The sequence below is a fragment of the Hyperoodon ampullatus genome, assembly GCF_949752795.1.
Source record: "Hyperoodon ampullatus genome assembly, chromosome: 11".
In the NCBI taxonomy this organism is placed as follows: Eukaryota; Metazoa; Chordata; class Mammalia; order Artiodactyla; family Ziphiidae; genus Hyperoodon; species Hyperoodon ampullatus.
The window spans coordinates 26758158-26895982 of record NC_136924.1 but is presented as its reverse complement, the minus strand read 5'-3'; the positions used below and the strand labels follow the sequence as shown (position 1 = coordinate 26895982).

At 36.4% G+C, this 137825-nt stretch overlaps 3 protein-coding genes and 1 pseudogene across 28 annotated transcripts; 2 read left to right on the top strand and 2 right to left on the bottom strand.

The window, feature by feature from the left end:
- Nucleotides 1–16429: 16429 nt before the first annotated feature.
- On the bottom strand, nt 16430–55889 carry NUP37 (nucleoporin 37; the record flags this gene model as incomplete). The annotated part of the gene is made up of 9 exons (XM_079714799.1): nt 16430–16693; nt 17175–17268; nt 19521–19571; nt 20056–20237; nt 26416–26506; nt 42922–43016; nt 45189–45261; nt 46741–46865; nt 55734–55889. 9 exons carry the CDS (start codon nt 55887–55889, stop codon nt 16580–16582), a joined length of 981 nt encoding a protein of 326 aa, XP_079570925.1. The 3' UTR covers nt 16430–16579.
- Nucleotides 55890–60873: 4984 nt separating this feature from the next.
- PARPBP (PARP1 binding protein) lies at nt 60874–128685 on the top strand (the record flags this gene model as incomplete). Of its 25 annotated transcripts, none has more annotated exons than XM_079715768.1 (10): nt 60874–61026; nt 73555–73788; nt 78986–79093; nt 97991–98155; nt 99483–99637; nt 110232–110415; nt 113390–113568; nt 116074–116155; nt 127740–127875; nt 128345–128685. In XM_079715768.1, 10 exons carry the CDS (start codon nt 60874–60876, stop codon nt 128683–128685), a joined length of 1737 nt encoding a protein of 578 aa, XP_079571894.1. The 25 variants fall into 25 exon arrangements, with proteins under 25 accessions (XP_079571894.1, XP_079571887.1, XP_079571876.1 ...); XM_079715761.1 differs by having other exon boundaries at nt 97985–98155; nt 128348–128685; XM_079715750.1 differs by having other exon boundaries at nt 97985–98155.
- Nucleotides 69696–70955, top strand: LOC307059946 (E3 ubiquitin-protein ligase RNF149-like; annotated as a pseudogene). Its single transcript has one exon. The product of its transcript is annotated as an E3 ubiquitin-protein ligase RNF149-like (transcript).
- Nucleotides 128686–129271: 586 nt separating the features above from the next.
- On the bottom strand, nt 129272–130416 carry PMCH (pro-melanin concentrating hormone; the record flags this gene model as incomplete). The annotated part of the gene is made up of 3 exons (XM_079714756.1): nt 129272–129321; nt 129626–129824; nt 130168–130416. 3 exons carry the CDS (start codon nt 130414–130416, stop codon nt 129272–129274), a joined length of 498 nt encoding a protein of 165 aa, XP_079570882.1.
- Between the last annotated feature and the right edge of the window lie 7409 nt (nt 130417–137825).

Below are 137825 nucleotides of genomic sequence, written 5' to 3'. Positions count from 1 at the left end.
TCCGGATTATGACGTCGAATGAGGGGCGTCGGGTGCAGCAAGGGTGCAATTCTAGCAAAATCTTAAAAAGCCTCTCCCCCTGCCACCCCCCAAAAAAAGTAAAGCATCGAGTCTGTTTGAGGTTATCCCTGCTTAGGCTCTTCTGCTATATACGCAGCTAATTCATTCGTTAATCAAAAGAAATATATACACATATATATATGTATTTTAACCGATTAAGTGCCAGATACTCTGCTAGTCCCTGTGGTGAATACAGACTGAATCAGATTGAGCATATGTATCTATCTAAAGAGCTACAGAAACATTATCCTCAGTCGGAAAATTGACAAAAATGTTTTTTCTAAGTGGTTTGGGTTCTTAAAAAAAAAGACATGCAATGCTATAAGATGTAATTTCTAGTTAATAGAAAAGTGGGAGTGTCTCTCTGCCTCCTAGGATCCTTGATGATTACTGTTCATCAGTCATCCATAGCTCCTGACAGCAGCGCCACTCACAACTTAACTGAATTTCCAGGGCTGTTAGAAACAATCTATAGCTAGAAGTCTTGGTCAACTGCCAGAAATCCTCTGAAATATATACTCCTTCCTCCAGGCTCTCTCTCATTGGATTTCACTTACTATAGTGAATTCTGGAGACAAAACAAGTAAATTGTAATGAATACTGATTTCAAAGGGCGGAGACTTTAAATGCCACCTGCATATATCCATTAAATTTTTAAAGTTTTAAGAATTTGTTAATAGTTATCTTTCTTTTCATAGCAGATAACTAGAAAATCACTAATTTTATCATGAATCAGTTCTTGGGGGGTAGGGGGGTGGGGAATGATGATCACTGGCTTCTTATGGGTTTTTTTCCTGCTCTGCTTCAGGATGAACAGTTAGAGGGGTATAGTGTTGGTTCATAATAGTGGGAAAATAAATTTAAATGTCCCCTATCCCTGCTACACCCATCCCTCAGGAGTGATACAAATCATCTATTGGGACTTGGTTAAGTAAAGGAATTCTAGCCTAGTTATTCATTCTAGGTTAGTTATAATCTAGCCTAGTTAAAAATAAATTGTTTCAGGCTCCTTCTTTTAATTGTGCCTTTCCTAACTTCACTCTGAAAGTTGGGTTGTAGGCTTATGTCCTCTAGGCAGCAGACAGGATTCCTCCCTAAAAAGTGGACTACCTCAAGAGAAGAGATCTGAAGATATTTACAGTTAGGGGGTCCCCAATAAAACAGCATATAACCTAATGACTAAGGAAGCCTGCTTTCTTTAAGGGGGGTGGGGAAATGTCCTTCTGCTGCATTGTACCCAGGGACTTTAATTTATGGAGATGACTTAGTGGTGACAGAGAGGTAATTGCCATTGAAAGAATGTGTTACTCACATTTCCCAAGAGAAGGGGACCTACCATACCACACAAGGCCATAGGGGAAACACCAGATTTTGGTTAGGAGGCAGACAGAAGCAGGAACCAGGGGAAAGCCTAGGCCAGATCCTTTACTGGCATTTCTTTGGGAAAGGCAAGTTAGGGCAGGAGAAACAGGTGAAAATTGGCTGGTATGAATGATTCCAGTGGGCTTTGGGGCATAGGAGTTGTCCCTGTTGTCTGTACCTGGCCCTGGGTTGATTTAGGGCAGTGGAAATATTGGCTTGATGTAGAAGAATTTAGATAAGGAGGTGGTTGGGGGTAATGGGTTGGATTGGTTGGTTTGCATATGAAAAACATGCTTCCAAGTAAATTGTTTGACTATCTTTGGGAATTAGGTAGCCCTGGGAGAGGCAGTCTTTCCCAGGGTCTGTACGTCCACAAATGCCAGAGCTTCAGGGATACAGAAATTAAGAAAATATAGGTAATATAACTGTTCCTGTGATGAATAGATGCTAAAAAGACAATTACAGAATCCGAGAAAACACAGAACACTCACCCTTCAGTATGTGACCTTACAGGTAATAGTTTCAGCAAGGCACCTCACTCCTAGGTGTAGAGTCTCATTCAGTTTCTCAAGAAGGGATCAGAGGGGAAGGAGTAGCTGCCTGGCTATGCAAACCAGGGGGAAGGTATTTGGGAGGGAGAGGCTAATTGTTCTAGGAGGGACAGTAGTCTTGAAGAAGGATCTTATTTCCCTGTCCAGGGATTGAACCTAGCCGCTAATCCACCAGGGGCTAGAGGCTAGAAGCAAAGTTCCCTGATTCTTACCCGTTTGGAAAGCAAAAATGTTTCAAGGAGGCAAAAACTGCAAAACAGGTACAAAGTTTATTATTAGAGACACAACACACAGAGAAACAATTTATTTAAGTCAGAAGCAAGGGAGAAATACACACCCAGAAAGTGTGTGGGTGTCCCCCCCTAATGAGGAGGAGCCCAGTAAAGAGGTGATTTAAATCACTTATATAGGACAGTCCTTCCAGGTCTTTGTTTATCTTTGGCCAGTTACAGTGTTTCTTTTTTCACACATGACTGGTCTTAGGACCCTCCCCAAGATGTCTGTGCAACTTTTTGCTAAGATGGATCCCACTGCAGAGGCCTGTGGGTGCATGTCCACAAATATTATGGGGTGGCACCCCCTCCCTTTTTGACCCCCAAGGAGCCTTCCTGCACATGTGTAGACAGGGAAGTTTTCCTTGACCTCAGGAGCAGGCACCTTATCTCTTTACTTCAGCAGAGCTCAGTTTCTGCCATTAGCTTTGTCCTTGGAGCGTCTGGGTGAGAAAAAAGCTTCAATTTTACTCCACTTGACAACCACCAGCTGTCTGGCCCAGAGGCCCATCTATCTCCTACCTCATAATCATTCCTCATCCAGACTCTCAATCAAACCTCTTGTTTTAATAACCCCTAAAACATGGTGCCCCGCTTTAGAGGAACTGGTGCCCCTCCCAAATCCAAGTGTCATCTAAACTGCCACATCTTTTAATCCATATAAAGCTCCTTGCTTTCATCCCTCATTTGATACCTAGCACACTGTGACCATGTGGTATTGCCAACCTATTTGTAATTTCTTTTGAGTTCAGAGGCCAGTTTCCATTTCTTTATATTCCTTTATACCTATTACAGAGCCATGCACATGATAGATAGCAGTATCTGCTTATTTTTAAGTTAAGAATTTATTATAGGGAATTCCCTGGCAATCCAGTGATCCAGTGGTTAGGATTCAGCGCTTTCACTGCTGGGCCCCAGGTTGGATTTCTTAGGGTCAGGGAACTAAGATCCTGAAAGCCTAGCAGTGTGGCCAGGGGAAAAAAAAAAAAAGAATCTACTATAAGAGTGAAATATTTATTTATGGAAAACATAAAGAAAAAAGCATAGGAAGGAAAAATGTCACCCATAATCACTCTTCTTGGAACTAACTTACTATTTTTATAGAGCCAAGGTATTTTATCTTGAATTCACTGTCAGATTTTTTCCCCATTGGTGGGGGTATAAATGAGGTGGGCCTCAGTCATTTGCTTTGTACATCTTCTGTAGTACTCTGTCCTCTTCACAGAATAACCTTCTCCATTTATTTAAAAAAAAAAAGCAAATGATGCCACTATCAGCTGCTTCCAATTAACCTCCTCTGGCAGTTTGGGTAAATGACTCAGCACCTGGACTCCTTAAAGAGGTCAGGTTATTTTGAATCACCACCTCATAAAATCACTTAACACTACTCTGTAGGTTCAATATAAACATTTCTTCCTGTAGCCTTGTTTCTAGAATTCAAAATGATGTTAGAACCTTTGCTATCACCTTTTTAAAAATGACTGGGGCCGGAGGGTGTGAGCTAATTAGTCTAGGAAGGTGGTTCATAATATTTTCCAGTATGAGAAGCCCTTTTTAATAGAAAAAAATTTGAGGAACCCCAGATGATTGTGGCTCGATATCTAATATCATTGAACAAATATATATGCATTGTTGAGGATTTAAAATGGGAATATTAAATGGAAATGGGTTAACTATATTGGGAAATTCATCTTAAAATCCCAAATTTTCATTCAAAGATAGTATTTCAGTATTTTCCAGGCCAGGTTCTATTAGTTTTCCTATAATATATTGCTTTAGAAAATCTTGCCTTTTACTTTTTACATAGGCAGGAATAATTAAAGTATTCTGGCTTTCATCTGAACTAGAGCCAAACCTGGGGTCACAAAATAGATATTGAGATGACAGGCACACCTTGACATGAAGGAACTTTTTAACCCTCTCAAGATTCCGACTGAGATCTTCAAAAGCCACTCTCTTTGAACTGGAGGGAAGGGTTCACTGGCAGGTTGATTCCTCCTACTACCTGTTAATGGGTGTTTTGGGGGAGGATGTGGGGAACGGCAGGACACCTGAAGTCAACGTCTGCTAGAATTATGTGGGCAGTTTAATTTGGGGGCAGTCTATGTTATCTCAGGACCCCAGGAGTTCATAGCTTCAAAGGAAAAAAGGATTATGATAGTGGTAATATGACTACTGAGAAACCCTTTCAATAATTTCATATCTTCCCAGTTATTTGCCATCAACAGGTTGGGACCCAGGTTTTGTAAAGATTATACACACATGTAAACACAGCTACTGTGGTAGATGGAATGATAGGGAAAGGAATAGGTCAAAAACACAGAATTTCAGAACTGCTCCAAGGGTTTGGGGTTTAATGTATTTGGTGGGGAGGTCCAGGATGGGGTGAGACTTCTGATGTAGCTGTATATGAGATCAGATCCCGTACTTGCTCAAAATTAAGTGCCAGGGAAATCTTACTAGAACTCTATGGATTTCAAGTGAGGGATGCTTGCACAGATGTCCTCCATGGTACATCAGTTTGGAGAGAAATGCAACATTAGCTGTTCACAACACAGCTTGAGGCACTTGTGTCCAACTCTCAGGAGAATCAGCCCTACAGAACATTTAGCGAAGTATTTAAAATTCCAGAGAGTCTAAATCTTAATGGGAACCCCCCGCCCCCTTTTTTGTAGGCTGGAAACCAAAGTGAATTAAGCTATTATACAATTATTATGATAAAATATACCTGAGTTATTTTATCTGTAATAAGTAAACATCTAGTTTTCATTAGTACTAGTGGAAGAAAGAACCAGCAATTAACCAAAGAAGCATTAAAGGAAGAAAAGATGGTAGATAGTTCTTTAAAAAATAACTTATATTGGTCTGGTTTAAACTTAGTCAACTAAGAAATTCATTTCTTACAGTAATAGTTTAAGTAAAAATGAACCAAAATGAACTACTCTGTTTAGACAGTTTCTACCTGCTTTATCACCACAGTATAATTTATCATTAGTTGCCTCTGGCTTATTTTAGAGGTTAGTTGTCTGGGGCTTATTTCCTTTATACACTGTCTCAAAAACAGAGATTTCCTAAAACAGGATTAGAAAGCTCTTCTTGAGATGGTTGCAGAGATTAACCTTAATTTTGGCCAAAGTCTAATCTTGTCTGGATTTGGCTCAGTGATAAGACAACAGCTGTGTTTATAAGAAAGATCAAAGTTTTGTGTTTAACCACCATTAGAAGCGAAGAGACCAGCAGCATTTATTGTCTTTTACTACAAAGGAAGGAAATAGGCACTCAACTCAATATAGCACTAAAAAATGCAGTTGGTAGAAATGCTTATTTCGTACATCTTTAAATCTATTGGGTTACTCAAATTGTTTGCAAAGGCTGGGAAACCTGGTGGCCTCCCCTTTCACTTACCATTGTTCATATGGATTTTATAAGCTCATATAAGTGTGACAAGTCCCAAGGTAGTGTATTCTGTTAAAAGTTAGTGGAGAAGGCAAACAACTTTATAACAAAGACATGAGTTAAACAGAAATAAGCTCATCCAAAGAAATTTCCAGGCAAATGTAACTTGATCCTCATAAGGGCAACAATTGTTTTTACTAAGGTAGTTCAAAGAACAGCTGAAAAGGTCAGCAAGAAGATTCAATGCTTTCGATTTCCCATGAAGTCTGTGTCCATGCATGCAAAAGAAACTGGTTATGTTGAGTGTGAGTAATGGATATGTCATCAAATGTGTATTCGATTTTGTTTTTGTGAAATGAGATCCTCAAAGCTGATATCCTAATTATTTTGTTGTGTTACTGTGCTTAGTGAACAAATGGTTGCTATAAATTAAAGCCATGTTAATAATAACAAAACTTCTACCTATGTTTTATATGGCATATTTCTTTAAATGTATAATTAGAAACAAATGTTAGCTGTTTTGAAATTCTTTTCCAATGCCTTGTTAAAAATAAATGTTTTTGAATGAGCAAGGTGTTAGATTAAAGAAACAGAGTGTTCTCTCCTGTCCCTGTTGTTGAGCATACCAACAGCTTAATAAAGATATACTGGAACAGAATGCTGCTTCTGAGGACCTGACCAGGCTCTTACCAGGAATATGTGGAAATGGACCATCATAATGGTCATTTTTACTTTAAAATATTTTATTTGGGCCCAGAACTAAGGGTATTACTGGTATGGTCTAAAGTTGGGTTAAACTGAGTTTAATTTTTTGAGCTACAGAAAAATATGGGGAATAATTTGGAGCAAATAACTTTTTCTCTCTTCAGAAATTAGTCTTGGGCACAATACCGTCTCATAACTTCCCAATCAGCATTTCTGGGATAATGTCAGATTTTGGACAATTACAAAAAACCAGACACAAATGTGCAAACCAGATTTCAATTTCTTCTCCACTGACGTGAGATTTAAAACAGCAACAGGAACATTTCTAGGTCAGTGTCAATATGTAGTCACAAATTACCAAAGTAAAACAAATTGGCGAGCATGGGTGTGCGATTTTGTGTTTTTGGCATGGGAGAGACATTGAAATATTCACAACATACAAGCCAAATCATAAAAATAAAATGAGACTTATGATCCCATCATTTTGAAAGAGTAGATTTAGTTCTGACATCTTGCAGATTTGTGATATCCTGACTTTTGCTTCAACAGTCCTAAATAACACAAGTTTTAGAACATAAGCACAACATTTTTTTCTTTCTAAAATGTTTGTAAGTGAAGCAATCCTGAGGAAAACGATTTCAACAGAAGAAAAACCTCTTAGGCATATTTATAAACAAACAAGGAAAAACTACAACACACAAACATACACACAATCAGATCTCATACTATTTATCAGGAATTAGAAGTGATGACCAATAATTACATCCCCATTAAACATTTCCTCCTGTTTCAGTCTAATTTAAACATAGTTAACTAAGAACAAAGTTTACTAAGGAAGAAGAATATCATTATACCATTTAAGATAATTGAACACACTAAAGTTTAGCAACAAAGTAGAAGCTGGAAAATCATCAGATAGCCTATATGTGAGATCTAAAGAAAGGAAGGTTAGAATTCTCAATGCTTACTCAGTATAAAATGTATACCACTCCTGAAACTAAGAGCTAAAGACATTCCTCTCATTTCTTGAGACTGTCTTATCTCAGAGTCACATTAATTTACAAATGTAACCACCATTTTCTCTCTTTGAGGGTAACACTTCCTGCCTCTCTTTGGCATAATTGTATTTACAGTTTTTTTTCCCGTTTGTCCCCTAAGACAGTAGCTCCACTGGGTAATTTCATCAGACAACTTTTATAAACCTTTTTCCAGAGGATTTCCTAGATACCCAAATAGCCGAGCCCCAACATACTCCCTTCTCCAATCTCCACTCCTAAGCCCACTCAATTCCTAAGTCAGCTTTTCTAAGTATAAGACAATTTTCAAAAAAAAAAAAAAAAGACAATTTTCAAATATACTGGCCCAATTTGTCACTTTTGAAATACACCCTGAAATGACAAATTCTTACAAATTCTTTGCCCCTTCTTGATGCTTTTAGGGTTCTCTGTCCCATCACAGAGACTGGTAAAGGGAACCACGTCAAAAGTCCCTCACCTTTGCCTTAAGTTCAAAATCTGCTTATGAAGGGGTAAAAGAAAATATTTTTTAATATTTGGTAATAGTATTTTACTGTATTAAATACTTAACTCGGGAATTGCTATGCTGTACAATATTTCATCTGTAATTTAACACACACAACAGTTTATACCAAACATTTACATGATTACAAAATTTTACTAAATTAAAAAAAAAATTACCTGCAGCAATTCCGTAGCTCTTAAAGATAATTTTGATTTCATAAGATACTTATTTAAGACATCCTATGAATAGAAAACTTGAGTAAAAAATATTTATTGGCATTATTAAAAATAAATTTCCAGTTCTTCAAAAACAAGAACTGGAGCCGGAGGAAGATGGCGGAAGAGTAAGACGCGGAGATCACCTTCCTCCCCACAGATACATCAGAAATTCATCTACACGTGGAACAACTCCAACAGAACACCTACTGAACGCTGACAGAAGACCTCAGACCCCCCAAAAGGCAAGAAACTCCCCACATACCTGGGTAGGTCAAAAGAAAAAAAGAATAAACAGAGACAATAGGATATGGACGGGACCTGCACCAGTGAGAGGGAGCCGTGAAGGAGGGAAGGTTTCTACACACTACAAGCCCCTTCGAGGGCGGAGGCTGCAGGTGGCGGAGGGGGAAAGCTTCGGAGTAGCGGAGGAGAGCACAGCAACAGGGGTGTGGAGGGCAAAGCAGAGAGATTTTGGCACAGAGGATCGGTGCCCTCAGGCACACACCAGCCCGAGAGACTTGTCTGCTCGGGCCGCCAGAGCGGGCGGGGCTGGGAGCTGAGGCTCGGGTATCGGCTTTCAGTCGGAGCGCAGGGAGAGGTCTGGGGCTGGCGGCAGGAAGAGACCCTGAAGGGGTTAGTGCTAGCCCGGAGGGAGTCCGGGGAAAGGGTCTGGAGCTACCGGAGAGGCAAGAGACTTTTTTCCCTTTTGTTGCCTGGTGCGCGAGGAGAGGGCATTCCCCTCCCTCCCCTCTGCCTGAGTGAGCCAGAGCCCCCGAATCAGCGGCTCCTTTAAACCCGTCCTGTCTGAGCGAAGAACGGACGCCCTCCGGCGACCTACGCGCAGAGGCGGGGCCAGGTCCAAGGCTGAGACCCGGGAGCTGTGAGAGCAGAGACAGGGAAATCTCTCTGTGCAGCCTCCGAGGCAGCGGATTAAAGCTCCACGGTCCATTTGATGTGCCCTGCGTCTGTGGAGTGCATGAATGGACAGCGAATCATCCCAAATTGAGGAAGTGGACCTTGAGGACAAGATTTAAGTCTTTCCCCCCTTTTTTTTTCCTCTTTTTACAACGAATTATCTCAAATTAAGGAGGTGGACTTAGCAAGATTTCAGACTTTTCGCCCTCTTCCTCTTTTTACAACGAATTATCCCAAATCGAGGAGGTGGACTTGGAGAGCAAGATTTTTGATTTTTCCCCCTGCTCTCTTTTTGTGAATGTGTATGTGTAATCTTCTGTGTAAGATTCTCTCTGTATAGCTTTGCTTCCACCATATGTCCCAGGGTTCTTTCGGTCCGTGATTTTTTTCAATAATTACTTTTTAATTTTAATAACGCTACTATATTTCATACTTTATTCTATTTTACTTTACCTGCTCTTTCTTTTTTTCCTCCCTTCCCTTCCTCCCTCCCTCCCTCCGCTCCTCCTTTCCTTCTTTCTTTTTCTTTCCTCCATCCCTCCCTCCCTCCCACCCTTCTTCTTTCCACTTTCTTTTTCTTTCCTTCCTCCCTCCCTCCCTCCCTCCTGTCTTTCTTTCTTTCTTTCCTTCCTCCCTCCCTCCCTCCTTCCATTCACTCTTCCTTTTGCTTTCATTCCTCCCTCCCTCCCTCCTTTCTTTCCTTTCTTTCCATCCTTCCTCCCTCCCTCCTTTCTTTCTTTCTTCCTTCCTTCCTTACTTACTTCCCTTCTTCCTTTCTTTCAATCTCTCTTTCTTTCTTCTACTAATTATTTCTTTCTACTTTTTCTCACTGTTATTCTGAGCCGGGTGGATGAAAGGCTCTTGGTGCTGCAGCCAGGAGTTAGTGCTGTGCCTCTGAAGTGGGAGAGCCAACTTCAGGACACGGGTCCACAAGAGACCTCCCAGCTCCACATAATATCAAGCAGCGAAAATCTCCCAGGGATCTCCATCTCAACACCAGCACCCAGCTTCAGTCAACGACCAGCAAGCTACAGTGCTGGTCACCCTATGCCAAGCAACTAGCAAGGCAGGAACACAACCCCACCCATTAGCAGAGAGGATACCTAAAAACATAATAAGGCCACAGGCACCCCAAAACACACCACCAGACGTGGACCTGTCCACCAGAAAGACAAGATCGAGCTTCAACCACCAGAACACAGGCATTAGTCCCCCCCACCAGGAAGCCTACACAACCTACTGAAACAACCTTAGCCACGGGGGACAGACACCAAAAACAACGGGAACTACGAATCTGCAGCCTGCAAAAAGGAGACCCCAAACACAGTAACATAAGCAAAATGAGAAAGCAGAAAAACACACAGCAGGTGAAGGAGCAAGATAAAAACCTACCAGACCTAACAAATGAAGAGGTAATAGGCAGTCTACCTGAAAAAGAATTCAGAATAATGATAGTAAAGCTGATCCAAGATTCTATTTCCCAGATCCAAAATCTTGGAAATAGAATAGACAATATGCAAGAGACAGTTAACAAGGACCTAGAAGAACTAAAGATGAATCAAGCATCGATTAAAAACACAATAAATGAAATGAAAAATACTCTAGATGGGATCAATAGCAGAATAACTGAGGCAGAAGAACGGATAAGTGAGGTGGAAGATAAAATAGTGGAAATAACTGATGCAGAGAAAAATAAAGAAAAAAGAATGAAAAGAACAGAGGACAGTCTCAGAGACCTCTGGGACAACATTAAACGCACCAACATTCGAATTATAGGGGTTCCAGAAGAAGAAGAGAAAAAGAAAGGGACTGAGAAAATATTTGAAGAGATTATAGTTGAAAACTTCCCTAATATGGGAAAGGAAATAGTTAATCAAGTCCAGGAGGCACAGAGAGTCCCATACAGAATAAATCCAAGAAGAAATACGCCAAGACACATATTAATCAAACTGTCAAAAATTAAACACAAAGAAATCATATTAAAAGCAGCAAGGGAAAAACAACAAATAACACACAAGGGAATCCCCATCAGGTTAACAGCTGATCTCTCAGCAGAAACTCTACAAGCCAGAAGGGAGTGGCAGGACATAATTAAAGTGATGAAGGAGAGAAACCTGCAACCAAGATTACTCTACCCAGCAAGGATCTCATTCAGATTTGATGGAGAAATTAAAACCTTTACAGACAAGCAAAAGCTGAGAGAGTTCAGCACCACCAAACCAGCTTTACAACAAATGCTAAAGGAACTTCTCTAGGCAAGAAACACAACAGAAGGACTATACCTACAATAACGAACCCAAAGCCATTAAGGAAATGGGAATAGGAACATACATATCGATAATTACCTTAAATGTAAATGGACTAAATGCTCCCACCAAAAGACACAGAGTGGCTGAATGGATACAAAAACAAGACCCATATATATGCTGTCTACAAGAGACCCACTTCAGACCTAGAGACACATACAGATTGAAAGTAAGGGGATGGAAAAAGATATTCCATGCAAATGGAAATCAAAAGAAAGCTGGAGTAGCAATTCTTATATCAGACAAAATAGACTTTAAAATAAAGACTATTAGAAGAGACAAAGAAGGACACTACATAACGATAAAGGGATCGATCCAAGAAGAAGATATAACAATTGTAAATATTTATGCACCCAACATAGGAGCACCTCAATACATAAGGCAAATACTAACAGCCATAAAAGGGGAAATCGACAGTAACACAATCATAGTAGGGGACTTTAACACCCCACTTTCACCAATGGACAGATCATCCAAAATGAAAATAAATAAGGAAACACAAGCTTTAAATGATACATTAAACAAGATGGACTTAATTGATATTTATAGGACATTCCACCCAAAAACAACAGAATACACATTTTTCTCAAGTGCCCATGGAACATTCTCCAGGATAGATCATATCTTGGGTCACAAATCAAGCCTTGGTAAATTTAAGAAAATTGAAATTGTATCAAGTATCTTTTCCGACCACAATGCTATGAGACTAGACATCAATTACAGGAAAAGATCTGTAAAAAATACAAACACATGGAGGCTAAACAATACACTACTCAATAACGAAGTGATCACTGAAGAAATCAAAGAGGAAATTAAGAAATACTTAGAAACAAATGACAATGGAGACACGACGACCCAAAACCTATGGGACGCAGCAAAAGCAGTTCTAAGGGGGAAGTTTATAGCAATACAATCCCACCTTAAGAAACAGGAAACATTTCGAGTAAACAACCTGACCCTGCACCTAAAGCAATTAGAGAAAGAAGAACAAAAAACCCCCAAAGTTAGCAGAAGGAAAGAAATCATAAAGATCAGATCAGAAATAAATGAAAAAGAAATGAAGGAAACGATAGCAAAGATCAACCAAACTAAAAGCTGGTTCTTTGAGAAGATAAACAAAATTGACAAACCATTAGCCAGACTCATCAAGAAAAGAAGGGAGAAGACTCAAATCAGTAGAATTAGAAATGAAAAAGGAGAAGTAACAACTGACACTGCAGAAATACAAAAGATCATGAGAGATTACTATAAGCAACTCTATGCCAATAAAATGGACAACCTGGAAGAAATGGACAAATTCTTAGAAATGCACAACCTACCAAGACTGACTCAGGAAGAAATAGAAAATATGAATAGACCAATCACAAGCACTGAAATTGAAACTGTGATTAAAAATCTTCCATCAAACAAAAGCCCAGGACCAGATGGCTTCACAGGCGAATTCTATCAAACATTTAGAGAAGAGCTAACACCCATCCTTCTCAAACTCTTCCAAACAATATCAGAGGAAGGAACACTCCCAAACTCATTCTACGAGGCCACCATCACCTTGATACCAAAACCAGGCAAGGATGTCACAAAGAAAGAAAACTACAGGCCAATATCACTGATGAACATAGATGCAAAAATCCTCAACAAAATACTAGCAAACAGAATCCAACAGCACATTAAAAGGATCATACACCATGATCAAGTGGGGTTTATTCCAGGAATGCAAGGATTCTTCAATATACGCAAATCAATCAATGTGATACACCATATTAACAAGTTGAAGGAGAAAAACCATATGATCATCTCAATAGATGCAGAGAAAGCTTTCGACAAAATTCAACACCCATTTATGATAAAAACCCTGCAGAAAGTAGGCATAGAGGGAACTTTCCTCAACATAATAAAGGCCATATATGACAAACCCACAGCCAACATTGTCCTCAATGGTGAAAAACTGAAACCATTTCCACTAAGATCAGGAACAAGACAAGGCTGCCCACTCTCACCACTCTTATTCAACATAGTTTTGGAAGTTTTAGCCACAGCAATCAGAGAAGAAAAGGAAATAAAAGGAATCCAAATTGGAAAAGAAGAAGTAAAGCTGTCACTGTTTGCAGATGACATGATACTATACATAGAGAATCCTAAAGATGCTACCGAAAAACTACTAGAGCTAATCAATGAATTTGGTAAAGTAGCAGGATACAAAATTAATGCACAGAAATCTCTGGCATTCCTGTACACTAATGATGAAAAATCTGAAAATGAAATCAAGAAAACACTCCCATTTACCATTGCAACAAAAAGAATAAAATATCTAGGAATAAACCTACCTAAGGAGACAAAAGACCTGTATGCAGAAAATTATAAGACACTGATGAAAGAAATTAAAGATGATATAAATAGATGGAGAGATATACCATGCTCCTGGATTGGAAGAATCAATATTGTGAAAATGACTCTACTACCCAAAGCAATCTACAGATTCAATGCAATCCCTATCAAACTACCACTGGCATTTTTCACAGAAGTAGAACAAAAAATTTCAAAATTTGTTTGGAAAAACAAAAGACCCCGAATAGCCAAAGCAATCTTGAGAACAAAAAACGGAGCTGGAGGAATCAGGCTGCCTGACTTCAGACTATACTACAAAGCTACAGTAATTAAGACAGTGTGGTACTGGCATAAAAACAGAAAGATAGATCAGTGGATCAGGATAGAAAGCCCAGAGATAAACCCACGCACATATGGCCAACTTATCTTTGATAAAGGAGGCAGGAATGTACAGTGGAGAAAGGACAGCCTCTTCAATAAGTGGTGCTGGGAAAACTGGACAGGGACATGTAAAAGTATGAGATTAGATCATTCCCTAACACCATACACAAAAATAAGCTCAAAATGGATTAAAGACCTAAATGTAAGGCCAGAAACTATCAAACTCTTAGAGGAAAACATAGGTAGAACAGTCTATGACATAAATCACAGCAAGATCCTTTTGGACCCACCTCCTAGAGAAATGGAAATAAAAACAAAGATAAACAAATGGGACCTAATGAAACTTCAAAGCTTTTGCACAGCAAAGGAAACCATAAACAAGACCAAAAGACAACCCTCAGAATGGGAGAAAATATTTGCAAATGAAGCAACTGACAAAGGATTAATCTCCAAAATTTATAAACAGCTCATGCAGCTCAATAGCAAAAAAACAAACAACCCAATCCAAAAATGGGCAGAAGACTTAAATAGGCATTTCTCCAAAGAAGATATACAGACTGCCAACAAACACATGAAAGAATGCTCAACATCATTAATCATTAGAGAAATGCAAATCAAAACTACAATGAGATATCATCTCACACCAGTCAGAATGGCCATCATCAAGAAATCTAGAAACAATAAATGCTGGAGAGGGTGTGGAGAAAAGGGAACACTCTTGCACTGCTGGTGGGAATGTGAATTGGTACAGCCACTATGGAGAACAGTATGGAGGTTCCTTAAAAAACTAAAAATAGAACTACCATATGACCCAGCAATCCCACTACTAGGCATATACCCTGAGAAAACCATAATTCAAAAAGAGACATGTACCAAAATGTTCATTGCAGCTCTATTCACAATAGCCCGGAGCTGGAAACAACCTAAGTGTCCATCATCGGATGAATGGATAAAGAAGATGTGGCACATATATACAATGGAATATTACTCAGCCATAAAAAGAAACGAAACTGAGCTATTTGTAATGAGGTGGATAGACCTAGAGTCTGTCATACAGAGTGAAGTAAGTCAGAAAGAGAAAGACAAATACCGTATGCTAACACATATATATGGAATTAAAAAAAAAAAAAATGTCATGAAGAACCTAGGGGTAAAACGGGAATAAAGACACAGACCTACTTGAGAATGGACTTGAGGATATGGGGAAGGGGAAGGGTAAGCTGTGACAAAGGGAAAGAGAGGCATGGACATATATACACTACCAAACGTAAGGTAGATAGATAGTGGGAAGCAGCCGCAGAGCACAGGGAGATCAGCTCGGTGCTTTGTGACCGCCTGGAGGGGTGGGATGGGGAGGGTGGGAGGGAGGGAGATGCATGAGGGAGGGGATGTGGGAACAGATGTATATGTATGACTGATTCACTTTGTTATAAAGCAGAAACTAATAAAAAAAAAAAAAAGAATTAAAAAAAAAAAAAAAAAAAAAAAAAAAAAAAAAAAAAAAAAAAAAAAAAAAAAAAAACAAGAACTATCCATCTCTGAAAAAATTAATAATACATACAAATCCCTGAACTGTGAGAGACATATTAGGTATTTTCATTCACCTTCACTTAATCCTCACAGTAACTTCATGAGACAGTGATTCATATCTCCATTTTACAGCATGAAATGCAACTTCAGCGAGGGCATTAACTGGCATGAATGCAGAGTTTGTAGAAATTTATTTAGCTCTATTATACTCTTCTGATTAGATCATGATGTGACATGGCTGTCTTACACAATGTTTACTTCAATGATCTTGAGGAGAGTGAATATAGTTCTACTGCCACTAGGTGCCATCTCAAAAACATTTAAGTTTGGTAAGAATGGTGAAGATTTATAAAAGGCGGAGGCTGTTAAAGGTATTAAATCATAAGTTATTTTTCAAGGTAAGCTTTATCCCATATACCAGATGTTCTGAGAACGCTGAGAGGTCCAGTCAAAAGGAATTTGCGTATAGTAAATAAATAGGGTTGAGTTACATAATGAATCACATTTTAAAGAAACTGAGAATCATTTCTTATATTAAATTGAATAATCATCCTTTATAATTACTGAGGAAGTTTTAATAAGACCCCTACATATATAGGTTGCTAACAAAAATGCATATACATTCATCCCCACATATACATTCAACTATTTCCAGAGTAACACTGAAAGGAGAGACCTTTTTTTTCTTTTGTAAATGTTTGTGTCTTTGAGAATTAGGAAAACAGTATGTATTTAAGGTATAGAAGATAGGATACACTTTGGAAAGTCCTGTGATAAAGTCAAAAGCATTATGTTTCCTTAATCATCTCTTTTCTAGAGCTGCTGAGTCAACTGTAGTCTTAAAGATGACTAAAAAAAAAAAAAAACAGAATAGAGTAGGAAAATAATTTTTCAAACCATCAACATTTTATTTAAAAAAAGCGACAATTGGAACATTTCTAGATCTTACAGTATATATTTGATACAAAAATAAGGAATTCTCCAAAATATGTACTAAAAATACAGTTTTATGGATCTAGGTACACAGAAAATTTATTTTACATTTCAGTCACCCAAAATAACAGCTTGTGGTCTCCTCCGATTGCGCATAGTGGGAGAGTTCTATGCCAGGAAAGGCCAGATCCAACGGCTACAGAACCAATGAGGATGGGCTACAGAATATGTGAAGAATTAAAGAAGCTCAATACATTACCAACATTAATAAATAAAAACTACCCTTCAAAAATAAGAAATGCATTGAAAATTCACCTTTTTTTAATAGTGGAAACAGAATTTAAAAATGTGCTCCCTCATAGGTGAAATACACATTAGAAGGATACAAATAATCTATGAATAATTGGTGCAGTCCAGACTCAAACATTTTTGCAGTCTAAACCAACCAAGCAAGCAAAATTATTACATTTAAATGAAGAAGGAAATAGAAGAAATAAAATGTTTCTTACATGAATATTGGCAAAAAGCCTGTTACCACTGGTGATTTAAACATCAAAAAATGCTTTCTCTTTCCAATTTAAGCAGGTAATAGATATTCATAAATGTTTTAGTTACACATTACAAATCTGGGGGCTATAAGGAGAAAAGTAGAAAACACAAATTTAAAACCACATATGCCACCAAACATCTCCACATTACCTGAGGGTGTCCTAAATGATGAATTTGAAACTGGCTTGCCATTTTGCCAGGATAACCAGTGGTTGCAAACAAGTTTTCATTAATTGTGGACCACCTAAGAAAAGACAAAGGATGAAAAGCAGTACAGAATCCTACAGACAACTATACGCTTTTCTAAGATTGGCTATTTCTTTTTATACAAAAATGATAATTTTATAACACAAAATTTGATAATATGGCTTTACAATCAGACTGGGAATTCCAGGGAAGTTAGCTATAAATATTTTCTCATTCTGTGAATATTTATTAAGTGCTTATCATGTGCCACTTTGTTAAATTACAAAGTTACACAAGGTTAGCAGTTCCTTTCTTACAATGAAAAGGCTGACAGTATGATGGGAGATACAAACAAGGAATCAGACAGATAGAAAATATTTCACAGTACATTAAAAAAAACCCATACATTTAATGTTCTTATTGACATTTGTTTTAAAATTAGTGATAAACTTATGAGTTTAAACTCCTTGGAATGATGTAAACACCTGGAATATATGGATGTTTAAATATTCAAGTATTAAGGCATCACAGATATTGGAATATAATGAATGATCAAGTGTTAATGGACCTCCAGCAACAAGCCCAGCACCATAATAAGTGCAGTAGGGGAGGTACAAGGGGGGAAAAAAAAAGATTCCTTGACAAAAAACAAACAAACAAAAAACCCACTAAAGTCTAGTTATTATTTTAATGTGTGGCAGACATTATGAGTTGCTTGTCCAACAGCCAGCCATTCTGCCTTTTTTCTGTGCTAACTGAACCCCAACTATGTTCTGGCACAGTGTATCTAACCCCAAGGGATGAGACACAACTGGTGTAAGGCAAAGATAGCAATCCCCAATAAAAGGGGTTCTCCTTCATCTCCTCTTATTTTGGACAATGTGGTATGAGGCTATGGTGCCTGGAACTCTGGCAGTCATCTTGTGACTGGGAAGCAAGAAGCCAAAGCCTGTCGTTGAGGATGGCAGAGGGAAAGGTCTGAACTCTTAATGGCATCAGTGAGCTACTAAACCAATCCTCAGGCCACCTCCTCCAGACTTAGGTACCATAGTTCGTTGATTTTCTTTTTAGCAACTGGAAGAAAAATGTTTAAAACTGAAGTATAGGTGATTTACAGTATCGTGCTAGTTTCAGGGGTACAGAACGGTGATTCAGTTACAAATACATATATGTATATAAGTATTTCTTTCCCTTATAAGTTATTACAAAATATTGAGTATAGTTCTCTATGCTATATAGTAGGTCCTTGTTGGTTATCTATTTTATATATAGTACTGTGTATGTGTTAATCCCAAACTCCTAATTTATCCCTCCCCCACACCCCTTTCCCATTTGGTAACCACAAGTTTGTTTTCTATGTCTGTGAATCTAAAGTTTGTTGATTTTAAAATGTGTATTTGCTCACATCTCTGAAATCAGGATGCATCTTATAATCTATGGCATTCTTACATTTAGTTGAATATATTTTTTTCTTAGGAATACATAAAATAATAGCGTCCCCAGGTTCTACGGTTTTTTTTTTTTTTTTTTTTTTTCAGTACACGGGCCTCTCACTGTTGTGGCCTCTCCCATTTGCGGAGCACAGGCTCCGGACGCGCAGGCTCAGCGGCCATGGCTCACGGGCCCAGCCGCTCCGCGGCATGTGGGATCTTCCCGGACCGGGGCACGAACCCATGTCCCCTGCATCGGCAGGCGGACTCTCAACCACTGCGCCACCAGGGAAGCCCGGTTCTACGGTTTTATTGGGGTTATTTTAGATTTGATGAAATACAGTATATAATAAATGTTCTACTGACTTTAGTCTCTGTTAGTAAATTTTCCTGAGGCCGAAAGCACCCTAATGACTACACTATACAATGCAGTATTACATACAAATGAATGAAAAAGAACAAGTACATTAATTTACAAGGAAAAAAGGTCACAGACATGTAATATCCAGTGTGTTCTCATTTAAAGAACAACAACGTAGTTCATATGCATAAACGTGGGTCCATCTACATTTTATGTCTTTATCAGCACAAAAAATAAGAAAGCATATGGTCCAAATTGTTGAGGTGGCATGGCAACATTTTGTATTTTATAAAAATTTTCAAAGAAAATATTGGAAAACAATCTCTCACCCAGACCAAAAGACAAAAGCAAAGACTTAGTTAGGAAAGTAAAACGTCCATTTATAAAAGAATCAGAGAAAAAGAAAAAAATCAGTGCAGAGGAGAGGACTGGGAAACTATTCCAGGAGTTGGTGCAGCATGAGCAAACTAGCCAAATTCAGAAAATGAAATTATAACCCCAACAAAAATGGTACATTACCTGAATAAGCAGGCTCGATCCATGTGGACAGGTCTCTTATCTTGAGGGTAACTAAAAGATAATATTTTATGTTTTATGAATTACGTGTTGGTCTTAAGTAGAGGGACTTAAATTAAGGTTTAAAAAGTATTTTCTCTTTAAAGAACACAATGCCCAAGGTATGTAAACTGTGGCAAAATTCCAAATAAGCACTGAATTAAAATAGCTGAAATATGATAAAGACATAAACATGATTTAGAACCATTGCAGAACACCATCATTCAACAGGAGCAGTGTTTTTTCTTCTTTTTTTTAACATAAGTAAACACTGCTCAGATCAAAGATCTCCTCCTCTGCCATTTTTCTTTGTTATTCTCAAAGTAAATCTGTAAAAGCCATCTCTGTTACATAAAAGCCCATAGCTCTGGCCCTTCTACAGGAAAGACTTGTTTTTGCTCTATAGTGTGGCCCAGGTATAGAAGAGTGGGTCAATGGATCATATAGCAATAGTGACTGATTTTTTGGTAAGTAATAGATAAATATACTAAGGAAGTACCTGGACCGAGTAATATCCCAAATTAACCAATCATTCCCTGCAACAGCTCCAACTTTGAAGGTGTTTTTTAAGCACCAGTGTGCTGACATTAATGGCATCTGTTCTGATTCAAGAGATAAAATAGCCTGTTGAGCCAAAAGATCATAAAACCGAATTGTTCCATTCTTCTCTGCAACCATCAACTGTAAGACAGAAAAATAAAGAAAATTCAACCACCTAATTTACTAACCACCTAATTTACTAAATCTGAGAAGGAGGCAGAGATTCAATGTCGTACATATAGTAAAATGTAAACATTTGCATATATTACAAATTGGAGATCAAATGCAAAGGAAATAAGACAAGCCTAGGTAAAAATCTCATAGAAAATGGGCAAAAGACAGACATAAGAAAATTGGATACAATTTTAAATGATTATGTACGGTCACCAGGAAGAAGAGATCAGCCTAAAGATTCATTCTGGATAAATTATACATACATACACATATACACACACACACACACACACACGAGTTATTCACAGTAGGTAAGGTTCTATAAAGTTGCTGCAAACACTGAATTAGTGGGTATCAAACCTCTGATCCTAAAGGAAATTAAAGGGTTCAGTTCTATGAGTCTCCGATCACATTTTTGTCAACTGATCAATACATAATCTTGTGTGTTTGTTTAAAGATGTCTTATTTAATATATATGTATTCATTAACACAGAACTCACAGGCAGCAGCACTGTAACTCATGCCTGAACAAAGCTTACCTAACACGTATTTTCTCCATAAGGCATATCACAGCCTTCCTGCACTTAGAAACACTAGGTAGCTCTTTAGCAGTGTGCTTGGGGGCCATTTTACACAGTGAAAGAAACTGCCAACATAAAGCATAAAAATGTGGCACTAAATAGACTATGAATAGGATACTTGTTTACAGTATGAGAGCTAAAACAAGAAGGCAGAGTACTGCCTTATTCAGCCTTAGCTGGGAATGTGCATATTAGCCAACTCAAATTTTTTGTTGCTCTGTGCATGTCTGTGACTGTCAAAGTGTGATGGTATTGATTTTGGGGTTACAAATAAATTTTAGTGAGTAGGCAAATTTGCAAGTGTGGAATCTGTGGATAATGAAGATCTACTGTATACACACGTATATATAAAACACTATGCTACGTTCAACAGAAGTCCACGGTAGAAGACATGATCCTGGATCTCAAGAAACTTTCCATCTAGAGAAGAGAATTATGAAAAAAAAACTGATCATAATTTTAGGTGAAATACAGTGGGATGCAAAAGAAGCAGTGACTATTTAGAACATGGGTAGTCTTTAAAATTAGGGGATTTTTAAAAGAAAAGGTGGAATTTAAAACTATTCTCGGAGGGCTTCCCTGGTGGCGCAGTGGTTGAGAGTCCACCTGCCCATGCAGAGGACACGGGTTCGTGCCCTGGTCCGGGAAGATCCCACATGCCGCAGAGCTGCTAAGCCCATGAGCCATGGCCACTAAGCCTGCGCGTCCGGAGCCTGTGCTCCGCAACGGGAGAGGCCACAGCAGTGAGAGGCCCGCGTACCGCAAAAAAAAAAAAAAAACTATTCTCGGGACTTCCCTGGTGGTCCAGTGGTTAGGACTTCGCCTTGCAACGCAGGGAGTGCAGGTTAGATCCGGGTTGAGGAGCTAAGATCCCACGTGCCTCGGGGCCAAAGAACCAATAGAAGAAACAGAAGCAATATTGTAACAAATTCAATAAAGACTTAAAAAAAAATGGTCCAATTCAAAAAATCTTTAAAAAAATAAATAAAACTATTCTCAATAACAGGAAGTCAATGACAAATATACAACAAAAACAAGTGCAACATTGAGCTTTACATGCCCTGCCTTATTTAATCCTCGTAACCACTATCTGAGGAAATTGCTATCATTAACCCCATTTTTCAGAAAGGAGACTGAGGTGCAGAGTGATTAAAGTAACTTGTTGAAGATCTCACCACTAGCCTGTGGCAGAGTCTGGATTTGAACTCAGGTCTGAACCCAGGTCTAACTACAGTGCACATGTTCCTTACTACAAGCCTAGATTATCAAGATTGGTAAGTGGTCTGGTGTGCTATGTATAGTCAAGGGTGGGGAAGGACGGGAAATGGGAGGAGACCAAGGAAGACTTACTTGGACATAGTAAAAATACTTGAGACTTTGAGCCTGTCTATAAAAATCTTGAGAATTTCAGGTATAACTTATGAACGATGGAAGGGTCAAGCCAGGAGAGCCAATAAAGCATGGCAGCTTACGAGTGAAGCTTCTTCAGTCAGGCTACCTGTTTCCGCTCTCAGGAGCTATAAGATCTTGAGCACACAGGGCTAATACAGTATCTGCTTCATAGGGCTGTTGGGGAGGATGGTACCAGTTAATACAGTTGACCCTTGAATAAGGTGGGGAGAGCCTTAGGGCAACTGACCCTTTGCACTGTTGAAAATCTGTATATAACTTATAGTTGGCCCTCTGTATCTGCGGTTCCTCCCTATCCATGGTTCCTGCATCTGCAGTTTCAATCAACCAAAGATCATTTAGTACTGTAGTATTTACTGCTGAAAAAAAATCTGTGTAGAAGTGGATCTGTGTAGTTCAAATCCATGTTGTTCAAGGGTCAACTGTACATGTTAAAGCGTTTAGAACTGCTTTAGCACAGAGTAGGCACTCAAAAAACATTAGCTATTATAGTTTGAAGTCAGATTGAAAACTACTTTCTAGCAAAAAAAATTTATTTTGGTTATTTACTGTTTCTAAAACTGTGCTCAATGGTGACTTTTTTGTTGTTGTTGTTGCTGTTGAAAGAGCAGATAGAGTAAAAAAAAGTTACTTTTTTAAGCTTCAGAATTGCTGGATCTAAAAACATTACAGGGGAATTCTTCTTGTAGGACTTCTCAGAACCATAAACAGTAATTTGTACTGACTTTTCACAGGGGAAATATCTCAAATAGCAAGAAACACTGTAGCACTTGAATCAGACTGAGGCCAAATCTGTGACTGTGTGATCTAGGGCAAATTAATCTTTTGGTGCTTCAGTTTTCTTACCTACAAAACAGATAGAATAATGCTACCAACCTGAGAGTATTTGTGAAATTATATGAGAGAACGTACATGAAGTACTCAGCACAGCTTCTGGCACTGAGAAAGCATTCAACAAATGTTGATTGTTACACCTCATTTCATTTAGCGGCTCTAACCTCTTTTCTCTTAGAGTCAGAGAAAAGGATGTCCTCAGTCCCAACTCTCTGATCCCATGACATCCTAAATGCTTGCTTCTGTTATTCCTACCTGCTGAAATCCTAGCTCCAACTGTGGTTTATTGGATTTAAGAGCTTCGCTTCTACAGATCTTCTGACTTTTGTAACTTGATGATGATGATGATGATGTATCACCACGCGCCTTGTGGGATCCCCGACCGGGGATCAAACCCAGGCCCCGGGAGTGAAAGTGCTGAGTCCTAACCACTGGACTGCCAGGGAATTCCCTATAACTTTATGATTAAATGCTAGTGTTTGCTTTGTGCTTTCCACATTACATGGCTCTTTTGTGTACTTTATATCTCACAAGATTATCGTAAGAATTTTATGATATAGGTGATCATGGACCCATCTCTTTCTTCTCTGGCTCCCTCATTCTCATCAAGACCAAGCATAACAGAACAAAATTCTGGGCTTCATCTGATATGGCAGACCAATGAGAACCACTAGATTGTTTCAGTAGTAATAACAGTGTCAACAACGACAAGCAGCTGAAATTGACTGAGTGCTTATTATGTATCAGGTTTTCTTTTAAGGACTTTATAAGTGTTCACTCATTTAATCTTCATGAGCTTCCATTTTACAAGATGAGGAACTGAAGGTAGTGACTGAAAGAGGTTTTGTAACTTGCCAGAGATCATACAGCTAGTAACTGGTAAAACTGGGATTTGACTCCAGGTAGTTAACTCAAGAGTCCATATCTTTAACTGCTACTCTGTGTTGCCTTTCTGTAATTTTAGGTTTTTGAGTTTAGTAGTGACACGATGAAACTGATATTTAAATATTAGTCTAACTAAAGTAGGCAAGAAGAATCAGATGGAAGAGCCAAAGATTTTAGAAACAAGGATCGGCAAGGATGACTTGTGAGAATAGAAAGGTGAGGAATACACATTAATGACCAAGAGGAATGTATTGTAGTGACAGTGAAGAAAAACTTAAAAGACCTGGAAACATTTGCATATAGGAAAGGAAGATACCAAAGATGATTTCAGGATATTGAGTTGATGTGATTTAGAGCAGGGACTTCCCAACATTCTGAAGTCATGGAAACAAGAAAAAAAAAGGAGATGGGGTGGGGTGAAATTTCAGTGTTACATAGAAGAATAATAGAAATTAACTTAAAGCATACGGAAGAAAGGGATCTCAAATAACCATAAATTAAGATATAAGTTTTGGGATAGAGGTTATAATAAACATCCTCATTTCTCAACTAGGTCACAGTTTTTGGGTTTTTTTTTTTAGGTCACAGTTTTTAAAAAGTAGCCTATGATATTTAAACATGGTAATATTAACATTTTGGTAGATTCCTTGATTATGCTTCAAGTAGACTCACTGCTACAGGGGAGAAATCTAGACATAAAATTTAGGACCTGGATTCAGAAATAACATTTACTTACACATGGAAATAATCCCTATATATGTAATATGAATATATTAGAAAACTGTGCTCATGTACACATACAGAATATAATTCTACTGATAAATTATCCAACAGGCCTGAAACAAGTTTTCATGGAATCCCAGAGAACACACTTATGTAGTCTGGGACATCTTGGCTCAGGGTTATCTTGAAGGCTGTGAGCAGATGGGATTAAAACTTATGTCATCATTCTACTTAACAAGATTTTGATTCCAACACTTAAAATCTGTGTAACTGTATGTACGTTTTTCTTACTTATAAGTCAGTGTGTAACTCAATGACAAGGACTTTATTCATTCCTTTATCCTCTATTATAATAAAGGGTATAGTGTGGGTGAGAACTACCCCTTACAACAATTTACAAATACGTGGTTAAAGAAGAGTTAGCAGTGGAGGAAGAAAAAGGGAATATACATGCATAGATGCTTAAGGGGACTAGAATAATGCAGCTTTAAAGACGAAGTGAGCAGGGTTTCAAGGCAGAAGTGATCAATAGTGTAAAAAGCTGCCTTGAGACTAAGAATGGAAGAAAAGCCCATTGGATTTGTTAAAAATGTCACTGATGACTTCTGAGAGAGTAGAGGAGACTGAATAAGATTAAGGAGTTAGATCAAGGGATAGGGAAAGAGGAACTGAAGTTAAGAGGTGTAAGTGATGGGTTCAAATATTCAGAAATAAAAGGTGTGAAGAAGATAGACTAAAAAGGGGAAACAGAAGAACGTAATGGTTAAGAACAAGACATATGGAGGAGGTTGCTTGGGTACACATGGCAATTTTTCCAGTTAGTAGTTGTGTGAACTTGGGCAAGTTACTTAACTTCTCTGAGCTTTGGTTTCCTTATCTGTAAAATGAGATCATCACATCACCCATCTCATAAGGTTGCCATGTGGGTTAAATGGCCTAACTTAATATGAAATGCTGACAATGAGCCAAGCATATACAGGTACTATGTAAGTTTCTGCCATGATTAATCAAGGTTACCTTTTTGTGCAAGTATGAGGACAGAAAAGAGTCACGGAGAAGTATGAAGACATTAGAGGGCTATGAAAAGCAGGATGCCTAAGAACTAACGTGAACTCTAGACAGCAGAAGGACTAACTTTAAGAAGATGAACGTGGCAACTTCTTAGATCCTAGGGAAGGATAAAATAGAGCAATGCCCAAGAGAAGATACTGGCAAATGAGAGAACTCTTGGTGAATGGCTCCTATCTTCTCAATGAAATTAAATTAAGGTCAATTGATAATAACTCACAGTGTATTTTTGAATTTTAGAAAGCTTTACTATGAACAGGAATTGAACACCACTGCAGCTAGGTCAAATTTGCCTTATGCCACTGATGCTTTCTGTTTACACACTATGGCTAATAGCATGGATTTAACTTTTTTTAAACAAATACTGCTTACTAGTTAGTCTAGGCATTAGTTTTTAGATTATAACCTATCAGAGGGCATGAAAAGTGTACTGTGAATAAATGCCATTTATAGATGATGGTTGTCAAATAAAAAGTTAATTGCAAAGAACTTTTAAGGTTCTAGATTAATCCAAATGCATTTGTGCCAATTAAGAGTCTCTGAGGTGGAAAAAGTCATTGATTTTTCTCCTCTATGTGTGCAAGTATTACACATGTATATGTCTTTTCAGCTTGACAGAAGAAAGCTAAGTTATAAATAATAACCTTAAAACTTTCCTCAGGATGCCAGCACACACTCATTCCAGGGGAATGAAGAACAAAATGAGCTGTCTGTATTCCTTCCAAGTTCCAAATCCTAATAAAAGAATAGGAGTATAATGTTAAAGTTTTGATAATTACTAAAAAAATGAAATTTCTATAAATTTATTCAAAGCTATCAACTAGAGATTACAGGGTAGACATTTGTATTTAAAGCATATCCTTTAAAGAAAATTATAACAAAATTATAATTATTTTAGAATATGTAAAAGTAGTATGAAGAATTTAAGTTTTATCACACTCAATAATGGAAAAACAGTCACATCCATTTTCTCTCTAATTAATCTAGTACAGCAACACTGTAACACAGTAACCAAATTAAATTATTCATGAACTCTTATTTTGTGGACAGGATCTTGAAGTTTCTAGGTCACTAATCAGGTTGCATTCCAACTTCAGCAGTCACTTCGGTTAACAATAATTTCTACCAGGGGTGCTTAAAACATACACCTGTACCCCCCTCCCTTACCCCAGTGCTCCCATTTTAAAAATAGCATATAAAGAAGCTAGTATGAAGTGATGTGAATTTAGGGAGATAGTAATTTCCCAGTTGCTTATTCCTTCTGCCTTTGAGTTCCCATGCCAGGGGCTACTTCTTATCTTTTACCTTTTCTGATCTGGCTCACTCTCCCAGTTCTTCTCAAAAGGGGCCTTGATAGCTAGCTACCAGATTAAAGGATAGAAGGGCTGAAGGAACAAGCACCTGGCTCCTCCTACTCTCCCTCTCCTCAATACTTACAAATCCATAGTAACAACAACCAACCTACGCAAGTTCTGTCTCAATCTTTTTTCCCATACCCAGAGTGGAGATCAACATTCAGAAGTCTCAGTAATGGCTCTGTTGTGAGAAGTCCTATTCCCCAACCAGACTGCTCATTTCTAGCTCATTCTTCACACTCAGCTATTGTTACATCTCACTGGTACAGAGTGTGGCACAGAGTTAGCATGGCAGGAGACAGAAGGTGATGGGTGGCTGGCAAAGTGCCCACACAGTCTGGTCCTTAAGAACCGAATGCATTCATTAGAATGCCCTGGACTTTTTCTTCTAGGTTTTATAGTTCATATCTCATTAGGGACCATAAAACAATTTCAAGAAACTTAAGAGAATGTGTTTTTAAAGTTGAGGCAAACTTTTATTTCAAAGAAAGAAGACATATTTATTGGACAATGCCACTACTATTCTGTGCCAAACCACATCATTTAAAAATTTTTTCCTTTTTATAGAAATTACAGGATCTCCAATCTTGAAATATCCTAGTTACATGTAAACTAACAAAGATGTTTTTAAAAATGATTATCTACTTGATTAAATAATTTAGCAGCATACACTTTTATCTGTATTTACTATACAGGGAGACAATTACAATTTAATTGAAGAGGGGAATCACATTTACCATGGGTTTATTCAATTGTGTTTCACTTCCCACAATAAATAAGATTATTAGTTATGGCAATTGAATATTTCTTTCTTCTCTATTGCCTTTTACATAATAAAGTGCTGGGCTAGCATATATTTTACCCCTTTTGAAACAGCAGAAATTTGTCTTGCATATTCAGTGAATCCCATGAGAGAATGGTTTAAAGGCTCCATTCTTTTGATCTTATTCTAACATGTATTTGATTTTTGTTTGTTATTATAGTGAATAAATACATACAGAATATTTTCATGATTTTTTCCTTTTCAAATGAAGGAAACCAAAGACATTTAAAAAAACATGGATAAAGATATTCTATAAAACAGGTCAATTAATGAAGTGTATTCCTGTCCAATGAGCCAAATTTTAGTCTAATTTTTAAACAGTACTTAACCTGACCAGAACCTGACATATTTTTTTGGGGAAAAAAAATCCAAACACAAACCACCAACAGAAACTGATTTAAAAATGAGGAGGGTAATCCAAATTACTTTCCAGGACTAGGATAAAATGATTTACAGCTTATAATTATATGCTTATTATATAATTTTCAGCAGTTGCATGATCCAAGTACTAAATACACAAAATACAACAAATTGGGCTGAAAAGAGTTATCATAACTAAATTAGCTACAGATGGTACACTTTAAGTTGTTAAGTCTTATTTCCCTTTTTGACAGATTCCCTAATTAAGCTCTTCTTAAATCCTTTTGTGGAGCTCAACTTATTTTCCTGTGTCTTTACTGCATGTCTCATCTAGTTAATATTAGTTCCATCAGATGAAGTCACATTCCTCTTTTTTTGATACATTTTTTGCAGTATACCATATATAATAAAAATACACAAATCTGAAGCATACAGCTCAAAGAGAATACACTTGAAGAAAGCACCCAAATTAAGATAGTATTTCCAGAACTCCAGAAGTCATCTGTGCTTCCTTCCAGTCCTATTTCCTTGACTTCTCACAAAAAGTACCCGCCATCCTGACCTCTAACACCATAGCTTACATCTGCTGGTTTGGAACATCATAAAGATGGAATCCTATGGAAAATACTATGGAATGTATTTTCTTGGTCTGGCATCTTTCTTTTTTAATATATTAAAAATTTTTTTTAAATTTATTTTTGGCTTTGTTGGGTCTTTGTTGCTGCACGCGGGCTTTCTCTAGTTGTGGTGAGCAGGGGCTACTCTTTGTTGCGGTATGCGGGCTTCTCATTGCGGTGGCTTCTCTTTGTTGCAGAGCACGGGCTCTAGGTGCGTGGGCTTCAGTAGTTGTGGCACATGGGCTCAGCAGTTGTGGTGCACGGGCTTAGCTGCTCCACGGCATGTGGGATCTTCCCGGACCAGGGATTGAACCCATGTCCCCTGCATTGGCAGGTGGATTCTTAACCACTGCGCCACCAGGGAAGTCCCAGCATCTTTCACTCATCATTAAATCTTGTGAAATTTACCAACACTGTTGCATGTTGTATTTTGTTCATTCTCACTGCTGTACATAGTAGTCCATTAATTAAGTACACTGCCGTGTGTTTACCCATTCTACTGTTGACAGACATTTAGGTTGTTTCTAATTTATGGTCATACCAATAATCCTGCTACAAACCTTCCTGTACATGTCTTTTAGTGAATATAGACACCCACACACCATTCCCCCCCCTTACACAGACACACGCCCACATCTCCCCACCCTCTACGTCCACCTGCTGGGTAATTGCTAGGCGTGAAATTGCTGGATCATAGCTTACAGATATGTTCAACATTAGCAGGTACTGTGAAATAGGTTTCCAGACTGGCTGTACCTCATTTATCTTTTTTTTTCATATTTCTTTTTAATCACCAACTGAAAAAGTCTAAACTTTCTTTGACAAATTTTCTGACAAAACAATCTTAAAAGTATCATTTGTCTTAATGGCAAAAGGCACAACTTTTCAGTTGGGCTTATTTGTAAGGCTGATTTCTCAAATTATCCCCCTTTTTTCTTGCATTTTAGTTATTTTCATGTATCTGTGTATGAAAAAATTTCCATCTGTTTTAAAAAGTACTTAACACAATGTATAGTAAAGACTCTTAATTGACCTCCTTCTGACAGACTCCTTTTTCTCTCTGCAGAACTGACAAGAACAAGAAGGTTACTTTCTAATAGCTCACCTGTGCATTTGTTGTAGGCTTACCTCGAGGGAATATGGGTTTTTTGCTTAGTGAACTGCTGTTTGTAAGTGATGTAAACCCATGCTTATTAGTGTAATTACATAGTTAATATTATATAAGCTGACGATATGAATGTGAAAGAGCTGTTTCAATGGAACTAAGTTGATGGCAACCAAATAAAGGTAAGTTTCTAAATGAAAAAAAAGCTCTTAAATTAGGTATGCATGAGAGTTACAAAAACAAGTAAAATAAAAATCTAGATATATTTGAATTACTACTGCTTAGCAAATGTTTTCATTGTAGACACTAGGTGTGGTTCAGGCAAAAAAGAGGTCTAATGCAAATCAATGGACTCATAACTTAAGAAAAACAACAAGCCTAGGTCTAATATCAAAAGACTGGCAAACTGGCAAATTTTCATAGACACATTATATATTAAGATAAGGTAGGTAGACATTCCTTTAAAATGAGTTCCTGAGTTTGCTGACTTTTTCGTTAATCTAAGGAACTACTGGTTTGGACCATGTCAGATAAGAGAGTTTCTACTGTAACAGGAAAAAAAATCATAAATTCACATTTTCATATTTCCAAATTTATTGCTAGTATATTTGTTTATCATAAATAAAATTACCTAAAAGTTAATTATAGCCACAGAAGCATACTTTTCAGGAAAATGGTATATCACAGAAAGATAAAAGCTGTAAGGGTTTATAACCTTCTTAACACACATAATCAAACACATGGAAACATAACAGACCCTTTATAAAAAGTATAAAAATATAACATCAAATTAAACTACTTTGACCAAAACTCAGGAGCTATATAAAACATATATGTATACCTATTCAAGTGTTTGCAAGGGAAATTTCAAAACTAAAGCTTTTAAGGTAAAGTTAATCTGCTGACATAAATAAAATGAGTTTTGATACAATTTGAATCCAAGTGTAACAGACATCTCCACCCCTCCCAACTCTGTGGTCTTAAGTAGAACTCTCAGATTTAGTTGTAAAATGTAGGGGTGAAGAGATATCCACATCTAAGATTATGAATTACATTTACCTTACTTTTGGTAGTTTATTGTTAAAATTATTGCCTGATTTCAGGCTGAGTGCTTTTCAGCAGAACATTAAGTATTCTTAACCACATGGTATTTAAATGTAATTGTCCCATTTAATTAACAAAAAGGTCTCATAAATTGGGTGTTAGCATATATGGGATATCCTACATATTCTCAAGGGTCTTTTGCATTCACAATTAGTAGAGGGAGATGTTCCCTCTGAAAATTCAAAAGGAAATTTCCTGGGTAATACTAGTTCATTTGTTTGTTCTTCATTTTTAATTGGCAGCTCATTGTCTGCTAAGGAGTTCATTGTAGAAGGAAATTTCTGCTACCAAATGTTTATGACAACACAGACAAAAGAAGGGATGGATGACATTAAATGACACATCTGTATCCATTTGGCCCTCTTTAACTGGTAAAGCAAAAAATACAAACCACAATCTTTCTAAAATATATGACTGGATCACATGAATCACTGTATTGATTAATTAAATATGAAAGCAAGAACAAACGTAATACCTAGATGTCGTTATAAAGATGAGAAGGCACTTTACAATGTTACTGGGTGTAGGAAAGGGACCTCCAACATTCTTAGACAAGAAACATGTTTTTCACTGAGCTTGTGATAGCAAAATGAAGATTCCCCCTGCCCCCCATTTCCTAGTAGTTGATCACTAAGTAACTCATCATGCTATGGATAATTCAAAAGAGAAAACGTCGTATATTTCCTAAGTAAGTGAACACACAAATAGGAAGAAAGATGAAACAAATTACAAAATTATTTAGTGCTAAAATATTTGGCTTTAAGTGCAAAAGGAGTTCAGAGGTAGGGAACCATATGATTGAATGCACAAATCAAGGGATTAGGTAGACAAATCTTGATAGGGATATGGTAGGTTACAGTGGTAAATAAACTGTCAGCTTGTGGCTTAGACTATAGAAAACTTTGATAGCTAGGCAAAAGTTTTAACAGTGGAGGTGACAAAATGGCATGACAGCATAAAATAAGAATTTTGCAAAGGGTACTTTCAGTATATGTATTTCAAATATATTCAGAAATAAGATTAGACTAATTCTGCTTTTTAAAAAAATACTTCATACTACTAAGCAAGTAGTATTAATAATAAATGAAGTAGATTATTAGAAATTTTACTGATGAGAGTAAGAAGAATTATAAGGATGAAAATGAAAGACAATTGCTTATGCTTACTATTTTATCCTTCAATAATTAAAAATTATGAGTCAAAAATAGAGTCAATAATCAAAGACTGTGTGTGTTTTGAAGGGGACAGGAAGTGGCCTGTTTCAAATATAACGCTAATAAACCAACTACACTGTTCAGAAAACAATCTACTATTGTACATCTTCATGAAGACTTGGAGGGGTTAAAAAAAAATCTTACAAGCTTACATGTTGTTCCTTCATTTTTTTCTTAAAACTATAAACAAATGCAGCAGAAACTACCAATTTACCATCACAGAGGTGAGACACTACCTGAGGCCACCCCAGAGGAGAACTGACATCTTATTCAACTTACATAGACAAACAGATTTTTGAAGGATAGGAATTGTGAGATATTTTGTCATATTTAAAAATAAACCACAAACACGGGAAGGGAGAAGGCTAAGGTGGCACAAAGTGAGAGAGTGGCATGGACATATATACACTACCAAATGTAAAATAGATAGCTAATGGGAAGCAGCCACATAGCACAGGGAGATCAGTTCGGTGCTTTGTGTCCACGTAGAGGGGTGGGATAGGGAGGGTGGGAGGGAGACGCAAGAGGGAGGAGATATGGGGATATATGTATATGTACAGCTGATTTACTTTGTTATACAGCAGAAACTAACACACCATTGTAAAGCAGTTATACTCCAATAAAGATTAAAAAAAAACCCTGAAAATTAAACTCTCAACTGCAAAGAAATACCATATGGTAGTTTTCAAAACAGATCGTATTTAGTTATTTCATCTTCAAGGAATTTAGAATAAAAGGACTTTTCCTTTAACTAGCATAAACCTTAACACAAACACCAGTAATACTACCCAGGAAATATTAGCCTTTCATTATTTCCAAGAAAAATTTTGATATACTTGGCAACTGAAATTTGACTATATGCTATAAAGGAGGGAAGGTACTCTTTAACAGTTACATAAATGGACTTTCAAAATAAACCTGAAAAATGTTCATGGATATGATTCTCATTTATACAATTCACTTATTACAACCACACAATGGCTACATAAAGCAAGCTTAAGTTACTGCGATCACTGATACGGTAATACACTTTGAAGTACTGGTTTTATATTTCATCTACGAGAGCACATGAGAGAACAGAGAGTTAAATACTAGAGAGTGGTATTACCAGTTCACGATCATATAAAATTTCAGAAAATTCTTTCATCATTTTATAACTTTTACTCTATTATAATCTTTCATTAACACACTATTTCATTGCCTTAAATTAAAGAAGATCTGCAAATGTGATCAAAAGGTTTTACTAGAATTTTTGAATGCTTCTTATAAAGACATTGAATCCTTATGTTTCATTCACTAGAGGTAAACTCAACACAAATTGTCTCTTTTATTTCACTCTTAAAGCTCTTATTAGAACTATGCAATGATTGATCTTGATTCAAAATGCTATAAAAAACTAGAGGGAATTTTAGAAGACAAGCAGAAAACTTTATTTCTGGAATTATTTAACCATAACATTATAATGAATAATACACATTCTTCTGATTTCACTTTGTACCTGTAATTATTCAGGCATAGTTTAACTGCTCCTAAATGGAGATTGATCTCCCAAGGAATGCTTCATTGGCTTACCTTCAGAAGGCTCTCAGTCCCTTTCTTTCTCTGTTTCCCACACAAGGACTATTTTTATTTATTAAAAAAAATTTTTTTTAATTTATTTTTTGGCTGCATTGGGTCTTCGTTGCGGTGCGTGGGCTTCTCATTGCAGTGGCTTCTCTTGTTGTGGAGCACGGGCTCTAGGCACGCGGGTTCAGTAGTTGTGGCAAACGGGCTTAGTTAATCCGCAGCATGTGGGATCTTCCTGGACCAGGGATTGAACCTGTGTCTCCCGCATTGGCAGGTGGATTCTTAACCACTGCGCCACCAGGGACTATTTTTAAAAAGATCACTTACTTTGTGATCTCAACTGGGGTGGGGTTGGGGGAGAACAGTCTGCCTTAACTATGGATCTTGAAGACTCAAATATAAATGAGCAGAAGTGATATGGAAACAACTCAGCTACCATGGGATATATATATAAGATATTTGATAAACATTCTTTTTCTCTTGTAATAATTTTCAAAAAATGACACTACTAACTTAGTGGATATCATATGTAATTTAGTATTCCCTTATCCAGTAATTTGGTTATATTTCTAAAAAAAAAAGATCATTTTTTATTTCCCACCCTTTCTCCCATTCTTGTTAAAAATGATGACAGCTAGAACATGGCAACTACTAATATTCCAAGTTTCATAGACAAAGTGAATGGCACATTACATGCCTCTATTATTTTAGTCTTAAACTAAGAATTCCTTGGTTTCTCAAAGCCAATTTTCCTTCACCATAAATTTTATCTAATATTTTAAAAGATTATTGGGGAGGAGGAGGAGGAAATGGATTTAGTTCTGACATCCTTTGTAGTTACAGTGAGTACTGGGTCTTCTATTTCTTCTGTATCCCCCAAAGTACTAAATGTTGGCTATACTAAATGTGTTTAATAAATACTTGTTGGTCTGACTTGTTCTTACAGAACAGTACTGTTTTTAATATACAAGAACATCTGTTATTTGGCACTGACTGGGAATAAGATGTTCTGTATTAGTGAGTTTTTAAAATAATAAGCTTAACCCATTAAATACTTAAATACCATTTTTACCTTCTTCTGGAAGAAGGGGATAATAAATTTTTCTAAATATGCACTTATTTACCTCTCAAATATTGTAATAATGTTAACCTTCTTTGGATGATGCTGGGTCATAATTTGAAGTACTAGTATTTGTATTTTCCTGTGCATATATATGTGTATATATGGCATACCTGTATATGGTGGACTTGATGAGGGACCATAAAAGAAATGGTGTAGGGACTTCCCTGGTGGCGCAGTGGTTAAGAATCTGCCTGCCAATGCAGGGGGCACGGGTTCAAATCCTGGTTGGGGAAGATCCCACATGTCGCAGAGCAACTAAGCCCGTGCGCCACAACTACTGAGCCCGTGTGTCACAACTACTGAGCCCGTGTGTCACAACTACTGAAGCTCACGCGCCTAGAGCCCGTGCTGTGCAGTAAGAGAAGCCACCACAATGAGAAGCCCGTGCACCGCAACGAAGAGTAGCCCCACCTCGCCGCAACTAGAAAAAGCCCGTGCACAGCAACAAAGACCCAACACAGCCAAAAATAAATAAATAAATTTAAAAAAAAAAGAAGAAAGAAATGGTGTAGCACATGAGGCCAAATGCCTTGCAATCTTATGATTTACTTGGGAATTTCTTTTCTTAAACACATCTCCTGTCAGATGTTTTGGTAATGGCATCTTTTTAATAAAGATGTGGTGACAGATACAGAATTGTATTCATTCCTTCACCCACTTACTCACTGAATACCTAACACAAGGGCTCTCTTCTTGTGCTGAGACGACTCTAAGGTAGTAAAGCATGGCTGGCCTTGCAAAATACCTTATTAGTGAAAAGGCCAGAGCAGTCTACTCTAGACATAATGTTTGATTTTGATCAGAACATACAGGTAATATGAACACCTGCTTTTTCAATAATACAAAAAGACTAAAACTTCTTGAATGAGAGAATCTATCAAATAAGGTTTTTGAGGATTAAATGAATTTAAATCATTAAAACACTTAGAATAGGGCCTGGTCACTTATTATTATCTAAATCAACGATTCTCAACAGGGGGGGATTCTAACACCTAGGGGACATTTTTGGTTGTCCTAATGATTGGGTGCTACAAGCATTTAGTGAAAGGTAACCAGGGATGCTAGACATTCTACATGACTTTTGAATATCAGAGTAAAATTTAGAAATACCTCAAAAGGTGGGGCCATTTCAAGATAGGAGATACGTTTTTTGCAATTTTGTTAGTACTCCATCCCCTGACATAACAGTGAATTATTTTGATACTACCCATATAAAAACTGGCTGATTTGCAAGAATGTTATCCTTCCTTATTTTTTCAATGTGATATCCTATAATTTGTCTTGTCATGTTATTTCTATTTTGATTAGCATTATTTCCATACTCTTTCACTTCCCATTGTAAAATTTTAAAAATTACTACTGAGTTTTTATTCTAATAACTAGTTTTGCCCAAGGCTATGACACTGCAAAACTCCAGATGGCACTATTTACATCGTACTCTGCAAGCCACATCCCTGGAACTGTGTAACTTGGCAGCTTTGCCTCTCTGCCTTACATTTTCCTGTTATCTTATTTTTCTGATACTCAAAATTATTCCTTGTAAAGAGTGACAAAGACTACACTTCACTATTTCTTCTTATGCAGTTGCATCTGAGCATATACACTGAGCTGTTATCCTATAACAATGTTTTTTACAGAAATGTGTAGTATAGTTAAAATACTATTTTATTTAAAATATTATTAGTATTTAACAGAAATGTACAATTAAAATAAATTTTTTTACAATTATATATTTTGATAGGTTATATTTTCCATGAGTTTCATTTAAGATTATATAGTAGACATTAGAAAATGTTTGTTTAAAAAGGGGGTATTGGGACTGATAAGGAACCACTGAGTTAAATGACAATTCAATTTTTTTATGAACTTGCAGGGATTATAGAATACTAAAACTAGATGGAATCTTAGATAAAAATGAAGTCATATTAGAGAATGCAGAGAAGTAATAAACATCTAAAATATTATTAGATACAAATACCATCTTCTCAGAGTGAATTTGAAAATTGCCACTCAGGAGCTTCCCTGGTGGTGTAGTAGTTAAGAATCTGCCTGCCAATGCAGGGGACACGGGTTTGAGCCCTGATCCGGGAAGATCCCACATGCTGTGGAGCAACTAAGCCTGTGCGCCACGACTGAGCCTGCGTTCTAGGGCCTGTGAGCCACAACTACTGAGCCAGCGTGCTCTGCAACCACTGAAGCCCGTGCGCCTAGAGCCTGTGTTCCGCCACAAGAGAAGCCACTGCAATGAGAAGCCCACGCACCGCAACAAAGAGTAGCCCCTGCTCGCTCCAACTAGAGAAAGCCCCTGCACAGCAAGGAAGACAGAACAGCCAAAAAAAAAAAAATTGCCACTCAGGCAGAAGAGTGAGTGAATTAAGAGTGCAGGTACTAGAGCCACACTGCTTGATATTTGAGTTCCTCTCCTTAATAGCTATGTCCCTTTCCACAAATTATTAGCCTCTCTATGTCCTGCCTTCCCATCTTGTAAAATGAGGGTAAAAATTGTACCTATCTTGGAGTTGCTGTAAAAATTAAATAAATTTACACAGGTAAGGCACTTAGTGTTGGTTAGTATGCAGTAAAGCACTCCATAAAATATTTAGTAATATTTACTTATTAATACTGTAATTCATTTATAGAAAATAAAATACTTTTGTCAGTCTTAGAGAAGTTTAAAATGGTTCTGAAATGATTATTCACAGGTTTAAAAATGTATCAGTGATTACCAAATACCCAGCACAGTACCTGGCACATAGTAGACACTTGATATTTGCTGACTGAATGAACTAGTCTCTATATTAATTTATTCTCTATACATTCATTCTCTATATCAAGAGATAAACAAGTGATAACTTTTTAATGGATACACTGACACACTAGTACAAGTGAGACTATCTTCATTCTGATTCAGAATTTGGAAATTTTCAACAAAATACATAAGCTTTATGAACCTGCTCAGGGGACAGATTGTTTTGAAATGGAGTCCCTAAGGGCACAAATCTCTTAGCTGATTATAATACGAAAATGCCAGAGTCAAACATCAGAAAATATGCACAGATCAACAATGTATTTAAAATAATTTTTTTTGAGTTGGCAGAGTCAGAGAAACATTTCTTCTGCTCTTTATAGTACAAAATGTTTAAGAATCCATATTGTAGCACTGCTCCATATTGTAGGACGACATAATAAAGCTTAGTATTTAAAAAATTTTATTCACTTATTTTATTCCCCATTTTAATCATTTTAAAGTGTAAAGGGACACTTGGCACATTCACAATGTTCTGCAACCACCACCACTATTTAGTTCTAGAACATTTTCATTATTCCAAAAGGAAACACTGTACCCATTAAGCAGTCACTCCTAAGTCCTTGTCCTCCAACTTCCTGGCAACTACCAATCTGTTTTGTTTCTATGGATTTGCTTCTTCTGGAGATTTTATATAATGGAATCATAGAATATTTTATGTATGGCTTCTTTTACTTAGCATTGTGTTTTCAAGTTTCACCCATGGTGTAGCATGTATCTGTACTTCATTCTTTTTTATAGCTGAATACTATTTCAGTGTATGGATACACCACATTTTGTTTGTCCATTCATTTACTGATGGATATCTGGGTTGCTTCCACCTTTTGGCTACTGTAAATAGTGCTGCTAGGAACATTCCTTTTCAAGTTTTTGTTTGAATGAACACCTGTTTTTAATTCTTTTGGGTATATACCTAGGATTGGAAATGCTGAGTCACATGTTTAACTTTTTGAGGAACTGCCAAACTCTATTCCATGGCGGCTGCACCATTTTACATTCCTGCCAGAAAACAATGAGGGTTTCAGTTTCTTCACATTCTTCAACACTTGTTTTTTTTCTGACTTTTTGTTTATAGTTATTTTAGTGAGTGTTAGTGGTATTTCGTTTTGTTTTTGATTTGCATTTCCCTAATGACATTCAGCATCTTTTCACGTGCTTGTCAGCTACTTGTATATCTTCTCTAGAGAATTGTCTACTCATGTCCTTTGCCCTTTTTGATTGGGTTGTTTGTCTCCTTATTGTTGAATTATAAGAGTTCCTTATATATCTTGTATAAGACTCTTATCAGATATATAATTTGCAAGTATTTTCTCCCATTCAGCGGGATGTCTTTTAACTCTCTTGATAGGGTCCTCTGGTGTCCAAGAGTTTTAAATTCTGATGAAGTCCAATTTATGTATTTATTTTTAATAAATGTGTTTTTGGTGTTATATTTAAGAAACCATTGCCAAATCCAAGGTCATAAACATTTGCTGGTTTTCTTCTCAGAGTTTTCTAGTTTTAGCTGGATGTTGTTGAGGATTCTGCATCTCTATTTATAAGGAATATTGGTGTGCAGTTTTCTTTTTTTGGGATGTCTTTGTCTGGTTTTGGTATCAGGATAATGCTGGCCTTACAGAATGAGTTAGAAAGTGTTTCTTCCTATTCTACTTTCTGGAAGCATTTGAGAGACTGGTGGTTAATTCTTCTTTAAATATTTGGTAGAATTTACCAGTGAAGAATCCTGTCCTGGCCTTTCTTTGTTGGGAAATTTTTGATTACTGATTCAATTTATTTGTTATAAGTTTATTCAGATTTTCTATTTTTTCCTTGAGTTTTGGCAGTTTCGTGTTTCCAGGAATTTGTCCCTGTCACCTAGGTTATTTAATTTGTTGGTGTATAACTATTCGTAGTATTCTCTTATAATCCTTTTCATTTCTGTAAGGTTGGTAGTAACGTCCCCGCTTTTTCTGATTTTACCATTTGTAGTGTTCTCTCTTCGTCTGTCTAGCTAATTAATTTTAGCTATAATATGTTTTAGCTATATATGTTAATTTTGTTATATCTTTTCAAAGAAACATCTTTTGGTGTCATTGATTCTATTGTTTTCCATTCCCTATGTTGTTCATCTCTGCTCTAATCTTTATCATTTCCTTACTTCTGCTAGCTTTGGGTGTCTTTATTCTTTTTTTTTAGCTTCTTAAGGTGTGAATTTAGGTTACTGATTTGAGTTCTTTCTTCTTTTTAACGTAGGTGCTCACAGCTATAAATTTCCCTCTGAGCACTGCTTTTACTGCATCCCATAAATTCTGTATGTTGTGTTTTCATTTTCACTCATCTCAAGGTATTTTCTAATTTCCCTTGTGATTTCCTTCTTGACCCACTGGCTAATTAATGACAGTGTGTTATTTAATTTCCATGTATCTGTAGATGTTGTATTTTCCTTCTGTTAATGATTTCTAGTTCATTCCACTGTGATCAAAGAAGATACTTTGTATGATTTCAATCTTTAAAAAAATTATGTAGATTTATTTTGAGGACAAACATATGGTTTATTCTAAAGAGTGTTCCAGGTACACTTGAGAAGAATGTGTATTCTGCTGATGTTGGGAGTGTGTGGAGTGTTTTGTATATGTCCAGTTGGTTTAAAATGTTGTTAAAATCTTCTACTTCTTTACTGAACTTCAGTCTAGTTATTCTATTTAGCATGTCATTTTAAAGCATGGTATCACCAGCATATACTACTACTCCCAAGATGACACAGGCTTTGCGTATGATTGGTCAAGGATATCACTAAGGTATCTTTACCAACAACATAGAGACCCAGACTATGGTAGGCATTACTTTAGTACAGTGACAGGAATGATTCCTGGGATGTAAATGGCTATTTCACCTGCTCAAATTGCACAGCTGCCATTTGGCTGGTGTCTTTATTTGTAACTTGGCAATTCTGTACTTTGAGTTTATAAAGACAGTTGTACTGAAACATTTTTCTGTTGTAGTTTGTCCCCTCAGAATTCCTTCTTTCCTTTGTTACTTTGAGAGTGTATGTTACTACTCTTCCTTAAACTTGATTTACTTATATCTTCTTTTTCTGTTAAAAATCTTATCTATATTGTTTAGCTTTCAGCCCAAGAAATTTGACTTTAAAAGCCAATCAGAAATGCCCTTCTGGTTGGCAAATTAAGCTGATAAATTCTAAATTTAGCTCTCCAGCTATTGCTACAATGATGTTACCAACCTCCAAAATTTCAGAGACTTAGAAAAATAAGCATACATTTCTTGCTCATGGGTCTGTGGGAAGTTCTATTTCATGCCAGGTGGTTCCATATCTGCTTAATGTGCTTTACATTCTGAGGCCAGTAGCTATCTAGGACATGCTTATATTATAGGAGAAGACAGAGGACAGTTGGTCAGGACAAACCATGTAAAACATTTAAAGTGTCTGCTTGAGTCACACCTGCTAACATTACACTGGCTTAAACAAGTCACATGGCTAAGCCCAACAAAGTGGGAAAACCTCCTTCCACAGGAGCAGGGAAGGGAGAGTAAGTATTCACTGAACAATAACACCATCAACCACAGCCTAGCAAAGTAAGACAGTTAGGAGCAACATAGTAAATTTCAAAAAAAAAAAGAAAAAATTATATTTATTTAAATTAAAGGACTTACTTTGAAGTTAAGTTCTTTCTCCTTTTTAGAGTAATAATGTTCTTTTTTAAATAAAATGATGGTAATAATAGAAGGCAGCAGAACTTTAAAAAATTCTTCTGACTTGACAAAAAGTTGGCCACCCTCTGTCAGTCCCCTATATTTTAGGACAATTTTACTATTCTATGAAAATCCCAAAGCCTCCTACAAGAAAAAAATCACGGATCTCTGAATGTAATCCCAGGTCTCTCTGGCTGTTGTTCACTATTCAGAGGCTATTCCTTGGCTTGCAAAGACACTCATTTTCCCCCTTCTCAGGTTTCATTATTCCAAATGCTTGTGATTTAGGATGCTCTGTGTGTTAGAGAATTAAAACGTCATTATTTCTTTCTAGTGATCTAATTTAAGTTTTACATTAAAAATGGCCCCACTTACTTTTCCGTCTCTATACAAACTTAGTTTTTTTTTAACACTTGGGACCCTACAATCTTAATGTCATGCAAATCTTTCATGTCCGTGACATGAACATTTTATAAAAAATAATGGCCTATGACTCTATAACTTTAAAAAGATGAGCTACTGAGAAGACTAAAATTTAAAAAGAAGCTAGTGGCTTTACTTCCAATGTGAAAGAACACATATTTAGGAGTTTTATATGTATACAAGTATTTACTAACAATTTTGTCATACCTTTATCAAACATTAAAGCTATGCAAAATAGCAGAGCAGCGCTTTTTTTTTGGTGGTTCTTTTTGCTCACAGTACTGTCAAAGCAAATGAAGCAACTGTCACTCCTCTAATGACTGCTTCACTCCTGACTCTTCAGCTTATTTCCACCTCCTACACTTGCTCTTCATCTCATTCTTTACTTGTGATATTCTCCAGCTTTAGGCACTATTAAAACGTTATAGCCACCCCATCTGTTCCAAACTAGGGGGTGAGGTGGAAGAATGTGATATTGTAATGTATTGTATCTACAGAAAAACTTTATACAGAGACTTTCGAATTTGTCAAAACACTAAATTTCCCGCGAGTCTTGCTCTAGCAAATGAGATTCTCAGTTCATTATTAAACACTAACTTATCAGATAGGATCTATGAAATAACTTCACAATATGGCAAATGCCTTTTATTATCCTATTGATTGTGTCCACTGTTTGACCTAATATATATTTAGATTTCATAAATGTGCAAATCTAAAATAAGAGGCAGAGGGGCACCCATGAATCAGCAAGGGAAGTTTCCATTAAATGGGATGAGAACTCAACTCACTGGTTTTGAAACTCATGTTGGTGTCATACTTACATTTTAAATAAAGTATGCTTCCTTTATAACATTTTGCAGAATATATATATTAGTTTACATTTTCTCTAATTTTTAAAGTGTAATTCTCATTAAAATAAGATGAAAATTCAAAAATTTGGCTATAACTTATATAAGCAACTTACCTGCAGGTATGATCATCACTCACACTTGCAATTTCTTGGCCTTCTTTGGGATCAAATACCAAACCATTAATGAAATCTGTATGGCCCTCTAAAACCTGACATAAGGGGAAAAGTTAGTAAGAACACAGGAAAATAACCTACAATATTCTTACCTAATATTTTTACTTCATTGCTTTCACTGCATGCTTCTCTTGTCTATAAATATTTCTTAAGCAATCTGCTATTTTTAAAACATGATTTATACACCCACCTTTCTAGGTTTATCCTGGAAAGAAGCTAATCATTCAACACACTGTTATTAGCTTGATCTTTCTTTTCTAGTATGCATTTCTTATAAAAACAGAGACTTTTTTTTTTTAAACTGTACCTGTCCTCATATCACCTCATTTCTCACTTATTACATAAAGGTTAAATAAAAGTTAAAGTTAGAAGAACTTTCTAGGGGCTCTGAAATAGAGTCCCCTTCAATTTTTTACCTTATACCTGCTGCTCTGTACACTGGCTGCTCCCTAATAAATACATAGCATGGACTTCACCTTCTACTGTCTTTATTCACTTGCTCAATGTGACTGCCAGCACTGGAGACAGCTAGTATTATAAGCCCATTATCACAACAACCCAGCAATTCTCTTCTGGCCACAGAAGAAATAAATGGGAAGTTATAAGGTAGAGGACTATGCAAGCAGGCAGGTCCAATCAGTCTAAATCTTTACAACTGAAATCCTAAACAGGTCTGTCAGATATCAGATATTTAAATATTTTAATGGATATTGTTCTTGCTTCCTATTTTCCTTCCAAACACTTGAATTTGATCTCAGTTGTAAGATTAATAAAGTGGTTCTATTTGGTACTGTTTACTATGTGGAGATATGTAATTAGGAAAAAAAAGGATTTGATTCAAACATTCCCGTGTAAGTTTAACAAACCCAGGTCCTCCAAATCATTCTTCAGAGCTTATGTCACAGTCTACAAGCCAAATCAAATTAACATTAAATATTTAATGTCTATTATAACTAACAATAATTGTTAGTAACTATTGACTTTTGATGAGTCGAAGTTTTATGTGCCATTTGTACAGACAGTCACTGATACAGCTTTAAATTAATATATACAGTGCACTGTATTATGGTAAAATTGTATATAGCCCACTGTATATAGTTTAGAGCATAACTTTTACTGTTTTCTAAATGATTGGACAGGTTTATAGTTTATCTTTGTTTTATAACATTATTCATAGTTTTGATTTACTAGAAAGTCAAGAAGGCAATACTGTTCTTATAAAAAACATGATTCAGTTTCAATCCAAACTGAGAGGTATTTATTTAATGAATTCCCCTCCCACTTTATTGAGACATATAACACTGTGTAAGTCTAAGGTATACAACATGATGATTTGATATACATATATATTGTGAAACGATTACCATAATAGGATTAGTGAAATGACTCCCACAATAGGGTTAGTTAATACCTCTATCACCTCATAAAATTACCATTTTTGTTTTGTGGTGAGAACATTTAAGATCTACTCTCTTAGCAACTTTCAAGTATATAATACAGTATTGTTAACTATACTCATCATGATGTACAGTAGATCCCCAGAACTTATTCCACTTATAACTGGAAGTCTGTACCCTTCAATCATCATCTCCCCATTTCCCACACTCCCCAGGCCCTGAAAACCACCATTCTATTCAGTTTCTACGAGTTCAGCTTTTAAAAAAATTTCTCCTATAAGTGAGATCACATAGTATTTGTCTTTGTCTGACTTATGAGGCAGAAGCTATGATCATCCCCATTTTACAGGTAAGGAAATGAGCACAAAGAGATTGGGAATTTGACCAAAGTCACACTATTACTAAAGTGGTAGAGCTGGGCTTCAAAGCCGGGTGGTCTGGCTCCTGTGTCTGTGCTTTTAGCCACTTTGTAGTCCTGCCTCTCACTAGGCTGTACTGTGTTTGTTCCCTTGAAGTTCAACTCTTACTCTATGTGTGTTCATGTCTATTATACTGAATTTCTAATTCTCCCTCATTTGCTGTGTCTACCTAATATTTTAATTTAATAAGTGACATCAGATTTATAATCTGCAGCCCTTACTATGATCCTAGTTACTTACTACAGCCTAAAATAGAGTAAATGAGATTCTACACTACATATTTTAAAGGTAACCATAAAGTCATTTTAAATTGGGATAAATCCAATCAAAAAAGCAAAAATAATAAATATGTTTTAAAATAAAGATTTACAAATTATACTTGTCAACATACCTTGTATTCATTTTTATCTTGAAGGTCTGAAGTAAATACTCTAATTTTCATATCAGCAGCAGAAGTGCAAAATCTGGAAGTAAGAAAATGAAAACAAACCCATTTTTAGCCTAAGTGAAAGTTCTCCCCACCTCCAACCACCAAAGCTGTTTTCATAACTCATAATCATGTTTTTGTTTGGGCAGAAAGGGGATGCTGTGGCTCTGTTGTAAAAAGTGTTATTACAACTATTACTCAAAGTAGGAGGCACTTAAATATCTTTGGAAAACATACAAAAATTAGTATATTGGATTTGTCTCTTCAATAAGAAACGTGTAGAATTTTATTATAAATCACCACATGAATTTAATGTTTAACTTTTTCTTAAAGGCAGAAAAGGATGGGCACCTTTATTTAGCTAGGTCAATATTAGATATTATAAATAGTTAATAATTTTAGATATTAAAAATAGTTATATATCTTAGTCTTTGCCTTCTTCAGTTATCCATAAGCCTTCTTACTTTAAGATATATTAAATTCAATAAATTAGACAGAAGCTGATAAACTTTTTATACCTATAAAAGCTGATATACTTCTATCTACTAAAAGCTGGAGTATTATTCACACTGACCGTAACATTTAAGGTACTGTTTAGAAGTACATCAGTGTATGTTACATTAAAAAACAAAATCTAATCAATAAACAACTATTTTTTTAACTACTTTGCCTTCAATCTTAAAATTTTTAGATTCTCAGCATGTCAGATTATGGCTGAGGAAGAAACAGAAGTTATATTTATATATTGAAAAACAAAGTTTATTTCCAATTGTCTTCAGATAAAATGAGTATCATATGGATCTAAATTTCTCAAGTTCTGACTGCATTAAAGTTAACCATTTTTTCTCAACGGATACATTTAGTTTAATTAATTAATTTTATTTATTTATTTTTTTGGCCGAGCCACGTGGCGTACAGGATCTTAGTTCTCTGACCGGGGATCAAACCCGTGCCCCCTGCAGTGGAGACGTGGAGTCTTAACCACCGGACTGCCATGGAAGTCCCCTAAGTTTATTTAATTTAAATAAAGTTTAAATTATAGAAGGCTCCTAATCTATAGACCTGGATATGTTGGTAGATCTCTGCTACCATGCCTTTTCAATGATTAGTTAAGAGCCATTGGAAGAAATAGAACAAAGCCAGCAGGGAAATGCCTTCTCTTGTCCAAGGCTTTCTTGGAGATGAAATTAAAAGTTGTAGGGAAATAAAGTACAAATTGACCCTTGAACAACATGAGTTTGAATACCACAGGTCTACTTATATGTGGATATTTTTCGATAGCAAATACTACACTGCTACACAGTCTGTGGTTGGTTGAATCCTCAGATGTGGAGGAACCTTGGATAGGGAGTGCTGTTTATAAATTATACTCAGGTTATAACCACCCCCTGCCTTGTTGTTCAGGCGTCAACTGTAGCTCTTTTCCCCACAACTGGGACTATGCTGTTGTAAAGTATTTATAACCAGAGCTGAAATTTTCTAATCTTTTGCCTTTCCTTGACAATGTTAAACTTACTTGATTACTGGAGGCAATGAATTAAGTCTAGTCTCTGGGCTCCAAGCTATGCCATCCACCCTGACTCCATGGTGAAATGTTCGTAGTGTTTTATACTGAATTCCTTCAATGTCTGCTTCTTCTTCCTAAGCATACACAGTAAATGTTTTAATAAGTTATGAGAACAAACAATATAAAACTGTGTATTTCATTATAATGAAGAATTTATCAGGGGGCCATGAATATTCTTTTGAGAAGTTCAAAAGCAGATCAGATATTAAGATGTAACTGGTTTACTGAACAACAACAAAAATATCTGAAGCTGTCTAAGCCTCACAAAATAACTCTCTACGGTAACTAAGAACAAACAATATACTTGTTATACTTTATCTTACTTAGGAGACATTTTATTCCTAATAGTAAATACATTTCACAGCAAACACAATGAAAATGGAATGCTCTAAGAATCAGAATATTCTAGGTAAATGAATTACCATGCATGGATTATCAAGTGACAATATAAAAAATATATACTGAACATATTATGTACAAGATACTTTGTGCCTTATGATGCTTCAAAGTCATTATAATGGGTATCAATAATTTTCCCATAGTATTATACATGGCACTATACATGTGTGGGATGTTACAAACTATTCATCTATACCATATACTATTACACTCTATGAATAGTGAATATGCAAATAATGATCTGATTAGTCTTTTGGATATTTGATTCTGGGTAAGATGTTTAATAAAGTCAGCTTATCTCCTTGGCTTAGTACTACTAAAACGATTTCAGTTTATTCTCATGACAAGATGAGGAAAAAAATGAATTTTAAAAAGTCAAGTCATTTCTGTCTGGCAATATGGACAATAACCAGAAAAGCTTTCTGATACAAAAATAATGCAAAAATCCAAATCCAGAGAAGCAACTGAGCACCAAGGCATAAAGCTATCTTAAGGACATCTGCCCACATCCAATAACTAACAGCTTCAGTTTGTAGGGGATAGAAGACAAAACTTAGTGCCTGAACAAAGAGGGATGCAGATCAGAGACCTCTGCATAGATCCAGGACCTTTAAAGGGGAAGTAGGGGAAGAAAACCCCCAAAACTAAAAGTGCCAGGCAAAATATGTACCGTGGGTGAAGGCCAAGAAAGAGAAAAAGTCACTTGTGAGAAATCTCAACCATTGGCTGGCCCTAACATGAGTTTGGGGCTGAAATTCACATTAACTATGTGCTCCAGAAAATGACAATTTATTTAAAAATGTCCATATGTTGATAGCGGCCCCAAGCACTTGACAAAGGCAAATTCTCTTTGGGTGAACGTCCTCTACACAGGTCTCATAAAGTTCTGACAGATATAGTTTAATCAAATATGATCTTACCTGCACGCACTACTACATATGAAAACAAAGTACCACAGAGACAAACAGAAGAATCAACCTGGAGACATCAGATTAAAAAATTAGATACAGGGACTTCCCCGGTAGTCCAGTGGTTTAAGAATCTGCCTCCAATGCAGGGGACACGGGTTCAATCCCTGGCTGGGGAACTAATACCCTACGTGTCATGAGACAACTAAGCCTGCGCGCCACAACGACTGAGCCCACACGCTCTGGAGCCCAAGTGCCACAATTAGAGAGCCCATGTGTGCTGCACACGCGCCACAAGTAGAGAGAAGCCCACACACTGCAACGAAGAGGCCCCGCGCTGCAACGAAAGATCCCATGTGCCGCAACTAAGACCTGACACAGCCATAAATAAATAAGTAAACAAATGAATAAATATTTTAAAAAATTAGATACAAAAAAGATGTATTTTTAAGGATCTAGAGGAGGTAATCAAAAAATATGAGTAAGCAACAAGAGATTACCCAAAATGACCAGACAGATTTTAAAAGGAGCTAAATAAAAACGTCTAGATAAAAATACCATAATGAGAAAAAAAAAATCAATGCTTAGAGGAGCTGGAAGACAGATTTGAAAAAATTATTCAGAATGCAGCTAAGAGAAGACAAAAAAACTGTTAAGAAGGATTCAGTGAGAAGTTCTACCATGTATCTAATTCGGGTTGTAGAAGAAACGAGTAGAGGGAATGGGGGAAGAGTCAATATTTGAAGAGATAATGGCAAAAGATTCATCATACTTGATCAAAGGTACCAATATGTTTATTTAGAAAGAACAATAAATCCTAGGCAGCTTAAAAAAAATCTGCAGTTAGACACAATATAGTAAAACTTCAGAACACACAAACCCTCATGATATATACATATGTGTGTGTGTATATAGGTGTGTGCACATGTGTGAGGGGGAGAGGGGGTGGGGCGGAGGGCGGGAGGGAGAGAGAAGGGAGGAGAGTGAGAGAGGTATCTTAGAAATAGCAGCCAGAAAGAAAAGACAGGTTTCCTATAAGAGAGTACTCATTAGAACAACCATTGACTTCTTAGCAGAAACAAATGCAGGCAGACAGTGGAATATCTTCAAAATGACAGGAAAAACGGTTGGACTGTAGCCACAACAAAACTGTTTCTCAAGAATGAAGCTGTTTTAAAGATATTTTCATAAAAACCAAAACCAAGGGTTGGCAACAGTGAAGTCTCACTAAAGCATCTCCAAAAGCAGAGGCTGACAAACTATGGCTAAGGGGCCAAATCTGGTCTATGGTCTAGTTTGGTATGGCCCACAAGCTGAGAATCATTTTTATATTTTGAAAGAGTTGTAAAAAACAAAGAATAATTTGCAACAGACACCTTAAATGGCCTGGCAAAGCTTAAAGTATTTACTACCTGGCCCTTCACAGAAAAAGTTTAAACTTTTTCTTGTAGTAAAGGATGTGCTTTTAGGTGAAGAAAAATGACCCTAGAAGGCAGGCCTGAGATGTAAGGAACAGTGAGTAAAAAAATCAAAGGCAAACATGCGGGTAAATCTAAACAAATACTAGTCACATAAACAATACTGAATTTGTGGGGTAAAATGAAAAGAAAAATGATAGAGAACTAAAATATAACAATAAGTCTTTAGGGGTGACAGTTCAAGTGTCAAAGGTCCTTGCTTTGTTCATGAAGAAGTTAAAGATATTAATTTTAACATTAATTAAGCATGCATATTAAAATATCTATGGTAACCATTAAAAGAAGAGAAACAACACGTAAAATTTCCAAACTATCAGGGAGAAAAAAGACGAAAGGAGGGGGTAACAAAACTCAAACAGAAGATACAAGAATATGCATACTGGCAATATTTTCAATAGTAAAATACTATGTGATAGAGGAAAAGATTAATTGTGGTATGTTCATATTACAAAACACCATACTACAATGAAGATATATGAATTTTGACATAGAGGAATCTAACAAATATACTGTCAATAACAAACAGTAGAAGAACATAATACAGAATAATTTCACTGATATAAAGTTTAAAACCTGAAAAACAATACGCTGATTTGCAATACCTACACATGGTAACTCTGAAGAGAAACAAAATTTCAGACATGGTTACCTGTTGGGGTTGAGAAGAAAAGGTGGTAAGGAAAGAAAACCCAGGGGGCTTCAAAGGCATTACTAATGTTCCCTTTCTTAAGCTAGGTAGTAGGTATACAGGGATCTATTATTATTATTCTAAGCTTAAAATATTGCAATTTTAAAAATAATCATTGTTTTGTTATTTAAATCAAAACCCTAAATGGGTCTTGAGACTAAAGCACAATTTTTCATGACAAATTTGCCCAAGGAATCTTCTGTGTTGACTATAGTTATTCTTCATAAAAGTTTCTAAGATTATAAAATAGGATTAGGGAAAAAATCCAGAGCAGGTGAAACTTGATATTTAATTGAATACATATATCTATACAGATAGAAATTATGTGAAGGACTGTTCTAAGAATTCCATTCATCCTGAATCTAAATCCAAAGTTTTATAATGTGTACTTTAGTTGAATCCTAGTGGATGTGTTGATTTTTCCAGGATAGCCTTTGCAATCCCAGCAGTCATCTCACAAATACATTACATATATCTTTCTCTATGTGATTCAGATACCTCTTGAAAATTACTTTAAATTTCAGGTGAGCTTAACAGAAAAAAGTTTTTCTATAAATGAAAAAAGGAAACAGAAATGCATTTACCAAGGAAAGAAAAAATGTCAAATTCTATTACTTCTTAATTCGTCTGTATAATAACTGTATAGCTAACAGCCAGACATCCCAAGGCAGCAATCACTAAGTAATTTAAAAGTAAGGTTAGGAGCTTAATCATATCTGACTTCATAGTTTGGGTTACATTTATTTTTCCACACTTGACAAATAAATCTTCTAAAAATGAAGTTTTTACCATCAAAACACACATTATTTTGCTACTGTAACAATAGTATTCATAATTAGGTCCTGTAATTTGTTATCGAAGGTATATATGGAGTTACCGGGTGGTCGTGGGGATAAAGAAATCCCAGGGACTGTACAGCCTGAGTTTTATGTACTACCAGTGAAAACTTTTTTCCTGGCAGCAATGTCTGCCATTGAGCCAACTAAAAGGCCAGGGTGTGTGTGCGGTATAGGCAGAGATTAATGCTATTTTGGGTTTAGTCTGGGGTGTAGGCAGTATTGTATAGGCAGGAAATTAAGATACCTTGGAAAACTTGCTATAATACAAATCCTCACACAAGGCTCCAGCGTATTTGAGGTTGGGGCAACGCCAGGCTGGTGAAAGGGCTACTCTAAGGGCTTGAAATTGGCAGGCCCCCCCCGCCACACCCATCTAAGGCCAGATACAGAATTTTAGTTGGATGAAACTGTAAAATTTACGTAGTCTACTTCTTTCATCTAATGCTTAAATCTCTAGTAGGCCATTTGAAAAAAGTTTGCGCAACCCTTCTCTAAACATTTTCAAGTGAGAGGGAACTAGCTATTTTGGGGGGGAGCTTATTCAATTTGGGGGGTAGTTCTAATTATTCAAAGAGTTCCATTTAACATTAAAGCAAAACCTGTTTCCATGTAAATTCTATTCATTGCTCCAAATTTTGCTCTCTGGAACCATCAATGAGGTAGTCTAATTCAGTGACGGCAAATATCTGGCCATAGCTGATCTCCCCTAGGTGAACACACTCAAAGAAGCAGTTTCAGCAACAGTCTTAAAGCATTATAAGCAACAACTCCACTCAAATAGAGCTGACAAATAATATAAAAAACAGTTACCATTCTGAGTCTAATCCCTCTTTCACATGACAGTTTTAAACTTTTTAACACCACTCTGAAATTTGTCTTCACATACATTATCTCCTTTGAATCATAATACACTGCTAAGAACTGAAGTAAACACTAAACATTACTGTCAATTTACAGAGGAGGATACGGAGTTGTTCTGTCCAGTATGGCAGCCACAGTCACATGGGGCTATTAAGCACTTGAAATGTGGTTAGTTCAAGTTGAGACATGTACACTTTATAAAGTGCAAAATCCGCACCAGATTTCAAAGATGTAGTATAAAAAGAATATAGAAGTATTTCATTAGTAATTTATATAATGTTCCACATAAAATATTTTGGATATGCTGGGTAAAAAATATATTAATAAAATTAATTTCATCTACTTTTTACATTTCAAAATGTGGTTACTCCAACATTTAAATTTATATTTGTGGCTCACATTATATTTCTGTTGGACAGCACTGAATTAACTTCCTCTGGCAGTTTAATCATCACACTGATTCATGGTGAACATCCAGGTGACTAAAAACTGTAAGTCATGACTCTCCCTTCTAGCTCTAGCAGTCTATCATTTTAAGACTTTATATTCATCTTTATTAAATTTTAGCTTGGTCAACCTTTGGCCCATTAATCCAATCTATTAAACAATATTTGGATTCTGAGCAGAGTCCGGCATACAACAGGTGTTCAATAAAAATTTGTTAAATGAAGTCTGTCATCCGAAGTATTAGGTATGCTTTTCGACTTCATGTTCTATATAAATTCAATGTGCTTGCCTAAGTCAAGTGTTCTCATCCAAGTCCCAGAAGAGGTTGCCATTTATTACTGATGACCTTTTGAACAGACTTAGAAACTTTCATGCTCCCTCTGCCCTTTACTTTCATAGCAGTTATCTTATTGCATTGCTTTACATTTAAACATCTCCTTGAGGACAGGGTCCCTGCTTTTTTAAAATATGTATCACCAGTTCCCAGCACCTGATCTGCACTCAATGAGTATTTGACAAATACAAGACACCAATCAATAGTACTATCATTTGGCTCAAACTTCCAACATATTCAAAAGAACACCACGAGATTCTGAAAAATGCTTTGTTGAAATTCACATTTACTACATCAGCAGTGTATTCCTAACAGTCTTAGAATGATGATTGCCTTTCTGACAGGAATGTGGAAATCTTTCAATTCAACTTTAGTTTTTTCTCAAGATAAGAAATTCAGTGCTACAGAACTTGAAGGGTCCTAACATAAGAGAATAGGAAGTGTTTAAACAGTTCTTAATCAGATAAAAAATAACTTCAAAAGAAGCAATCTGAATCCCCAATGGCAAATTACTGAAACTCAATTCTCCTCCAGAACTGTTTGTACTACGGCTTCAACCTATCTGAATAGCAGCATAGAAGGAAAAGAACAGGGGTATAAAAATGAGATCTAGATCTTGTTTTTTCAATTATTAGTCAGATAAATCCCTGAACTTCTTTGAAGTAGAATGGAAACTCCATGAGGGCAGGGACAGTTGTTTAACTGTATCTCCAGTACGTGGCACAGAACATAATTTGTGTTCACTACTTGCTAAATTAATAAAAATCCAATTCTTTCCTTAGGTTATTTGGGGTAAGACCCATATTGCCAGCTCCACAGGTCTGAGGATCAACAAGGAAAATGCATATGACCACAAACCATAACAGAGCAATACAAATGTTTTCACTAATTTTTTTTCTCATTTTGTCATTTTCCCTCTGCCACCCATCACCTCTGCCTTTTCTTTTCTCCTTATTTCTTCTTCCTTTTTGACTTTCTCCCTCAACGTTTTTTTAGCTGAACATAAACTACAGCTAAAGCGTATTTTTTCAGTACTTTTGAACACAATTCTATGTTTACTGCTATTAATTTTAAAAGTAATGAAGCAAAATATCAATTTTATCTGTAGGGGGCTGCTTTCTTCTTTTGTAGGTTAGTAGCCTGCATTAGAAAAATGGTTTCCCTACAGTCTTTTTCAAGACTGTGTTACACTATTTCTGTTAATCATGTGACTTTTTATGATCCTAACCTGATAGTCCAGCTGAAATTAGGCCGAGGACCATATTTAGCCTAATTCCTACCATATTTAGAAATTCCTACCCCAACCCTAAGAGACAACATGGGATAATGTAAGAGCTTTTGTATTCTACTCAGATACCAACAAACTGAAGCTTTTAATTCATACTTTCTCCTTAGGATAAATATGCACACAGTCTAATTATGTATAACCTAATACATTTATTGCACTGTAAAATGCTAAACTATGATGTCAAAATACTGTAAGATACAGAACTGCCTTCTCAGTAAAAGAGGAAATAGTATTTACAATGTTTATAATATCACTTTGGTGTAAAGTTTAAATCTTTGAAAATTGGTCACTGTCAAATTACCTCATTGATTAACCTCGATTTTGGAAATAGTGTTCCATGAATAACATTCTAATAAACAAAGGATTAACCAGAGATTCCTGAGGGTTGACCTCTCATTGTTCAAAGTCTCTCTTACATGTAGAAGTAGCTTTCCTGTGAGAAAAGATGGTGTGCACCACACCATTAAATATGGGGCTGTGCCTGAGTGTCACCAATGACCAAATCAATGACAGCTAAAACATACATATGTATTAAATCTGTCAGATGCCTTCCAGGAACTGTACATGCTAACTCATGACATTCTCAAAACACCCTATTAAGTGCAGTTGACCCTTGAACAACATGAGTCTGAACTGTGCGGATCCAGTTATATGCAGATTTTTTTCAATACATACATACTGTAGGATTATATAATTATATAATCAGCTGCTGGTTGAATCCACATATGAGGAACCAGGGTACTATAGTTACACCTGGATTTTGACCGCACCCATTGGCACCCTTCACCTCTGCATTGTTCAAGGGTCAAGTGTATTATTTTCCTCATTTTTATAGAAGTGAGGTTAAGTACCTGTTCAAGGCCATATAGCTATTAAGAGGTAAAGCCAGGAAGGAGTAAAAACCTAGCCATTTTGGCTCCAGAGTTCACTGTCTTAATGACTATGTTAATGACTATGTTAAACTGACTGTTCAGTGAGTATGATCTCACACTTTGTATACTCTAGATGTATAAAAAGTATGACAGCATATTAATAGGAAAGATGAATATCATCATAGCTATAAAATCTCCTGGAGGATCATTTTTTAAGCTCTCAATACTAGCTTGTTTCCTGTGTTAAACTGGAATGTATCAATAGAAAAGCTGGATTTAGTAATTAATCAGATCTCATCGAATTGATATTTTCCCCTGTACATATGTTCAGTTAATCATAAACTTCAATTACCAGAATATTCCATTTCTAATCACGAGGCACAAGAGAAGCCTTATATACATAGGCTTGCCCCTGAACAACAGCAGGAGTTAGGGTGATGACCCTCCTCGCAGTCGAAAATCCTATAACTTGCACTAGGCCCTCCCTGTGGGCAGCTCCTTGGCATCTGCAGATTCAACTAACTTAAGATCCTATAGTATCCTAATATTTACTATTGAAAAAAGTCCATATATAAGTGAACCATGAAGTTCAAACCCATGTTGTTCAAGGGTCAACTATATTCTTTTTCACTACTTATTTAATGTTTGCACAAATATCAGGTATATATTACTAGAAATGTCTTTCTCAGTAGTTCTTCACATCATTTTTTTTAAAACATTCAAACTCAATATACTTTTAAAGTTTAGCCAAAGTTTACCAAAGTTTGTATAAGTTTTCTTATCAGTGAAATATCTTCACTGTCATTCACTGCAGGTTTGTACACTAACCTGAAATGTACATGTGCCAATGACCACGAAATTATTGCCACCATATGCAATTAGGTTTCCTGAATCCCCACTCTCAAAGGGATTGAATTCTACCACATGCACATAATCTTCGCAATCCACAGTGTAGGTAGCATTTCTTGTGGCATCTTGCTTCATCCTGTATGGCAAAACTCGTGCAGTTGTAAAAAATAGCCTTCTATTGGACAAGGTCACGAAACTGTGGATTACAGCACAGAAACAGTTAGATAGAAACCGTCAAAGGATTACTTTACACAATTAATCAAAATAAGGATGTGACTACAGGCAGATGAAAAAAAATTACTTATTCATACACTTTGTGAATGATACTTGCAGAATAAGTCACCACAAAATTTTGTTTAGTTTAAAAGATACAGTGAGTACTTAAAGGTGGAATCACATTAATATTAAATATATTCATAAAAAATTAATGATAGTTAACATTCATGGAGCACTATTTGCAGGTGTCACGTTAAGTATTTTACTGACATTATCACATCTAATACTTGCACAAGCCTAAGAGGGAGGTGCTAACTCTGATCCCCATTTTACAGATGAAGAAATCGAGACTTTAGATGGTTAACTAGCTTTCCAAGCTCATAAGAGGAGCCAGAATTTGAGACCTTCCTAAGTGTTGGACACCAGTACTAGAGAAGAAAAACAGACTCCTGCCTTGAAGGAGCTCATAATCCAGGGTTATTTATGATTCAGTGTGAAAAGTGCTATAATATAAGCAGATACAAAATATACGATCTGGAGGAAGGAGTGCCAACATGGGATACAAAAATAATATTCATAAAGCCAGGCACAAAACTTCAACTAACGTTTCATGGGCTGGTGGGCATTCTGGAAGTAGCATTCCCAGATGAGACTTATGGATTCTAAAGAGGTCAGTTTTTTTTTGTTGTTGTTGTTTTGTTTTTTTTAATTGGACGGCAGGAGTTGTCCTGAAAACATCTGGGCTCCATAACAAACACATCAAACACCTGATGAGTATTTACTGAGAATCGTATGAGATGAGTTGCACCTCGGGAATCTGTAAACTAGTAACCTTAAGGGGACTGAAAATTGTTAAGGGTGACCAACAGGTAAGATATCGGTGTGGGAAGTGCAAAAGATTCCAGATCCGGAAACTCGGTCCCTAATTGCTCATTAAAGTAGTGCCCAGTCTAATTACAGTCTCAGGGCCTCACTGTATAAGGCGGGCTGGACTTGCTCTTCTAAAACTGCTAAGACAGAGGAGGGAGGGAACAAGAGAAGTCCCGGCAGAGCCCCGACGCCAGCCAAGTCCCGCGAGACCCCGCTACCACCTCCCGGAGCCCGAGGTCGGAGGGAAGAGGGGTGGGGAACGACCCGGGGAGAGGAGGAACTTCCAGAGATAGAGTAGAGGCGTGGGGCGGCCGGGAGCACAGAGAGGCTGCCCCTTGGGCTCACGCGCGATACACACCTGAAGGCGCCTGGAAGTAGCTAAAGGGGAGCTAGTCTTCGCCAGGGACTTCTGCGCGCCGGTTCTGCTTCCGGGTCAGAGGGCGGGAGCTGCGATTGGCTCCCCGACCCTCCCGCGAGATTTAAAATGTAAACCCGCGGTCACTGCTTGCAGCCGGCCTGGCGCTTTCTTCAGGCGAGTCTGCACCTCCCGGTTCTCCTCCGAGTCAGGTGAGTGTCGCCTCCTCCTCGCCCGCCTGTCACACTTTAAGTGGTGATTCAAGCGCGGCTTGTGAGGGGTTTTTCGGTAACAGCAGAGCGCCATGTGACCGTCTACGGTATTATTTGTGCAGTGTCTTTGCACTGGGGCCTGGTTTGGTCTGTGGGTGTTGAACAGAGTTCTTAGGTTCCAGTGATGGAGCTGAAAGGTCCTGAGGGATCATCTGCTGACTGGAAGAATAAGGCTCACAGAGCCCTACTTAGATTCAGTAGTTAGGCAGGAAACCAGGGTTCCAATCCTAAAACGTACGTAGACTCCAATTCCGCTGCTTTCGCCCTCTCCCTTTTATATCCTCCCAAGGAACTTTTAGGACCTGCATTCTGACAATGAACAGCAACGACGCCCCCCCCTTTTTTTTTTAATTGAGCATCTACTAAGTGCCCGGCACTAGGTGGATTATTTACTTGCCTCACTAACGTCTCCTAATTTTATGAGGTAGGAGATAATCTTCCCCGTTTTACAGGTGAAGAAATTTAGACTCATCAGAGCTTTTTGTATAGTTCAGCCTGACATTCAGAATGCTTGCGTATTCGTTGTCTCATTGATTTGTGGAATGTATTATATCTCTACCTAGGCAGTCAGGTGTAAGGCTTATTGTCTGGGCTCACACAGCCAGCTAGCTACTGGAAGAGTTAAGGCTAGACCAAGCTTGGCAAACTAGTGGCACTACCTGTTTTTGTGCAGACAGTTCCTGAGCTAAGAATGGCTTTTACATGTTTGGATGGTTGGAAAAAACAATCAAGAGGAGAATAATATTTTGTGACATGTGAAAATTATTATGATATTCAAATTTCAGTTTCTGTAAAGTTTTGCTGAAGCCCGCTATACTCATTTGTTTATGTATTGTCTGTGGCTAGTTTCACACTGCAAGGTCAAGTTGAGTAGTTGTAAGAGACCCGATGGCCTGAACGCCTCAAAAGTTTACTATTTGAACCTTTCCAAAAGTATGCTGACCCTTCGATGAGATTCACTTTTACATGTGCTAGGCATAGTTGTAAAAGCTTACTTTGTATTTATGTCATTTACTTTTCACAAAATCCTGTGAGATAAGAGTATTATTATTTTCATCTTCAGTACAGTACAAGGAAGCTGAGACAGGGAGAGGTGACATAACTTGGAGAAGGTCTCACAAGCTTGTAGGTGGTGGAGTCAGAATTCAGAACTGTCTAATTCCAGATTAGTCTTCATTATTAGCAATCCGAACTCATAGTACCTTCAAATAATACCAGTAAATAATTTACTACTGAAGATTGATTTTAGGCAAACTAGTAATATCACTGAAGCTTTATTTCTTCACTTTATGTTTTTTTTCTTTTAAGAGATGAAGGGGATATTTTGAAGAGAATTTTACTATTTACTAGGATATATAGTTTTATAGATATTTTAACTTATAGTCTTCTACCTGTATGTTTAAATTGCATCACTGATTATATTTATAAATTATTATTTTGTAAATGGCACATGCCCATTTTTTTGATCATACAAACCCAAGATACCTGGTAAACATCCTGGATTCTGTTTATGCCACATAAAAAAAGAAGAAAAAGATAACAGAGGAGTAAGTAAATGGGAATGTGTACAGTAAAATACCCCAAATAAGATAATGGCATGTGATTGTGTTGGAGACTGGGGTACGTAAAAGGAAGTAGGGAAAAAAAGGTTTAGAGGCATGTCTGTACACTCAGAGAAAGGAATTGGCTGCCTCATATAGGCTTGAGTATATAAAACATTGGAACTACATCCAATTATTTTGAAAGGCCTTTGTCTATCAGGAGAAGTTATGTAATATCGTGATTTAAGAGCACAGCTTTTGGACTTGGGCATCTTGGATTTAGGTCTATTTCCCCGTTTGCTAGCTGAGTGGCATAGGGTATTGCTTTCTTCAGAGTAAAATGAGGATAATAATAGACCTTCATAGGACTCCTGTGAAGATTGAATAAGGTAATAAATATTAAGCTTTTGAAAAGTATCTGGCACCAAGAAAGCTTCTAAATATTAGCTATTACTGTATTGGTTATCTATTGCTGGGTAACAAAGCACTGTGAAATTTAGTGGCTTTAAAACAACAATGATTTTAAATGTTTATGATTTTGTGGATCAGCGATTTGGGCTGGACTTAGTTATGTGGTTCTCCCGGTCTTGCCTAGGATCACTTGTGGTGCTGTATTTCATCTGGCAGGTTGATTGGGTCTAGATAATCTAAGACAGCCTCACTCACATGTTTTTGAGTTGGTATTGGTTGTCAGCTGGAGTGCCTTGGCTCTCCTCCATATGGCCTTTCCAACAGGCTAACTGGCACTTCTTCATATGTCATTCTGAGAGTAGCAAGAGAGGAAGAGCTAAAACTGCAACGCCTGTGTCAGGAGGTCCCCAAGGTCACCTCAGGTTGAATAATTTGCTAAGAGGACTCAGAGGACTCAGCATATTGTTGTACTCATGCTATAATATATTACAACAGATAGATGCCAAGCAAAATCAACAAAGGGAGAAGGTATGATACATGGGGTGAAGTCCAGGGGAGATCAGGCACAAGCCTCTAAAAGTCTTCTCTTAGTGGAGTCGCACAGGATATACTTAATTCTACCAGCAACAAGTTACAACAACACATGAAATGTTATCTGTCAGGGAAGCTCTTTAGAGATTCAGTGCCCAGGGATTCTACTGGGGTCTGAACATGTAGGTATCCTCTATGTTCCCAAATTCCAGACTCAGAAGAAAAGCATATGTTCAGCATAAGCTATATTATTTATACAAATAGTTTAGGCACAGTGAACCATTCTCACAGGAAATCGTCCTGAAGTCTTAGTTCCCAGATGCCAACCCTGTAAGCAGGCTTTTCAAAGGGTAGAAGTCAGGCCTGCTATATTAACACTTTTCTGCATGGGCCTTTTGGAACTAGATCTAGGCTCAGAACTCCCATGATGTCATTCTTGCCACATTTTATTGGTCAAATCAAGTCACAAGGCTGACCCAGATTCAAAGGGGTGGAAAATAGACCATCCCTTTTGGGACAATATAGGGATGGGAGGAAATTTTTTGTTTTGCGTTCTACCGTAGATGTTACCATCTATCTCAAAATAAGTATTTTTAAAAATACAAATTTAATTAGCTATGTTTGTGTCTATAATTATGTTTGCAGAATTTGTATTTATCTGTTTTGTATGAATTTTCAGATTGAAGGTTGGATTTTGTTATTTTCAAAGATTTGGCTTAAGAAAACTAGAGGAGAGGAAAATACGATTGGGCAGAAATTGTATTATTCTGTTTTCCTAAATTTACTTAAAAGCAATCTTATAAATATGAAATGACCTCTTGTTCACTATTTTTCTGTAACTCTGCTTCCTTATACATGTTAAATATCAATTCCCAATTAAAATAAGGCTTTTTTAACATTGCCTTCTGTCTTACTTTAAGAGGATGGCTGTACTTAATCAGAAGTCTGTCTTGGATATGATTAAAGAGTTCAGAAGGAATTGGCACACTTTTTGTAACTCTGAGAGAACTACTGTATGTGGTGCAGACTCCATGCTCTTGGCATTGCAGCTTTCCATGGCAGAGAACAACAAACAGGTTAGTAGACTGTATTTAGGTTAACTTCTTTTTTTTTTTTTTTTGCTGTACGCGGGCCTCTCACTGTTGTGGCCTCTCCCATTGCGGAGCACAGGCTCCGTTCACTCAGGCTCAGTGGCCATGGCTCACGGCCCCAGCCGCTCCGCGGCATGTGGGATCTTCCCAGACCGGGGCCCGAACCCCTGTCCCCTGCATCGGCAGGCGGACTCTCAACCACTGCGCCACCAGGAAAACCCAAGGTTAACTTTTTTTTTTTAAGTGAATTTTGTTTGCTGCCCATTTGAATAAACTTAATTACATTAATTTCTTTGCAGTATATGCTCTCCTATGATATCAATATATCACAAATGCCTCTGCATATATTTGTCAAAATGTTACAATTGGATTTGAAATGATTTGTTTCAAAATTAAGGCTTTTATATGTATAATTTGACATGGGACATGCACATTTGATGTTTAATTTAAAATCTTAAGGTAAACATACAACTATTATGATTATTATGGTTAAAAATTATTTTTATTTGATAAAACTTCTTCTCTGAAAAGTTCTAGAAAAGACACATAAATAATGTTTATTTAATCCAAGTATTTTATGACTAATTTCAGGCTCTGTGGTATAGATTAATTATTCCTAAGCCAGGCTGTGAAGCAGAATCATTTGGGAGGGCTTTTAAAAAATACTGGCTTCTGTACCCCAATCTTGGACACTGATTTTCCTAATCTGCACTGAGACCCTGGAAATTGTCTTTTTTTTAACCTTTTAATCTTTTTTTTAATCTGAAGTGATTCTTACACAGTCAGCGTGGGCCAAACCAGTGTTTGGAATAAGCTCTACCTAAGGGGCTAGAGTCATTCAGATGAGAGAAGGATGAATGTAGGCTGGAGTGGTAAGGAAGGCCTTCTTGGATTTTACATAATATACTTAAAGGAGGGAAGTCTTTGGATGGGAAGAATTTAAAGAAGTGATGAAGGAAGGGAAAAGTCAGTTCAGAGGAAGCATCCAGGGGGATTAAAATCATGATGTTTTGAAAATGGTAAGGTGACTGTCTTGACTAGAAAAGAAGATTTTTGAAGGGTGGAATGGTTTCAATGGGTCTGTTGGGCTAGATAGTGAAATGGCATTCTGATGAATTTTTTTTTTTTTTTTTTTTTTGGCTGTGCCACGCCGCATGTGGGATCTTAGTTTCCCAACTAGGGATCGAAGCCGTGCCCCCTGCATTGGAAGCGTGGAGTCTTAACTACTGGACTGTCAGGGAAGTCCCTGATGAATTATTTTAATCCTATAAGTCACTAGTTCCCAGACTTGTAGATTTCATTTACCAATAAAATTCCCCCCCCAAATTGGATATTGACAGATTTGAACATTTCTCATGTTAGCATTGAGAAAAAATAGTGACTAGAACCATCATTTTGAAAAAGGAAGAATAATTTAACACCTGAACATTAGGAATTCTATAATCTTAAAACAAGAGATAGTTTTTCCTAAGTGTGGATAGTTTGCTGTTTTGCATATTTAAAACAATGTATATTAAGATAAATTTTGAACATAGAAAAATTTTGACAAAATTCTATCTTAGGTAGTCAGTTATTCTTTCCACACATTTATTAAGTTCTTAGAATAACGTTATTCTAAGAATATATATATTCTAGGAATATACCACTGAAAGAAATACCTGCTCTTATGGGATTTATCTTCTAGTGAGGAGAGACAGATAATTCTCTAATAAATAAGATATTTAGCATTTTAGGTCATAATAAGTGCTGCAGAGGAAAATAAAATAGAGATGCTACTAAGGAGTGTTTAGAGTTTGGGGTGGGAGAGTTCTTGTGATTTGAATAGGGTGGTCAAGGAAGGCCTCATCAAGATGATGCCATCTGAACAAAGATTTGAAAGAGGGGAAGAAGGAAGAGTTGTGGAAATTTTTGTGGCAAGGGACTACCAAGCAAAGGGAACAGCAGGTGCAAGGGCCCTGGGGTAGAAAATGCCTCGCATGTTCAAGGCATAGCAAGGAGGCCAGTACAACTGTTTAGCTGTCTATATACATGTTAATTTCTTCCCTTTCTTCCTCCTTGCCCCAGATTTCTTTTTTTTTAAATAAATTAATTTATTTAATTTATTTTATTTTTGGCTGCCTTTGTTCTTCGTTGCTGTGCACAGGCTTTCTCTAGCTGTGGCAAGCAGGGGCTACTCTTTGTTGCGGTGCACGGGCTTCTCATCGCAGTGGCTTCTCTTGTTGTGGAGCACGGGCTCTAGGCGCACGGTCTTCAGTAGTTGTGGCATGTGGGCTCAGTAGTTGCGGCTCACGGGCTCTAGAGCACATGCTCAGTAGTTGCAGCGCATGGGCTTAGTTGCTCTGTGACATGTGGGATCTTCCCAGACCAGGGCTCGAACCCGTGTCCCCTGTGTTGGCAGGCAGATTCTTAACCACTGCGCCACCAGGGAAGCCCCAGATTTCTTTTTTTCAGCTTCTACTATGTGCCAGGCACTGTGATAAGTGTTGGGTTAGAATGGTGACCAAAACTTGACACGTCTCTTGCCTTTGTGAAGCTTATTGCCTAATAGGTGAGACAGACATTAAGTAGAGAGTAAATAAGTGTGAAATTAAAGCTATCAGAAGAAGAGGTTTGGGGCTTCCCTGGTGGCTCAGTGGTTAAGAATCCGCCTGCCAATGCAGGGGACATGGGATCGAGCCCTGGTCTGGGAAGATCCCACATACCACGGAGCAACTAAGCCCATGTGCCATAATTACTGAGCCTGTGCTCTAGAGCCTGTGAGCCACAATGACTGAGCCCACGTGCCGCAACTACTGAAGCCCACGTGCCTAGAGCCCATGCTCTGCAACAAGAGAAGCCACTGCAATGAAAAGCCTGCGCACTGCCATGAAGAGTAGCCCCTGCTTGCCTCAACTAGAGAAAGCCCGCGCGCAGCAACGAAGACCCAACGCAGCCAAAAACATGAATAAAATAAATTAATTAAAAAAAAAAGAAGTTTATGATGCTATTCGACCAGGGAGTTGACCTGGTCAGAGAGATAAAGCTGAGCCCTAAAGGAGGGAAAGGGGTTAATTAGGCAAGGGAGTGGAGGCCAAGATGAGGATGGAGAAACTGCATATGCAGAGGCCCCATGGCTGAAGACTGCACATTGGCTCAAGACTGCAGATAGAATTTGAGAAAATGCAAAAGGGCCCGTGTAGCTGAAGGGGGAAGAGGGGGACAGTCGTGGTTACATGTCCAATTTGCCTGTTCCTTGTTTTTAATCACAATATTGTTAAAAATAAATTTTACATAAGTATGTTAAAAAAGAATGGAAGTAGCACTTTTTTGACTTTTTATTTTGAAAAAAATGTTAAACTTCTGGAAAAGTGACAAGAATAGTACACTGAACTCCTGTATGCCCTTCACTTAGATTCATTAATTATTAGCATTTTGCTACATTTGCTTCATTATTCTTTTAATATTTCATATGTATGTATAAATATCACATGTATGTATTACACACAAAAATATATATATACATGCATATTATTATTATTCTCTATGAACCATATGATAGTAAGTAGCAGACATCCTGAATCTTTACCCCTAAACACTCTTTTTTTTTTTTTTTTTTTTTTTTCCCCCACGGTACACGGGCCTCTCACTGTTGTGGCCTCTCCCATTGCGGAGCACAGGCTCTGGACGTGCAGGCTCAGTGGCCATGGCTCACGGGCCCAGCCGCTCCGCGGCATGTGGGATCTTCCCGGACCGGGGCACGAACCCGTGCCCCCTGCATCGGCAGGCGGACTCTCAACCACTGCGCCACCAGGGAAGCCCCCCTAAACACTCTTGGTGTTGTACGTTCTGTGGGTTTTGACAAATGTATAATGATATATGTCCACCATTATAGTATGTATGGAATAGTTTCACTGCCCTAAAAACCCTCTGCTCTACTATTCATCTTTCCCTCTCCTCAGTCCCTGGAAACCACTGATCTTTTTACTGTCACCATAGTTCTGCCTTTTTCAGAGTGTCACATAGTTGGAACATAGTATGTAGCCTTTTCAGATTGACTTCTTTCATTTAGTAATGTGCATTTAAGGTTCCTCTGTGTCTTTTCATGGTGTGATAGCTATTTCTTTTTAGCAGTGCATGATATTCTATTATATGGATGTATCAATTTATTTATCCGTTCACCTTGTTTTACTTTTCTTTCAACCAATAGTCAAAGATTCAACATTTAATAGTTTTTCAGCTTAATGGTGAGATAATTATTAGATTTTCTGTTAATGTCCTCTTTATTTCTAAGAGCCCTTTTTTGTTCTCTTTTTATAATGTCATACTGTTCTTGATTCCTGGGTCTAATATTTTCTCCTTTGAGACTATTAATAATATTTTGTTGAGGTTTTCATCTTCTTGCATAATGTGTTTCCTCCAAGTTCCTTGTTTTTGTTAGTTTTATTTGGGAAGGACTTCCTTTCTTCTGATTAGAGACTTCCTTCATGGTGATCCTTGGCCATCCACCTATATTTAAGTGGAGCACTAAAATGTTTATTGGAAGCTCTTTGTGCAGGGTTAGGGCTTGTCAATCTGATCTTACTGGGCCATTTGGTTGGAGAAGCTTTGATGTTGATATCTTTAGGATATCCCTTTTGGAACAGTTTCCTCGGAAAAGAGTCGTCTTTCCTCCTGCATGAAGGGTGTAAAGTTGAGCTCTATGTGATGGGTGCCTGAAAATTGTGTCAAAATTTAGAATATAAAATGTCGTGTGATTCCTATGATTTTCATTTGGGTTCTCTTCCTCAACTGAATTCTTCAGTCCAGAGACTATTTTACCCTGTCCAGGGAGTAAACCCCCAATTTTCTGCCAAGGTAGATGACTGGTTTCCCCTATCTCAGCAGAAACTAAGTATTAGGCAAAAATCTAAGTGAAGATTACCCAGAGAGGTAAGCACAATGCTGAGACTGCTTTAGAAATCTCTTCACTAGCAAGTATCTCTACCATCACCTTCTGCTGGGCAGATTTTGTTCTAGTGGACACAGTAAGAGTGTTGACCTTCAGGGGCTTTTGGCTTTATATGGCAGGTGGGCAAGGAATGTCTCTGATCCAGCTTCCTGCCTTCTTATGGTCAGCTTTGTCTCCTAAACTTTGTGCTCAGAGTTCATAAAAATCAGGTTCTTAAATGCCAGGGAGTGGTAGACACCAGGGAAACACAGAACCTGCCATTTGCTTACCCTTCTATATTGGCACTTTTTCATTGCTTTTGACCTTTTGTAATTTCCCTTCTCTTATGGACAATTCAGTCATGATTAATAAAAGTTTTCCTATTTTCTCCTGTAATTTTAGGTATTTTATACCAGGAGGTGCTTCTCTGTATATCCAGTTGTACAAATTGCACTGTTAAAGTGTCTGTTTTAAAATTATAACAAATGGTATACATTTTTCTGCGTCTTGTTTTTGTCATCCAACATTGTTTTCAGGACTTCGTCAGGTACTGATAGACAGAAAATTTGATACGATTTATTCATTTTAACAGTCATCCTTTGTGTGACCGATACATTTTATGCGTAGATGGACTTTTGGGTTGTTTGAAGTTGTTTGGTATTACAGTTTTGCACTGAAATGAGATGTCTGTGCACTGAGCAAGAGGTAATCTAAGCCCCATACTCAGTGGGTCATATAGTAGATACATCTTTAATTTGCCTTGATACTTCCATACTGCTCTTCAACTTGGCTGTTAGAATTGATATTTATGTCAACAGTGTAGGAGAGTACCATTTTCTTATTTCTTTCCATATTAGGTGTTATCAAACTTCATTAGAAAAGAAAAAAAGTGATATTTCATTTTGATTTTTCTGCTAGCTAAAGCATTTAGCACCTTTTAAAATTCTTATCTGACCATTTAGGTATCCTTTCCTTTTTTTTTTTGTGGTACGCGTGCCTCTCACTGCTGTGGCCTCCCCCGTTGCGGAGCACAGGCCCCGGACGTGCAGGCTCAGTGGCCATGGCTCACGGGCCTAGCTGCTCCACAGCATGTGGGATCTTCCCGGGCCGGGGCACGAACCCGTGTCCCCTGCATCGGCAGGCGGACTCTCAACCACTGCGCCACCAGGGAAGCCCTAGGTATCTTTTTCTTAAACTGTTTATTCATTTCCTATGCTTATTTTACTGTCGACTTATTTTTGTCTCTTTCTCACTCTTTGAAAGAATTGTACATATATTTTAGATACTCTCTTGTTAGACACTTTGTTGATATCTTCCTGTGTGCTCCATTTACCCACTTTCACTGGATATACTTCCTGTTTCACCAGTATTCATATGCTAGACCTGTCTACTGAGTCTTACTCTGGTATGGTCAAGTACTCACTGGACATTTTACCTTGATTACTGTCTCCACATAAATTTTTAAAAGTAGATCACATTGTTTGCTTCCTCAACTTACCTACCTTACCTTCCACACTCAGTCACTGAAGCTAGATACCTAAGGATCATCATAGGGTCTCTTTCCTTTGCTCCCCTTTGTAATTCATTTTCAAGTCTTGCCAATTTTACTGCCTGAGCATTTTTTTTAAAAATCTGTCCTTCTTTAGTAATCTGAAGAAATGGTACTAAGGTAAATAATATATTATGAGGATATTGTATAATGGAATGGGCCAGCTGAAGGTTAAACCTTGGTGACCATGCACTAGAAAATAAGGAGAGAGAGAAAGTGAAATTATTAAGAGTCATTATTGAATAGTGATTGAGGACTATTGTTCTGGAATCAGACAGACCATGTTCAGATCACCTACTTTGTTTATGAATAATTAAAAAAATATATCCACAAGCTAAGTGAAATGTACCCTGCAGAAAATTTAGTTCTCATTGTAAAAATTTTGACATATTGAAATATTCAATACAAGTCACTTTTTCTTCAGGATTTGTCTATGTAGCATTCACTCAGTATCTCTTTCTACTTGTTAATTTTCTACTTGTTAATTCACTTAATTCACTGTGAAAATTCAGACTCTGGGTGGGAAAGAAGAGGAAAGATGAATTGCAACTAAACTTTTCAAAGTTCATGTTTATATGCATGCACATGTGCAGTGGATATGGTGGGTCGTAGGTCAGTTTTACTTTAACTCTTCATGTACAGAGTCAGCTCAGGCATCCCCATCTGTGCTCAGACTTCAAGTCACTTGGCAATGTGAAACAACATACACTTGCCTGCAGGTGCATTCATAAGTAGCAGATAGTAATAAAAAGGTGGAGTTGGTTGTAAATATATCCTTCACCTATATTTTCCACCCTCTGCTTTGAGCTCTGTTTAGTTTTTTAATTCTCTTTAGTTTGAGAACATAGGTCCCTAAAGTAATAATCCTTACAATAACATTTGACTACAATGAAACCTTTGAATACCTGGTAGAGTTGTTAGTCTGTTTATTGGTGTGCTTGTTTTCTTAACTGCTTTAGTGGGGAGAAAGAAAATAACTTTTGAGTTTTAGGGTCTTGGAATATTTTCTTAGGTGGGGGGATATTTTAGCTTAAATAATATAACACCTCTCTAGCAGTTTTAATACCACTTAAGATTTAACCTATTATAGATTCACTGAGGATTATTAATTTCATTATATGGCAAATATGTATAACTTCATTACTACATTGCAAATAAAATTTTAGCCTTTCTTTTCTTCAGAATTGGCGTCATAGTTTTAATTTGTCTGGCCATTATGTTATTAAGGCTATTATTCACCTTAAGTGCCTTAAGAACATTACAAATGGTCCTTTGGATGAAACAAAGCTATTAATTTTATAGCTTCATAGGAAGCAATCACAGCACCTGGGGCTGACTGTCAGATTTGAAAATGATCCAACAGTGACATAACAAATAAGAAGAAACTGTTTTTTAAATTGTATTACATTTATCTACCACCCTTCCCCCAACAAACAAATAATTATTTTACTTTGAATAAGAAAAGAGAAAGGAAACTGACAGTTTTTATTACCTAACATTTATCAGGTGTTATTTAATCTGTACAGTCTTACTTTATAACCAAGGAAGGTGACTCAGAGGGATTTCAGTATCTTACTCAAGGTCACACAGCCAATTAATGCTCTTAAGTAAATCTGTTATTTTTTCTCTTTCCATAACAAGAATTCCAGTTAGTTAAAAATGTAAAGTTTATTTAAAATTTTGAATAATTATAAAAGTAACTTTGGTAAAATGTAAAAAGTACAAGTGCTCTGATAAAACGTAACTCTCCATTTTTCTCATTTTATTCTTGTGAAATACAACCCTTCTTATGTCCATCAGAGAACTAAAGCATTGAACATTTTGAACTTCCTTCAGATATTAGCCAGCTGGCATGTTTTCCTAGCAAAACATTTTCTGATTTGACCACAGACCCTCTCAATCAGTTGTTACTGGTTTGAATAACAGATTATGCTGTCATGGTGGGCACCTGATCATGAAAACTGATATTTGGAGTGCATTTTTATTTGGATTTAAAATGTTTTTATAATCCCAGTATAAACACTGTTAATCTAGTCAAAACCTTTTCTCACAAGATCAAGAGCTTGTATAGGCCACCGGGACTGGGTCTTCCCGGGCTCTGCAGCTGGCGTCGACTTCTCCACGCTTTTCGGCGGCCTTGCACGCCAGCGCCCTCCGGCTCCCGCCCGGCCCTCTCCCGGTCAGCCCGGCGGCGGGGCCATGGCGTGGCGGCGGCCCGAGGCCCGCGGAGGGGCCCGCGGCGTGCTGGCGCTGCTAGCGCTGCTAGCGCTGGCCCTGTGCGCGCCCGGGGACCGGGGCCGGACGCTCAAGTGGTATTCGGTCATGTTGAGCACCGAGTACGTGGACCCGTAGGCCAACCAGAGCGTATGGAGCGCCTCGGAGAGCGGCCGCTTCGGCGAGAGCTCACCCAAGGAGGGCGCGCGGGGCCTCCCGCCTGCTGGGCGTCCCGCCTGACGACGACCGCGACCCCGAGGGCTGCGCGTCCTGCACGCGCTTCCTCGTGCCCCGCGGCCGGGGGGCCGCGCCCTGGGTGGCGCTGGTGGCGCGCGGGGGCTGCACCTTGAAGGACAAGGTGTTGGCGGCGGCGCGGCGGAACACCTCGGCCGTGGTCCTGTACAACGAGGAACGCCACGGGAACCTCACTGCGCCCTTGTCCCACGCGGGAACAGGAAATATAGTAGTCATTATGGTTAGCTACCCCAAAGAAAGAGAAATTGTGGATCTGGTGCAGAAAGACATTCCGGTCACAATGACCATAGGGCTCGTCACACGGCACTTAGAGGAGTTTATCAGCGGTCAGTCCGTGGTGTTTGTGGCCATCGCCTTCATCACCATGATGATTATCTCACTAGCTTGGCTAATATTTTACTATATACAGCACTTCCTATACACTGGCTCACAGTTTGGAAGTCAGAGCCATAGAAAAGAAACAAACTTATTGGGCAGCTTCCTCTTCATACTGTAAAGCATGGAGAAAAGGGAATTGATGTTGATGCTGAACGTTGTGCAGTGTGTATTGAAAATTTTAAAGGAAAGGATGTTATCAGAATCCTGGCATGCAAGCATATTTTTCATACAATATGCATTGACCCATGGCTTTTGGATCACCGAACGTGTCCAATGTGTAAACTTGATGTCATCAAAGCCCTGGGATATTGGGGAGAGCTTGAGGACGTGCAGGAGACGCCCGCCCCAGAATCTCCCCCTGGGGGCGTTTCAACTGCAGATCTGAGTCTTACTTTACCAGATGGTGACAGAAGTGACGCAGGCAGCTCAGCACTGCCCACCACCAGTGACTCCGCGCCGCCTTGCGAGGCCAATTTTAAAGAGGATGCTGGTGAAAACACGGCCTTGCTGGAGACAAGCAGGAGTGACCCTCTCCTAGTGTATAACCTGTCGGCAGTGTCACGGACAGAGCTTGGGCTTGAATTAAAGGACATTTATTTTTTTTTACTTTAGCACATAGTTTGTATATGTGAAAATAATGTACATTCTTTTACCTTTCAGGTTCTGATTTGATATACAAAGGGCTAAGATACTTTATTCTTAAAGAGAATTTTTGATTAGTCTTCATATATTTATCTACTAAAATGTATCATAAGATTAATTCTTCTCAAGGATGGTTCTAGACTAAGCACATTGAATTCAGACTAGTTGAAATGGAGTTGTGTGATTATATTCAGTAATTGATCACCTGAGTTTCCCTGGAGGAAAGACTTTTTTTTTTAGAACATTAAACTTGTAAATGTGATGAGAGAAATCTATTGCTTCCTTGCACCTCTGTACTATAGAGAGATGTCCAAACCTTAGAGCACTTTCATTGTTGTTTTTTATTTGGAGTTATGGGAAAAGCACTGGTTGACTTTAGGATTTGCATTCCTCCTTTTCATTACCTAATTTCTTCTAACAACCTTGATGGGGAGGGAAGTTTTGTCCATTTTTTTCTGTACAAATAAAAAAAGCTACGATTCCATATTGCACACGAGCATGAAGTTCTTCATTGCTTTTTAAGAAATGGAGTAGACAGACTCTGATGGACTCTGATATGGCGTTTTTGTGGGTAAATGATGAACATACTGATTCCAACTGCAGTTTAATCTTTACAATTATAAAGGGTGGTAGATGGGGACTTTTCATTGCTGTTGTAACACAATAAACAAGTAACCAGTTTTCTTGAAAAAAATTAAAAAGCTTGTATAGTTTTACTTTAACTAGTTATAGTCATTAGGATGAGATTTGTACATTTATATTAGGCAGAATCTTAATTTAGTTTTAACATGAAGGGTGTTATACCAAAATAGTTTTTAGGAATTTTTGAGATAAAACAATTTAGTTTTGAAACTCTAAATAACTGGATTTATTTAACTTAAATACCACTTGGAAATTTTATGGTATGTAACGTTTGTGGGATTGGGAAGTAAAGTATACAATTTTGATGCAATGCTGAGATATTACAAATCTGTCTTACATTTGGGTTATGGGTCCAATGTTTGAGAGTTACTGATTCTTTTGGTTGTTCATTAAACTAATTTCATGAAATGTAGTTAATTTTCATAATTTTTATATAACAGGTCTCTACTCCAAGGACAATAAAGATAATTTCCTTAGTTGCCTCCATATTGTTGAGTAAAGAGTTAATTATTTTAAGGCAGTTTGAACGCCTTGTCTTAAATTTGGATAGTAGTTAGAAAATATCTTTATAAAAGATATAGAGATTTGAAAGAGTCAGATATGTAGAAAATAATATATTATTTGGCTGTGTTTGATTTCTTTCTTTTATTCTTCATTGGCTAAAGATGATGTTACATTTTAGTTCCAATGACTAGTACTATTTAAATACACACCCATTATTTTAAATGCTATTAATGGGAAGATACTGGTGTTAGCAGAAACTACTAGCATATTAACTATGGAAGAGGGCAACAAAATCTGTGTCTCAAAACCACGTATGGATACTTAAAATTATTTGTTACTCATGCTGCAGAAAGGAGTAGTTAGAATTTTTTTTACTGAATTAGGTCTAGCATGTTTTGGAGGGCACCATTATTTTATTTTATTTTTTTGCGGTACGCGGGCTTCTCACTGTTGTGGCCTCTCCCGTTGCGGAGCACAGGCTCCGGACGCGCAGGCTCAGCGGCCATGGCTCACGGGCCCAGCTGCTCCGCGGCATGTGGGATCTTCCCGGACCGGGGCACGAACCCGTGTCTCCTGCATCGGCAGGCGGACTCTCAACCACTGCGCCACCAGGGAAGCCCCACCATTATTAATATCTGAGATATTAAGTGGGACAGAATGCAATCAATTTAAAAAAATCTTCAACATGTCCACTGAGATAATTTATCATGTAGATATTGAAGAAGAGGAAAAAACGAACAATTTTGTCTGATTAGTAACATCTGACAACTTATAGAAAGAAACCTGACTATGGCTTCTTAGCACTTGTTTGTTATAGTTTAGCATGATGATGAGCAGGGAAGATTCAAAGTTCTTTTCTGACCCCAAATTTTAGCACCAATATTTTGCTTCTGAAATAGTAATGAGATAAAACATAATTTTTAAAAATTTAATTTTTATGTTCATGATTTAGACTAACACTTGGAATAATGTGATATGTAGGAATTCAGTATGACATGACAGTTGTAAATAAGAGATTAAAAATACATTAGCAAAAAGAACTAAAAGGAACTAAGTATTAACAGAATCAAATGCTTCCCCAGTCAATAGCACTTAAGTTCAGTTCACTGCTCACCCATCTCCCCACTTTGGGTAGAAGAAATTTAGTGAAGTTCAGGAAACAAGATGACTATATTTGCTAAATTTGTCATGTGCAAACTTATTATAGTTGTTCATATTTTTAAAAATCATCAAAATCTTTTTCTTTTATATCTGGTTTTAAAATTATTCCATAGCTCAACTTTGATGTTCTTTTAAAATTCACAGGAATTCAATGTAGACTTTTCTATGACAAAATTCAGTTTGTACTTTCTATCTTAATTGTAAGTTAATGAATATCTAGCATCCAACTTTATCATTTTATTTTTGGCATTATCTCTTTCAGTACAGTGGAGAATTTACAGTCTCTCTCAGCGATGTCTTATTGACCTGGAAATACTTACTACATGAGAAATTGAACTTACCAGTTGAAAATATGAAAGTGATTGACCATTATGAGAACATTAGGAAGATTTATGATGACTTCTTAAAGAATAGTAACATGTTAGATATGATCGATGTTTATAAAAAATGTAATGTTTTGACTTCTAATTATGAAAATTATGCCAACATATCTCCTGTAAGTATTTTTTAAATAATTTTATCTTAATCAAATTAAAATTTGGCTAGATTTATTTTTACTTTAAATGATGGATCAGCATTTATAGTTATTATAAATGATAATGCTTTTGCTTTTTGGATCATGTTAAGAATGGAAAATTTAGCTACTTGAAAGCTAGTCATTACTTGAGAGAAATATTTTGGTGGTAAATTTTGTTGAATTTGTGTTATTATTTGGCTGAAATATAAAAACAGCTACTTATTAGATCAAAACATTTTTAATAAATCAGTACCAAGTACGTGATTTCTTTTTGAATTATGTCAGGGATTGATTTTGTATTTTATTTTCTTGGTTTAATATGCATCTGTTCATTTGGCATATTTGTATAAATGATTGCTATGACTCTTTCTATGGATTAATAATAGCTTTTACTAAGATAGAGTATCATTTCATGAGGATAGTATGATGCAATATACATGAGGTAATACACTTCCTTTTTTTTTGCAGACACATTTATTGCCTTATTTTTTTATAGAGTATAAATTTTGAAGTTAATGGAGTAGCATCCCTTGCAGTTTGCTTTTGTGTACATTATAGTTGATAAACTGTTTTAGAATATATTTGAATACATCTAGTTTGTTTTAAAGTATTGAAAACATATTTCTTTATCTTAACATATACCAAGTACCACTAAAGTAGTAATTAAACAGTGGTAATAAAAGAATAATTGCAGCCATAACTAGAAGAAAATGTTTACTGGATTTTCTCAGATATTAAAATAGTTTATAAATATTTCTATCTGATAGTTGGGAATAATGTTTTGTCTGCTTAGAATAGAAACCTCCACAATAACAGTTGTTTAAGACAATGGAATTTGTTTCATTCTTTTATAAAAGATGTCAAAAGGTTAGCATCTAGGACTGATATGATAGGTTCATGGTTATCAGATAGTACCTAGGATTTTACTGTCAGTCTGCTCTCCTATCTTAGTTCTTGACTTCTACCCTCAGGATTATTTGTGGTCCAAGGTAGTTGTTGGAGCTCCAGACATTGTATCAGCATTTCATGCAGCAGGAGTAGTAAGGGAGCACCGCACTCTCTTTTCCTTTGAAAGAGATGTAGCTCTTTTGCTTCTATCTCATTAACCAAAGCTTAGTCATATGGACAGACCAACATGCTAGCAAGGATGGAGAATATAGTCTTTATTCTGGGTAGTAATATGCCAGAAGAAAAAAGAAAGCGCTGATATTAAGGAAGAAGGGGAGAATGGATACTGGCAGGCAGTTTGTTGTCTTTGCCTCATGGGGCTATCATGGAAACCTTTGCCTTTTTGTAACTTTCTCGAAATACATGCACACACGTGTACATGCATACCCACACATACTTATCCACACCATGATGAGGATACTTGTGAGTGAAGACAGTTGTTTTATTCCTCTCTAGTTATGTTTTATTTGCTTACCTGTAGAGATGATTTTTAACTACTTTACACAAAGTTAATTTAGAGAGGTTAATCAAACACAAGTATTAGATTGTAGGAACAATAAACATGAGTTTCTGATAAGCCAGTGAGAGTATAATCTGCCTGAGGTCTTTGTTTTCATTTTATCCTTTGCCTATAAGTCCTCTAATAAGTTTCTTCATTTAAGTGAATCAGCTTATAGTGTGAGATATATAAGGTTTTACATTTGAGGAAGTTCTGTCTCCAGATATCAATATGTCTCCTTTGCAGAACATCAGGAATGAAGTGGGAACTGCTGAGATGGTAATATATGAAGTAGAAAATTTTCAGCATTTAAATCTTAGAAGGCTGACAACTTGATCTCTGGTACTTATGTTACTCAAAGGAAATTTGCAGTGAGGAAAAAGTGAGCAGGAAAATATCCCTAGATCGACTTTTCAAAAATACGCTAAATGTAACCCTAATTTAGGCTAAAAATATCTTTAAAGATACATATCAGAAAGTTCTAAACATTTCTGAGTTTCAGGGTCCTGAAAATCATGATCCTAATAAGCTTTTTTGTTTTTGATATATTGTAGCCTAAATAAGGCAAGAATTAAGAGGAATTAAGATAAAGGTAAGACAGGGAAGTTCTGGGAACATAATTTGAATGATAGCCCTTTCCCCCTTTGTTTCCTACTTTTATAATTCCTCTCCTGAGGAACATGGATACAGGGCCCATGGGCATCTGGGAGCATAGAAGTCCTTGGATGCTAACTGGACTCTAAGTAGGGAGAATTGTTACAGAGATTGCTCTCATGAATTGAGCAATTATCTGGAGGACAAAATCAGAGACCTGAGCTGAGGAACAGAAGTGGTAGATCCTGAGAAGAGCTTAGCAGCCCTCAGAAATCTGAGGAAGGTCAATAACTGCCTTCTATGAGTGTGCCAGGGTTCCTTTACTCTTAAGAAGCAGCAAAGTAGCTGAATGGATGGTCTTACTGTTGATGAGGCTTGAGAGACCACAAGAAGACTGTTCTTCAGCCTAAGCAGGTGATTGGCAGCTTGCTTATTTCTCCACTGCTGCCCCATAAGGAGTAGAGACCATTTCAACTTCCATTACTCATAGAACTGTCATCACCTAATGTACCTCAACAGTCATCTGGGCCCCAAAGAGCCAGTAAAGAGAAGCAACGGTCACCTAAGGGGTCTCAGTGGCCAGAAAGATGAATCAGCTAAGAACACACATGCCTAACAAAATAGAGCTGCTCGAAGGGAATGATAGCAAATTGAATCCAGCGAAATAATAAGTACTCAAGGAACTTCAAGTATATACCTAAACATAAGACTTTCTAGACATTAAAAAAAAGAAGAAAATTTTTCCCAATGTAACAGATGAATTCAGACTCAAATTAGTATCCTGAAAGTCAAGTACAATCAGTAAAGCACAGAGTAAAAAACATAAAGAAACAAAGAGGGAAAAGTTAAGAAACTTGGAGGTTAGATCTAGAGGATATAACATAAACGTTAGGAGTTCTAGAAGGAGAAAAAAGAACAGATGCAAAAGAGGCCATGATAAAATAAATCATATATTTGTTACAACTACATTTGTTATAATAAATATTTTCCTGAGTCTCCTAAGGAGTGTTTATGAAGTTCCAGGCTGAATTGATGAGAAATGACACATACCTAGACATATCCTGGTAAAATTCCTGAACTCTTAATTTCCTGGCAGAAAGAACAAGTTATTTAAAAAGAACAAAAAATTAAAATAGCATGTCCTGAAAGTGACCTAAGAATTCCATCCTCAACCAAGATATCATTTATCAGCCAAGTTAAGGAAGGACTTGTGAGGATATGAAAAAATTTAAAGAATGTCATCATCATACCTCATGTGAAGCATTTACCTTTCCAAAGACTAATAATTAAACAGATGAACTGGAGCAGCGGTCTATCTAGGGAAAGATGGTAGTGAGCACTAAAACTTGGAGTGTCTATGTGCAGTTAAAATGATAAGGATGGACTGGGAATATGTGAGCTAAAATGGAAGACTTACACTAAGAGAGATTCTGATACTAGTTTAGAATTAAAACTGCTAAATTTTGTAATTTGATAGGGGTAAGTAGCAGGCATTATCACTTTTAAAAAATAGAGAAATATGAGTCTGATTTGAGTACAGGGAGAGTAAAGGCAAATATTAATGGAATGGGAAAATACAGTACATCTTCCAAATTAATAAGAGGATAAAAATACAGTGAGTAGCAACCTGTCAAATCAGTAAAGATACAAATCAGTAAAATTAATAGTGTATCGCAGCAAATATATTGTGATTTTTGTCTTGCCTCAGAAAGATTTATGCTATATTATCTAGAGTTCTTGTCTAACTTTGAGGTCTAGGAACCGCTTTACACTAAAAATTATTTAGGACTAGAAGGAGATTTTGTTTATGTGGATGATATCTATTGGTATTTTCCAAATTAAAAGTTAAAATTGCGAAGTGTTTAAAATGTTTATCAGTTATTAAAATATTGATATTGAACCTATTACATTTTAATATGAATAACATTATGTTATGAAGAATAACTTTATTTTCCAAAAATAAAAAAATTGTGAGAATAGTGACATTGTTTTACATTTTTATGAGTATCTTTAATATCATGTGTGATAGAAAATACCTGGATTCACATGTCTGCTTCTATTTGATAAGTTAGTTTGATTGAAGTATATCAAGAAAATTCAGATTCACATTGATACATAGTTGGAAAAGGAGGACTTCCCAGATCCCCTGAATGGGTCTTAAGGACCTCAGAAGTACTTGGACCATACTTTGACACCCACTGAACTGATCTAGAATAATGTACTTTGCATGTAATTAAATATGAAAATGTTTTTTAACTAGAAGGTAATATTCTCCCATTTCTAAAAATAATATTGTGTTTATGGAAAAATAAATCTTTGCTTTCAGCATCTCTTCTGAAAACATAAGAACCACAAGTGTGAGTACTACCATTATTCAAGATTTGTTAAATAGTAAATTCTTATTTTGGTGATCTTGAATTTTGAGATTGAAAAATTATAAACAACAAAATCCTAGGCTTTCTAGTTTTTTTTTTTTCATCACCTGATTAACTCTTTATGAGTACCAGCTTATCATATCAGTAGAATTGTGGCAAATACTATTTCTTTTTAAGGAGTATATATTGGTGAGTTACTTTAGTTATAATTTTGCAATATCTCACTGGGCTTTGTTAATTCAGTTTGTCCCTTCAGGTTTACTTATTAGGAATTGTGTGTGTGTTTGTGTTTATACATACCTGTATAATCTTCAGTCCCTTAGAATAAATGAAATAATATGGAGATGTTGAGTAGAGTGTCAGGCTGAAAGCAAATATCTCTTTATAAATTATTTTTTCATGGAAACTCTTATTTTGTTTGAAATATTCTGCTGCTTAGGAAAAAAGATTTACTTATGTATATTCCAAAATGAAGCATTTATTGTGCGCATTAGCTAAGACTTTCTTCCGTACAAATAAAAGGCTCAGATGAAATTTCCAAGGTCATCTTTTAACTCTGAACTTGTAAAACTCTTTGAGTACAAGTGCCACTGGAAACAGATTGTTAGGAAATTTAATTCCGTGTATATTATGGACTGCCAACAAAAGTCAGGTAATGTGCTGTACACTGGAATATCAGAGACACTAAGTAGAGCTAGGTGTGAAATATTTTTTACAGTTGGCATAGCATTTTATTAGTAACATCTTGTATTTCTTACAGAGTCAACTACGGGATTTTCTGTCTGGCAGACAGTATGCAGTAGATAATGAAACTGATTTTTCTCAACCAATGTCACCAATGAGTAAACACAACCAGGATAATGAAAAGGTATGACTAAATTGTGAGTAAATAAAAGCAGGATATGCTCCTCTTCAAATCACTATGAATTTGTATGTTACAGTTACTACTTTTTTTTAATTTTTTAAAAGATTTTAATTTGCTTAAATAAAAAAAATTTGTGAAGAATAGTACATTGGAGACTGGGAAGAGCATGATAATAATCAGTTTAGTCATGGTTTTGGGCCATGGTAACAGGCACTGTGCAAAAATAGGTATCACTAAGTATCGGAAAAGTAGTTGATGGTACTGGTTGCCAGAGTTCTTTGAATTTTTACATTTGGTATACTTCACAGTTAGTATTTTATTTTATTTTATTTCATTTAGTAATATGCTTATTTATTTATTTATTTATTTATTTTTGTCTGCGTCGGGTCTTTGTTGCTGTGCGCACTGGCTTTCTCTAGTTGTGGCGAGTGGGGGCTACTCTTGCTTGCAGTGTGTGGGCTTCTCATTGTGGTGGCTTCTCTTGTTGCAGAGCATGGGCTCTTGGCACATGGGCTGCAGTAGTTGTGGCACACAGGTTCAGTAGTTGTGGGAGGCGGGCTCTAGAGTGCAGGCTCAGTAGCTGGGGCGCGTGGGCTTAGTTGCTGCACGGCATGTGGGATCTTTCCATACCAGGGCTCGAACCCATGTCCCCTGCATTGGCAGGTGGATGCTTAACCTCTGTGCCACCAGGGAGGTCCCACAGTTAGCATTTTAAATTGTTGATTCTTAGGAGAATATGTTCTGTTCTCTACTCTTTCAAAAATCTGTTTCTACTCTTTGCAGTAGAATAGCTGATGCATCATAAGTTCTGATAACAGGACTTGCTGTCCAAACAAACCACAGAAAAGTAGTACAGGTTTGGTTTAATATAATTTACCTTCAGCTGAACACTATTCTAGGTACCTAATTACATGTAGTAATTCCTTACTAACCATGGGAGTTGTGTTTATGAAAGTTTCTTAGTAAAATTACCATTGACAAGATGAAAGGTTAAGAGTACTGGAAAGAGCATATCTAAAAATATGTTGTGAGACTGGTTCAAGATGGCGGAGTAGAAGGACATGCTCTCACTCCCTCTTGCAAGAACACTGGAATCACAACTAACTGCTGAACAGTCATCGACAGGAAGACACTGGAACTCACCAAAAGATACCCCACATCCAAAGACAAAGGAGAAGCCACAAGGAGATGGTAGGAGGGGCGCAATCACAATAAAATCAAATCCCATACCTGCTGGGTGGGTGACCCACAAACTGGAGAACACTTATATCACAGAAAAACACCCACTGGAGTGAAGGCTCTGAGCCCCACGTCAGGCTTCAGAAACTGGGGGTCCAGAAAATGGAGGAGGAATTCCTAGAGAATCAAACTTTGAAGGCTAGTGGGATTTGATTGCCGGACTTCGACAGGACTGGGGGAAACGGAGACTCCACTCTTGGAGGGCACACTCAAAGTAGTGTGCACATTGGGACCCAGGGGGAAGGAGCATTGACCCCACAGAGCTTGAACCAGACCTACCTGCTAGTGTTGTGGGGTCTCCTGCAGAGGCGGGGGGTGGCTCTGTCTCACCGTGAGGACAAGGACACTGGCAGCAGAAGTTCTGGGAAGTACTCCTTGGCGTGAGCCCTCCCAGAGTCAGCCATTAGCCTCACCAAAGAGCCTGGGTAGGCTCCAGTGTTGGGTCACCTCAGGCCAAGCAACCAACAGGGAGGGGACACAGCCCCACCCATCAGCAGGCAAGTGGATTAAAGTTTTACTGAGCTCTGCCTGACCAGAGAAACACCCAGCTCTACCCACCACCGGTCCCTCCCATCAGGAAACTTGCACAAGCCTCTTAGATGGCCTCATCCACCAGAGGGCAACAGCAGAAGCAAGAAGAACTACAATCCTGCAGCGTGTGGAACAAAAACCACATTCATAGAAAGATAGACAAGATGAAAAGGCAGAGGGCTATCTACCAGATGAAGTAACAAGATAAAACTCCAGAAAAACAACTAAATGATGTGGAATAGGCAACCTTCCAGAAAAAGAATTCAGAATAATGATAGTGAAGATTATCCAGGACCTCGGAAAAAAAATGGAGACAAAGATCGAGAAGATGCAAGAAATGTTTAACAAAGACCAAGAACAATTAAAGAACAAACAGAGATGAACAATAATATAATTGAAATGAACCGCCTGGAGGGGTGGGATGGGGAGGGTGGGAGGGAGGGAGATGCATGAGGGAAGGGATGTGGGAACAGATGTATATGTATGACTGATTCACTTTGTTATAAAGCAGAAACTAATAAAAAAAAGGAAGAAGAAAAAAAAAGAAAAATACACTAAAAAGAATCAATAGCAGAATAACTGAGGCAAGAACGGATAAGTGACCTGATAGACCAAATGGTGGAATTCACTGCTGCAGAACAGAATACAGAAACAAGAATGAAAAGAAATGAAGACAGCCTAAGAGACCTCTGGGACACATTAAACGCAACAACATTTGCATTATAGGGGTCCCAGAAGGAGAAGAGAGAAAGAACGGACCCAAGAAAATATTTGAAGAGATTATAGTTGAAAACTCCCCTAACATAAGAAAGGAAATAGCCACCCAAATCCAGGAAGCACAGAGAGTCCCATACAGGATAAACCCAAGGAGAAACAGGCCAAGACTGATAATAATCAAATTGGCAAAAGTTAAAGACAAAGAAAAATTATTGAAAGCAGCAAGGGAAAAATGGCAAATAACATACAAGGGAACTCCCATAAGGTTAACAGCTGATTTCTCAGCAGAAACTCTACAAGCCAGAAGTGAGTGAAATGATATACTTAAAGTGATGAAAGGGAAGAACCTACAACCAAGATTACTCTGCCCAGCAAGGATCTCATTCAGGTTTGATGGAGAAATCAAAAGCGTTACAGACAAGCAAAAGCTGAAAGAATTCAGCACCACCAAACCAGCTCTACAACAAATGCTAAAGGAAGTTCTTTAAGTGGGAAACACAAGAGAAGAAAAGCACCTACAAAACAAACCCAAAATGATTAAGAAAATGGTCATAGGAACATACATATCGATAATTACCTTAAACGTGAATGGATTAAGTGCTCCAACCAAAAGACACATGCTTGCTGAATGGATACAAAAACAAGACCCATCTATATGCTGTCTACAAGAGACCCACTTCAGACCTAGGGACATGTACAGACTGAAAGTGAAGGGATGGAAAAAGGTATTCCATGCAAATGGAAATCAAAAGAAAGCTGGAGTAGCAATACTCATATCAGATAAAATAGACTTTAAAATAAAGAATGTTACAAGAGAAAAGGAAGGACACTACATAAAGATCAAGGGGTCAATCCAAGAAGAAGATATAACAATTATAAATATATATGCACCCAACATAGGAGAAACTCAATGCATAAGGCACCTGCTAAGAGCTGTAAAACAGGTAATTGACAGTGACACAATAATAGTGGGGGTCTTTAACACCTCACTTACACCAATGGACAGATCATCTAAACAGAAAATTAATATGGAAACACAAGCTTTAAATGACACAATAGACCAGATAGATTTCATTGATATTTATAGGACATTCCATCCAAAAACAGCAGATTACACTTTCTTCTCAAGTGCGCATAAAACATTCTCCAGAATAGATCACATCTTGGGTCACAAATCCAGCCTCAGTAAATTTAAGAAAATTGAAATCATGTCAAGCATCTTTTCTGACCACAGTGCTATGAGATTAGCAATCAATTACAGGGAAAAAAACGTAAAAAACACAAACACATGGAGTCTAAACAATACGTTACTAAATAGCCAAGTGCTCACTGAAGAAATCAAAGAGGAAATAAAAAAATACCTAGAGACAAATGACAATGAAAACACGACCATCCAAAACCTGTGGGCTGCAGCAAAAGCAGTTCTAAAAGGGAAGTTTATGGCTATACAAGCCTACCTCAAGAAACAAGAAAAATCTCAAATAAACAATCTAACCTTACCCCTAAAGGAACTAGAGAAAGAAGAACAAACAAAACCCAAAGTTAGTAGAAGGAAAGAAATCATAAAGATCAGAGCAGAAATAAATGGTACAGAAACAAAGAAAACAATAGCAGAGATCAATAATACTAACAGCTGGTTCTTTGAGAAGATAAACAAAATTGATAAACATTTAGCCAGACTTATCAAGAAAAAGAGGGAGAGGCCTCAAATCAATAAAATAAGAAATGAAAAAGGAGAAGTTACAACAGACACTGCAGAAATACAAAGCATCCCGAGAGACTACTACAAGCAACTCTGTGCCAATAAAACGGACAACCTGGAAGAAATGGACGCATTCTTAGAAAGGTATAACCTCCCAAGACTGAACCAGGAAGAACAGAAAATATGAACAGACTAATCACAAGTAATGAAATTAAAACTGTGATTAAAAATCTTCCAAAAAACAAAAGTCCAGGACTAGATGTCTTCATGGGTGAATTCTATGAAACATTTAGAGAAGAGCTAACACCCATCCTTCTCAAATTCTTCCAAAAAATTGTGGATTAAGTACTCCCAAACTCATTCTATGAGGCCACCATCACTCTGATACCAAAATCAGGGAAAGATACTACAAAGAAAGAAAATTACAGACCAATATCACTGATGAATATAGATGCATAAATCCTCAACAAAATACTAGCAAACAGAATCCAACAACACATTAAAACGATCATACGCCATGATCAAGTGAGATTTACCCCAGGATGCAAGGATTCTTCAATATATGCAAATCAGTCAGTGTGATATACCATATTAACAAATTGAAGAATAAAAACCATATGATCATCTCAGTAGATGCAGAAAAAGCTTTTAACAAAATTCAACACCCATTTATGATAAAAACTCTCCAGAAAATGGGCTTAGAGGGAACCTACCTCAACATAATAAAGGCCATATATGACAAACCCACAGCAAACATCATTCTCAATAGTGAAAAACTGAAAGCATTTCCTCTAAGACCAGGAACAAGACAAGGTTGCTCACTCTCACCACTATTATTCAACATAGTTTTGGAAGCCCTAGCCGTGGCAATCAGAGAAGAAAAAGAAACAAAAGGAATACAAATTGGAAAAGAAGAAGTAAAACTGTCACTGTTTACAGATGACATGATACTATACATAGAGAATCCTAAATATGCCACCAGAAAACTCCTAGAGCTAATCAATGAATTTGGTAAAGTTGCAGGATACAAAATTAATGCACAGAAATCTCTTGCATTCCTATACACTAATGATGAAAAATCTGAAAGAGAAATTAAGGAAACACTCCCATCTACCATTGCAACAAAAAGAATAAAATACCTAGGATTAATCCTATCTAGGGAGACATAAGACCGTATGCAGAAAACTATAAGACACTAATGAAAGAAATTAAAGATGATGCCAACAGATGGAGAGATATACCATGTTCTTGGATTGGAAGAATCAATATTGTGAAAATGACTATACTACCCAAAGCAATCTACAGATTCAGTGCAATCCCTATCAAATTACCAATGGCATTTTTTACGGAACTAGAAGAAAAAAATCTTAAAATTTTTATGGAGACACAAAAGACCCTGAATAGCCAAAGCAGTCTTGAGGGAAAAAAACAGAGCTGGAGAAATCAGACTCCCTGACTTCAGACTATACTATGAAGCTACAGTAATCAGGACAATATGGTACTGGCACAAAAACAGAAACATAGATCAATGGAACAGGATAGAAAGCCCAGAGATAACCCGACACACCTATGGTCAACTGATCTATGACAAAGGAGGCAAGGATATACAATGGAGAAAAGACAGTCTCTTCAATAAGTGGTGCTGGGAAAACTGGACAGCTACATGTAAAAGAATGAAATTAGAACACTCCCTAACACCATACACAGAAATAAACTCAAAATGGATTAGAGACCTAAATGTAAGACCGGACACTATAAAACTCTTAGAGGGAAACATAGGAAGAACACTGTTTGACATAAATCACAGCAAGATCTTTTTTGATCCACCTCCTGGAGTAATGGAAATAAACACAAAAATAAACAAATGGGTCCTAATGAAACTTCAAAGCTTTTGCACAGCAAAGGAAACCATAAACAAGACAAAAAAGACAACCCTCAAAATGGGAGAACATATTTGCAAACGAATCAATGGACAAAGGATTAATCTCTAAAATATATAAACAGCTCATGCAGTTCAATATTAAAGAAACAAACAACCCAATCCAAAAATGGGCAGAAGACCTAAATAGATGTTTCTCTAAAGAAGACTTACAGATGGCCAAGAAGCACATGAAAAGCTGCTCAACATCACTAATTATTAGAGCAATGCAAATCAAAACTACAATGAGGCATCACCTCACACCAGTTAGAATGGGCATCATCTGAAAATCTACAAACAACAAATGCTGGAGAGGATGTGGAGAAAAGGGAACCCTCTTGCACTGTTGGTGGGAATGTAAATTGATACAGCCACTATGGAGAACAGTATGGAGGTTCCTTAAAAAACTAAAAATAGAATTACCATATGATCCAGCATTCCCACTACTGGGCATATACCCAGAGAAAACAATAATTCAAAAAGACACATGCACCTCAGTGTTCATTGCAGCACTATTTACAATAGCCAGGTCATGGAAGCAACCTAAATGCCCATCAACAGACGAATGGATAAAGAAGTTGTGGTACATATATACAATGGAATATTACTCAGCCATACAAAGGAATGAAATTGGGTCATTTGTTGAGATGTGGATGGATCTAGAGACTGTCATACAGAGTGAAGTAAGTCAGAAAGAGAAAAACCAAAATTGTATATTAACACATGTATGTGGAACCTAGAAAAATGGTACAGATGAACTGGTTTGCAGGAGAGAAATTGAGAGACAGATATATAGAACAAACGTATGGACACCAAGGGGGGAAGTGGGGTGGTGGTGTGTTGAATTGGGCGATTGGGATTGACATGTATACACTAATGTGTATAAAATGGATGACTAATAGGAACCTGCTGTATAAAAAAATAAAATTAAGTTAAAAAAAATAGAACTATGTTATGTAAAACGTCTAGAACATGCCTACTTCCAAGTTAAATGCTCCAATTAGTTCATGCATTTGATGAATCACTTTCTTCATTTTCTGGAAACATTGCTAAGGCAGATTCTCCCATAACTACCATGCTCTATAGATTGCACTTCTTTTTTTTTTTTTTTTTTTTTGGCCTCACAGCGTGGCTTTTGGGATCTTAGTTCCTCAACCAGGGATTGAACCCCAGCCCTTGGCAGTGAAAGCGTGGAGTCCTAACCACTGGACTGCCAGGGAATACTCCAGATCGCACTTTAAAAAATATATTTGATCATTACTCTCAAATACTTGTATACCTACTTCTTAGACTTAATAATGTAGTTTATATGTGCATCTAATATTTTTTCTGTCCTATTTGAAAGTTAAATTGCTGACGTCATGACACTTAATCCCTAAAATTCTTCAGCATATCACTTCCTGAAAATAAGGACAAAACCACAATACCATTATCATATATAAGAAAACTGAAGTATTCCCTAATATCATTCATTTACTATTTTCCCTATTCAAAGTTTTCCATTTGTCCCTGTAATGGGTTTTATGTCTCTTTAGAGTCTTTTAGAATCCTCCTCAGGTTTTTTTTTCTCTTGTTATTTATCTGTTGAGTTCCTACTGGTATTATTTAACTTGTTCCTCTATTTCCAATAAACTGGAAACATCTAAAAGCTTGCTTAGACTGAGCAATGTAATCTATGAAATACTTCATAACTGATGCTGAGTATTTCATTTTGTATCACACTAGGAGACACAAACTGAAGTTGTCCTGAATTTGTGAGGTCTTTCCAATATAAAGATGTAGTTTTTCTTTTGCTGTCAAAAAAGATCTAGTGATACTTTGACTCTGTAAATATCTTGTTTCCCAACAACCTTTCACCGAATGGTTTTGAGCATGCACTGATGATCATTGTCTGAATCAGTTATTTCTTTGGAGTTTGCAGAATGGTTACTTTCCACCTCTATCATGTCTTTACACTAATTTGATGCCATTTCTCAGTAAAGAAGAGCTTTATCTTATTAACTGGGATGAAGTACAGTTCCCTAAAAATGGCAGGGTCACTACTTAATTCCTTCTCTTTAATTACCAGTTTAGGAGTTAGTGTAATAGTTACTTATAGGAAGAAAATTAGATTTTTTTTCTGTTTATGTTTCTCTTTTTATGTGTGTTTACATTACTATGGACTCATGGATTTTTATTTATTCAGAGTTTTAAAATCAATTAGTCATTAATCTTTGATGTTAAAATGTAGGGGTCCCCTTCAATCTGGCTTCTGTATCTTTTTTACATGCCCTATTAGACTTTTGAGCACTTACCTCTTTTCTGGTACAAGAAAGTATCCCAAGCCCACCTTTGGTTGTTTCCTGCTTAGGCATGGTTTCTTTTAGCGATTGTAACTATTTTCTGTTGCTTTACATTCATTTATTGCTTACATTCTCATTGTTTGTTTTTCCTGCCTTGACAAGATGTTTACCAAATTGCATGGTCTTTTCTCAGTGATACTTAAGGAGTACACTCTTTTGTTTTTTTCCTTTTTTAGGAGTACATTCTTATAGGCTACAGGGAGGAAACAATAATTGTTATTGTGCCTTTTATTTAAGAGGAATGAACTAATTTGTACATTTAAAATGACGTAAATAACCAGGAATGAGGACCTACCCATTCCAATGGGAAAATCCTTATAAGGAGCCTCATAGAAAATGTATCTTGGTGGAACATGGGTAGATTAAAAGAATGTACAGCTTTTTTCTCAGTTTATTTCTCCATTTATTAGATGAATTTTTGGAAGGGATATAATAGGTCTTTGTGGAAGAAACAAAAAGAAATTACAGAAGCAATTAAGAGAGCTCAAATAATGGGGTTTATGCCAGTTACATTTATTTATTTATTATTTATTTTTGGCTGCGTTGGGTCTTCGTTGCTGGGCGTGGGCTTTCTCTAGTTGCAGAGAGTGGGGGCTACTCTTCATTGTGGTGCACGGGCTTCTCATTGAGGTGGCTTCTCATTGTGGAGCACAGGCTCTAGGCGTGCGGGCTTCAATAGTTGTGGCACGCGGGCTCAGTAGTTGTGGCTCACGGGCTCTAGAGCGCAGGCTCAGTAGTTGTGGCACACGGGCTTCGTTGCTCCTCGGCATGTGGGATCTTCCCAGACCAGGGATCAAACCCGTGTCTCCTGCATTGGCAGGCGGGTTCTTAACCACTGTGCCACCAGGGAAGTCCCCAGTTACATATTGATATAAGGATCCTGCATATCTCAAACACCGGCAGTAAATTATATAAAGTTGTCATCAATAAACTTATAAAAATAATATTAAAGGGATAGCCATGAAAAAGAATTATAGTATATAGAAACTGAAGGGTCTTCATTGTAAGCATATAGTTTTCTCATTTAACAAACAATGGTAATTTCGTGGTGTTAATCCTCTACTTTTTATCTTTTGCCTTCTTGGATTATATTTTCTAAGAGAATTTTATCTACCAGTTAGCTGATGGATTAGATTTTATGCGGACTATTAAGATAGCAGCTATCCTCTCAACCATTTTTCTGTTACTTGCAGACTTCTGATTTTTCTTTTGCAAAGTATTTTATTTCTATTAAAATTCCAAAGTGACTTTTTGGGCTACAGTCTTAAAAAGATATATTTTGATCACCAAATGCTTACTAATGTCACACCAGTTCCTCAAGTAGATGAATGAAATGGACTGGAGAAACAATATTTTTGTTTACTTATTTTATTTTTCCCTGAGGTACTAAACTATTGCTTTAGAAATTCTGAAGTAATGAAGGGAAAAACAGAATAAAGGCCCCAAAAGAAAATAATCAGTTAAATAAAAAAATTCTACGAGTATATTAGTTATAGTCCAATCTTGTTTGTTCACTATATGTAAGAATTTATGTGTTGACAAATAAAAACAATACTTGCATAAATTTTAATATCAATTTAGAAAAACTGACTTTATTCAAATTGAGATTGAACATATGCATTTCAGTAATAGTTAAGGGTTAGGAAAAGCAACTTGAAGTTGTCAAAAAGCTTAAATAAAATTGTTCAACTTCTAAACAAACATTGCAAATATTTTGTGGTATGGATAGAATCAGTTTATTAAACAGATAAATGGAACAATATCTTTATTTTTGGTATCTGGGTAAAAGCTTCAATCTTGTGGATTTTTTCAATTTAAGCCCTTACTTCTGGACATCATAACTGTATTTATGTGGAATGCTTTTCCAGAGAGCCTCTTTAAAACCCACTTGCAAATACAAGAGCAGGGAAACCATAACTGCCATGTTATCTGACCATAATAATAGGGATAGATTTCCAATTGCAGCCATGAGTTAGAAGAAACACTCTAACTGTGAGGACTCCAAGATGTTTTTCCCTGATGTTTGCCTAACATCACAGATCAGAAGGACAGAATTTGCTAGCCTTTAAGAACAAGTTGTAGATGTGGGAGTTTAAGTCCTGGTCTTGTACCCAATAAGGATCAGACATATACATATTAGTAAACTCTCATTATTTTTGAACAGCAGAAGCACAGTGAAATACAGATTGCATGAAATTAAATGTAGAAAGAGTAAAGGAATTTCTGATTACAATGTGAATATCTCTTTCCTCTGCTTTGATTTTTGGGAAATTGTGTCATGCTTCCTGTATGTTTTAGACAGACTACTGCACTGTGAGGTTAAAATGGAAACTTTGCATTATAGATTCACATGAAATATTATGATTTACTGTGAAAGTAAAGATAAAAGGACTCTTGAAATAAAGCAGAAAACTATGTTATACCTTATTTTATAAAATTTTAGGACATCTTTTTTTTTAATATATGTGAAAGCACTTTAATGATGAAAAGTAACCTCCTACTACTATTAATAATAATAGTAATAACAATAACAACAATAATACTTAATATTAGCAGTAGTATGTTCTACCGTATAAAATAATCTTCCAGTTTCAGGAGTAGTATGAGGCTAAGTTGAGTCCCCAGTGAGTAATATACTACTTATTTAAAGTAGAAGAAACAACTTTCAAAAAATGCTGAAGAACATTTCATTTAGTACTCTCTTTCTCTAGCATTAATGGTAACCTAGGGTTCTTAAAGATTTTTGTGCCTCCCCAAGTATTCAACTCACTACTAGAAGATTCTCTTCTTTCTTTCTTTCTCTCTTCCTTCCTTCCTTCTTTCCTTCCTTCCTTCCTCCCTCCCTCCCTCCTTCTCTCTCTCTTTCTTTCTCTCTCTTTCTTTCTTTTTCTTTTCTTTCCTTCTTCCTTTCTTTCTTTCTTCCTTCCTTCCTTCCTTTTCTTTCTTTCTTTCTTCCCTTCCTTCCTTCCTTCTTTCTTTCTTTCTTCCTTTTTTTATTCAAACAGAAAGTCACAAAAATTATAATCATCCTCCGCAGTTCACTGAGTCCCATGTAATTAATTTTTTTTATTTTGATCTTTTGTTAGCATTTTTATGAATTCGTCAGTTTACCATTAGCATTCTGAAAATGCTTATTCATTCAGTTCAGCAGTATAGTCAGTTACCAGAAACCTGTACTTCCCCAGCTCTGTTTTTTTCCCTCAAGACTGCTTTGGCTATTCGGGGTCTTTTGTGTCTCCATAAAAATTTTAAGATTTTTTCTTCTAGTTCCGTAAAAAATGCCATTGGTAATTTGATAGGGATTGCATTGAATCTGTAGATTGCTTTGGGTAGTATAGTCATTTTCACAATATTGATTCTTCCAATCCAAGAACATGGTATATCTCTCCATCTGTTGGCATCATCTTTAATTTCTTTCATCAGTGTCTTATAGTTTTCTGCATATAGGTCTTTGGTCTCCCTAGGTAGGTTTAATCCTAGGTATTTTATTCTTTTTGTTGCAGTGGTATATGGGAGTGTTTCCTTAATTTCTCTTTCAGATTTTTCATCATTAGTGTATAGGAATGCAAGAGATTTCTGTGCATTAATTTTGTATCCTGCAACTTTACCAAATTCATTGATTAGCTCTAGGAGTTTTCTGGTGGCATATTTAGGATTCTCTATGTATAGTATCATGTCATCTGTAAACAGTGACAGTTTTACTTCTTCTTTTCCAATTTGTATTCCTTTTATTTCTTTTTCTTCTCTGATTGCCGTGGCTAGGGCTTCCAAAACTACGTTGAATAATAGTGGTGAGAGTGAGCAACCTTGTCTTGTTCCTGGTCTTAGAGGAAATGCTTTCAGTTTTTCACTATTGAGAATGATGTTTGCTGTGGGTTTGTCGTATATGGCCTTTATTATGTTGAGGTAGGTTCCCTCTATGCCCACTTTCTGGAGAGTTTTTTTAATCATAAATGGGTGTTGAATTTTGTCAGAAGCTTTTTCTGCATCTATTGAGATGATCACATGGTTTTTATTCTTCAATTTGTTAATATGGTGTATCACATTGATTGATTTGCATATATTGAAGAATCCTTGCATCCCGGGGTAAATCCCACTTGATCATGGTGTATGATCCTTTTAATGTGTTGTTGGATTTTGTGTGCTAGTGTTTGGTGAGGATTTTTGCATCTATATTCATCAGTGATATTGGTCTGTAATTTTCTTTCTTTGTAGTATCTTTCCCTGGTTTTGGTATCAGGGTGATGGTGGCCTCATAGAGTGAGTTTGTGAGTGTTCCTTAATCCACAATTTTTTGGAAGAGTTTGAGAAGGATGGGTGTTAGCTCTTCTCTAAATGTTTGATAGAATTCACCTGTGAAGCCATCTGGTCCTGGACTTTTGTTTGTTGGAAGATTTTTTTTTTTTTCTGTGGTACGCGGGCCTCTCACTGTTGTGGCCTCTCCCATTGCGGAGCACAGGCTCCGGACACACAGGCGTAGCGGCCGTGGCTCACGGGCCCAGCCGCTCCATGGCATGCGGGATCTTCCTGGACCGGGGCATGAACCCGTGTACCCTGCATCGTCAGGCGGACTCTCAACCAGTGCGCCACCAGGGAAACCCTGTTGGAAGATTTTTAATCACAGTTTCAATTTCATTACTTGTGATTGGTCTGTTCCTATTTTCTATTTCTTCCTGGTTCAATCTTGGAAGGTTATACCTTTCTAAGAATTTGTCCGTTTCTTCCAGGTTGTCCATTTTATTGGCATAGAGTTGCTTGTAGTAGTCCCTTAGGATGCTTTGTATTTCTGCGGTGTCTGTTGTAACTTCTCCTTTTTCATTTCTAATTTTATTGATTTGAGTCCTCTCCCTCTTTTTCTTGATGAGTCTGGCTAAGCGTTTATCACTTTTGTTTATCTTCTCAAAGAACTAGCTTTTAGTTTTTTTTTGTTTTTTTTTTTTGTTTTTTTTTTTGCGGTACGCGGGCCTCTCACTGTTGTGGTCTCTCCCGTTGCGGAGCACAGGCTCCGGACGTGCAGGCTCAGCGGCCATGGCTCACGGGCCCAGCAGCTCCGCGGCATGTGGGATCTTCCCGGACCGGGGCACGAACCCATGTCCCCTGCATCGGCAGGCGGACTCTCAACCACTGCGCCACCAGGGAAGCCCCTGGCCAACACATTTTTAAAGATTCCTAGTCTTCCAGGTAATCAGAGGAAATAGGTAAAACTTTTAAAGTTGTATAACATTAAATATTGGCCAGGATATAGGAAAATGGGAACTCTCCTTCATTGTTGGTGGGGGTATAAATAGGTACAAGTGAAGGACACTTGGCAGTATGTATTAAAATAATAAAAAAGTACATTATGGTCCCAGCAGTACTATAAAAACACTCAACATATATACAGGGAGATAAGTATCAGAATATACATGCAGCAATGCTTATAATAAAATTTGGAGGAATCTAAATGACCCTCATTAGGGGAATGACTAAATTGTAATATTTTTATATTAGAATGCTATATATTACTGTTTATAAGGAGACAGGTTAAGTTTCTCTTTATGGGCCTGAAAGCTTCCTGACCCTCATTATATAAGCAATATTTTTTCCTTCTTTCACAGAAGAAAGGTAGAATTAAATTGTAACATTGGCAATTTACAGCAAGATTTGTGTGCTGTTTTCAAGAAAATGGATACTCCTGTGAGAAGTCTTTGTTCATAAAAACATGTTTTTCTGTTGTTTAATGTATCTATTGGGTTGGCCAAAAAGTTCGTTCGAGTTTGTCCATAAGATGGTACAGAAAAACATGAACAAACTTTCTGGCCAGCCCAATATTAGAAAATAAGAGGGAAGCACCCCTTAGTGCCTCAAAGGAAATAAGAAAATTAAGACTGAATATCACCTGGGTTCCAAGTTTCTGCCATGGGAAGGAAATCAATACTGTGCTGTCTTGACTATTGTAATTGTAAAGTAATTTTGAAGATCATTTTTCAGCACATATAATATGTTGTTTCAATGTCTTCTGGCTTACATACTTAATTTTTGATGTTCTATTAACCTTACTATTGTTCCTGTGTATGTAATGTGTCATTTTGCTCTGGCTGCTCTTAAGAATTTTTATCTTTGGATGTCAGAGTTTAAGTGTAAAGGAGTGATTTTCTTTGTGTTTTCCTATTTGAGTAACTTCTTGGATCTATAAATTGATGTTTTCCACCAAATTTGGGATGCTTTTTGCCATAATTTCAGCAAATATTTTTTCTGGTTTTTTCACTCCTTTGCAGGGATTTCAATTACATGTATGTTGGACTTGTTTAAATTGACCTGCAGATTTCTTTGGTTCCTTCTTCTTTTTTTTTTTCTCTTTTGTTTTTCAGATTTGGTAATTTCTATTGGTATATCTATATGTGCACTGATAGTTTCTTTCACTTTCTTCAAGTTGCTGTTGAGCACACCAAGCAAATTTTGTTTCAGTTATTGTACTTTTTATCTCTAGAATTTTCTCTTTAGAGTGTCCACTTTTCAGTTCTCATTCTTCTATTAAGTCACTGATAACATAGTTTCCTTTAATTCATTGAACACATTTTAGTTTAGTTCTTTGACTGTATTTATAGCAGATGCTTTGATGTTCTGTCTGATAAATCTAACATGTAGGTCCACTTGGTGACATTTTCTATTGACTGCTTTTTATTCTAAGAAGGGGTCACAGTCTTTTTTCTTTGGCTGTCTAGTAATTTTTGGATGAAACCCAGACATTTCAGGTAATATTTTATAGCAACTCCAGTTTTTTCTCATGTTCTTCTGAGGAACATTGGTTTTTATTTCTAGTAGGCAGGTACCTTGCCTAGATTCCAACTTCATAGTTTGTTTCCTTGGTGGTATGCATTGGATATCTGTTCTTATAGTTTCACTTTGCTGTTTTTTTTAGCTTGGCTTTTGTAAGCCTTCCCTCTGCCTGCCAAATTTGGCAGTCAGCCAAGCATTTGGGGGAGATATGGAGCTTATTTTTGTGGATTCCTTTTTCCTAGGGATTTTCATGAATTTTCCAGTTGTTCTGACAGGTTTTGGCTTTGTATACTTAACATTTCAAGCCTGTTCAGCTTCAGTTTTCTGCCACTTAAACTATACACAGTTGTAGAGTGCACTCAGTTTAGCAAACCTTCAGACGCATAGCTCTGATTCTTTATAGCTCAATCTTTCTAATATATTTCTTTCTGTTTTCTGTCTGTGTTTTTGATAGACCCCCTGGAATCTTCCCCATGCTTGCATAGTTTTGCTGTCAGCTAGGGGTTTTGGCTATTTATGCTCTCAGTTGTTTCCAGGAATTCCTCCTTTAAATATCTAGCTGTTTTCCCAGCTCTGAATTCTAATCTCTGGCACCTTTAGTCACTTCTATAGTCATGAAACTTGGGCCAGTAAACCACAAACTTAATTCATACCCTTCTTATTGCAGTTCTTTTAAAACTAAATGTTCCTCCAGCCTCTATTTTTTGGACACTTTCCAGTGCCTTTAAACACTATTTAAATTTTTTTATTTAATATTTAATGTTTGTTATTTAAGGGGTTCACATGATAAGTTGCATCTCCCCCATTACTGGAAGTTGTAGGACCTTGAATAACCACAAACTTGCAATTCTTACCCTTCTTGTTGCAGTTCTTCTAACATTAAATTCTCCTCCAGCTTGTGTCTGCTTTTTGGATGCTTTCCAGTGTCTTTACATAGTTATGTTTTAAAATTTTTACCTAATATTTTGTAGTTGTTACCTGTTGGAGTTCACAGTATTACTTTTGTAATACTAGAAGTTGCAAGGCCTTGAAAAGCTATAGTTAGCTAATTTTAAGAAAAAGATCATTGAATACCCTGGTTTATCACTTGACTGTGAAGGACAAGTGCCGTATATATGAAAGAACTGTTGCCCCTATCAAGTTCTCACAAATGTTACTTATCTTGTGTTTGAAAGTCTATAGCTCTGTTTTAGGCCAGTTAGTGTCAACATCAACTACTTGCTATTATTTGCTAACATTTGGTTGAATCTCTTTATTTTAATACTTAGTTGGTTATTTGGTATTGTGAAAGTCAGTATCTAGTAATTCTTCAGAAATTTAACAATTTAACTTCAGCCCTTATATCTTGCCCTGTAAAGAGACATGGGTATAGGACCAAATAGTGCCAGTTGGCCCATGCCCTACGCTTCAGGGAGCTTCATTGTTGGTGATTATTTAGTGGCAAATGTATGTAGGGAACTGAGATCCGGTCTCATCAGAAATGCAGCTGTATCTTTTATATCATTTTCTAAGAGACATTTTCCAACAATTATGATAGTTGTTATTTACTTATAGATTCTCATTGGTGGCAAGTTGGTTTCATGAACCAGGATATGTTCATTGTTCAACCCAAACTTTTGGTTTATATGGCAATTCTCTTTTCCCAAAGAGCTGAGTGAGATACTGTCATTGAATGATCATAAGTATTTTTACTGCGTATTAAAAAAAGATTCTTGGAATGGGAGAAAATATTTGCAAATGATACGACAGGCAAAGGTTTAATCTCCAAAATATATAAACAGCTCATACAACTGACCAACAAAAAAATAAACAACCCAATCGAAAAATGGGCAAAAGAGCTTACTAGACATTTCTCCAAAGAAGATCTACAGATGGCCAGTAGGACCTTGAAAAGCTGCCCAACATCACTAAATTATTAGAGAAACGCAAATCAAAACTACAATGAGGGATCACCTCATACCAGTCAGAATGGCCATCATCAAAAAATCTACAAACAATAAATGCTGGAGAGGGTGTGGAGAAAAGGGAACCCTCTTGCACTGTTGGTGGGAATGTAAATTGATATAGCCACTATGGAGAACAGTATGGAGGTTCCTTAAAAAACTAAAACTAGAACTACCATATGACCCAGCAATGCCACTACTGGGCCTATAACCTGAGAAAACCATAATTCAAAAAGAGTCATGTACCACAATGTTCATTGCAGCTCTATTTACAATAGCCAGGACATGGAAGCAACCTAAGTGTCCATCAACAGATGAATGGATAAAGAAGATGTGGCACATATATACAATGGAATATTACTCGCCATAAAAAGAAACAAAATTGAGTTATTTGTAGTGTGGTGGATGGACCTAGAGTCTGTCATACAGAGTGAAGTAAGTCAGAAAGAGAAAAACAAATACCGTATGCTAACACATATATATGGAATCTAAAAAAAAAAAAAAAGGTTCTGAAGAACCTAGGGGCAGGACAGGAATAAAGACGCAGACCTACTAGAGAATGGACTTGAAGACATGGGGAGGGGGAAGGGTAAGCTGGCATGAAGTGAGAGAGTGGCATGGACTTATATATACTACCAAATGTAAAATCGATAGCTAGTGGGAAGCAGCCGCATAGCACAGGGAGATCAGCTCTGTGCTTTCTGACCACCTAGAGGGGTGGGATAAGGAGGGTGGGAGGGAGGGAGATGCAAGAGGGAAGAGGTATGGGGATATATGTATAGCTGATTCACTTTGTTATAAAGCAGAAACTAACACACCATTGTAAAGCAATTATACTCCAATAAAGATGTTAAAAAAAACCCAACTCCAATGAGGTACCACCTCACACTGGTCAGAATGGGCATCATTAAAAAGTCTACAAATAACAAATGCTGGAGAGGGTGTGGAGAAAAGGGAACCCTACAACACTGTTGGTGGGAATGTAAGTTGGTACAGCCTCTATGGAAAACAGTGAGGAGGCTCCTCAGAAAGCTGAAAATAGAGTTACCATATGATCCAGCAGTCCCACTCCTGGGAATATACCTAGACAAAACTATAGTTCAGAAAGATACATGCACCCCTATATTCATAGCAGCACTGTTCACAATAACCAAAATATGGAAACAACCTAAATGTCCATCGACAGGTGAATGGATAAAGATGTGGTACATGTATACAATGGAATACTACTCAACCATAAAAAATAATGAAATAATGCCATTTGCAGCAACATGGATGCAACTAGAGATTATCATACTAAGTGAAGTAAGTCAGAAAGAGAAAGACAAATACCATATGATATCACTTATATGTGAAATCTAAAATATGGCACAAATAAGTTTATCTACAAAACAAAAACTGACTCATAGATATAGAGAACAGACTTGTGGTTGCCAAGGGTCGGGGGGAGGGAGAGGGATGGACTGGGAGTTTGGGGTTGGTAGATGCAAACTATTACATTTAGAATCGATAAACAACAGGTCCTACTGTATAGCATGGGGAACTATATTCAATATCCTCTGATAAACCATAATGGAAAAGAATATGAAAGAATGTCTATGTGTGTATAACTGAGTCACTTTGCTGCACAGCAGAGATTGGCACAGCATTGTAAATCACATATACTTCAATAAAAAATAAATAAATAAAAAGATTATTTATGAATTTAGAAATCTTCAATAAAGAAAATATTTTATTGTACAGGTACAGTTACTAGCAAAGAAAATTATCTACTCATATTTAAACCTGCTGGTGAATTCAAAGAACGACTTGGCTCTGGCTCATATTCTCAATATTCCTGATAGAGGGCTTGGAAGAGAAGCCTTCACTGATTTGAAACATGCTGCTCGAGAGAAACAGATGTCTATCTTTTTGGTATGGACATGTTACATTTTCAATATTTATTTTAAAGACTCTCTGAACAGTGGATCCATGTACCTTAATATAGAATTCTTGTAACTATGATAGAGCAACTTTTAAATTGTGAATATGTGTTCTATGTCATGTATTTGAAAATCCATGGTAGTTTTGTTTTTTACTATATATTTTACTATATATATAGTTCATAAGGGAGAATTTCTCTAAAGCTGTGTTTCCCTACATGTGTTCTGCGGAGTGCTAGCCCTGTTAGATTCTCCTTGAATAAATTATTTCCAGATGCAAAAGTTTCTGTTCAATGCTCTTTGAATAAATGTTTCCAAGGGCAAAAAGTTGGAAATCGTGTATACTCTTACTGGATATATGTAATGCATGTATACTTCTTCCAAGAAGTCCTACCATAAAGAAATCTGCTTAAGTTAACCTTGTTATTTAACCTGTCGTTTCCTAAGTTATTTAACTATGGAACTTTCCCCAGATTATTTAAATTTCATATATTTTTCCTTTCTTAGGATATGCTTTGGAAAATACAGCTTTAGAACATTTTGTCTTTGATGGAGATGGCCTAATGTATAGCCATCTTATTATATATGTATTTTTATCGTTGTAAAGGCAAGACCTTTTGAGCTACACATGATCAAATGATCCTAAAATGTGAAAGCTAGATGGGGCTTAGTGATTATCTAGTCTAAACCTTTATTTTACAAATAAAGAAGTTAAGGCTTGGAAGAGTTGAATTAATTGTTCAACTTTGAATAAATCAACACAATTGACACAGAAAAATCCCTTTGTTCCATATAACAATTCCAGTAGCCAGTAGTCAGTCTATTTAAGAATATATTTATTTTTTATAGAATACCACTGTCTAATTCTTTATAGACAGTGATATACTCTTTTTTTATGACCATGCTGTGTGGCTTGCGGGATCGTAGTACCTCGACCAGGGATCGAACCGGAGCCCCCTGCAGTGGCAGTGCAGAGTCCTGACCACTGGACCGCGAGGGAATTCCCAACAATGATATACTCTTATGAACATATTCTTACGCCCTTAATTTGTCCCTAACTTGGCTCCTCAGTCTTAGTCTCCACCTGTGTTGCCATCACTCTTGCTGGCATGAATTCTACATGACAGTTGTTTCTTTGATTATTTGCTTCTGAATGAAAATGTGGCATGAGTTGTAAAAAGTGCTTCTCTTTGCCTGTGTACCTAGAAATATGTAAATGTGCCTAGCTTCATAAAATAAGGTGTAGTTTTAACTTACTAAAGTTAAACATTTAACTTTAAATCATTAAACATAACCAAATTATTTGTTTTAATTCATAGGTGGCTACATCATTTATTAGAACAATAGAGCTTGGAGGGAAAGGATATGCACCATCACCATCTGATCCTTTAAGGACACATATAAAAGGATTGTCTAATTTTATTAATTTCATTGACAAATTGGATGAAATTCTTGGAGAAATACCAAATCCAAGGTATGACAAACGTGTGTTATTAGTCTGTCTTTGAAACTTCACAGAATCAGAGGTAGATTAAAAATTAAGAGCTATTGAAATGACCAAGCATCAGACTAAACTAGGAAGAAGAAACAAAATATCTAGATGAGGGAGGGATAAATTAGGAGTTTGGGGTTAGCAGATACAAACTACTATATATAAAGTAGGTAAACAACAATGTCCTACTATATAGCACAGGGAACTATATTCAATATCCTGTGATAAACTATAATGGAAAAGAATCACTTTACTGTACACCAGAAACTAACATGACATTGTTAATCAACTATACTTCAATTAATAAAATATATAGATTAATAAATTATAATCACATGACCTTTCTCCCTAAATTTCTGCTTATCTGTGATTCTAAAATTTTTGCCAAAGTCAAATGGCATGTTCAAATTAAATTTGACTAGAGAAGAGGGCTTACCATTCATTTTTTTTCTGGAAGAAATAGATTTTTGAGGATTGGAAATGACTGAATAGATAATTTCTTTAAACTTTTTATTTAGCAATAAAGGAAACTCATACCAAGAATGAGTCAGGAAATTGATAAAAATATGATGAATTTTATATTCTGTTTTCTGCTAGGTTTTTTTTTTCATTTTCTTATGCATAAATTTTTGATTCATCTGGAATTTGTTTTTAAATGATAGTGGAATTAAGAGGTGTTTTTAATCAGATAGACCCTTATTTATAATATTGGTATAAATTGGTATAAATTTTATGGTGAGTTAATGTTAGATTAATTTGTGGGGGCAGAAGTGGGTTATATATGCTAGCAGTCATGGGAGATCATTGTCAGTTTGGTGGGTATGCCATAGCATAGTACTAATAAAAATAGCTGGTATTTATTGAACACTTACCATGTATCAGACATTATACTGAACTCTTTATGGGGATTATCATTTGATCATTAAAAACACCTTACATTGTAGTCGCTAGCTAAATACTCAGTTTAGAGAGGAAGAAACTGAAGCACTGGTGTAACTTACCTTAGTCACATTGTTATTAAGTAGCAGAGTTGGGATCTGAATTCACTTCTGACCCAGGAACCCATTCTCTTAATTGCTTTATCTTATTCTATGAAACGTCTTTCCATTTTAAGATTCCAAGAAGAATTTTTTTCAGGATTTTCAGGATTTTATTCTGAATTGTTTCCTTCTGTCTTTTTATATGGATATCTATTACAACGAAGTGAATTCGGAGAAGGGTTTGAATATGACTTATAGTCAATATCAGTGAATTTCTAAATAATATATTGGCCAGCCATTTCTTCTGAGATAGCATATAATTAATTTTAAAGAATACTATATTTTTGGCAAAGCAAAATAGATATATTTTGTTGAAGTCAAATGGTACTATAGACTTACAGTAATAAAATCCTCAGAGGAATTAACTTTTAATATTTTTGTGTGTGTTTATTTCTGTATTTACCTCATTTAAATGAAATTTTTATGCAGCTATTTTAAGAATTTTTATTGAACTATAGTTGATTTATAATATCATGTTAGTTTCAGGTATACAGCGTAGTGATGGAGTATTTTTGCAGTTTATATTCCATTATAGGTTATTATAAGATATTGGGTATAATTTCCTGTGCTATACAGTAAATCCTTGTTGCTTATCTATTTTATGCATAGTAGTTTGTATCTATTAATCCTGTACTCCTAATTTATCCCTCCTCCCTCTCCCCTTTGGTAACCATAAACTAGTTTTCTGTGTCTGTGAGTCTGTTTCTGTTTTGTATATATGTTTATTTGTCTTTATTATTTTAGGTTCCACATATGAGTGATATCATTTAGTATTTGTCTTTCTCTGTCTGACTTACTTCACTAAGCATAATATTCTCTATGTCTACCCACATTGTTGCAAATGGCAATATTTCATTCTTACCTGTTGGATTAAGCACTAGGGTTGCTTCCATGTCTTGGCTTTTGTAAATAGTGCTTCTCTGAATATTGGGGTGCATATATCTTTCCGAATTAGTTTTCATTTTTGCCAGATATATACCCAGGAGTAGAATTGCCAGATCATATGGTAGTTCTATTTTTAGTTTTTTAAGGAACCTCCATACTGTCTTCCATGGTGGCCGTACCAGTTTACATTCCCAGCAACAGTGTTTGAGATTCCCTTATCTCCACATCCTCTCCAACACTTGTTATTTGTAGACTTTTTGATGATAGCCATTCTGACAGGTGTGCGGTGATACCTTATTGTGGTTTTGATTTGCATTTCTCTAATAATTAGCGATGTTGAGCATCTTTTCATGTGCCTGTTAGCCATCTGTATGTCTTGTTTGGAAAAATGTCTATTCAGGTCTTCTGGCCAATTTTTGATTGGTTGATTTGTTTTTTGATACTGAGTTATATGAGCTGTCTGTATCTTGGATATTAAGCCCTTGTTGGTCTATGCAGCTAATTTTGAGTTTCAATTTTAGGCATTATTTATTAACTTCCTACCATGGAAGATGAGGATTTGCCACCCACTCACCAACCTCCCAATACTCCTCTTTTCCTCTCCCCCTCCTACCACACACACAGACACATACACACACTTCTCTTCTTCTCTCCTTCTAATATAGTTATACAACAGTATCAAGTTAAATCATATTTTAGAGTTTACATTATTATAACTCTGTAATTATTGCCTACAGCTAAGCTATATTATATACTGTTATTATACTTTCTTTCTTGTATACATTTTTGGTTTTTTCTAGAGTCAATGATTATCTACTTTTTTCTCTTGCTTTGCTTCTTATATATTTATTATCAATTCTTTATCAAGTTTGCCAATGAAAATATACAGTTTCTTCTTTTTTATTAGGTCATCTATCAGTTCTGATTTGTGCCCTTGAAGACATTCCTTCTGGAGAGTCATCTATCTTCTTCACTCAGTCTGTATACTTTTGCTTGCTAGACCTGTTTCAGAGTGTCAGCCATGAAGCTTCATCACCGTGTGAATTTTCTTTGCCTCTGCCTTGTTTTCAGGATTCCATGACTTTATTTTTAATTGGTTAAACCCCTTATTTTGCTCAAGTAGCTTTCTGAGAAAAAGTAAATGGGAGATAAATATCATTATTCTCACATTTGATTGTATGTGATCTTATGCTTCATTTATTTCTCCAAGGTTATTTAATTTATATGATCATTTTTTATCTGCTTCCTGGATAGTCTTTGTTTTATCTAGTTGAATGTTTTTCTTTTTGTTTCTGTTGCCCTCTTTCATATTAAAGGTGTTCCTAAAATGTAGGGTGATTCTGGACTGTTGTTTCATATTTAGGAATGAGACCCTATAAAGCTGATTAGCAGCTCTATACAGTGGACTTCATTATAGCATAGTAGCCACTTGGCTCTTTTTTTGGGAATTCTCCAAATGTGAATAATTGCAGGTCTTTTCTTTGGAACTTACCCCCAAATTTCCATAATGGCATCCTTTAGTCTCTTTCTGAAAGCAGTAAGTCTGGCTAGCAATATTCTGGGATTTGAGGGAGGGTAGGTTGATGCTGAGCCTCCCAGTTCAATATGTAGACTTTTGCTCAGTCCCTCTGTTTTCAGTCATTGGTATCTATAGGTCTGGAGCCTCTTTGGCGTAGTTTCTTCAGAGTAATCCTGCCTTCTATGCTGAGGTGACAGAAGTGCGCTAGCCTGATTGCTCAGAATAAGAGAGGAGATTCAGGGGTCTAAGTGTTCCTCACATAGACTGTCAACCAGCTTTCTTATTTGCAATGACACCTTCACCATAGCCTTCAGTATTGCCTTCAGTTTCTGAGATTACTTCTTATTGGTGTATCTTTTAGCAGTTAACTTATGTTGTAGCTTTCTGTGTTCTGGGTAGTCAGTTATCACCTTTCCATCTGCTCTTTGTCTTTCTGTACTTTCATGATATGTCTCTGCTCTCGACTCTTGTCTCCTCTCCCATTCTGTTTTTCTTTATGGATTTAAAACATTTTCATTTTTGTCACTTTAGTGGCACTTTAGGAGGGAGCAGATATAAGTGCACATATTCAATCCAATGTAATTTGTTATAATTACATTCCTTTTTGGAGGAATTTCTAGTTGAGGTAAGTTAACAGAGTAAAAGTACATCCATACATACACTTTTGTACAAAAGGGTAGAAGTACGTTTTAGAGGCACCTAGGGTACACTTCAGTTCTTCAATTTAGCAGCCATCTATTTTGAATATCCTGTTTGGTCATAATGAGCAATTACTCTGTGTTCTAGAGACTATACTGAAGAAGTGGGTGTTTAAATAGTCCATCTGAGCAATCTCTATTTTCTTCTGTAAGGTGATTTTTGCATATGTTAAGTATATATGCATTTCATGATTATAAATAGTAAAGTTATCAAAAACTTACAACATGTATTCTATTTACGTAATAATGGAAAGATGTACAGAGGAAGGGACAATTGACCTCGTTTGTGGGAGCCGGGGATAAGAGTGTCAGGAGTGTTTACCTGGATGTTTGTTAATGGTTGAGCTTAAGGATGAACTTGAAGGAGTTAACCAGACATGGAGAATGGTGGTGAAATGAAGTCCAGATGGGGAGAAGGGAGGATATTTCCTATAGTATGGGTAACCTATTGGGACAGTGTTTCATTGGTTATTCATTTTGTCTCATAATTTCAACTTCTACTAGTCCTTTAGCCACAGTCTATAAAGATTATAAGAAAAAACAAATCATCTTCTGTTTTTGTCAGTTCCTTCCTTTTATAGCTCAAATTCTTGAAAAAATACTTTTATTCCACTTCCCAATTTCTAATGATTTAAAATATCTTGAATATGTCTCATGAGGCTGTAAACTCTATGAGGGCTTTATTGATTTTCTTCACTAATATTCCCTAGCCCAGCACAGTTTCTGGCACAGAGTAGGCACTCAATACTAATTTACTTGTCTGTGTTCAACTGACTCACACTTATTCACTTTTCCACTCTACTGAAGCTGTTCTGCGAAAGATCATTTATGATCTTCTAGTTGGCATAGCCTCTGGTCTCTTTTGAGTCCTGAAGTTTGATCATTTTCTCTTTTAGAGCTCTTTTCCCCATAACTTCTGAGATTTTGTTTTCTTATTTTCTACTTACCTCTCTGACTGCATATATGCAAATTCTAAATCCATATTTCAGTGAAATCCAAACTCTTTCCTGAGTTTCCAAAATATATCTTTATGTACCTATAGGTTGTTACATCAAATGAAACTCAAAACTTAGCATCTCCCAAACTAAATCTTCATCTTTCCCTGTGTACCTGCTTGATGGGTACCTCCTCCCAAAGTACCCAGCTTGATGAAGCCTTTCTGCCTCCAGCTGCCCAAGCAGAAATTTGGAACGTATCTTTTTATTATTATTATTATTTTAGTACATCTTTATTGGCGTATAATTGCTTCACAGTACTGTGTTAGTTTCTGTTGTACAACAAAATGAATCAGCCATATGCATACCTATATCCCCATATCCCCTCCCTCTTGAACCTCCCTCCCATCCTCCGTATCCCACCTCTCTAGGTTGTCGCAAAGCACTGAACTGATCTCCCTGTGCTATGCGGCTGCTTCCCACTAGCTATCTATTTTACATTTGGTAGTATATATATGTCCACGCCACTCTCTCACTTTGTCCCAGCTTACCCTTCCCCCTCCCCGTGTCCTCAAGTCCATTCTCCCTTTCTCTGTCCCTTCATTCACTAAGATCCATCAATTCTTCTTACTTAACATTTTTGATATTCTTTATCTCTATTCCTATAGCTACTATCTTATTTCCATTTTTTTATGGAAAGTCTGTTTTCAGACTTTCATCCTTTCTTGCCTGGACTTTTTTTACTTATCTCCAAGTTGTTCATTCTGCCTCCAGTCTTTGAGTTGCCCCATCCTGTTGTCCTCACTGCTGCCAGTGGTCTTTTCAAAACAGCAGATGTTACCGCCATAATTAAAACCCTTCAATAATTCCATATTAGGTACAGGATAAAAATCCAGAAACCTCAGTATGGTGTACAAATCCTATACTCTCTACCTCCTGATTGTATCTCACCCTGGCCTCTGTCCCTCAACCTTAAAACTCAGAGATAAAAATGTATTTAACCCTTGTAGCTGAGTGTAAGTTTGTACTAATTGTCTTATAATAGGGTGGTGGTGGTGGTAGGGAATCACAATAATCTTTGAGTCCAAGGAATGGTGGGGAATAGACAGACAGGGGAGGAATCCAAATCACACTTACCTCTCTGCTGCCAGCTTTTCATCAGACCATCTTAGCTATAGTATGGCTGCATTTCTACACTTTGCCAGTAGGTGCCACCATAAAATACATACTATACTTTCACCTGAAAAACATCTTAAATTAGGAGTTTCAGGTTACATAAATTAGTTAGTACCCTGTTGTTCAAATGTTTAAAATTCTGTATTTCAGTTTTATTACATAACAACTTTTTAGTACACACCTGCATTATATTTATTGGACTAAATATTATGCATTTATAGAATGTTAAGTCTAGCTGAATTATCCAGTCCAGAATCCTAGTGTTACATTTCTCATTTTAAATATATCAGAATCATTTTTGATACATTTCATGTAGTACCTTTAATCACATTTAATTTTTAAATATATAATTTATTTAGCAAATAGTTATCAAATTCTTAAAGATGGTAGGGAAAAGACAAGTCATTCTATATAGTAAAGATAGTCAATAATTCATTAAAATATTACCCATTATTTGTATTATTGCTTATTGTTCTCTTTCAGTCACTGTGTTTTGATTCAGTCGTGGGGATTTAATTGTGTTTTTCCTCACTAGCTTCATTTTTCTGTTTCTGCCCCAGAGCTTTAATGTGATGCATTTAGCAGTCAGGAACTTCAGTTAACCTCTTTCTCACCTAAATTCTTCTATTAATGTTTATCCAGAGTAGTCATATCTTCTGGGATGCTTTCCTGAAGACCTTCTTCTCTTACCTCCCCACTTAAATCCCCTCTATACCTTTGGTATCTCATTGTATCAACTGATCAATCATGACCTCTTAAAAAGAAATCTTTTATTCATTTTGTATCCCCAGTGTCTATGACAAATGTCCTGGCATCATTTGGGTTAAAACTTCAGGAGTTTCTAGGCTCTAGAGGCAAGAATTTGAATTATGCTATGTTGGTGAGCAGGTATTTGAAGAGCTAACGTTGGCTCTTGTAGTGAACGTATAGTAATAGACTAGTCAAAGCACTGGTGTTTGCAGTATTTTGCTAAGGGTCAAAATGCTGAGCTTGGCAAGCAACTGAAATACAAATCTTATGAATTTTTCCTAAATACAGTTCATTCAGGGGATTATATCATCTTTAAAATTTAGAATATTTGTTATTGTAGAAGGAATGGGAAAAGAGGGCAAAGGTGACTTTTACCTTTAATAGTACTGAAAGCTTTTTTTTTCTTTTTTGTTCTTATAACTCATACTGTGACACTCTTTCATATTTGATTATCCTTCTGAATCTTTTCCAAAACTCTTCCATTAGAGATTACTTCCCAGAAAAAGCACATAGTGTTAACTATGTTTTCATTTTGGCTACATTTCATCCAATTATTTTCTGTGTTTTTAATTGAAAATTAAGAAAAAGCCAGTTGGAAAAGAGTGCCTGTTTACATAAAATAATTCTTAAGAGTCCATTCAGACTTCTGATTACAGATGTATAGCAGGCTAGGTCCCCTGATTGACCCTTCCATTGAAAATAATTAATACTGCTGGACAACATATTTATAAAGTACTTAAATGCATTGATGAGTAGGTGAATGTAATGAAAATAGGCCAAAAACTGGGGGAAGGAAGAAAGCCAGAAAGGGAAGTCAAGAAGGGAAGCCAGCTTTTATTTTGAAAGAACTTGCTGAATTTGGTGATCTGGAGGGTCTGTTCTTATAGTCACTAAAGTCTGAGGGAGCAGGGGACAAAGCCCAGGGACTGCCCAAGGTGAGGTGTCTGTTGGGACATACCCAACCTGTAGGGCTACTGCCCTTTCAGCATAAAATGAACTAAGAATGAAGTTCTAAAACATAAAGCCTGGCAATAAGGCAGTGAGGATGAGAACTATTCATAATTTCCTTTATGCTACTATAAAAGCCACAGAGAGGTTAAATAGCATATTCAAGGTAGAAAGTGAGGGAGTTGTGATGTGTGCTTAGGTTGTCTGACTCCATAGCCAGACATAGCCAGACCACACCACCTTCTCATTAGACACTGTGCAGCCTTTCCAGGGATACCTCTAGGGATGGAGATCTCTTAACTTCAAAAAAGAGCCCTCTTTTATTGTTGGACACCTTTAATGTCTTCCTTGTAATGGACCAAAATCCTTCCTCCTTCTCACATTGGTTTTAGGTCAGCCTTCTAGAGCAGGAACTGCAACCCAAATTTATTGAGGTTCAGGCTCAGTATAAAGAAACAATTGATTTCATGTTTTCAAAATTACTTGTCTGTTGGCCATAATTGGTCCAGTCTCTGGTTTCCTTTAGATTAGTGTTAACTAGTTTAATTTCCTCTTCCATATAATAACCCTTCTCATGTTAGAGTGCAATATCATGTATTTAAGGTCAGTCTCCTTCCTTACCACCTTCTTCCTAGCCGAGAACAAACACTGTGTTCTTGGACAAGCTATTAAACCTTTTTGAGACTCAATTTTTTCATCTGTAATTTACGGGTAATAATACTTATTGAATTGGTTTAAAGGTTAAGTTATGTAACCTTATCATTAATATACAGGAATGCTAGAGATTTCTGTGCATTAATTTTGTATACTGCTACTTTACCAAATTCATTGCTAAGACAGTCTCTTCAATAAGTGGTGCTGGGAAAACTGGACAGCTACATGTAAAAGAATGAAATTAGAAAACTCCCGAACACCATACACAAAAATAAACTAAAAAAGGATTAAAGACCTAAATGTAAGGCCAGACACTATAAAACTCTTAGAGGAAAACAGGCAGAACACTCTATGACATAAATCACAGAAAGATCCTTTTTGACCCACCTCCTAGAGAAATGGAAATAAAGACAAAAATAAACAAATGGGACCTAATGAAACTTAAAAGCTTTTGCATAGCAAAGGAAACCATAAACAAGATGAAAAGACAACCCTCAGAATGGGAGAAAATATTTGCAGGAGCAACTGACAAAGAATTAATCTCTAAAATTTACAAGCAGCTCATGCAGCTCAATATCAAAAAAACAAACAATGCAATCCAAAAATGGGCAGAAGACCTAAATAGACGTTTCTCCAAAGAAGATATACAGATTGCCAACAAACACGTGAAAGGATGCTCCACATCACTACTCATTAGAGAAATGCAAATCGAAACTACAATGAGGTATCACCTCACACCAGTCAGAATGGCCATCATCAAAAAATATACAAACAATAAATTCTGGAGAGGGTGTGTAAAAAAGGGAACCCTCTTGCACTGTTGGTGGGAATGTAAATTGATACAGCCACTATGGAGAACAGTATGGAGGTTCCTTAAAAAACTAAAAATAGAACTACCATATGACCCAGCAATGCCACTACTGGGCATATACCCTGAGAAAACCATAATTCAAAAAGAGTCATGTACCACAATGTTCATTGCAGCTCTATTTACAATAGCCAGAACATGGAAGCAACCTAAGTGTCCATCGACAGATGAATGGATAAAGAAGATGTGGCACATATATACAATGGAATATTACTCAGCCATAAAAAGAAACAAAATTGAGTTATTTGTAGTGTGGTGGATGGACCTAGAGTCTGTCATACAGAGTGAAGTAAGTCAGAAAGAGAAAAACAAATACCGTATGCTAACACATATATATGGAATCTAAAAAAAAGAAAAGGTTGTGAAGAACCTAGGGGCAGGATGGGAATAAAGACGCAGACCTATTAGAGAATGGACTTGAGGACAGGGGGAGGGAGAAGGATAAGCTGGGACAAAGTGAGAGAGTGGCATGGACATATATACACTACCAAATGTAAAACGATATCTAGTGGGAAGCAGCCGCATAGCACAGGGAGATCAGCTCGGTGCTTTGTGACCACCTAAAAGGGTGGGATAGGGAGGGTAGGAGACGCAAGAGGGAAGAGATAAGGGGATATATGTATATGTATAGCTGATTCACTTTGTTATAAAGCAGAAACTAACACACCATTGTAAAGCAATTATACTCCAATAAAGATGTTAATAAAAAAAAGATTAAGTTATGTAGGATTTTAAGTATTCAATGAGAGGTAGTTTGTGTTATCTTAGTTGTACCTAAAGGTATGTATTTTAAGTATATTGCATGTATATAACTGCCTCTGAATCTTTTATCATATATCATATATAATTAAATTATTTCCCCTAGCTTTCAAATCAAGGAAGAAGTAACTTACCTTACTGAAATAACTTGCTTTTCGAAAAAGTTTAAAATTTTGTTTCTAATGGTTCTCATCCTTTTCTTAAATGTGTTACTGTTTGATTTCTAAGATTAAAGCCATATTCTTTGAAAAGTGTTGATTAACTCTAAGAATTATATTTTCAAGCTTGTAAGCATATTGACATTTCTAATACTATTATAAAAGTGATCTTATTTCTATTTTCAGTATTGCAGGGGGTCGGATACTCTCAGTGATAAAGATGCAGCTGATTAAAGGCCAGAACAGCAGGGATCCTTTTTATAAAGCAATAGAGGAAGTTGCTCAAGATTTGGATTTGAGGATTAAAAGTATTATCAATTCTCAACAAGGAGATTTAGCTCTTAGTACCACTGACATCAGTCCTGCACGGGTAATGAGGTTTTTATTTTTCATTATCCTTCTGTACAAAACATTATATCTTCTACTTGCTGTAGAAATGGTTTACAATTGCTACTTAAGTCAGAAGAATGTGTTTCCTCTGTTATAAGATGTTGAAAATATGTTTCTCAATAGATTATGCAGGATTATGTTCGACTTGGGTAAATCATAACCTCTATGGACCAAATTGTCTCTGTTTGTTAAAGAAGCACATTGGATAATCTTCAGTATCCCTTGTAGCACTAGAAATTTATAGTTCTTGATGGATATTAAGGTGTTTTGTCATATTTTTCAATAATTATTTTTATAAAACAATTACTTTCCCAGTTAATCAGGTATAAGAGTCTGGTGTCTCTGGTTATGACCCCAGTACTAGGCACTCCATAGAACAACAGCAGAAATAGTTTCTACTCAACAGTTTATTTTTCTTTTATAGAATTTTTCTATTTCCATGATCTCTTATTTACTACCTCCATTGCCAGATTACTGCAGACATTAGGAATTTTTCCTATACTTAGTAATTGTTTAATTATATATTCCAGAAAATTTACCTCTTTCTTGTTTTTCTTACATAGATAGTCAGACATTATGAAGTATTAAAACTATAGTTTTATAGGAGAAATTGACTACCATGTTTTTAGTTCTAGAACAGAATTTTGGAATACGTGTTATAGTAATTCATTTGTTGCAGTTTAATTGTTCAGGTAACAAAATCCCCTCTTTATTAGGTATAATTGTGATAGCCCGTGTATGAAGAAAGACTTTTGCTTAATTTTTATGATTCACTTATTTTTCCGCAGCCCTCGGGCACTATTTTTAGCTATTTCCTATAATCGTGTTTTTAGTTTAACTTGAAGGCGGGACATGGGGGAGATTCTGAGTTATTTCCCCACATATTTCTTGTGTGTTAACACTTCCTATGACAGCTTGGCTCAAATGACAACCAGGTTTTATTATAAGTATAAATCAGGAACTGTCACAGCTCAGATAATTAAGAGCACCCAATCTCTCCCATTTCCTGTCACAAGAAATAAAGATGCAGACAACCTGGTTCTTAATTTTATGTTTTCAACCAAATTAGACATCTTTGAAAAATACGAAATCAGTAATTCTCAATGAAGTTAGTATTAAACAGTATGGACTTCTCTGGTACTAATGAAAAATATATGTCAAGCACCAGATTGTGATAGGCAATTTGTTAAAAATCTGGTGTAGCTATACATTACAGTTCACTTGGTAGCCTGAGTCAGCCAAGTAGAGAAAGCAGGCCAAGACCATGTTGATGAAACCTGAGGCAAGAGGTACAACTATAACAGATGTCCTCAAAAGGGCGACTCTGATATTTAAGCACAATGTCCAACAACCCTATGGGTTAGGCACTATCATCATCCCTATTTTACCAATGATTTAACTGAAGCACAGTGAGGTTAAGCAACTTTCCCAGAGGTATACAGCACATACAACTGGTTAGTTGGTATGAACCCAGCCAGAAATGCCATCAGTTTGTTCTTACGTGTGTCTATGTGTAATATTATCTTATCATATATTTTCCCTATTCTTCTATCTAGTTACTAAGCTTTTCCAGCTCTCCCCGTTTAATCTGCTTTTTCTTTATCTCCACAGCTACTATTTTAGTTCACTGCTACTACCTTCTTCATTTCTGAGCTGGACTACTACAGTCTCGTAATTTGTGGTCCTGTCTCCAGATTTAATAACAGTCTTACCCTGGAATATAAATATTTTACACATTTCCATCATTGCTGTCATTTTTCTAAAATGTAAATAGTATCATTTTATTTCCTTGCTTAATAAAGGAAGAGATTTTAACCTTGTAACAGGTTGACTTATAACTTCTTTGTCTGATATACAGTGCTTTCCCAGGCTCATCTCACATGACTCCCTCTCTGTTACCCTGTTCTTCAGCCATTTCATGCCATGTAGTCTCTGAAAATACCATGTTCTCTCTTACCCTTTTGTGTCTCCTCTATGAAGCCATCCTTGATCCCAGGGTAAATTGATCATGACCTTTTGGCGTGCTCCCACTGCACAATTTATACATTCTCTTCGAAATAGCACTTAGGGGACTTCCCTGGTGGTGCAGTGGTTAAGAATCCACCTGCCAGTGCAGGGGACATGAGTTCGATCCCTGGTCCGTGAAGATCCCACATGCCATGGAGCAACTAAGCCTGTGTGGCACAACTACTGAAGCTGGCATGCCTAGAGCCAGTGCTCCACAACAAGAGAAGCCCGCGCACTCCAACGAAGAGTAGCCCCCACTCGCTGCAACTAGAGAAAGCCCGCACACAGCAACGAACACCCAGTGCAGCCAAAAATAAATAAATAAATATATTTAAAAAAAGGAAATAGCACTTAGCACTCTGTAATGCCATTATTGGTTAATTATTTATTTTATAAAAGAGCCTACGGGTTCCTTGAGACACTAGTTCTTACCTTTGTAGCCTTAGCTTCAAATACAATTTTTGGGACTTAGTATGTGCTTATGGGCGATTACTGAATGAATGAAGGTCAACTAGTTTTTTTATTTTTGCATTTGAGTAGATCTTTACAGCCATCTGTGGGGTTGGTATTCAGATCACCAGAATCTCACTTCTGGTATAAGAGAGAAAAAATACCAGTATACAAAGAGGTTAAGTCACGAGGCTGAGATCACATAGACTGTAGCTAAACTTTCTGATTTAGACTAATGTTATTTTGACCAAAATCTAATGTCTTCCTTTGATGATACGATTTTCTATATTTTTTGTGCTTCTGGAAGTTCATAAGATTGATTTTATTATGGCTTGAGGGATAAATATTCACATGCCTTAGAGCCACTTCTCATGGCTGATTTTTTTATAGCTTAATAGAAGAGGAAGGAGAACAATAATACATGAAATGGGAAAGAGTGGTTGATTGACCCAGCTGGGGTGATTATTACATTTATTTGAAATTGTTTCTTGTTCTAGCCAAAATCTCATGCCATAAACCGTGGCACTGCATACTGTGGCAGAGATACTGTGAAAACTTTGCTAGTTCTTTTGGATGAAGAAGCAGCCAGTGCTCCTACCAAAAACAAAGCAGAGCTTTTATATGACGATGAAAACACAATTCATCATAATGGAACTTCTATTCTTACACTTTTTAGGTAAGTAATGTGGAAGTTATATGTATGTGAATATTAACTTAAGTCTATAAAGGAAATTTTTGAAAAAAACACCTCATTTGTTATAAAAGAAATACATGCTATGGTTAGGAAACTTGGGAACTATAGAAAAGTATGAAGAGAAAAAACAAAAGTTAGTTAAAGGGAGATTGAACATTTGAATGTGAGGGAGTTATATATAAAAGTAGTATTTTGTGAGAATATGGTGTTTTTTGTTTTTGTTTTTTTCTTGTTTTTTGTTTTGGAAATATTTGCAGAGATATTTGTATCAAAAACTTTGCTAAATGCTTTCACTTATATCATCCCTCACAGCAATCTCTTTTAGTAGTATCCCCAATTTATAAGTGAAGAATTAGAGACTTGAGAGAGATAATAAGCAATTTGTCTAAGTTAGCAAGCAAAGGTGTCTTTCTCCAGAACCTGAGGTCTCTGCTCCAAAGATTGTGCTATTTTGCCTGAGAATAGGAGAGTTGGTATACACTGGACTACACTGGAATTGACATTTACTTGTTCTTCATTGCATTATGAAAAAAATACTAAATTATTGTTGGTATTCTGTGCAAGACATTGATACTCACCAGTTTTAACAACAATTCGGTCAAACACTGAGTTGGTGATATTTTTAATTAATGAACATTCATTTATAGAAACATTTAAAATTTTAGAGTAACGGTTTAAAATTGTATTATTACATTGTGGAGTATTTTTACAAAATTGTGCTGTTAGATCTTTTCTATTTTCTGCTTGAGCTACTTTCTAGAAATCTGATTTTAGTCTAAAATTGTTCATATCTATCTATGATTGCTTTACCTTCTCTCTCTCTCTCCTGTGCTTCACTGTCTTTTTAAAGAGAAACTTTATAATGCTCTATCATTCAGTGTTGTCTTCTAATTCCTTTGCAATGAAAATTTATTCTGTCAATGATTTACTTATACCCTGTGTTGGAATCCCAGAAAAGAGTATAAAGAAAATGAACCTTTGTTTTTTCCTCCTGTCAACTTACTTCTGTTTAACAAAGTTTGCTTTTAGGTAGAAATATAGATGATTTAGATTTTCTCTTAGATTGAATTCTGTCATTTTCTTAGAGAAAGTTATTTTGTGTTTATAGGATTTTCTAAATAAAATTAATCCCCACATACATTTTAAAGAGGTATTTTTCTATACTCAATCATGTGGCCAAACACGTTTATAGTTACCTTAGCATTTTCAATTGTCATTGTGCAGACAAGTACCAGTCCATGGTAAAGTATATTTTTAATGGTCTGCATTGAAATGATAAAATTAAGGACAATGTATATGAATGTAAGTCAATGTAGGGTTATAAACTAGTCTTTCTTAGAATAGACTATCCTTTATTCTTTTTTTAAAAAATAAATTTATTTATTTAATTTATTTATTTTTGGCTGCATTGGGTCTTCGTTGCTGCGCACGGGCTTTCTCTAGTTGTGGCGAGCAGGGGCTACTCTTTGTTGTGGTGCATGGGCTTCTCATTGCGGTGGCTTCTCTTGTTTCAGATCATGGGTTCTAGGCACACGTGCTTCAGTAGTTGTGGCACGCAGGCTCAGTAGTTGTGGCTCGCGGGCTCTAGAGTGCAGGCTCAGTAGTTGTGGCGCATGGGCTTAGCTGTTCCCCGGCATGTGGGATCTTCCTGGACCAGGGCTCGAACCCGTGTCCCCTGCATTGGCAGGCGGATTCTTAACCACTGCACCACCAGGGAAGCCACCTTTATTTTTATGTAATGTTTTTTTTTTTTTGCGGTACATGGGCCTCTCACTGTTGTGGCCTCTCCTGTTGCGGAGCACAGGCTCCGGACGTGCAGGCTCAGCGGCCATGGCTCACGGGCCCAGCCGCTCCGTGGCATATGGGATCTTCCCGGACCAGGGCACGAACCCGTATCCCCTGCATCAGCAGGCGGACTCTCAACCGCTGCGCCACCAGGGAAGCCCTGTAATGGTCTTTTGACGCAAAGGGGTTATGACTCTGGCTCTATTAAGCTAAAAAGGAATTTACTGAGGAATCCATGTTTGTCTGGCTCCAAATTGCCAGTGTCTCCTTCTCTATCGTGTCTTCTCTGACCCTCCTATTTCTAAACTATGCTTTTCTCTTTTGAATTACCCTGCCATGGCATCTGTCCTTTTTTATTTTGAATTTTAGTTATGTGGATATCTTATTTCCCTTACTTAGATCAAGATACCTGAATTCAGAGCCAGTGAATGAATGAACTTTCTATTCTTCACAACATCTTATACAGTGCCTTACATATAGTAGAAGCTCAAATATTTAGTAACTGAATTAATTAATTAAGCAAATTATTAGCATTTAGAACTCTCAGAATAGGAATATGGACACTTTTAAATAGTATTGTAAACAACTAGGTTCAGTTGTTCAGAATAAACTTTTATTCCCTAACAGCTTTTGGGTAGCGGAGAGGTGTAAACTAGTTTAAAAGCTACTTTGGTTTATAAATTTTTGCTTTTTTTGGACTAGATCTCCCACACAAGTGAATAATTCATCGATGAAACCTCTAAGGGAACGTATCCATATGTCAGTGCAAGAGAAAACAATTAAGGTACAATTTAATATACCATCATGAAAATGATAAAAATCGGTTTTAGAAGAATAAATATATACAGCTGAGCTGGGTATTATAAACATACATTATACATGGAACAATAGGGATTAAATGGAAAATAAGTTATGACAATTGACATACAGAAACTTTCCTTTTAATACAATCTTGGCTAATCTGTCTCTGGTTTATTCAATACCTTGGACCTAAAAGAAGGAAAGGAATAAGCACCTGCTATGGTAAGTGTTCAATAAATGTGTGTTCAGTGAATGAGGGGGAAAATAAAGAGGACATGGTTTTCTCATTTACATTTCTAATATCTTAAACTGAATCTTGAGAGTCCATATAATTTCAGTTTTGTTCCCATCTGAAGACATAATGGCAGAATATAATTGATTTTGGATTGAGACAAGGAGAACATTTCACATTGTTCATTGACTAGAGCTATTCTTTATATTTTCACTTGGTTTGAACTGAGTATCCCAGTTCTCATTTGAAACATTTGTGCCTATAAGTAGTCAGTAACATGTTTTTAGGCACTTAAATTTTTCTTGGTCTTATTTTTCAGAAAAGAAGCTTGTTTTTAACTCATTGATTTATTCAGCATACATTTATTGGGTATCTGCTATGTGCCAGACACTGTTCTGTGGTTGGGAATTCATTCATTTGTTCAACAAAATTTTCATGTAAAATTTACAATTATCCTTAAATTATCAAATAATTATTCATCTTTTGATATAACTTTGAGAACTCTAATTTGTTCTTTATATTCCCATTTGGAAAGTTAGTCCCAATTAGCAAAGCCTTTAGTTATCTGTTTCTTCTACATACCCCAAATCCATTTAGTTTATTTAGATTAATAAGTCTTATCTTCCTATTGGTTATTAGTAGCTGTTAGTAGTTAATATCTATGGAATACATCATTGATTTTTATATAATTTTTCTGTGAAAAAACTTGTCAGTTCTTTGTTATATTAACCTAAGTACTTGTAGTTGAGGTGTAAGATTTTTGAAAAAAAATCTATCCTTTGGACTTGATTAGAAACAGAAATGTAACAGATTCTTTAATTTTTCCCTGCTATGGCTACTGACAAACTTTAATATTTTCATTTAAAAATCATTGGGAGATGCAAGAGGGAGGGGATATGGGGATATATGTATACATATAGCTGATTCACTTTGTTATACAGCAGAAACTAACACAACATTGTAAAGCAATTATACTCCAATAAAGATGTTAAAAAAAAATTCAAGTAATACCATTAAACAGTGAAGTAGATATCTGTAAACTACTTAGAATATTGTCTGGAACCTAATAGATTAACAATAAAAGTTATCTTCCTATGCAATCTTCTATATGTAATAAATTCAGATAAAAAGTAAATAAAAATAAAGATCATTGGGATATTTTGTTAAACTAAGTAAATCAATATGAAAAGATCTGTCTGAATAATGAAAAGGTGTTTTTAGAAATTGGTAAGAGTCAACTAATTACTGTAAAATTTATGAACAAATTTGTAAAGTTTTGGGAGGTAGAAGAGACAGTATCTGATCCAGTCTCATTTATAGATGAGGAGATCAAAATCCTTGAGAAAGCACCTTATCCAAGATATCATAACTACCAGGAAATATTTTGTGCCATTGTGCAAAGCCATGGATAAATACTAATGAGACTATAATTACATTGCTTCCGTTACTTAATAGTGGAACTGGCTTACTCCACATAGCTCTGAAACTAAATGGCAATAGAGAAAGGAAGGAATTAGTGTTTATGGTTATATTTTATAGTACAGTATTCTTTATGAAAGCAAAGTGTGAAAATAATTGGTTTAGCCAGGTATACAGCTGAACCATGGCCAGATCGAGTACTTGCTGGAATAACAAAAAATGCTGCTAATATTTACTACTAAGTAACTAAGGAAAAGTAGTTTAACAGCTTCTTATCTTATTATCCTGTTACTTTTTCTCTTTTGGCATTTAATTCTCTTTTTTATCATGGAAAGGATATATGATCTACACTTGAAAAACTGTCTTGGAAAGACAAAGGTAGATACTGTTAGAGAACTTAAAATTTTGATGTTGTAGATCATACTTGATTGTGAAATATCCATGTCATTATTATTTGGGGCAAATGAACTTTTCTTGGATTTTCATTTCCTTGTTCATAAATAGAAATAGGCAGTCCTGATCCCCAAATCCTATGAAACCACTTTGGAAAGTGTTCATTAACTCATTTAAAATGCTCAAGTTTTATTTTCTACTGTAGCTTATTTGGAAAATTGTCTATGATGGTCAAATAAATTCCCCTGGGAAGGAAATTAGAAGGTTCTTCCTGAACCTTCATGGGTTTGCTAGGAACCTTTAGAGAATGCTTTCTTCCCATTCTTACCCGTTTCCAAGTGATTTATACAAGTACCTTCATACCTTTTTATTATAAGATCTTTCAAGGAGACACTTACCTTCTTAGGTCCCTGTAAATTAATTAGTTTTATTCCTTCCAGCTTGATTTAGCCGTATTTTGCTTTTCAGACACAACTGAAAAGTTGTATATACATATCTTTTTCCTTATTCTGAGTCTAGTGTCTTCCTCTGTGTTATGTATATGTCTGAATAATCATCACCGTTAACTAACTTAATAACTTAAGTCAGTGGATCAGAAAAATGCTAGATCTTTAAAAGTTGACATAGTTGGGACAGTGAAAATTAGGACATAGGTAGTTGGAAAAAATAGACTGGCTCTAACTCTGGTACCTATTATAAGCAACCAGGCAGTACAAGGCTCATGGTGTTGGAAAATTAGACATCCATGTTTAACCTTTAGGGTATTCCAAAACTGAGTATATCCAAATAAAATGGTGTATTGAGTTCAATTAGAATTTCCTTCCCCTAATACTTAAAATGAATACAAAATAACAATAACTAGCAAAAATATTCACCAAGAGCAAACAACAGAAAATAATTTAATTGGGTACAATAAACTTCAGAAACGATGGCCAAGGAAGGAAAGAAGATTTTAGAGGGAAAAGGCACAACATGATTTAGCAACTTAATCTAGCCCCAGTCTCCACATAGTGTGCTAGTGAGTTGACAAAGTCCTGAGAATTATCACTAAAATATTTCCAAAACTGAGAAGCCAACTGTGTGTTCTTTTTCTTTTTCTTTTTAGAGAAATAGTAGAAGTAGCAACTGCATAGTAATGTGGAAAATGAACTCTGGGATTTACACATTGACACAGTGAAGGCTCTAGTGCTGCATACTGAATTGTGGAAATTATCCAAATGATCCCCTTCCATCTGAATGAAATACAGCCTCTAAGTAGAGGGACTTTTTATGGTACATATAATACATAATAAATTCTTAGAAGAAAGTGAGGAACCAACCCAGAAATTTTTTCAGATTGCCTATCTCCTCAACTGAACGTTACTTTTGCCTCCACCATTCTTCAAGCTACAGAAAAATGAGGGATAACAGAAAATATACAGCCTTCAAAATGTAACTGAGGAGCAAGTAAAATGCTGTCAAATAAGGAGGAAACAGAATCAAGAAATCACAGGCTTGGAGGCTTCTGTTTCTAACTAGGATGTAGTAGATCATGGCAAAATACCATTTCTGCTACAATAACAAAATAAAAGGCAGATAAGTTGGGGAAAATATATTTAAAAGACATAAGAAAGCTATGTAAGCAAAACAGTTTAAATAAACTAAAAATCTGGAGAGGGTAAAGTTCTTCCGAGGTGAACAGTCTGTTATCAGAGTTTTCTTCCCTGGGATTATTTTTCCAATTTTGGGTATGAGCCAAGGATTGATGTTGGCCCATGTAAAGGACCTCACTGATGGAAAGAGGAACTAACAAATATTTTGGTGTCTTGAGGTGCTGGCAACAATTTGGAAACTTTGGGGCCCTGAATGCACAGTTATTTTTACCTACGGCACCTATGCTGAATTTTGGAGCTGAGTGGGAGGTTAAGGAGCCTCAATCCAGTATACTAAAATCACCTGTGGTCTTGCAGTAGCTCAGAAGACAAGGCTCCTCTTGAGGAGTGTGACCTGGCTCAAATGCATGGCTGTTGCCTTCTCAAGATACTTGCCACGTTTGGAAATGAAGTGGGTTGGGAGACCAAAGAACACAATGTAAAAACCTTTGAAAGACAGACTGAATCCCCCAGACTTTCAGGTCAGAGGTGATAGAGATCCACAAGGCTCTCAGTTGAAAGCTTGGGAGGGACATTCCCGAAGAAGAGGTTAAGAACCAGAAGTCAAATATGAGTTATGACAGCTGCAACCCAGCTTTGACTGAGGTCAGTCCCTGCCAGCATTGTGGTTATCAGCCCCTCTCTGTGTCTGCCTAACAGAGACAAGGGAAACCCTTCTTGATAGAAGATTTCATCTGGAGCCTCTATAGTTCCTTTATATACTGAACATGAGAAGAGACAGGAAGACTTGTCCTTTAATCAAGAGAAAAAACTAACAATAGAGGCAGACTCACAAATGACTCAGCTACTGGAATCAGCTGACAAGGAATTACATTTTTTTTAACATTTAAAGGTAATTAAAGGAAAAGGGCAAAATGGATGAAAAATTGGGAAATTCCAACAGAGAATCAATTTTTTTAGGGTTTTTTTGGCAAGCTGCACAGCTTGTGGGATCTCAGTTCCCTGACCAGGGATTGAACCTGGGCCATGGCAGTTAAAGTGCCAAATCCTAACTACTAGACCACCGGGAACTCCCAAAAATCAAAAATTTTAAATCAGAACCAAATAGACATTCCAGAACTATAAAAACATTATCTAAAATTAATAATTCATTAGGTGAATTTATTTATTTATTTTAAAGATTTTTTGATGTGGACCATTTTTAAAGTCTTTATTGAATTTATTACAATATTGCTTCTTTATTATGGTTTTTTTTTGGCCCCGAGGCATGTGGGATCTTAGCTTCCCAGCCAGGAGTTGAACCCACACTCCGTGCATTCAAAGGCGAAGTCTTAACTACTGGACTGTCAGGGAAGTCCCTAGGTGAATTTAATAGTAGACCAGACATAGCATTAGGTAGCATAGTGGACATGAAGATAGGTCATTAGAAAAAAGTCCAAACTAAAGCAAAGAGAGGATAAAGAATAAAAAAGCAGAAGAGGAGAGTAGGACACAGAAAATGTCTAACATATGCCTAACTGGATCCTCAGAACGAGAGGAGAAAATAGGATTGAAATAGTATTTGAAGATATAATGATTGTAATATTTTCCAAAGCTTAATTGGTCCTTTCACATCAGGTAGTAGTTAGAAGATGTGAGGAACAGATGTGTGGTTTCCTTTAATAATGTACAGTTGCATATGGGTTCCAATATTATGGACCCAGCAAACTAAAAGTCCCTGAGTCCTTTGAAAATCCATCTGCCTTTCATGTATGTGCCACACACACACACAGGACATAGATTGTAAAGCTTCTTTCCAGAGCAGTGTTCTCCAGTAGAACTTCTGTGGAAATGTTCTGTAATTTGTGCTATCCAGTACTGTAGGTGCTAGCCACGTGTGACTATTGAGCACTTGAAATGTGGTACTGCAACTGAGGAACTCGATTTTTAATTCTATTTAATTTTAATTAATTAGCTACACATGGCCAGCATATTAAACAGTTGCATTTCTAGTGGATTAAAGATACACACAAATGCAATAACTGAAAACCCATAATAAGTAGAGGAAATGGTGCTCCGACCATGAGAGATTAGAATAAATAGGATTTAAATAGGGAGAGAGGATGGAAGAGAGCATTTCAGGTGGAGCAAACAACTTGATGAAAAAGTATTAGATTGTCTTACCTAGTATAAAGAGGCTGTGCATTCCATAGTGAACAAACTAAGTGAATAAATAATGTGGGGCAAGGTTAAGGAAGGTGTGGTTTTTGTGGTTTTAAGGAACAGTTACTTTTTGTGGGGCTTATTGTAAGGATATGTGCATGAGAACCTAAGATAGGTGGAATATTTAAGAACTTGAAAGTAATGGTGGATATAATGGGGCTTAAGGACTTCAGCTGCATGGTTCTCTGTACTTAAATGTGATGTAACTTTGTGTGTATACCTCTCTCTTGTTTCTGTACCAAATGGTTTTCTTACTCTGTTGAACAGAGTAGAGTTTACTCTGTACATGTTTTTCTATTGATATATCAGAGCTTTTGCCCTTAAGGTGCTTTAACTGTTCTTTACCAGTCTACTTCTCTCATTTCTGTGTGCTGTGGTTCCTTTACTCTCCGTACATCTTTTTCTACCTCCAAGCTTTTGCTTACTCTGGTTTCTGTTCCCTCATACCTTCTGCTTGCATACACCTGTTAGAGTGTGTTAGAATTTTACTTAATTAATGCACTCAGCAAACATGTATTAAATGCCTACTGGATACCGGGCTCTGTCCTAGGCACTGTAAATACATCAGCAAACAAAACAGACAAAAACCCCTGCCCTGATGGGCAAGTTGTCCCCCAATATTTGTGGGACTAGGGTGCAAGAACATAAATGGAAACCCCTGGTCTACCCCCGCAATCCTTTTAACCCTGGTTCTGTTCCATACTGTTAGACACACTCCACCCAGAAATGTATACATCCCACTCCCTATCACCCTTGTCATAAGCAATCAGCCCTTCCTAGAGGAAGAGGCCAGTGCTGGCCCAGTGCCTAGGCAGTTTAAGCAGGGAATTCTGGGGTGCCAGGTTCTTGGAACAGGATCTAAAAGGAGGAGTCTCCTAGTGGGCATATCCAAGTCCCTGTGGACTTATTCCTCACCCTGTGTGATGAAGAGGGCCAGAGCAGGCCATCAGTTGGCAAACTAAGGTTTTGTTCATGGAGCTTACCTTTTAGTTGGGAGAGGCAGATAATAAACAAAACAAACAAGTGAATTATATGGTATATTAGAAGGTTATCAGTGCTATGGGGGGAATTAAAGCTGGGGAGGGGGGTAAGGAGAGTGTGTTCCTTTGTGTGTGTTTTGGTTTTAAAGGGAATGATCAGTACAGGTCTCTTTGAGAAGGTGACATTAAGCAAAGGCTTTAAGGGAATGAGCAGCATTTTTCATTAGAATGAAAATGGGATGTTTGTATTAGTCTGAACTAAAATTTGAACTTGTTTTGGCTGAAGTAATGAGGTTGGGATTTATTGCGTACCTTCTAAGTGTCAAGTGTTATACTAGGTATTTTATATCCCTCATTCCAATTAATCCTTGTTGAAATCTAGAAGGCATTATTTTCCAGACCATATCCTAGTAAGTAACAGAGCAGTGGTTGTATTCAGGTGTAAGACTTCAAAGTTTATGCTGTTTCCAAAGTGTAAATGAAGGCATAGTAATTATAATAGTCATCATTTGATATACTTACAAATTCATATGCCATTAAGAATAGCAAATCTCTGTTCTTTTGAAAATGTGATAATGTAAGAATGAAAAGGTGAATTTTAAATATTTATTTTTAGTTATATATTTAATAGGTATGTTGAGTAATTTCTTTTTCCAAACTTGTTGATAAAATTTATAGCCCCCGCTATAATGGGGGCTTAGAAATTTCATTTTCTTATTAATACAGCTAACTGAGAGTTTCTGTGACTTTTCAATATTTTGACTCATTTGTCTTAATTTAACTGGAGTCAGGCTTTCCTATGTGAAGTACTATTTTCCTCAAACTGGGAACCTACTAATAATTTCAATTTAAAAAGAGCTTGTGGCAAAAGGACTTTTCCAATTCTTGGCAAGTTTGAAGTTCATTGCAATTTTACTGTGGATAGAAATCTTTCCAAAGGGGGGAAATCACTCTACAAAGGAAAACTTTGAATCTTTTTCTCTCATGTGACTTGAACATAAAATGATTTTAACAGCCATGTATGAATCTGGACATTATTCTTAGTTGTTAAGTACTTCAAAAGCACTTTCAAAAGGGAATTGTTTTGCTTATTTGTGATTCCAAATCAAATACACAGAGAGATTTGGAAGATTTGCAACAGGAAGTAATCTCAATTCTATGTAGCCACTAATCTTGTGCAGAAAAATTCAACTTTTATGAACAAAGGAAAAGCAATCTCTTTTAAGTTATAAATACAAGTCAATGTAGCTTGTATTGTTTTAATAACAAAAATGAAGAAGCTGATTGTAAGTTCATTTTTTGAGCTGCATTCCTAGAATCATTTTAGGGTTGGCCAGTTCCTGAGAAGCCTAATTCAACAGATTTCTTACTCTATAGGAGTACTTTCTTTATATGTTACTACATTAATAACTGTATAGTATCTACATATATCTTTAGAGTTACATAGCTGTTTCATATTTTTAACTTCATTTAATCCTTACAACTCTATGAGGTAAATATTCCCATTTATATGTGGATAAGTGAGAGGTTTAGAGGTTTACCCAAGATCATCTACTTAGTAAGTGATAGGGCCAGTATTAGAAGCCAGGTCTTTTGACCGCAAATCTGATGCCTTTTCCATCACATCATCTTGTTTCTTTGTGCGGGTTTCTTAGTTGGACATCACATTGTTGGCTCCAGTCAAGTTCATGATCAGTTAAAATCTCTAGGTCTTTATTTCATATGTTGTTTTTAAGTTAGGTTCTCCTCATCCTGTACATCTGTAATTGATATTTTGAACTTAAATACAGGACTTTGTTTATCCTCATTCATTTTCATCTTATTATTTTCTACTTATGGTTCTAGCCTTCTGAGATCTTTTCAATCTTGATTCTATTATCCAATTTATTTATTATTTCTTCCAGCTGTGTGTCAACAGCAAATTTTATAAGTAGAATGTCTTTGTGATTATGGAAGCCATCCTAGTAATCTCTTTAGTATACTGTGTGCCTGTCACATAGTTGGAACTTAATAAGTGGTAATTGATAAAAAAGATCTTTGTACAGGGCAGGGAAAAACACACATATAATCTTTTACAAAAAAGAAAAAAAACACCCTCAATATAACTACTCTCAGTTATTACTTTTGGATATAAGTTCCAAGATTGCCATAGAACCATTGTGGTTCTCTCTTGTGTTTTGATATGTTTATAAATAATATTTTTCATGGTAAATATAGTGGTTAACTGATTTTCTTTCACATCTCAAGCCATAATCAGTATTTTAAGAATCCATTGCCTTCTAACTCTAGTTTTCTGAAACTGCCCTACTGTCACTAAGGGCTAGAGAATTTCTCTATGGGGGGCCTAAGGAGAAGAAATCTAGCTGTCAGGAGGGCTTATTGAACTTATTTTGCGACTGTATTTACATAGCAAAGAAGGCTTTTTACTCAGATGTATGTTTAAAATTAATAAAAATGCCAGCTTTCTAAAGAAATTTTTATTCACATGCAGCATGAGATTGAGAAAACATCAGTTGTCTGTATTAAATAATATAATTATTGTATTTTTATTTAGAGTGCTTTATGAGTGGTACTGATGAAGGTTTTGTGGTGGAGGCTCTAGTCCCCAAGCCAACTGTAGGTGCCATCACTATCTGGATATTATGGGAGTGATCCTTGCCAGCCACTTAGCATCCATTTACTTTCATGGCCTTACCATACTCTTTATAACTCTCTGCAAGCAATAAGTTTATAATTTTCTATAAGTGGTAACTCTGGCGCAATGAAAGAAACGTATAAAAAGATGTCAGCAGTTAGTATTGGTTTTGTAGGTGGAAATAAATGTTTTTGGCTAATTTACTACAGTGATGATATGATGTAATATAATATAAAGTTTATTTTATTAAAATTTATTTTAATAGCTTTATTAATTGTTTTAATTCTCTACTTATGGAATTAATAAAGCCCAAAAAGGCCTAGTTAAAACCTTCAGTTATATTTTAGGGCATCTCATGGTAGAAACTATATAATAGTAGGTGCATTCATGTGGATTCATGAAGATATTGGGCTGTAGCTCCATTCATTATCAGGAGCCTCCTGTATTTCACTTCTAAAAACATAGTTTTTCATCTTTTACATTTTCACATTTTTTTCAATTTTGTGTATATTTGTGCTTAAATGGAATATAAATTCTAATTGTCTACATCTTCAAGCAAATTAATTATAATTTTTAGTCCTCTGGGAGTTACAGGCTCTCATAGACACCATTACTCAGGAAGATATAAAATTTGTCATCCTGAGAAAACTTGCTTTTATGGAGCAGCTGGACTGGAGACTATTCTGATTTCTTCTAAAATATAGCTAGTGGATTTCACTGCTGTTATCTTTGCAAACGTCTGAGTGGGTTAATGTAGTTATCGTTCTGAATATATAGCATAGTGTATAATTACTGAATATATAATATAAAGCCATGCTGTTTTAGACTTTGTGAACTGTATCAATACATGCTCTGTATTATTCAGCATAATGTAGTTATACTTTGAAGTATTAATTTTTGAATTGTTGAAGTCCTCTTTATTTAATCATGTATTTGAAATAAGCTTTGTCTGTTTCTGAAAAAGATTTGAGATGATTTCTAATTATTTGGAGAAATCTCCCTATTATAACCAAATGGCATTACACAGCAGCTGCAATTGTTGAAATTTGCATTATCTGTGTAGATTACTTTTGTTCTGAAATTAAGTTCTCTCCCTAAAACAGCCACTGGTTTTATGTTTGCAGAATACATTTCCAAAAATACTTTCTTGGCATCGTGCTTAAGAATTAAATTTAGCTTTCTAATTTTCTCCTATTTGTCATGTTTGAAGATAATTACAAGAGTATACTTTGAATACTCAACTATTAAATCACTTGGTCACATCTTCTTAGAATGATATAATCAAATCATATTTCTTAATTTTCTAAATATTCATGTTTTTAATTAAGAAATAATGCCTTTCATTCACCACTTAGTTTTATCTTTCACTTTCTTTGTTAGTTTCCTATCTTTGTTTCTTTCACCTTCTCTTATTTTTCTTTTTCATCCTAGTATTTCTCCCTTCCTTAATTTCTCTAATTTCTTGAATTCCATGTGCTATTTTTTCCTAAAAGAGTTGTACTCTGTAATTCTTTAAGATTGAAAACTTGTATTTTTCTAGGATTACATATATCATGTATATCATTATTAAACATAATAAAACCACTTTCTAAAGCATCTCAGACATAGGAATGTGTAACAAAGGCCTTTGAAGAGTTTATAATTGATTTTCCTAAGCTTTTACAAAAATTATCAAAAACATACACAAAGCTGGTATTACTGAAAAGAACAAAAATGCTGGTTGTAGCAATGAATGAGTTTGCAAACTATGAAACATCAAGGATTAAAAGTTCCCACAGGGGCTTCCCTGGTGGCGCAGTGGTGGAGGGTCCGCCTGCCGATGCAGGGGGTGCGGGTTCGTGCCCCGGTCCGGGAGGATCCCACGTGCCGTGGAGCGGCTGGGCCCGTGAGCCATGGCTGCTGAGCCTGCGCGTCCGGAGCCTGTGCTCCGCAGCGGGAGAGGCCTCAGCAGTGAGAGGCCCGCATACCGCAAAAAAAAAAAAAGTTCCCACAGATAATGAAATATTTAAGGGAAATTTTTATGATACCTCAGTGACTACAATTTCTGTCTAGATGAAAAACTAAATAAAAATAAAGAATAAATTGCATATTTTCTTCTTTCTTCCTGTTACCAGATGAAGCAAACCTTAATTAGATCTCAGTTTGCTTGTACTTACAAAGATGACTGCATGATAAGCAAGGATAAGTGGAATAATGTTAATTCAGCATCAAAGCCTTTGTGTGTTCTTCACATGGAAAATGACCTTTCTGGTAATTGACCTTATTTGAGCAATTTAATAACAATTCAATTCTAGTGTACTGATTGGTTTTAACTTAAGTAAAACTAGATTTTTTTTTGCAATGTAAAGGTTTATATTTTTATAGACCTGAGTTTATTTAAAAAGTTATATCTAAGTACAAATATATGTATAGGAATAGGACTCAGTTTGATTTAACTAAATGTATTTAAGAAATAACTTGTAGCATTTAAGGATTAAGTGTTATGCATTCAGACAAAGCAAATTTGTTTGTAGGGATGAAAAGTGATATGGTAAAATGAAAAGAAATGTGGTAGTAATATAGCTGTATTTGTTCATCATGTAATTTATATCATTATTTGATTGTAAATCATGAGTTTTAAAGTATTCTTTAGCCATTTTAAAAGTTTTCTGTAAAATTCTCATGTGTAATAATTTTAAGTATTATATAATTTCTTTCCTCTTTTCATCTTGCATAACAGGAGGTGTAAATTCATCTGTTGGAAGACCAACAATTGGAACAAGTTCTGGAAATGTTCATCTGGACAGAAGTAAAAATGAAAAAGTGGCAAGAAAATCAATTAGTCTGACAGGAAATAAAGGCTCAAAAAGGAAACAGGTGGATTTGGATGATGAAAATATTCTCTGTGATAATGGAAACGAACCACCTCAACACAAAAATGTTAAGATACCTAAGGCATCAAAAGATTTGCAGAGTAAATTAGATGGCAAACTAGTTAGAGCTGCAAAAAGCAACAAATGTACCGTCAAGGACAAATTGATTACTGGCCAGACAAAGTTAACTCAGTTTTTTAGACTATGAATTTGTCTTTTATGTTCTTTAGATTTATGTATATATAAAACCATTCACCAAAGGCATCTACTTAATTAATTAATTAATTTTTTTTTTTTTTGCGGTACGTGGGCCTCTCACTGCTGTGGCCTCTCCCGTTGCGGAGCATAGGCTCTGGACGCGCAGGCTCAGCGGCCATGGCTCACGGGCCTAGCCGCTCCGCGGCATGTGGGATCTTCCCGGACCAGGGCACGAACCCGTGTCCCCTGCATCGGCAGGTGGACTCTCAACCACTGCGCCACCAGGGAAGCCCCCATCTACTTAATTTTTAAGAGATCAAGGTGTAAATTATGGTGCTTTATTATTTCGGTCTGCAGTGTATGTAAGGTAAGCATGTTAAGCATTGTTTAAAAAATACTAGTAAGTCATAATTATGCAGAATATTCACAAAGTTTAATGCACAGGTAAAGCATCATTTAGGTATATCTTAATACTACTTTCTTTGAAAACAGACATTTAAAATAATACAAATCATAGTAACATTAAGGGCTTTTTTCCCCACAGGCAATTAAATGATTTTGTTTTCTTCTGAAATGATGATGTGGACCAACAGGTATCAGACTTGCCAGCAAGGTCGATAGACTCTTCCCAGCATACACCTGAGCACTGAAGGAAAAAAAAGCTTAAATTGTTTAAAGGACTAGTATCACACAAAATTGATTAGAAATGAAAGAATGGACCTAGTATAGCTAATTCTGAGTAAATCAAAATTATAGTAACTAATAACTAATTATAGTAACTAATTAAATACTTTTTAATTTCACATCTTTTGCAGGGGTCACTTAATATCAAGTAAATTGAACCATGGTCTTGTTTGATTTTGTCATGATTGGACCCAAATTCAATTAAACTCAGAGTTCTATTTTATGGTATTAAGATATAAGAATTGAATTTTTAAAAGACTACTCACTGTCAAAATCTCTCCTTCCTATAGGAAATTTAGCTGAGTTTTCTTCATCTGCAATTTCTCTCTTTCCTTGTATTGATTCAGTATTTTGAACTTCATTCTCAGCTGGAAAAGCTACAGATCCTTTTAGTGCAAGATAAGGTTTTATAGCCAGATTCAGTGGCAGACCATTATTTAAGAAATTGTGTTTGGAACCTGCATTCTGTAAAGAAAAGGTTGATTTGTGTTTTAGCTGTCTTATTGGGAATAGAACTATGATACAATTGTGTAATAGTCTTATTGATCAAAGATGCTCTACACTGTTTTGACTCTAAAAAATATTTTAGATACAAGGTTTTCAGGGAATAAAAACCTTTTGAATAAGAGATGTTTTCCAGAATGGAAGAACAACCTGGTATGTAGGAAATTTGATCAATTGTCCTAATGCATATTTTGACTTTTTTCACATACTTCTGCTTATAAAAGTATCGACTTTACTTCCAAAGGATTCATAAAAATCATTCAAATTTCCATTGAAATAAAGGATAAGTCACACTGCCACTTACCTTTGAATTTTTGTTTTCCTCATCATTCATGAAATTGCTCTCATCATTTTTATATTCCTCCAAGGAAGGAACAACAATTGATTTTTCTTCAGTATCTTCCTTCTGAAAGGCTTTCCCCAGCCTCAGTGTTTTAAATACCATGTCATCTTCTAAATTTCTTATTGACTTGGAGGCTGAAGGCGAAACACCTTGAGAAAGCAAAGAAAAAGTTAGTATTAATATGTAGGAAGAGAAACTCATTTTTGCCATTCTTAGTTTGATGTTTACATGGAGTCAAACAACGATGTGTAAAATGAAGTAAAATTTCTCAACCTGCTTTGTAAATGATTCCTACCTTTATATATTTTCCAGCTTGAATAGAAAGCACTTGAAAGACTTAGACTTTGATCATTTTAAAAATGACTCATTAGATAGAAGCTAACTTTTTGTATAGCTGCTAATACTTACACTATTTGGGTTTTAGTGGCATATTGTTTATTTTGAGTGTGAATTTTCTCAGAATCTGATTAAGATCCTTGGTAGAAAGCTTCTGTTGAGGAGATTATAGTCTCTTGAAAATGGATTGTTATTAAGGAAGACCACAGGACATCAGGCTCTCCATATTCTTGTTTATTCATATTGTTCCCTTCTGTTTATTTTCTGATTAAGTAAAATATTAAAACTAAACTTATTTCTTTCACTCAGGATAATAAACGTCAAAGTTTAAATACATTTAATCCTGATTAAGTTGAAATACTCTTCAGAAAGAATTTTTTCTATAAATGCTCGGAATAGTCTTTGGTGTTTAAAGTATATATGCCTATCAGTATGAACAAAAAGTCATTCATGTTATATCTAAAATTGACCTGTCAGGTGTGTTTTATCTCTATATTTACAAAAGGGTATTACTGATATTTATTAATGAGTTTAGCAATTAATCAATAAGAAGTCCATGAAGAGAATATTTATGTGCTCCATAAATGTTAATTTTGGATAATGAGTATGTTGTATGATTTTTTTTTTTTTTGCGGTATGCGGGCATCTCACTGTTGTGGCCTCTTCTGTTGTGGAGCACAGGCTCTGGACGCGCAGGCTCAATGGCCATGGCTCACGGGCCCAGATGCTCCGCAGCATGTGGGATCCTCCCGGACCGGGGCACGAACCCGCGTCCCCCGCATCGGCAGGCGGACTCTCAACCACTGCACCACCAGGGAAGCCCTGTTGTATGATTTTTAATTAAACATTTCAGAGTTAATTTGTAACGTTGGCCCCGTAGAGTAAGAGAATACATTCTTGTGTATGTCTTCTGGTATATATGTGCAATAGTTTTTCTAGGGTATATTTCTAGTTATGGCATTGCTGGGTCTTGGAGTATGTACATTTCAGCTTTATTCATGCCAAAATGGTTACAGAATAGTAGTAACCCATTTAAACTCCCACCTGCAGGGTATGAGAGTTCTTACTGCTCCAGGTTCTAGTTAACACTTGGGTATCTTATTGTGCTTTTTAATGTTTATTTCTCTAATTACCAAAGACGTTGGATGCCTTTTCATGTGCTTAAGTAAAATGCCTTTTAAAAAAAAATTTATTTCTCTATCAGATTGTTTGGGTTTTTCTTGTTGATTCATGGGAGTTCTTTATATATGCTGGGTATTAATTCTTTGATAGTTGTATATGTTTAAAATATTGTATTTTTTCTCACATTTCTTATCTTTTGAACCACTTCATGGTGTCTTTTGGTGAACTAAAATCCTTAATTTTAATGTTTAAATTTCTTTTTTTTTTTTTGCTTTTTATGGTTACTATTTATAATATGTTATTTGGAAATCCTTCCAAACCCTGAGATCATTAACATACTTCTATATATTCAAAAAGTTTAAGTGTTTTGACTTTCACATTTAAATTTTTAATTCATCTAGAATCTTGTGTTTGAGAAAGAAATTTTAACTTTTTCCAAATGTCCTTATATATTTCTTTTTTTTTTAACATCTTTATTGGAGTATAGTTGCTTTACAGTGGTGTGTTAGTTTCTGCTTTATAACAAAGTGAATCAGTTATACATATACATATATCCCCATATCTCTTCCCACTTGTGTCTCCCTCCCTCCCACCCTCCCTATCCCACCCTTCTAGGTGGTCACAAAGCACCGAGCTGATCTCCTTATGCTATGTGGCTGCTTCCCACTAGCTATCTATTTTACATTTGGTAGTGTATATATGTCCATGCCACTCTCTCACTTTGTCACAGCTTACCCTTTCCCTCCCCATATCCTCAAGTCCGTTCTCTAGTAGGTCTGTGTCTTTATTCCTGTCTTACCCCTAGGTTCTTCATGACATTTTTTTTTCTTAGATTCCATATATATGTATTAGCATACGGTATTTGTCTTTCTCTTTCTGACTTACTTCACTCTGTATGACAGACTCTAGGTCCATCCACCTCACTACAAATAACTCAATTTCGTTTCTTTTTATGGCTGAATAATATTCCATTGTATATATGTGCCACATCTTCTTTATCCATTCATCTGATGATGGACACTTAGGTTGTTTCCATCTCCTGGCTATTGTAAATAGAGCTGCAATGAATATTTTGGTACATGACTCTTTTTGAATTATGGTTTTCTCAGGGTATATGCCCAGTAGTGGGATTGCTGGGTCAAATAACTTTTGATATCTGGTAAGCCAAGTTTCTCAGCCTCCCTACTCAGTCACTGGTTTTTCTTCTATAGCAGTTCCTTGGCTATTTTTGTCCATTTCTTTTCCATATAAATCGGCTGTGTTGGGTCTTCGTTGCTGCACATGGGCACTCAGTAGTTGCAGTGAGCAGGGGCTACTCCTCATTGAAGTGCACGGGCTTCTCATTGCAGTGACTTCTCTTGTTGTGGAGCACTGTCTCTAGGCACGAGGGCTTCAGTAGTTGTGGCACGTGGGCTCAGTAGTTGTGGCTTGTGGGTTCTAGAGTGCAGGCTCAGTGGTTGTGGTGCACAGGCTTAGTTGTTCCACAGCATGTGGGATTTTCCCAGACCAGGGATCGATCCCATGTCCCCTGCATTGGTAGGCGGATTCTTAGCCATTACGCCACAAGGGAAGTCCCCCATATAAATCTTAAAATGAGTTTTGCAAGTTTTTTGAGAAATCTTGATGGGATTTTGAAGGGAATTGCATCTGTTCTATAGACTAATTTTGGAGGGGAATTGACACTTTTTTTTTTTTTTTTAGAATCTTCATTTTTTTTAACATCTTTATTGGAGTATAATTGCTTTACAATGTTGTGCTAGTTTCTGCTGTATAACAAAGTGGATCAGCTATATGTATACATATATCCCCATGTCCCCTCCCTCTTGCGTCTCCCTCCCATCCTCCATATCCTACCCCTCTAGGTGGTCAACAAAGCAACGAGTTGTTCTCCCTGTGCTGTGCGACTGCTTCCCACTAGCTATCTATTTTATATTTGGTAGTGTATATATGTCCATGCCACTCTCTCACTTCATCCCAGCTTACCTTTCCCTCTCCCCGTGTCCTCAAGTCCATTCTCTACATCTGTGTCTTTATTCCTGTCCTGCCCCTAGGTTCTTCAGAACCAATTTTTTTTTTAGATTCCATATATATGTGTTAGCATATGGTATTTGTTTTTCTCTTTCTGACTTACTTCACTTTGTATGACAGACTCTAGGTCCATCCACCTCACTACAAATAGTTCAATTTTGTTTCTTTTTATGGCTGAGTAATATTCCATTATATATATGTGCCACATCTTCTTTATCCATTCATCTGTCGATGGACACTTAGGTTGCTTCCATGTTCTGGCTATTGTAAATAGTGCTGCAGTGAACATTGTGGTACATGACTCCTTTTGAATTATGGTTTTCTCAGGGTATATGCCCAGTAGTGCGATTGCTGGGTCATATGGTAGTTCTATTTTTAGTTTTGTAAGGAACCTCCATACTGTTCTCCGTAGTGGCTGAATCAATTTACATTCCCACCAGCAGTGCCAGAGGGTTCCCTTTTCTCCACACCCTCTCCAGCATTTATTGTTTATAGATTTTTTGATGATGAACATTCTGATCAGTGTGAGGTGATACCTCATTGTAGTTTTGATTTGCACTTCTCTAATGATTAGTGATGTTGAGCATCCTTTCATGTTTTTTTGGAAATCTGTATATCTTCTTTGGAGAAATGTCTATTTAGGTCTTCTGCTCATTTTTGGATTGGGTTTGTTTTTTTGATATTGAGTGGCATGAGCTGTTTGTATATTTTGGAGATTAATCAATCCTTTGTCAGTTGCTTTGTTTGCAAATATTTTCTCCCATTCTGAGGGTTATCTTTTCATCTTGTTTATGGTTTCCTTTGCTGTGCAAAAGCTTTTAAGTTTCATTAGGTCCCATTTGTTTATTTTTGTTTTTATTTCCATTTCTCTAGGAGGTGGGTCAAAAAGGATCTGGCTGTGATTTATGTCATAGAGTGTTCTGCCTATGTTTTCCTCTAAGAGTTTTATAGTGTCTGGTCTTACATTTAATTATTTAATCCATTTTGAGTTTATTTTTATGTATGGTGTTAAGGAGTGTTCTAATTTCATTCTTTTACATGTAGCTGTCTACTTTTCCCAGCACCACTTATTGAAGAGGCTGTCTTTTCTCCATTGTATATTCTTGCCTCCTATATCAAAGATAAGGTGACCATTTGTGCGTGGATTTATCTCTGGGGTTTCTATCCTCTTCCATTGATCTATATTTCTGTTTTTGTGCCAGTACCAGACTGTCTTGATTACTGTAGCTTTGTAGTGTAGTCTGAAATCAGGGAGCCTGATTCCTCCAGCTCCGTTTTCTTTCTCAAAATTGCTTTGGCTATTCGGGGTCTTTTGTGTTTCCATACAAATTGTGAAATTTTTTGTCCTAGTTCTGTGAAAAATGCCATTGGTAGATAATTTATTTTCTTATTCACGAACATGAATACAAAGTACAAAGGTATTTTTCCATATTTATTTAGATCTTCTTTAATCTTTTAATGACACTTTGTTTTTTTCTTCATAAAGGTCTTGCTTATCTTTTGTTGCAAGATTTATAATTGTTTATAATTTAATTATAATTAAGCTCCTTATTTTTAGTTATTGTAAGTTGTATCTTTTAAAATACCTTTTCTAACATTATTGCTGGTTTGTACACATGCAGTTGGCTTTTGTTTAGTGCTCTTATACAAAAAACTTGTTAAAGTCTTTAATTCCCTAATAATAATTATTATTATTATTATTTAATTCAATAGTTTATAAATGTATTAACTCTTTAAGGTTTTCCATGAAGACAGTTGATATAAATAATAAGATAATGACATTTTATTTCCTTCTTGCAAGTGTGTGTGTTTGTGTGTGTTCATCTGTGTGTCTGTCCACGTGTGCGAACAGACTGACTAAAGCCTTCTGTAAATGTTGGACATGGAGATAAGACATCTTTGCAGTATTACTGATTTTACAGAGAATGCTTTGAACTTTTCACCATCGAATATGATGTCTGCTCTAGTTTTTTTGTAGATGTTCTTTTCTGTTTCTGGCTTACTAATAACTTTTATCATGAATTATTGAATGTTATTGAATGCTTTTTCTGTATCTATTGAAACGATCATACTTTTTCTCCTTCAGTGTTTCATTGAGAAAATGAACAGATTTTTCTCATGTTAAAGCAACCATGTGTTTATGAAACAAATCTTTTAAAATATTATTGTATTCAATTTGGTAATATTTGATTTATATATTTTTCATTTATTATCATGAGTGAGATTGATCTGTAATTTCCCTTTCTTATATTGCCTTTGTCTGCCAAGGCATTAAGGTTGTACTAGCTTCATAAAATGAAGCAGGGAGCAGGGTTTATTCCTTTTTTTTACTCCTGTAAAGTGATGTGGGCTTGGTGTTTTGTTGGTGGGCTTAATGGTTGATTCACTTTTTTCAGAGCTGTAGGAACATTCAGCTTCTCTGTTTCTTTTTTAGTTTGTTTTAGGAGTTTAAAATTTTATAGAATTTGTCCATTTCTCTTGTTTTCAAATATCCTAGTGTAAAGTTAGTTATGATATTTTCTTCTAAATATTTTAAGCCTCGCTTCATCTGTAGTTGTATTTCATTCTAATTACGCTTATTTGTGATCTCTTGGTCTCTGCCTCTCTCTCCTCTGCCTCTGTAATTTGATCACGCTTGCTATAGATTTATCAATTTTGCTGGCCTTTAAAAAACCTTTTGGCTTTGTTGATCTTCACTATATATTTTTTCTATTTTGTTAATTTCTTCTTTTTATTATTTCTTAAATTTGAGGTTCATTTTACTATTTTCCTGACTTACTAATTTAGAATAACTCATTAATATTTAGACTTTAAAAAAATACCAGCATTAAAGATTATACATCTCCCTTTATGTATCATTTTTATTAAGTCCCACAATTTTTTTTTTTTTTTTGGCTGTGCCCTGCGGTATGCGGGATCTTAGTTCCCCGACCAGGGATCGAACACTTGCCCTATGCGTTGGGAGTGCAGAGTCTCAACCATTGAACCTCCAGGGAAATCCCTAAGTCCCACAGTTTTGATAGGTAGAATATTCAATGTTTAATTCCAAGTTTTTATAATTTTCATTATTATTTCTTCTTCAACCCATTAATTACTTAGATATTTTTAGCATTTAGAATATATGGGAATTGAAACTTTGGGGGAGAGGATACCAAGTTCCAACCAAACTGAGTTGTTGTCAGAAATCTTGTTCTATAAATTGTAGAGTAATTGAAATCAGTATTAGGTTGAAGTATGTGCAAGTGGTGATTTTCAACGGTTTTTGACATACAAATAGTAATTTCATATGGTTCAACCTACAGAAACTTGCCTTATGGCCTATGATATCTTTATTTTGTGTAAAAGTTCTGAAAATTCTTGAAAAGAATATGTATACATTATTTTTAAAATAAATTTATTTATTTATTTATTTTTGGCTGCATTGGGTCTTCATTGATGCATGTGGGTTTTCTCTAGTTGTGGCGAGTGGGGGCCACTCTTCATTGTGGTGCACGGGCTTCTTACTGTGGTGGCTTCTCTTGTTGCAGAGTGTGGGCTCTAGGCGCGCAGGCTTCAGTAGTTGTGACATGTGGGCTCAGTAGTTGTGGCTCATGGGCTCTATAGAGCAGGCTCAGTAGTTGTGGCGCATGGGCTTAGTTGCTCCACGGTATGTGGGATCTTCCTGGACCAGGGATCAAACCCATGTCCCCTGCATTGGTAGGTGGATTCTTAACCACTGCGCCACCAGGGAAGCCCTATGTATATATTATTTTTGAAAGCAGGGTTCTATATGTGTTACAAGATGAAACATGATAATATGTTGTTCAAATCTTCTATGTCTCCTTGATTTTTTTGTCTGCATGAACTATCAGTTACTGAGAGAGATATTTGCAAATCTTTCACTAGGATAATGGGTTTATCTAATTCTATTTGTAGTTTTTTTTTTTTGCAGTATGCGGGCCTCTCACTGCTGTGGCCTTTCCCATTGCGGAGCACAGGCTTCGGACGCGCAGTCTCAGCGGCCATGGCTCATGGGCCTAGCCGCTCCGCGGCATGTGGGACCTTCCCGGACTGGGGCACGAACCCGTGTCCCCTGCATCATCAGGCAGGCTCTCAACCACTGCGCCACCAGGGAAGCGCTGTAGTTTGTAATT